This window comes from Sitophilus oryzae, unplaced genomic scaffold (assembly GCF_002938485.1).
Source record: "Sitophilus oryzae breed Bouriz unplaced genomic scaffold, Soryzae_2.0 scaffold_1536_pilon_pilon, whole genome shotgun sequence".
Classification (NCBI taxonomy): Eukaryota; Metazoa; Arthropoda; class Insecta; order Coleoptera; family Curculionidae; genus Sitophilus; species Sitophilus oryzae.
The window spans coordinates 1068107-1212285 of NW_022146210.1; the positions used below are offsets into that span (position 1 = coordinate 1068107).

Here is a 144179-nt window from a genome sequence, read left to right on the forward strand (position 1 = left end):
ATGCTGGAGATTATTAATAGAGCTTTACATGTTCTTTAATCTTATATCTAAATTTCTACCTGTTTGGCCCTGTACACGGCATCACAATCATTGCAATCCACCCTATATACCACCACGACTTATTTTTTGACATTAGTTTTTATCTTTTATTATTTAATAAAATTTGACCTAAATTTCTTTTATTTACGTTAATAGTTTACATCCTATTTTATTGAGATTATTTGATATTTTGTTAGTTAAATTAGGAATGTAGTTTAAAGTCGATAATTGTTATTGTCTTTAGAATTAGCGGAATAAAAATTTTCATTAATATTTTCTTTTGTTTTTTCTTTAGTTAGTTGTCAATAAGTGAACACTTATGTTGATGGCGATAGTTTAATATTTAACTTTTTTAAAATTCCTCTGCCAGTGCTAATCTATGAATTAAACCAGTGGTGAGGCGTGATTGACCATGTAGTTGCTAGTGTGAATGTCAAATTGTATCTGATCAGTTTAGTGACTGTAACATCAAGAATGTAGTTTAAAAAGTCGATAATTGTTGTGTCTTTAGAATTAGCGGAATAAGAAATTTTCATTAATATTTTCTTTTGTTTTCTTTAGCATATTATCAATAAGGGAACACTTATATCCATTTTTTGATGGCGATTTGTTAATAATAATTGCTCTTTTTTAAAATTCTCTGGGCTCAGTGGAAACATTACTAATCTATAATTAAACTATGAAAGGGTGACATTTTGATTTGCCAGGATTGGTGCGATTGACTATGTATTACAGTGTCTGTGGTAGTGGGTTTTCTGTAAATATCAAATTGTAATCTATTAGACTGTTTTATAATTGTAACATCAAGAGAAAATTAATGGGTATTAATACCTTTTTTCAATAGTAAATTGTATTCTCGGGTTAATTGAATTTAATAATGTTAAAAAACTGTTTAAATTTCTCTCGGTGCCTGACCAAATACAAAAAAATGTCAGTCTACATATCTTGCCCAATTTGATTTTTGATATTAAACCCACTACCACAGACACTGTAATACATAGTCAATCACACCCAATCCTGGCAAATCAAAATACCTTTCCTAGTTTGGTCTATAGAAATATTTGTGACAAAATACAAAAGCTGTCAAATACATATCTTGCTTAATATCATTTATTTTGAATATTAATTACTCTTGTTTTTAAATAGCTTCTTTGAGACATCTGACCAATAGATAATAGGCTTCACCTGTGTGATAATATTAATTTATGGCGGGTGAGCCAAAATATTAATATCTGGGCCACAATATTGAGCAATGTTGACACAACTTTCAGAACACAAGCAGTCAATAACGATATTAAACAATACATGAAAAATTGTGCCTCCAAATGAATTCCTGGAGTATGTTGTGAAAAAAGAGTTAAAGCTGTAATAAACAAATCGCCATCAACTGGACTATAAGACGTTCCCTTATTAATAGTATGGCTGAAACAGTAAAGAAAAATATTAAGCAAAATATTAGTGTTCGCCAATAATCAAAGACAAAAACAATGTATCGACTTTTACAACTACATTCCCTAATTAACAACAAAATATCAATGTCAATAATATAGATGTAAAACCAGTAACATGAAATAAAAAGAAATTTAGGTCAAATTTTATTAAATAATAAAGACAAAACTAATGTCAAAAAAATAAGTCGGGTGTATATAGGGTGGATTGCAATGATTGTGATGCCGTACATAGTCAAACAGACTTAGATATATGATTAAAGAACATGTAAAGTCTATTAATAATCTCCAGTATGTCTGGTCTTGCAACTCATTGTATAGTAAATAATCACAAAATTAATGAAAACTCACTAAGTTACTACACAGAGAAATAAAAGGTCCAAGCTATTAATTAGAATGAACTGTGTGGAAATATGTATGCTTTGTGGTGAATTCGGCAAATCAGAAATGTGGTATAGGTGTGGTATTTGCCACAAGTGGGCACACAAAGAGTGCACTGGTTTCGATGACTACAGAAAGTTTGTTTGCGATTTTTGTTCTTTAAGTAGCTATAAGTAAAGAAAATATTTTTGATATGGACAGGTAGTTTTTTCGCAGATGCACCATGTATAACTAAACTGTTTTTAACATTCCACTTAATAAAAAAGAATATTTTTGCATTTTTGAATTATGTGTTTTTTGATTTATTGTTGCAAGACAAGTAATGTTATTGTACAAAACGTATTTTTACGCTGTTTCTTTTAGTGGGCGGCATTACCCTTATAGGTGAGCGGTATTACCCGTGTGTTCGGCTAATTTCACCCAAAGGCAATACTTTGAAAATCAAAAATATTTTACACTTAATAATCTATCGGAATAATCTGACAATAAAACATCAATAGCAAAGAAAAGTATTAAATATTGACGTCCTCGTTTTCATTATGTCATCAAAAATAACTTAATTGTTCAACATATTGCTTAAGTGGGCGGCAATACCCGCACTTCCCCTATGTTTTATTGAGAAGTTTTCAATTTGAGAAAATTTAGAAAGACGAGTGGATGCAACTACCATATTTCGGTAAAGCAAATTACAGAATGTGAAAGAAAATTAAAAGTTACTAGTCTATTAAGATTAAAATCAAAAGATATTAAGTACGTGACATTATTGATCAAATTAATAATACAGAGCTTGAAAATCAGATCGCAGAACATTGAGTTCTTTTTGAAAATACAAAGATATGTTGCGGGATGATGTGTGAAGTACCAGATTTATACTATATAAAAAATCTTAATAGGGGAGGCTTAAAATATCCATCACAATTTTCAGTAAATATAGCCATTCGAATTTTTCAAATATTCGAAAATTTACTTTCTGATAAATACTGTTTTTAAATTGCAGTAACAAAAAAATGTAGTGAAATCAATTTTGCGCGAAGCTGTGGAGACAGAATCTTTCTTGGAAGATATAAGTATATATTGCTAATTATCAGTGTGAGTGCAAAAAATGTATTTTCGATATTTGTGACAGTTATGTGTCAACGTGGCAACATAGTAAGACATTTTGTTTACATATTCAGTAAAATAGTGGGAATAAGGAATAATTAAGAAAATAGCGCAATAAAAATTGCATATATAGTGTAAAAATGATGATTAGTGTTCAAGTTTTACCTCAACTTAAAAAGAAAACATTTTCGGTTAAGTTTAATGTCAAAACAAAGACTGTACCTGATACAAAACTACGGCTCCAAAAATTGAACACTCGCGGCGATGTCGGATAATCGTGATAAGTGCAAGAAATTGGTTAAGGATAGTGAACAGGCCCTTTGTTGTGATGATTGTGACGGATGGTCGCATAAGAATTGGCCTCAGTATGACAAAAACAGTATTTATACGATACGAGAAAAATGCAGATGTGCAGTGGAAATGCGACAAATGCAAAAAAAAGCCAAAACCTCGGCCAAAACAATAATAAAAAAATTCACTTTAGGGGACATTATGGCAAAATTAAACGAAATGGATAACAAATACAGCATATTATTGCAAAAATATGAAGAGCAAATTCCAATTAATCAAGAACTCAAAGAGGAAATGAGGAAATTCTGGACATCCGAAAACAACTAAATAGAAAGGAACAAGAGCTAAATAATGTGATAATACAAGGAATATCATACAAACAAAATGAGAATCTAGAAGAAATTGTTGGGAAATTAGCTTCTGCATTGAACCTTCCAAAAAGTCAAAATTGTATACGTAGAATTTACCTTCCAAAAAGTCAAAATTGTATACGTCAAAATTGTATACGTAAGTATACCAGATTGGGACTTTGCAAGGAAAACAAAGCAATCCCGATAAGGGTTAATTTTGTGAATGGAGAGGATAAAAAAATGGATGATAGCTAAGAAGAAAAAAACTCTAAAAACTGAAGATATGGGATATGTAGGTAATCAGGATAATATAATCTATTTAAACCATGACTTAACCAAATTTAACTTACACTTATATAAAAAGGCTAAGCTATACAAACAAGAAAACAACTATAAATTCTTCGTAAAGATGACACTAGCAAAACTGAAAACCATAAAGATATAAAAAATTAAAAAAAAAAACTGTAATGTTCTTAGCATTACTTATTATAATATTCAAAGCCTCCGAAATAAGTTTGAAGAATTCCAAATAAACATAAAAACTACATCAAATAACATTGTAGTAGTTGTAGAAACATGGCTATATCCTCACAGCGTGTTCCCAACATGTTTGTGACTTCTTCCAAACCGGTGTTAATGCGCAGGTCTCAAATAATGCAGTTTCTGATCGATTTCAAACTGTCTGTGCGAACAGCGAATCCGCTACTCTTCTTTTTTGAACTAATACCACTAATTTTAACTCCTACGTAATACCGAATAAAAAAGAAGGGAATTAACCTCACTTTTTAAACAGAAGAACAAACCTTAACCTCGCTTTACTTTTTTTTTTAATTAGTACTTTGTGTTTTGTGAAAACTTGAGTCAGAAAATATTGTTCCTAGAAAATTAATAGGACCACCGTCACCGCTGCGCTGTATAATAATATGGATACTGGAAGCTGCGAATCAGCTGCAAAAGCACAGAAAAAAAACACAGCAAATCAATGTTGCTAATAAACCAAATAACCTACTCCCTAAGAGCAAAACATGATATCGATGGTGTCAAAACAATACCTCGTATCTCCACTTTTTTTTAAAAACAAGGTTTCTGCTGCCTTTATTAAAAATCTGCTTATTGCATCCATAGATGGCGCCAGTAGGACCGTATCTCCTAAAATAATTACGTTATCTGTCAAAAATAATTACAATACCGCGTATCTCCAAAATTTGAATGGCGAATGTTGTGTGAAGTGAACAATCAGGTAAGTTTTTTTACTTTTGTGCTTTATTATTTTATTTTATTAAAAAAAAGTAGTCTCCTAGGTTTGATGAAACTAATACCGACCTACAAGCTTCGACATTCGCGAGTTTAAAAAAATATTTTGGAAATATAAATGAACAAAAAATGATCATAATTTTCTCTGATGGTTGCACCTACCAAAACCGAAATGCAACTTTAGCAAATGCCTTACTTGCTCTCTCTTCTCAGTACAATGTTACGATTATACAAAAGTTTTTGGTAAAAGGCCACACTAATATGGAATGCGATAGCGTACACGCAACTATCGAGAAAAAACTAAAAAACAAGACCATCTCAATTCCCAACGACTATCACCGAATAACAATGGAAGCTCGAGTGAATCCTAAACCATACGAAGCATTGTGTCCAACTTTTGAGTTTTTCTATAACTTTAATGTAGATCTTGTCTACGAATCAATACGTCCTGGAAAAAAACCGGAAGAACCTACTGTAACTGATATTCGAGTAATTAAATACGAGAACAGAAATATAGAGTATAAACTTAATTTCGATGATAATTTTTATACTCCTTTACCGCAGCGGCCCAAAAGCGCAATAAAAAAAATTGAAGATTTCCCTAAACTACATGTTGGAAAATTGCCAATCACCCAAAAGAAATATCAACATCTGCAAGAAATAAAAACGAAGCTCCATAAAAATTATTGGTCGGTTTACGATAATTTATTGCATAAATAATTCATATTATGTAGTTCTTAACCGTTGCTTTGTTATATTTATGTTTTATTATCCATGTTTAATTGTTTGCTACTTTACCTTAAATTTTTATTAAGCATTAGAATAAAGTTTATGTTCAAAAACCCTTAATAATTGTTTTAATACAATACCATGTATCTCCGCATTCTGACGAGTATAATTGTGCAATATCACTTATCTCCTTTAAAAAATAGACTTAACAATATTTAAGAACAGAAATCGATGATCTTGTGGTAAAAATGCCTATTGATCAAATAAATGGCTTAAAATAGATAAAAAAATGTCTGGTAAGGATTTAAAATGTTTTTGTTAATTCCTACAAAATTTCGCTTTAAAGAGATACGAGATATTGTTTTGACACCATCGATATACGTCAAATATAAAAAACCAATAAATCGAAAGTATTGAAAGTAAACGGAAATCGAAGAAGAAATCGAAAGTACTACAGTAAAATAATATTACGCAACCAATATACAATGTAAACAATCAAAAAGTCACCATCAAATATAGAGTGCCGGCCAAAAGTGGAGAAACTTTTAAATTTTACAATGCATTCCACAAATACATTTGCTATTGATACGCCAAGTATACGAATGTTTCTAAATCTTGATAATACTTAATAAAAAGGAAAAACACTAAGTATTTTTAGAAATAATTTGCTGATAAGTAAAATAATTGTTTATTTTTATGGGGACATAAATGAAGAAACTTTTGCTATTATTACTATAAATTCAATATTGTTTGTGTGAGAAAGTTAATATTTTGTCAGTATTTTTGTGGTTTGTCTTTAAAATGCCTCGTGGTATTAATTTATCAAATCAGGTAAATCAACTGATTATTAAAAAATACCAGGAGGGAGTCAAGCAAGTTGATACTGCAAGTCAGTTAAAATTAAATAAAAGTGTTGTTTGCAAACAAATAAAACTGTACCAAGTAAAAGGATCAATTGAAAGTAAACCTAAACCAGGACGACCCAGAAAAAGTGAAGCTGCCACCGATAAATTAATAAGGTGTTCTTTGAAAAATCCATTATTAACTGCGGTCGATATAAAAAAGGAAAATCCACATGTTTCAATTTCTGGGAGGACTATTAGAAGACGCCTAAGTGAAGGGAATCTACACGCCAGACGCCCTGCCAAAAAGCCTTTTATTTAAAAAAAAATCGACGGTCTCGTTTGGATTTTGCCACAGAACATTTAAATTGGACTTACGACCAATGGAAACAAGTGCTATGGTCGGATGAAAGCAAATTTAACATGTTCGGCTCCGATGGTATGAAGTGGGTAAGGCATCCTAATAACGAAAAATACAATCCTAAATATACTACGCCAACTATCAAACATGGGGGTGGCAACGTGCTTGTGTGGGGGTGCTTCTCTGGCCATGGGATGGAACCACTAAGAAGAATAGAAGGAATTATGGATCGGTATCAGTATATGGACATTTTAAGAAATAGAATGTTGCCATTTGCTGAGGAATCGTTACCTCTTGTTTGGAAGTTTCAGCATGATAACGATCCAAAGCATACTGCAAAAATCGTTAAAGAATTTGTTGAAGCAGAACAAGTGTCTGTTATAAAATGGCCAGCTCAGAGCCCGGATTTGAACCCCCTAGAAAATATGTGGGAGCAACTAGAACGCGAAGTCAGGCAGAAACACCCGGAAAAATTTACAAATAAAGATCAATTATTTGCTGCTCTGTCACAAGCTTGGTCAGAGATTTCAGAAAATAAAATTAGGTCTTTGTTGGAATCGATGCCCCGAAGATGTGCAGAGGTGATCAAGAACAAAGGATTTTCAAAATATTAAAAAAATAGTTTTTGTTAATTGTAAGTAAAGTTTCTCCACTTATGTCCTCTAGGAAAGTAAATATTATTTATTTTATACAATAAAAACAATTATTTAAGTTTTTTTGTGTGCATTATTTAAGCCACAGCCTAATAATACACGATTGTCGCAAAGAAGTTTTAAATATACTGGCAGAAGAGGAAAGAAATGGGGATCAACCAACATCGGTTGCAAGAGAAAAAGCGGTTGCAACTGATAGAAGAAGATTACAGGCAGGCAGATATGCAAATAAGAGCTTTACAAAAAAAAGCAAAAAGCGCGCCATTCATTATCAGAATGTGTAGAAAAGAATATTAGTTTAGGTAACAGTAAATTTTCAAAATGAAAAATTTGTTAATTGGTTTTTTTGTTAATTTCCAACATACATGCATGTTGGAAAATTTAATACATTAATAATAATTATTAAATACCTTTAATAAATAAATAGGTGTAAGTATTTTATTAATCTAATAATTTGCGCATTAAAACGTTTGTTTAAATTTTGTTTTTTTTTATAAATAAAATGTTTAATCTTAAAATTAAAAAACTTATATTCGTATTAATTTATAGATGTCTATTTTATGGCTTCTTATATCAGTCCGAAAAAACAGTCTAGTCAAAATCATTATCCCTTTATATTTGATGAGATTCAAAATAAACAAGTATCTATTTATTGTTAGTATTTTATGGATTATTAAATAATACATAATTATTACAATAACAACCTCAATTTAGACTTAAAATAAAATAATATGTGGCACATATTCAACGTTCAACATCGCAGTAAGTCTTGGAGATAATTATAAATAATAAATCTCACACTTAATCTCCGGCAAAAAGTAAACATATTATGCTATGCCGATGACGCAGTATTTATTGCAGAGTCAGAGGACGATCTCCAAAGAATGCTACAAGCTTTTAACAGACAGGCAGAAAAACTTAACATGCAAATTTCCACAAATAAAACCAAATGCATGACCATTACAAAGGAGCCTCTACGGTGCAAATTGGTAATAAAAAACAAAACTATTGATCAGATAATGTCATTCGAGTACCTCGGATGCAAAATTACAAGCTCAGGATTCCTGGAAGAAGAAGTAAGGAAACAAGCCAATAAAGCTGCCGCAATATCAGGACATCTTAAATATCCCATATGGAAAAACAAACATTTGAGTACAGAATGTAAGTCAAGAATATACAAAACCTGCATACGACCAGTGATGACATATGGTGCGGAAACCAGAGCTGAAACATCAGTAACAAAGAGAATCCTACGAACTACTGAAATGAAGACCTTAAGAATGATAACTGGATACACATTGAGGGACAGACAGAGAAATGTAGACATAAGAGAAAAGTGTCAAACAAACGACGTTGTCAGATGGATAAGGCAGAGAAGAAGAGAATGGAACCAGCATGTCAATAGAATGGGCCCCGACAGAATGGCCATAATAATTCGCAAAAACTTACCCCATGGCAGAAGACCTACTGGACGACCACCTAAACGTTGGCAAGACAGTTGGCAGTCAACCTGGCAAGAGTTGCTTAGACGAGGAGGAAACCGGAACTAAACAGGCGATACGCCTTCTAAAAGAAGAAAAAGAATCTCCGGCATAATTTGAACTGCCGATACGTTACGTTAGATATGAATATGCTATTCGGAACACCTCGAAGAATAATAAGTGACCAGGGCACATGTTATACGAATAAAATTTTCAAAGATTACACGGCTAAATTAAATATCACACATACAGAATGCCATCGCAACACCTCGTAGTAATGAACAAGCAGAGAGATACAATAGAACTTTACTAACTGGATTAAGCACTACGACCGATGACGAAGCAAAATGGGACCAAAATTTACCACGAATTAAATTTGGAATCAATTCCTCTGTATGCAAGGGTACAGGAAAAACTCCGCATGAACATCGGCATGAACTTATGTTCGGATATCGTCCAAGAGGACAAAACGACTCCTTTTTGTCTTCCCTTGTGGGAACTTCAAAATATAAGAATACTTTGTCAGAACGTAGAGATCAAGCTAAGTGTCATATTGAAAAGACTCAAGCTTTACAAAAAGAAAGATATGACTTAAGACGACTAGCAAATGTAAACTACAAAGTTGGAGACTAAGTTCTGATTAAAAGAAATATGGGCACGAATGACGGAAAAAGTAAAAAGCTTCTGCCTAAATATGCTGGACCATACATTATTACTACTGTATTAAACAATGACCGATATGTAGTTAAAGATTTGCCTGGGTCAGAGAGAAGTCAAAAGAAGTACGAAGGCATGTGTGTTATAGATAAACTTAAGCGGCTTAATGTTAGATGTGACAGTGATTCCGAGGTGTCGCATGTCGCAAGGGGAAAACGTTCCTCAGGGGCAATACGCTGCTCATAGGGAAAACGTTTCCCAAGAGGAAAACGTTCCTCAGGAGCAATACGTTGCCCATAGGGAAAACGTTTTCAAAGAGAAAAACGTTCCTCAGGAGCAATGTGTTGCTTATAGGGAAAACGTTTCCCTAGAGGAAGACGTTCCTCGAACGCAGAACGCTGCAATAGATTTAAGGCAAATAATAACACGGAGAAAAATGGCTGACAGAAAGCTCAAGTAGGGCTTGGTTCTACTGGCTGATTATTGGCTAATTTTTCTTGGTGTTATTTATTTGGAAGCTTATAGCTTTAAATTTATATTTAGTTTTTGTCAGATACAGGTTCACGAGGACGATGAACAGGGTAGCTGTGGCCGACTGTAAGAAACAGACGAAGGCTGATGACGTATATATTAGGATATTAAGGAACGACGATTAAGAGGACTTGCTGAGGTTGCAAGACCCACGGTCTTGTTTTTGGAGCGGCATGAAATATGAGTATTAGAGTTGAGTTATTGAGTAGTGTTTTTCTATTATAATAATTAATTTCTATAGAATAAATCATAAAATATTATATAGGTTTTTAAACTAAATAATTTTTTTTTCAAAAGTGAATTTTATTATTTATAATTTAACATATATGTATATAACCTGAAGGTATGTTGCGGCAAAGACAAAACTGGTGATATAAACATTTCCGGTGCCACGAAGACTGTCCTGGAGCTGTCAGAAAATTGATTTGACTATTAACACAGATAATTTTTACACTAGCGTATCTTTAGCTAACGAACTTCAAAAGAGGAAAACTCATCTTGTGGAGACTACGTTCGAACAGAAAAAATAATCCACCCGAAGTTGTGAAAGCAAAGTTGGAAAAGTGTCAATCTACGAGTTTACAAAGTAATGCAGGTTGTACTGACAAAAAATGGCAAAAAAGGTGTTTTGGTGATTTCAACAAAACACAACAATTCAATGGTTCCTGTAAGAAGACGTGGAGAGGAAATAGAAAAACCGACAATAATTTTAGATTATAATAAAGGCGAAGTCTTTATAGATCTTTCTGGTCAGTTGAAAGCATATTCTATCAGTTTACGCAAAGGGGTCAAATCGTACTGGAAATTAGCAGTAGAGCTGATAATAGGAACTACGCTAATAAATGCGTATTGTTGATATCAGACGGTAATAAAGAAAAAAAAATTCCGTCACTAAGTTTAAAGAGTTACCTAGTTGTAACTCAGCTTTTAGATTAGAAATAGACCACTCAAGTCCAATAGAAAGACCTCCCAAGCCTAATCAATAGGAATAATCTACTAATCAAATTAGCGTCAATCATGTTTTAGTGGATGATAATAAGAAAAGTAGATGTTCGGCTTGCTATGAAAGACTAAAAAACAACAGTCATGGTTGGAAATATGCCCAAGCTAAATCTTCACAAACTCGCCACAAATTAGTGGTGGGCAAAACAGTTTACAGTTGATATACATAATATAAATAACATATTGATATACATAATATATAATATTATTTTTAAGCTGATATAACTAACAGCTTATTTTATGGGGAAAAGAACATAAAATTTGTGCTTGTCAGATAATGCAGCAAATATGAAAAAAGCAACATTTAGGATGCGTTGCTCACACAATAAACTTAATTGTTCAAGGTACCACGACCCTCGAACTCGTTCTGCCAATTCTGACAAAAATATCCGACATCGTTTCTCACTTTAAAAGAAGTAGTCTCGCGAAAAGTAAATTAGATTTTTACCAAAAACAGAACGGCAAGACACCAATTAGATTAATCCAGGCAGCATCAACAAGGTGGAATTCAGTTTATTACATGTTAGAAAGAATTAAAAGAAGAAATGGGCGGACATCTTTGGCAGTTATCCGAAAAGATTGGCCGATGTTAACCAATCAAGAATTTAAATATGTGGAGGAAATTATCCAAATACTAGCACCCTTGGAGTCGACGACAGTTCTTATGAGGGCTGAAAAGAAAGCCACCCTTAATCCAGCATCAACAAGATGGAATTCAGTTTATTACATGTTAGAAAGAATTAAAGAATTAAAAGAAGAAATGCGGACATCTTTGGCAGCTATCGGAAAAGATTGGCCGATGTTAACCAATCAAGAATTGAAATATGTGGAGGAAATTATCCAAATACTAGCACCTTTGGAGTCGACGACAGTTCTTATGAGCGCTGAAAAGCTCTGTTATAATATATATAATTGAACTGTTATGAAATAACAGATAATTAAAATAACAACCCATCTCTACCACAAATGTACTGCTTGTGAAAAATTTTATTATTTGATATGTCTTTTTATTACCCATAATAAGTGGTAGTATTACTACCAAACAACATAAGACTTCTTAAAGAAAAAGAGTGACGATATCAAAAAGAATTTCAATATTTTTATTGACGCATCAAAATTAAATTTTACTGAAACAGCAAAGAACTTGGGAATTGTATTCGATTCATTCTAAGAAAATCATTCAAAAGTCGTATTTATCTTTGAAGATATTGTATTCTAACAGACATTTACTGAATCAAAATTTAAGAAAAAAAAAATCAGAGTCATTGGTACTGTCTAGATTTAATTGTGATTTTGTTTACGGCACTTGTTTGGATCAGCAAAGTATAATACGCATACAGAAGGTTCAGAATAGTTGTATAAGATTTGTTTATGCCCTAAGAAAATTTGATCATGTGTCACACTTGTACAGATACATTAAATGGTTAAAAATGGATCAAAGGAGAAATTTTCATTTGTGTGTTTTTTAATTAAGATAATAAGAGACCCACTCTCTCATGACTCTCTCAGAAGTCGTCTTACTTTTCGCCTAGATGTACATGACCGCAGTATTAGGAACCGAATAAGGTTAACCGTGCCTCATCATCGAACTGCCATGTTTCAGAGAAGTTTTGCTTATAATGCAGCATATTATTATTGATAATACCTACAGAATATGTTGACTTGGAATTGTTATCTTTTAAAAAAATGTACAAGAACTAAAGTAGGTGCGCCTAATAAGGCCCGGGTCCTAAAAAGACCCACGCCATATTGTAAGTTCGGCACAGCATAATTAGCTAAATTTCACACAATGATAAAGAATATTAACCCACTAGTGTAGGCCACCACCAATACATGGCCTGCGGCAACGTCCTTTAACGTACATTTTAACCTATGTTATTTAGACCACGCTGTTCTTAAATCGCCGGAGTTTTGTGTTCTAATATATTGTGCCAGTGGATAAAAAAATGTAGGTGTATTATCTAGATCTGAGCCTTTACGTATGTAGATTTGGACAGAATTAATAGATTTGTTTACAAATTTAATTATAAATGAAAATAAAAAAAAACATAACCTAGAAACTACTTGGTTCTAACAAGGCCATATTATATATATATATATATATATATATATAGGCCAGGTGGGCCTTATATATATATATGTATATATATGTAATTAAATTTATGTATCCTATATATATATAATATGTAACTATTGGTATATATATATATGCCATATATATATATATATATATATATATATATATATATATATATATATATATATATATATATATATATATATATATATATATATATATATATATATATATATATATATATATATATATATATATATATATATATATATATATATATATATATATATATATATATATAATATATACAGGGTGTCCCAGAAATAAGTGCAAATATTTTAACTAGTAATATAGTTCAACCCCAGAAACACGCCTATTAGGTTTTTTTCGAGCAAAAAAAAATTGAAAATTCGAATTTTTTTGAAAAAAATTTTGGAATTTTATTTAGTTTTTAGTTAAAAAACATAATTTCTTGATAATGCGGCAACATAGGTATTATATTAAATTTACAAGAAAGAAAATCCAGAAAAGATCCAGTGGTTCTCAAAATTTCAACAAAAAATAATTTTTTTTGGAAATTTTCAAAGTACAATAACTCCGTTATTTCGGACTTATTTGAAAAACGACAAAGAGAAAAAATGTTTCTTTTGTCGAGATCTACCACCCCTTAAAATATTTGCACTTATTTCTGGGACACCCTTATTTCTGGGACACCCAAATATATATATATATATATATATATATATATATATATATATATATATATATATATATATATATATATATATATATATATATATATATATATATATATATATATATATATATATATATATATATATTTTGGTTTAATTATTTAATACTCATTTCCAACTACAGCCTATTGCTGCCTTCCCGTTACCCTACGCCACACATCTCGATTTAGAGCGTCATCAGCTTCTAGGTTACGAGCTTCCATTGCTTCCGTAACCGTTCCGTTCCAGGATTTTCTAGGTCTACCTCTCTGCTGGATTTTACGATTCGATCCAGTACTGTCTCCTCCGATGCATCCATGATACGCCTGACCTCGATGTTTGTCTTTTTTTCCATCCTAGATATACCTGCACTTCTTCTAAGGTAGTCCATTTCAACAACTTGGATTTTGCGCTTCGCGTCTGCACTCAAAGTCCATAGCTCTGAACCATAGCAAAGAACTGACTCCACCAATGTTCTTCCAAGTCTCTTTTTAGTTGTTGCAGATAAGTTTCGGTCCCACCAGAGGCTGTTAAGACATCTAATAACTTGTTTGCTCTTCTGAATTCGGGTTTGTATTTCTTCTTTGCCCAAACCCTCGTTGTTGATAGTAGCACCCAGGTATTTAAATTTGTCTACTTGTTGAATCTGGACGTTATCATTAATGAAGACTTCAAAACAAGCGTTGGAATTGACAGCCAAAGCTCAGGGTAAATAGTGTGTTGTCCCCAATGGGTATCCCATACCTTGACATTTCGTCTTCCATTCCCTAAGGGCTACTTCGACGTAAGCGTTGAAGATCAGAGGAGATAAGCTGCATCCTTGTCGCAACCCTTTTGTGGTGTTAATTGGATTAGATATCCTGTGTCCTATCTTAACGTACGATTCATTTTCTTTATATAGCTCTTTTATTATCTTAAGCAAAGGTCTATCTACTTCTAAAATATTCAAGCATGCATGCGGAAAAACAGATATTTGGGAAAGAAGGTGCCAGCAAGTGGAAAGCCTAATAGGGGGCGCACGGAGTACTGAGGTATGGAGAACAATCCGACAAATGAAAACCAATCAAACGGACAAGCTCTTGAATAGAATGGATATAGAAAAATGGCGCAACTACTATGCAGAATTCCAAGCAGTAGAAGATGAGAACAACCTTGCAGGCACTTTAATGATAAGCGAAAGAGAAGTACATCAAAGTCTGAAAAGAATGAAAAATGGACGGTCACCAGGTCCTGGTAATATTGTAGCGGAATTGTTAAAGTGTGGAACCCAAAGTCTGCGCTGGCGTCTGGCAGAGCTATTTAACCAGTGCTGCCTGCAAAGTAAACTACCCCGAGAATGGCGAGTGGCTCACATAGTGTCCATCTTTAAAAAGGGAAATCGTAACGACCCCACTTGTTATAGAGGCCTAAGCATTAACAGTTCGGTCAGCAGACTTTTTGGAAAGGTGCTACAGGGTAGGCTCAGGGACAGTATTGGTGACAAAATCTCGGAAGACCAAAGCGGATTCACACCGGGGAAATCTTGCACAGATAACTTTTTTGTCCTACAGCAGGTGATGGAAAAAAAGATAGCAGTAGATCAAGAAGTCCATCTAGCATTTATTGATTTGGAGAAAGCGTACGACTCTATTCCCCGCAGCAAGATATGGGAACACAATAGATCTGTAATTAAATTTATATGTCTCCTTTTTTTCAGATAAATCAAAATGCCAAGAAAGAGGGCTTCGTGGACCGAGGAACGTCTGGCAGAAGCCATGCTAGCAGTTCGAAATGGGATGGCGGTAATGACGGCGAGTGCGCAGTTTGGAATTCCAAGAAGAACTTTACGAAATCATATAACTTCTGGAAGTACTGTAAAAAAAGTCGACCGCACTTGCACGTTAAATTTGGACCAAGAAAATGATCTTAGTTAGATAGAATCATTAGGTTGGCTGACATCGGCATGCCTGTAACCTTCAAGAGTCTTAGACGGTCTGTCTTTGCATATACTGAAAAAATGGGAATTCCGCATAAATCGTCGAACTATAGCAGCAGAAAATGGGTAAGATTATTTTTAAAACGCCATCCAGATATTAGTAGACGGAAAGCACGGCACATGAATGCCGCTCGAGCAGCCAAACTTAACAGATTTATTGTCAATAATTATTTTCAAAAACTCAGAGATGTGATGACCGAATCAGAGGTTGTCAACTTAATTTACACAAACGGTAAGTGGTTTTGGCAAAAAGGGCTCTAAACGAGTACACATGATAGCAGAGGAACACGCTGAGAATGTGACGATAGTTGCATGCGATAACGCCATGGGGCAAGCAGTTCCGCCCATGACTAAGACCTTATATTTTGAATAATTCTTTGTGAATATTGTGTGTTTGTTATTTGTATTGTAATTAATTTATTATTATTATTATTTGTATTGTGATTTAATTAGGGTGTATGACTATGCTATGAATAAATAATACTTATATTTGTTTATACGAAACAGCAGATTTAGTCGTGACTGACTAAATTAAGAAAAAACTCAAAATTCAAGAGAGGATGCAGTAAATAATGACCACGTTGGCTAATAAAACTACTTTTTCAGAGCGTATTTTTCGGCTTAGTTAGTCTGACAAGTACATTCAAGATGAATGCTGAAAGATCAGTTGAAATCGAAAAACCTTCTGACCCAGTTGAGTCAACTTCTAAGGGTAAAAGAAATGGTGCCGGTTCTAAACAACGTCGGAGCGACAGATTCCGCGAAAAGAAGAACAAGGAAGCAGATGATGCTATCTTAGCCGGTGTATTTTCTCGCCTGAAGATTAAAGACCCTACTGCCGTCCCGTCCCTTCCAATAGCAAGAGAAACCCACCCCGTTACAGTACCAGTAACATTTAGATGTGTACCTGATTACGTGGACCGAGTTTGAGATACCATGCAAGCAATTGGTACTAGACCTTTTGCCCGGTTTGACAACCTGCATGACAAGTGTGTATTTAAGAAAGGTATGCTTATCTTATCTGAAGTAAAGTTATGCTTTGCACAGAGAGCCCATGTCGATAAACCAGATGAAGGGCTCCCCTCAAAGAAGTTATATAACTCTGAGGAATTATTAGATCTTAACAACATGGCTAGCACATTACCATACCCTTTAGCTATCCTCCTCGAATGTATCGGTAACTCTCGCGACGGTAACATGATCGTTACCCCCATATTGGCAGAGTTTAGAGAAAGGAACTACGAGAATTGTTCTGGTGCCCTCACCTACTCACCCAGGCAATTACTTCCCCTTTTCAGACTTTTAAGAGACGGAATCCCCATTGACCAGGACGTTCATGCTATAGCGCGTGGACTTGAAAATTTACCTGGCATAGATTGGGAAGAATTCGAGATTCGAATTAAAATGAGAGAATTTTATTCCCATCATCAGGACGATTTCTAAAATATATAGAACAAGAGGCATTAACATTTTGCAATTGTATAACAAAAAACAAACTTACGAATGCGTCAATTAACAAAACAACATCCTCTGCACAATAATGTCTTAAATAACATCATGGGACATTGGATTAATAAGGAAATTTCCTTTATAATAATAATACAATATCTCAACATTGTAATATTAACTAAAAATGTTCACAGATATTTTGGATTTCGTATTTGAATCAAATTATCTTAAATTTAATGAAAAATTTTACAAATTTTTGGTACACCTAATGGGCTCCACTTTATCACCAATTCTCGCCAATTTTGTTCTTGGCGAACTCATTAGAACCTCATTAACACTGATAACTTTTGAGATACCATTTATTAAAAGATATGTTGATGATCTGATCCTGGCTGATTTGGTTATTTACTATTCTTCTAGATCACCCAGAGTTTGTCAGAGAAAAATCCAACAAAATCTTAATTCCCTTAGAAAATGGTCTAATTGCACTGGATATTCCTTTTCTGCATCCAAGTCCTCTGTAATGCACTTCTGCAAAATAAGAAGTTGTATTCAAATTGTTTCTACAAGCTCTTTAATAGAAAAAGAGCATTAAAGTTCGCCCTCAAGACCTAGCCTTTTAACATAGGCCGTTATGTCCGAGGGTGATATGCCTTCTAGGTCTGATAAGTCTAGCGTGGGTTTGCCAAACACCTGAAACCTGGTCCTGCCCCCAGCGGGGCAGGTACACATAACGTGCTTCATTATTTCATCTTCCATACAGAGTCGGCATTCGGCGTCTTCCACCAGTCCCATCCTCTGTAGGTGTGATCTCAACCGGCAGTGGCCCGTGTATACTGCAGTAAGCGTACGCGCTCCGTTCCTACCAGCCTTTAGGAGTTCATCTGTTCTACGTTTGGATGGCCCTGCTAGGATTGTTTTGGCATGTTCCATTCCGGGACTGTCATACCAGCCCCGAAGCGTTACACCCCTAACCCATTCACAGAGCCTGTCTCTTGCGAGATTTTTTGGTACGCTAAGTGTCGGTTCTGGGCCCACGAATGGCGAGCCTGCACCAGTTTTGGCGAGGGAATCAGCACGTTCATTTCCCTCTAGGTCGACATGTCCCGGTATCCATATTAGCGACACTTTGTTTCCATCTCCTAATATATTGAGTAGTTTCTTACAATGAAGAATCGTCCTGGACGTACTTTTCGTTGCCTCAAGTGCTTTCAACGCGGCTTGACTATCCGAAAATATGCTTATTGTTTTCCCGGTGTATTGCTGTTCTACCAGCAGTTGCACACAGGTTTCAATCGCATATAGCTCAGCTTGGAAAATAGTGGTGTGTTTTCCAAGACTGTGGTAGATCTCAGTCTTTGGAATGCTGCAGTAAATTCCTGCGCCAGATCCAGTGGCGTGTCGTATAGGGGGCCAGGGGGGGCGAACGCCCCCTCCGCCCCTATGGGCTTAGCGCCTCTGGCGCCCGTTGAAAAAAATAGAAAAACTAAATTTAACGCAAAAACAAATGGTGCCCTACCGTGCCCTTAACTCTTCAAGATAAAAAAATGACGTACCTATATATTTCTCACATTTTATTTTTGTTTATTCTCTCACATTTTATTTTTGTTGTTTCTCACATTTTATTTTATTTTTGTTGGATGTTTACTTATATTTAATTAAAATTTAAAGCTCTAATGAAGTAGGCGTATGCGTACAAAAGTTTTCATATGGGTTTGAAACTACGCTACCGCTAGACCATTGTCTATAAATAAAAATACAATGGCTAGCCATAACGTTGCGCCGGCGCGGCGCCGCCAAAGAAGAAGAGGAAAGCAGTCGCGATGGAAATAAATTCGGGAAATCACCGACCGAAAAAAAATATAAATTTTAAATATAATCGACTATAATGAAGTGCTGAATAAAATTAATATAATTGTGCAATCACTTGCAAAAGGTTAATATCAACTTCTGTACAGCTGCTCATATGATTACTGCGGTAACTAAAGATCTCAAATCATTAAAAAGTGAAAAATATTTTGAAAATTTTAAAAAACAGGCTACCATTTTGGCAAATAAATACAATACGTCAACATCATTTTCCACAAAAAGACAAAGAAGAATAATAAAAATTCAGGATGAAATCCAGAATGATTACCTACATCAAAATTCTGAAGATAATTTCAAGATATCAGTGTTTTATGGTACTTTAGACATTTTAACTGGTACTCTAGAGAATCGGTTTGAAGACTTCCTTAATATATGCCAAAAATTTAATTGTTTATTAGATATGGACGTCAATGATGACAATTTAAAATGTCTTATGGATTTACAGATATTGTACCAAGCGGATGTTAAACATTCTTTAGTTGAGAAATATAAACATTTTTGCAGTTTATTAGAAGAAATTAATGCTGATGACAACAAACTTGCACCTGACGAATATTTATCATTTTTAATTTCCAATGGCCTAGAGTCTTCATATCCATCTTTATGTGCATTAATGAGGATTTTTTACACCATAGCCACCAACAGTGCTGGTGCAGAACGATCTTTCAGTAGATTAGGAAGAATTAATAATTACCAGAGGTGCACCAGCACACAAGATAGAAGCAATTATTTATCACTTTTCAGTATTGAAGCAGGCATAGTCCAGGATCTAAATATAGACGAAATAATTGATATTTCTAAATCGGTTAAAAGAAGACGTATCTTTGAAATAACTGTTTTGTACACTAACTTTTTTAATAAACAAATTTATAATTAAAAAAATATAATTTTTCATGTAGTCTTATTATTTAAAAAAAGTTTGTAATTTATTTGATCCTTTCTTGATCATTTCGCCCCTTAAGGCCTCCGCCCCCTCCGCCCTTTTATCCACGACACGCTACTGGCCAGATCCTTTATCGTTTTTGAATCCGTCCGTGTACCAACACATTTCCGCAAATAATAAGCCGTTTCTCGGCTTATCCCATTCGTTCCTATTCGGAAACAGGACGTTGTAGGTGCGCGTCAAGAGTTGGATTGGTGGTGTGAGACACTGTGAAGACACTGTGGTGGCTACACACATATAAAAAATCATCAAAATCGGACCACTAGAAAAAAATATATAAAATACATCAAAGTTTTAAGGTGCCCGTTTTTCCTGCCGGTGAAAGTATTTGAAAAACTATACATTTTAGTGATATACTTTTCTAATGAAACTCGCCTTTATTTTTTTACCAGAATCTGAAAATCAATTAATATACAGGGTGTTCCATTACAAAAATCACAACTTACATGTGTAACTCTTTTTGGGGGTACCCTGTAAAACTCTATATAATTTTAGAAGATGCTTTAAATTGACTTACATAAGCCCACAAAATTTTACTTCAATACAAACTTTTGTTCTCCTTGCAAAAACCGCGTCGTGTATAACGCGCCACCCTGTATAATTCGATTTCAATCAAAATTTCAATGATTAGAATATTAGCAGAATAGGTATAGCTTATGCATTAAACTCATTTGTCAAGAAGGCCTGCTTCGGACCGGAACTTACTAGATCTAATGATTAGGAACAAAAGCAAAGGCATGGTCTTAATGCAAAAATTACGAAAAAATGTTAGTGTTTTCTTCAAAAGCGAATATCTCCAATAAAAATAAAGCTAATGAGATGAACCAAAAAATAAACTATCGAGAAAGGATGCATCTAAACGATAAAATGATTTTTAAATTCCTTGCTGTTTTAACATATTCCACAGGGTGTTTCAAACTTTCACCAAAATATCAACATTTTGTTTTCCCTCGTATAATTAACAGATGGGGAGTTTCATGTTTAATTTAGAAAGACATACTAAAAAGTCAATTAATTTGGCTACATACATATAAAAAATCATCAAAATCGGCCCACTAGAAAAAAATATATAAAATACATCAAAGTTTTAAGGTGTCCATTTTTCATGCCGGTGAAAGTATTTGAAAAACTATACATTTTAGTGATATACTTTTCTAATGAAACTCGCCTTTATTTTTTTACCAGAACCTGAAAATCAATTAATATACAGGGTGTTCCATTACAAAAATCACAACTTTCATGTGTAACTTTTTTTGGGGGCACCCTGTAAAACTCTATATAATTTTACAAAATGCTTTAAATTGGCTTACATAAGCTCCCAAAATTTCACTTCAATACAAACTTTTGTTCTCCTTGCAAAAACCGCGTCGTGTATAACGCGCCACCCTGTATAATTCGATTTCAATCAAAATTTCAATGATTAGAATATTAGCAGAATAGGTATAGCTTATGCATTAAATTCATTTATTTCAATAAATTTACTTAGAAAACTCAAATCAAAAAATTAAGAAGGAAAAAAATAAGAATTTACTAAAATTACTAAAATAAAAAATTAAAAGCAACGAAAAAAAATGGGTAAACATTTTAGTATTTTATCTATAAAACACAATACAGAAGGTTTCGCATTAATACATTGACAGTAACTGAATTCCGAGGTAAAAGTCTCTGGGCACTACACTAATAATTAGTGGATAAATTATTAGTGCAAAATAGTGTCGATATAATTATTATATCGACACTATTTTGCCTAAGACAACAAAACATTTGCACATATTTTTAGACGGGCGTGCAGGCCAAAACAAAAAACACACAGTGATTCACTTGTGTGCTGCCCTAGTCACCCTAGGTCACAATAAATCAGTACTTTCGTATTAGAGGACATAGGTTTCTTCAATGCGATAGAGATTTTGCGGTCCAAAAACAAAAAATTAAGAAGACTGATCGAATCTACACCGTCATGGATTATATTGAGATTGTGGCAAATGCAAGTACCTAATAAGCAAAAGTTCTCCGTATGTGTAATAGATACTTCTATGATAATCGATTACAAGTCATGGTGGCCGCAGTATTATAAAAAAAAATGTTTGTCAACTGATTCGCATGGTCATACGAGAGTCCCTAAAGGAAAGAAGCAGAACTTTACCATATCCTCGTTTATGCATTTTTCGCATAATTCAAACACACCAGGGTACGTTAAAGCGCACTATTTTATTGACTCAGGAAGCTATGAGTTTCAATTAAAATCAACACACCTACCATCCACTCTGCTGACTGCCGCGGCTTACCCAGGAGGACGTATACCTCTTAATGTTAAAAAATGAGGGATATTGTGAAATTAAAACCGTATATGCTAGACAGTATCCATGTCCAGTGCTTTTATCATGCAATATTTAGGCCAGAGGTAAATAAGGATGATCCAGAAGATATTCTCGACTAGTAGTACACATCAAATAACAAATGTTTATATTGTACTTGCATATTACACGAATAAAAATGTTAATACAGGTTGTTTTACTTCATTTTTACCAGAAAACTTAATGCAATTTACCATGTAAGTCAGTAACCCCGTAATTATAGCATTAATATTTGTTTATAACATCACCAATGTTTATTTTTTGACTAACTGTTGATACAAATTGATTAAAAAACATTTTTCCAAAATTAACACATCTTCAGAATTGCAATAAAGATAAAAAATTGCTAAATTTTTTTTGTCGTTCCTGAAAAGTACGGTTCTGGTGTACAGGGTTATCATTTTAGTTTGACCCACTTTTAAAAGCTTATAACTTTTTTGTTTGTTGGGTTAAAACAGTCATTCAAAAAACATGTTGTAGCAGTTTCAGCCAAGTTTTTGCGAATGTTGTCAAAAATGACAGTAGGTGTCACATGTCAGATTTTTAAAACTAAAAAAAAACTTTTTAAATGGGACACCCTGTATATTAGTAGCGCATTAGATAGTCCCCTTTTCTCCAAATTCAAAAATGTATCACACTTGTGCATTCTTCTTAATTTCTTTCAAGATCGACAAAAGCATGTAAAAACTGTTAAAATAATGAGTTTTATTATTGTATTTGAATTTAAAAATATGTGGTTTATCAATAAGCTGGATATTTTATCAGCGGCAGATTTTATAAACAAAAACATCTCTCTGAAGCGTTATATACGTATGAAACATCATATCAACGACCTTACGGGTCTGGTTACTTATTTAGCATAGGATATTTTGTTTTAAGTAGTCTCGATTTCTTTTCTGTATTTGTACGATGAATAAACACCTTTAAATATTCCACGGATTTTTGAATTCTCAACAAAAACAATTAATTAAAAGAGTTAAGATAGCTATGCATATGCAATGGTTACTATTGATTTTTTCTTCAATTATTTCTCATTCTGTCATTGTCATTGTTATTATTTGTTTCGAATAATTGTGAGGTAAATTTTCTTCGTAAAAACCAACATAATGAGATATTATTATTCAGTTGAGGAAAAGTGTTTTTTGTTTGATATTTTTCGTCAAACCGGCGCGGCAGTGCAACCCAAGCACTTAGGAGGTATAGACTCCAGTTTCCCAATAGACAGGTTCCTTCCAGGAAAATATTTTATCGATTGAAGAAGACATTTTTCGAGACTGGAATTGTAAAGAAGAAAGCAGTAGTTAAGCGGAAAATAACGGAAGAAATGGAAACTAACGCGTTGGTCTATTTTCGGGCATTTCCATACAAATCTATACCCGATATACTACGAGTTTCCTATATCGTATGGTTTATTACAAAATATCTTGAAAAAAACATAAGTTTCATCCTTATAACCCTACAAGAGTGCAAAAATTAACGGCTAGACAAAAAGAAGAAAGGTTGCGTTTTTGTAGATCTATGATGGAAGAAATAAAAAGAAACCCTAACTTTTTAAATTCCATATTGTGGACAGACGAGTCCAATTTTTCTACCAGTAGGGGCTGCCATCGTCGAAATACTCATCATTGGTCTGATGCAAATCCGTTTAATATCCAGGAAATCCAATTTCAAGGACGTCAGAGTGTTAGTATTTAGTGCGGTTTAATTGGGGATCGGTACTTATGGGGTTTCTGAAATATGTGACTGTGTCTTCCGTAGCGCTGTGCAAGATCTATTATTAAACGAAATCCTCAAAATTAAGAACCATCAAAAATTGCTGCGTACCGTCTTCGTATGCCTCTCGAGCAGGGTCATATGCGCAGACTTTATCATCAAACATAAGTCATATGCGCAGACTTCATCATCAGACTAGCATTACTCAACAACAACTCGAGAATCCAGCTTTCTCACGTATTTAGATTAAGTTATTGTATATGTTCCATGAAATATGAATAAAAGAATAGAATATATTATTTACTTATTTACTTCTTACCTAACTGTTAACAATAAGAATTGAAAAATACTGAATTTCCTCCCTAGAACGACAGAAAGTTAATTTGGCTGACAAGCGATACACCCCAGTACTTCGATTGAGACACTGGTTTCGATGGAACCTAGGAAATCTCATCAACTTTATGTTGAGGCATACTTAGACTTATAGCATATTTAACTAACATATTTTTTTAAGTGTCATGCTCCAGTCCGCCCCCAGTACTGTAAAAGTCACCTTCCAGGGAATAAGTTAACTACTCCCCTATTAACGCTAACTCTTACCACCCAAACTCCTCTTCGACTAAGCTCCAACATCCCGAGATAGGAGATGAAAAATGAAACAAAAGATCTTCGAAAAGGCACAACCAAGAGAAAGCTCGAAGACACAAGCGAAAGAGTTTAGTATTCCAAATGTAAAATATTTCGATAAAATCTTTCTGGAGAAACATTTGACATCGATTATCGCATGTTGCGTTAAGGCCTGTTTTTTCTGACCAGATCGGCCCGAAATATTTCGATAAATATTTCCGTACAGAACGCTCTAACTTGCCGACCTCAGTTCGTTCCGAAGTTTTGTCTGCGTGTGGTTTGTCGGAGATTAAATTCGTTGCGATTAAGGCGGGTTCTCACGGGAGAAGTCCAAATGATTCAGTGAAACTGAACAAATAATGAACGTCAGAACACATTTTCATGTTAAATGATCAGTACATTCGTACATTCAGTTAAAGTGAAAACCAGTTCTACTTTTTTCATTTTTGACTGATCATTATCGAATAATGAATAGAAACTGAAGCGTGAGAACTACATTTTCGTGATTTGTTCAGTTTACGAGTTTTGAGGTTAGATTAATAATTCGCGTTAACACATCGCACATCGTTATTCAAAATGGTTTTCCGATGGCGCACAGTGGGGTATTTGACACTGATACTTGATCGAAATTTTTTTATGTAGACCTTATATAAATTATTGCTATTTTCAATTAAAGAGGAAATAATATGAACAAAATAAAGGATAATTCGTCGATTCTAAAAAAAGAAAGAAAAATCACTGTTCCAGTGTTTCCACGGTCAGTGCCAGTAGTAATATCGCAACTACTACTACTAATGCTACGACTGATCCGCGAGCAATGCCCATACCACTAAAGTCGCTACTAATGCCAAATTGTGCTATACTGCTAATGGCACTAATGCGATCGCTTTGTACACAACAATGCCATCGCGGTTTACACCTCGCATTAGTATATCACTGATTGGCAAATTAGAGGAAACCAAGAATGTTTTTCTCATTTTATCAGCAAAATCGCAATAAGTCGCAGTATTTTATTTTACTGTATGAAAGCCCAATGTTTACTAAGTAAAACGTATATAGACAATATGCTGAATTCTTCGAAATGCGCAACTAAATCTCTAAGTATAATAAAAATGTCACAAATTTAATCAAATTTTTTGAACGCCTAACTTTCAGTTAAAAAGAGCACAAGAACAACAACAATTTATAATTTTAAACATAAAATTTAGCCATTTACCTCTAATCTGTGAGAAGTAACAACTTTGACGTTTCGTTGAAACAAATGAATGCAACTAAACACACCCATAGCAACGCCATTCATGGCAGAGATGATTTAACTTATCATTTATCTTTTTTTGGGAAATCTTAAACACATTTGCTTTTTCGAATTTCGATCACCTTTTTCATGCTAATACCCCAGCGGGTGGCGTGATGAACACATGTATGCATTTTTGGATAATGATAGAAAATATGTGTGAGTGCCTTAAAAATATCACCAACGACTTAAGCGGCCCTCACACGATCAATAATATTGTCAATATTTTGGATTATTGAGTGTTTGAGCGTAGATATTGATGTACTTTCAATATATTGATGGATTTTCGGGTCCCTGAAAATACTCGTCAATATTAAAGGCGGAGCTAGTATTATTGACAATATATTGACCGTTAGGTCGCATGATTGACAAGATTTGACTAGTTTATTTAATCTATGGCTTATTTGTAACCACGGCGGAAGACAGAACATCGCCGTCGTTGTTTTCGGAAGATGAATCTGAGATTGAAACAAAAGTGAACGAGAAATATTACAAATTTTTATAGATAGTTATCGTGAAATGCCAGAACTATGGGATATTTCGTCAAACGACTACTCCAACCGCGACAAGAAAAAAGAAGGTTATAAAAAATTATTAAACATTTATAAAAAATAAAAAAAATGCGGGAATAGAAGATGTGAAAAAAAAAAATCAATTCGTTAAGAACAAATTTCCGAAAAGAACTAAAAAAATAAAGACTCTCAACGCACAGGGAGTGCAAGTGCAGACATATATGAACCTTCGTCTTGGTTGTTGTTTTGGAACTTCAATTTTTGAAAGATGTAGAAAAGCCAGATAAAACGAGATCAACCATAAATGAAACAATAGAGGTAAGTACCTATTAATAGTTTTTATTTTATTTTAAAAAGGATTATATCTATTCTTATACCTAACGCTTTATAAATGCGAATACTGCGACAAAAATAGTTGAAATAATCCTCAAAATAAAGTATAATATAATATCTATATAACAGTATTTTGCCAATCTACTTGTCCTTCTTGATTAAAATAATTTCGATAGAGATCTCTGATTTCCTTTGCTCTGTTAGTAGGGTTTCTAAATAATCCATGTTTAAGTCCTGTTAGTGTAAATTCCGTTCTGTCACATCCTGTGTCACATTGCCCAGTGGTTATATTCTCAGATATTAAAGTATTTTTATAATAATCAACAGATCCTTTTCGCATTAAAAAATTATGTAAATAGCAACAAGCTATTGTAATAGTCGCGACTTTCTCCGGGGACAATTTTATGGGTTTTTGAAATATTCCAAATCTTGTTACAAGTATACCAAATGCATTCTCTACAACTCTCCGGGCTCTAGAGAGTCGGTAATTAAATATGCGGTCGGTTCGTGTTGCATGTTCACGATTATATGGTTTCAGGAAATTATTACCCATTTGAAAAGCATCATCTCCTAGAAAAACGTAAGGGTATTTGGTGTTAGTATGTGGTATACTTGAAGGTTCTGAAATGTCTAACAAATTATTTTGAAACAATTCCCAAAATGTTGTATTGTGAATAGCTCCACCATCCGAAACTCTTCCGTTTGTTCCGCAGTCTACCAACATAAATTCGTAATTAGCGTTGACTATAGCCATCAGCACTATACTAAAGTATCCTTTGTAATTAAAGTAACGAGAACCGGAATTTGCTGGTTTCACAATATTAATGTGTTTTCCGTCAACAGCGCCAATGCAATTCCAAAACTGCCATTTTCTACCAAATTCTAATGCGACATTTCTCCATTCATCTTGAGTTCTTGGAAGCTGTAAAAAAATATATTATTGTTTTTCAGGTTACATCTGAAGATCTACATACATCAAAAAGAACAAAAACCCAGGCAAAAACACCAGACAACAAACAGTTGTTGGCACTAGCATGCAAATACCTTTCGGAGGACGAAAAGTATGTAGAGGAAAGTCAGATTGCTAAAGTCTGGGCAAACAAACTAAAAGCTTTAGCACCCCAACAAAGGTTATTTGCTGAAAAAAGCAATCAATGATATTTTTTGAAGCAGCGCTAGGAAATCTAAATCGTCACTCAGTAAAAATTAACGTGGCGGCTGAAGCAACTGGTTCACGACCACTATCAGCCGATAGTTGGACATCATCCATTGACCGTGGGAAATTTTATGCTACAAATTATGTTTCAACCCACTGCAGTCACCACTCACACAGCAAGAACATGAAGAATATCTAGTACTGCCAGAACATGTTACTTACTACGCACATACCTAATAAAAAGTTACAAATTATTGTATTTTAAACTTACTAACCTTGATGTAGTCCTTTAAAACTCGAATTATGGCTTCACAAGTATCCATAACTATTTCACTAATGGTTGTTGGTGAAATTATTGTTGAAAATTTTAAGTCCTCAAAGGATCTTCCTGTTGCCAAAAATCTAAGTGTGACGGCAAATCTTTCAGTTGCTGGTATAGCTTCCCGCATATTCGTGTTTTCTTTGGTAATATAAGGACTGACCAAATGAAGCAATAGATCATATATTTCGCCATTCATTCTGAAGTAATTTTTATAATCATCAGGCTCCTGTTTCTTAACGTAGTCTAGAAGATTTAGGTGACCAAACTTTTTTCTTTTTGAAATCCATTTTTTTATCCAACGCCTTTTCTTAACTTTTTTCTCACTTACATGTGCCAAAATGATGGCAATACATGCTTTTTTCTTATGGTTCATTTGTTGGCACGATATTAACACTTAATATCGACACAAAACGTAAAATATAAATATTGATATGTGTATTGACCGTGTCATGTCACCTTTCAAATATTGATAAAATATTGACAATAAAAAACATTGACAATATTATTGATCGTGTGAGGGCCGCTTTATACAAAAATAGGGTAGAACGAGAGAATGCCTATGTCCAACGACATGCAAACACCAGAGTTAACGGTCGCTGATGTTAAAAACAAGATCAAAACGCTGAACAAATTACAAAAATGAATTAACGAAGATATTAAAATCTGGAAAAAGTAACCAAACCACGTTTATTTTGGTTTAATAAGGCCGATGCATTTTTGAGAGGGGTATGTGAGGCAAGTGAAAGTACATCTAATTTGGTAAATAGGTTTGTTTATTTATTTGATAGAAATAAGTACAATTTATTATTTGTTGTAACACATTTTTCTCATGTGTTGTTTTTGCCAGTCATTTTTAATTGCCAAGGCACTGCTTCAGTAGTTCAGTAAATTTTTCTGCATATGCATCTCGAACTGCTTTTGCTGCATAGCTGTGATTATTACTGGAATAAATATTACTTAAAGGTGCTATTCCGTGAATCTGAGCATCACGCCATGAGCCTTTGGTAACACGGCCTACAGTTATATCCTCGGTATCAACGTTTCCAGGTGTAATATAGTGATCTGTAGTTTTTCTCAGCCAATTATGAAGTGCACCTGTAGTCTTTATGACCTTTAATAATGGTACTTGTAGCTAGCGGAATCGGTTTCTCGAATATTCTAAATCTGGAAGTTAGTATACCAAAGGCATTTTCAACGATTCGTCGTGCTCTTGATAAGCGATAATTGAATATTTGTTGACATTCTGTTATTGGTCCAGATCTACTGTAGGGTTTTAAAATGTTGGTTCTTAATGGAAACGCATCATCTGCTACAAATACTCCATTTGAGGGTAAATGAAGAATATTTTGTTCCATAGCCTCATAGAAAGACGATTTCGAGAATACTCTAGCATCATTAACACGACCATTGGTACCAACATCTATGTACGACAAACAATAATTTGCATCTACGACTGCCATCAAGATAATGCTGAAGGAATGTTTGTAATTGAAATATTCAGAGCCAGTTTTTGGTGGACAGCGTATTATTACGTTTTTACCATCGATCGCTCCCAAACAATTGGGAAAATTCCAGCGGGTATAGAATTCTCACTGGATACTCCGCCACTCTTGTTCCGTTTCTGATACCTGCAAAAAAAGTAGATATTTTATGTAATTGTTACCATTTTTGTTACACAAAAATATAATTTTTAATATTGATCTAGTAAGTGCTTTGCAACCTTAGAATATCTTTTTTTTCACTGACACCTGACGATAGTAATTCAAGCCTTCAGCCGCATTCAGATGTTGCACAGGAAAATAGCCTGAATAGCGTTGGAGTCGAAAACCAATTACCCACTGCTTCCATTTGAACACCACAATATTCTAGAACACCAAAACAAAGAAGTGCCATGAAACGTCCATCCACCATGTCACAAATAGAAAATAGTGTTAACAAACTGGAAAAGATTGATGGTTAAATTTAATGCAGTATGGAATAGTTGTGGAGTTAAACGGAAAAATTCTTTGAACTTTGTATCATTATATCCTAAAGATGCTTTAACACTAACAGTTTGTAAGCACCTTCTTTGTCCCTATTCTCAAACATTTTCAGAACTGTATTATGTTCAGAACATACTTCTAATATCTATCATCCGGTTCTTTTTCTATAAAACCATAGCGAGAAAAAATCCATTTTGAAGAGTAAAAAGAACCTAGGTACGTAACAACGTAAAAGTTTAATGACTGAATAGACCGAATGACTGAAACTGAAATACCTAAGGCGAGTTCTCACTTGTCAGTTTCGCTGACGCAGTCTGACTGATTCATTATCAAATCCAGAATTTTCAGGTATTCATACTAACCAGGTAGGTTTACTTTTAATATTCCCAAACTCCATTTTTAATCTATCGCAGTTTTTTGTCTATCTGAAATGTAAATAAATTCCTTACTGTAGAAAGAAGATTTCTTTGAGCCCCCAACTGACATAATAATAATAATAATAATGTTTATTTATATACCTATTAAATTACAATGTTACAATAAATAAACATACAATAAACATAAATTTACCTCAGAAAAAATGAAACATTTTTTGTGCGAGGCATAGATTTACAACTATAATTTTAGAAAACACTTAAATTATAAATACACTCTAAAATTCAACAAACCTGTAATATGTAAAAAATACTTCCACAATAAAACCTCCTGAATACCAAATACATCAACATACATATAAAAAATAGAAAATAAAACAGTAGTTTTTTTTTATTATTATTACCCGTATTTGCTCTGCCTGATTGGAGAGAATGACACAACCATTTATGTCCTGATTTAACAAGTCACAATTCCGATTTGATATGAATCTAAATCCAGTAGCCATTTCTTTGTTAAAAATTTAAATTGTTTTAAGTTCTTTAGAGTTCTTATCTCAACAGGTAATTTCGAATAATACTTCGGCGCAAGATAATAATAAATAATAATAATAAATAATGTTTATTCAAACTGATCCAATTACAAAGTATATACAAGACATATACATAACTTACGAATACAAAATATATAGTGAATAAACATAATATCCTCTTAAGGTAGAACCTTGTCTGAGGAGTTTTATTTCTACAACAATAACTACAATATTTTATACTAAATTCTTAACTGTATCTAAATGTATCAAATTAATATATTTCATTGTCCAACACTTAAGCACGCTAAAAAACAAGTTATTCCACAGCGGTCTTATCTCCTATATCTAGTATTTTATAGGAATAATTTAACGAACATTTTATAAGCACTACTACTCCATCATTTTTATTTAGACTTCCTTCATTATATATAATGTTGTATCCCGGTATCCCGGTAATCAATATTCCAAATTTTAAAACTTCCAGTAAGTAATATACAATCAAATTCAAAATCTATTCCACGTAAAAGAACAAGAAGCTCATCAAAATTGTGATCTATGCTACGAATATTATTATGAAAAGAAAAAGTTTAAATGATGATAATTCAATGTCAAATTTACATATATATTAATGTCATCCACCACATCTGCCTCAATCAACCTTTGTTTCAAAGTCCTTAATATATGAATTCATTGTTATCTTATATGTTAAGCTTTTAAATATTTAACTTGCAATCTGACCCATATCGGAAACACCTAATTTTTCAAAAGAGAATAAAAGATAAAATATATATTTTTTGTTTTACAATATACTGGATTAATACATTTAATGTAAAGAAACAAATAATCTATATTGGTTTATAAACGTCCATGTATTTACTATATATTTAAATATTAATAGTCTATTTATTTTAGCCCAACACCAAATTAAATTTAAACATATACTATATTTTAATTATTTAAAAAGTCCCAAAAGTGCAGAGTAAGCAAGTCGCGATATATGCTTATATCTCCCTAGACTAAAATTACAAGGAAATTGTAGCCGCGCACAAACCAGAGCGCCAGCCAATGTATATAAATAATTCACTCACGTGAAAAAGTCCCTGTTAAAAGCCCTCAGTGTAAAAATTCATGTTTAAAAAAAAATGTCTCTTTACACTTGACGACATCTTCATTTCTATACCGGCTTCGAGTAACTTCTTGTTGCTGGTCTTCCCTTATTAGTTGAAGGTAGGGATGCGGTTATAAGGCCAGCCGAACCCCTGCGAGTTTGCGTAGTCGATGCTCCCGGATTAATGGGAAAATTCAATAGTACTGGTCGGTAGCTTTTGGATCCGGATAAGTGAGTTTCTTGCTTGTGACGCTCTATAGGTTGTACAGGTTGTTCGTTGACGGGTGTCCTTGAGCACAAAGGGATGGTCTAGATGGAATATCGGTAAAGAACTTCTGCAATCAGATTCGTTACCTTTATTTCTCTCTCCACCAATTGTTCGTAATTATAAGTTTCGCTGCCAATTACAAGAGTATCCATTTAATGTACGCCCTTAAACCCTTTTCCTTTGCCTCTTTCAAATTTTGTTTGAGTACCTTGTTCACCACTCTCTCTTTCTTGGAAAGATCGTGGTTAATAAATGGTGAAGTAGATAATGAAAACAATGACCCTTACATATCAAATTGACGATGATGGGGAACAAAATTTGATGAAGAAAATAATGATTCCACTGAAGAAGTTACAAAAAAAGAAAAAAAGAAAAAGATGTTCTTTCCCTTCAGCTTATAGGCGCTTCGAAGAATCAATGCCTTTTTAAATATGAATTGAGTTCTATACGTAGCGGTTTCGTTGAGTCGTTTCCTAAGTAGTATAAATTGTTTATATCGCTTATATTTATATCTACTTCTAACAGATTTCTTAGTTGCTCGGTTACCCAAGTAGCTAATTCAAAGTCCTTTAGGTTTCTGTGGTCCCGTAGCCCAAATATTATCAAATTGTTCTTCTAGCTAATTTTTCTAGTGCTTGTACCCTGAAATTCTATATCGTTTAATTTACTTTGTATTACAGTAATACTCTCCTTTAGAACTTCCGTTTGAATTGACAAATCCTCTCTCACCGTTTTAATGTCTTCTTTTAATTCTTTTTTGCTGTTCTGTATTAAAGATTTGATTTCTTGAAATTGTTTGAATATGAGCGTATCTACCATTCTTACGGTGTATATTATATATTATAATATCTGTTACTCAAAAAAAAAATATTGCAATTGGCAACGACGTCCACTGTACTTGTCCAAAACTAGGTCAAATAATAATTGTTAATCGATTTATGTGATGGTTCAAAGTCCAAAGTTATTGACCACGGCGGGGCGTTTTCTAACAAATTTGCCTTTTTAAAGATGATTAGCCGTTCTAATTATGGCACTTCTTTATTTAAAGACTAAAGACTTACTTTGTCAACTACTTGTAACACTGTATTTAATTTATTCTAGCTAGGAACCACAAAAAACTCAAAAAATTTCTCCGCGATTACAACATTAATACTTATTCACTGCGCGCCAGCGTTGCCACCTCTATAGATACTCCGAGCCTTTTTGTCCAATTACTTTCTTACATCTTAGTGTTAGTAGATTTTCCGACTTTTTTCTGGTGTCATATTGATGTGATAGTTCTGTTTTTTTAAACCTCCTCTCTGTATCAAAATAACTAATTTTAAAAAATGTAATTTGCGAATATCGAGAACATTACTAGGAAAAAAATAATCTATCAGATGGATACAGTAAGGGCTTTTAGTATAATATAGTGACGGTTCTAGAAGCTTAAAATCGTAATTGTACTTTAAGCAACGCCTTTTAATATCCACCTTTGTAAAACAGTTAATTTTTTAGATATTTATCAGCTACGCCTCCCCACCCAGTTATTCCATAACAAATTTGTGATTGAAATAGTGCATAGTATATTGTTATGAGATGTCTTTCGTCTAGATATTCGCGTAAATATTTAAATGTGCCCACTGAGTCTACGCAATTTATTTACTAGTGTTGTTATGTGGTTGTTCCAACGCAGATGACTATCAAACATAATACCCAAATAAGAAATACATTGTTCTTCTGGAATAGTTGTTTCTTTATCTATTATAAGAGAAACCCATATGTGCAAGATTATTGGCATACGAAGTAAATGAGATGCATTGGTTTTTTTCACATTTAGCGTTAATTTATTGTATTGGAACCACTTTTTTATTTCTAAAAATCTCTTTCTGCTATAGTTTTTAATTCCGCCCAAGTATTTGCAGAATAAAGAATTGTTGTATCATCTGCAAAGCTAATAATTTGTCCAGGACTATCAATGTTTAAGTAGTAAATTATTTATAAGTAAAGCGTGAACAGAAGAGGTCCCAGCACGAATTCCTTGCGGTAACCCACAGAGATCCGTTCGTAATTACTCTTATACTCACCAATCTTAACTACCTGCATTCTACCAGTTAAGTAGCTTTTTATTAGTTTTGACACATTACCTCGAAGTCCGCAATTCTCTAATTTTTCTAGTAATATCTCATGACTCACCGTATCAAAAGCTTTTGACAGATCTACAAAGATACCCAAGACCGGTATTTTTTTATCCACGGCATTGTAAATACAAGACGAAACATGACGGCACTTCCTTCAACTAGTACTCACTCCCTTATGTTTGGAAGAGGAACAAAGTGTTGAAGGGAAGAATGGTATCAACTATAATGAGCCAAGAACAGAACTAAGGAAAATGGATAGATGTAATAGAGACTTTGAGGAACTGATGACTCCATAAGGGATCAAACTTACCAGCCTGATTCCAACGCAGAATCGTCAGAAGAAAATGCAGACAGCGAGCCAGAAGCTTTTTTTAAAAACGAGGGACGTCCTGGAAGAGGAAGGAAAAGAAAGTTTCCAGAACAGGACAGACATTTAAGAAAAGTATATACCAATTTCTTGAGTTACATTTGGATTCCTTAGAAATACTGCTCCCAGATCTGTGAATGTATCTACTTCCTCAAACTTGTATCGTTTACCTCTCTCAGACTTCAAGAAATTATGGCAAGAATAATGGCAGGAAATAGATGTGTCAGCGCATTACAGAAAATTATTAAGAGTAAGAACATTTCTAGAAATTTAAAAATCAGAATGTACCAAACAATGATAAGACCAATAGTGCTGTATGCATGTGAAACGTGGACGTTAACTGCAACAGAAAGTTCGAGGCTAGAGATTTGGGAAAGAAAAATACTGAGGTAGATTATACTAGACTATATCGGGCACCGAGTATAACGGGAGTAGCAAGAGCACAAAGACTGAGATAGCTGGGACATATTGAACGAATGGCCGAAGCAAGAATTCCTAATATGATAATGAAACGTGAAATAGGTGGAAAGAGGACTTGAGAAGGATAAGAGTGGATGGGTGGAGAATAAAGGCGAAAGACAGTGTAGCATTTTTTATTCCCTTTAATAAAATTGAATTTAAAAATCTATTTTTATTTAAATTTCTTAGTATTGGCGCCATCTATTTGCTAGATGCCAAAGATGCCAAACTCCATTTGTTACAGCTCACTTGTTTCGATATTTAATTTTTATTAGCGCATCTATTCGCTAGATATCAAACTTCATTTATGACAGTTGGGTTCTGAAACTGAGAACTGAGAAGAAGGTCTTTTTTCTTTCTTTCTGGGAATTTGGATCTGAAGAAGACGCGTGTGTCGGCGTCCGACAAATTTTCCAGTGAAAAGCACTCTGAATCCACTTTTCGATTTCCATAGCATGGGTGTCCGATTTGGAGATTTGAAAACCTTGTAAAGTATGCAATTCAGAGTATAGATCGTATTTGTTTGGTTTCTTCTTGGAATGATCGTAAGTTTATCCGCCATTTTATATAGCCCTATCTAACTAAATTCTATTTCAGTTATTTCCGTTTTTATTTCGTTTATTTGAGTATTTAATTACTGGTTTGGATCGGCATATGGTTTGAATATATTTATGTAAAGCTGATTTTCAGACCGTAAGTTGTTTTTTTTATTGAGTATCTGTCCTGAGAACTATTTTTTATTTATAGAGTAACTACCACATGGTACTCAGTAACTACCACATGGTACTCAGTAACTACCACATGATACTCAGTAACTACCACATGGTAGTCAGTAATTACCACATGGTATGCAGTAATAATGCAGTAATTATTGTATGTTTCACCCACTTGCATTTTGTATGGACCTATGCTGACCTTAAGACAGTGTTCCTGACATTACAATCGTTCTTTTGGCTGATATCGAAGACTTCTCCTGCCATAGTCATCTGCATCCACTTCTGTTAGTCTGGAGAATACCTACCTACCTGTTTACATCATAAGAAACTATATAGAGATAAGTCTACAACTATTTTGTAGTTTTGTTTGATACACAAGGTACGCTTTTATTTTATAATTTTTGAGACAACAGATTTAATAACCTGGTAAATTATCACTATTTATCCCACATATTGTAGTCAAAATTATTTTTTATTTAACGTTATAAGTTATAATTTGATTCGTACAGTATACTCTTACTTAGCTATGATATTTTATATGAAAATTATTAACATGTATTCATTTTAAAGGTTTTTGTACACGACATGTTTCGAAACATCATCGTATTGAGACATACATAAATTTCACCTGTTTTTATTAAGAAGCTTACTTAGTTCAAAGAATACAGTTACTAAATTCAAATCTATTTAAAATAACTTGCGGTTTTATTGGGATCACTGTGACTAATTGATGATACTTGTGTTCGTTTTCAATAAATGTTTAATGTAGGATAGTTATATATTTCTGACTTTTATTCCTGATAAACATAATAGACCCTTAATGCTGTTGATTACTGTTGTGATATCGTATTTTTCTTTTTGATTTCTTACTTTACCACTCTCATAAACAAAGTAAGTGGCGCCCTTTTCACTGTCTTTGACCATACCTATTTGAATTCTTAACATCAATATTAAAATCTCTGCAGCCTATATATTATCATTTTTTTATTTTTTAACAACATTAGAAAGTCACTGTGAGTCAGAAGCCTTACCTACGAACGCAGCTTTCCTCTAACCCTGAGCAACGGATTCTTTGTTCATTCTATTTGGGTAACGACAGAAAAATCGTCACAACAGAAACAAATGGAGAAAGATAACCAATCAAGCCATGAGCCTTTTAGGCTTTTAGAGCTATTTTATACAGGGTTGTTCACCACATACGACACGGAGTATTGTAGCTAAACGATTAGATTTTTACAAATTGTAAGTTCTTGGTTCCTTGAAGGACTATTAGAGCTACAATTTAAAAATATTTTTACAAGATACAGAGTGTCCCAAATAAGTTAAAAATATTATAGTTGTAGTTTTAAATGGAACACCCTGTATATTATTCTATTTTTTAGATTCTACGATTGAAATAAAGGTAAATTTGATTAAGGTTTATCACACTTAAACCTTACCGTTTTTGAAATATTTTCAATTTTATGAAATTGCAGTAAAAATTTTAAGGCTTCATTTCTCCAAGAGTATCAAAGTTTTTAATACTAAATATTTACTGGAGATTATTTATTGATCAGATATTGTGTTGCAATAATAAAAATTTTACTACCTTATACAGAGTGTCCAAAAATTTATATTAAATAATTACTAGCTTTAAACGGCAATAACTTGTTTAATTTAAATAGAACACCCCATATATTTTACGTGAATCAGATGCACAATGTAATTGTCTATCAAATTGTATTATACCATTTTTTACCCATTTCTTCAAGTTTTCGTAGAAAATGCATTTTCTTATAATTTAGACCTCATTTATCAGTATACCCATGAAATATTGACATTTTAGATTATTTTTAAAGGTGTAACAAATTTTCAAAGAGTACAGATACTACTATTGTCGATATAGTTCGCTTATTTCATTAAAAAATAAAAAAAAAAACTGTTTAAATATTGTTTGTTAAAAAGGACCAATTAATATGATCCCAGTATTCAAACTACATGTTTACTACTGTTTACATTGATTAATAATAAATACTCCAAATAGTAAAAAACTGAATTTTGTGTGTGTATTAGACAGTGTGGTAAAAAGTAACACTTTATAAATATATATTATTTTTTTCATTTTTTTACGAACGCTTGGTTATAAAAACAGAGACGTTCATTTTCATAACTTATTATTATATTGATTTCTGAGCCAAATTCACATTTATTTAGAATACTTTATTAATTAAAACAATTTAAAAGTATGTAATTGACTAATTTTTGGTCGGAAATAATGGTGGTAGGTATATTTAATTAATGAATTAATAAATTTAATTAATTTAATAGGTATACTCTTTCACAAAGATTTAAATAGTTTTTTTTGTATACCAATGGGCTTGCAATACATTTTGTACATATATGTTGCTTTAAAAAAATCTGAAATGTCAATATTCCATGGGTATAGTGATAAATGAGGTCTAAATTAAAAGAAAATGCATTTTCTACGAACACTTGAAGAGATGGGTAAAAAATAGTATAATACAATTTGATAGACAGTTACATTGTGCATCTGATTCACGAAAAATATATAGGGTATTCCATTTAAATTAAACAAGTTACTGCTGTTTAAAGCTAGTAATTATTTAATATAAATTTTTGGACACTCTGTATAAGGTGGTAAAATTTTTATTATTGCAACACAATATATGATCAATAAATAACCTTCAGTAAATATTTAGTATTAAAAACTTTGATACCTTTGGAGAAATAAACCCTTAAAATTTTTACTGCAATTTTATAAAATTGAAAATATTTCAAAAACGGTAAGGTTTCAGAGTGATAGACCTTAATCAAATTTACCTTTATTTCAATCGTAGAATCCAAAAATAGAATAATATACAGGGTGTTCCATTTAAAAAAATACAAGTATAATATTTTTTACTTATTTGGGACACTCTGTATCTTGTAAAAATATTTTTAAATTGTAGCTCTAATAGTCCTTCAATGAACCCAAAACTTACAATTTGTAAAAATCTAATCGTTTAGCTACAATACTCCGTGTCGTATATGGTGAACAACCCTGTATATATACCAATAGTAATAAGCGACATTATACGGCAAAAGGAAGAAATCTTGTACAACCCAAAGAGTTTATTGAATTTAAATGCAGACGTCTTGCGAATTGTCATGAAAAAATTTCGCTAGAGGAGCAGCGGTTTTTTTTCAACAATATTAGAATTTAGCAGTCTACAACGTGCAAACCAGTTTTCTTTCTAGATACGTAAGGGAATCATCTGTAAAGAAAAAACTTGTGACTGCAAAAAATTCTCAAATGCGAAACTTTTCCAAACAATATTTTATTAACAAAACGGAAGTTTGTAGGGATATGTTTATCAACGTTTTACGTGTATCTACCAAACGCATAAATACGGCGCTTTGCAAAGTAAGAAAATTAGAAATACCAGATCGGCGAGGTCTAAGTAGTAGTGGACATATCAAAATGTCAGCTGATCAAGAAAGTGCTGTAATTACACATATCAACCAATTTCCACGCTACAAATCTCACTATTGCAGGTCTACAAAAGGAAATCAAGAGTTTTTGCAAGAAGGAACAACATTTACAACAATAATGTATAAACTTTATAAAATTGCAAATTTAAAATCAGTTTTTCATCCTACAAAAAGATATTTCTAACGAAGTTTAATTTAAGACAAAAACAACCCCGAAAAAGACACATGCAATAAATGTGATATTTTTAGTTCAAAAATAAAACGTTTATTAACAAATGAAGAGGAAAAAATAAAAGTAAATCTAATTTTTATTGTTGTCGATCCAAAACCGTTGTATTTTTATTGTTGTCGATATTTTTATTGTTGTCGATCTAATAACCGAAAAAAAATCAACAGAAGTCCTTTGTTTTAAATTTGTCGACGTTTCGCAAAATTTATTTGCATCTTCAGGACACTACAAAGTTAGAGAGCAAAATACAATCAAAAAATTTTAAAAATTTAACGAACAAATTAAAACACATATCAGTGGAATTCCACACATATACAATTGGTAAAACTACCCTAATGTTAACAATTAAAATAAAATATATGTATATGTTACATCCTACTGCATTAGTAGAACACAAATTAGAGACAGGCCATAACTTCGATTTTGACAACACCACTATTTTACAGACACAATCTAATTATAAGAAAAGATTATTTGCAGAGAAAATCTAATAAAAAAATCTGGTATTATTTCTGGGTATCTACTAACAGAATGAAACTTCTATGAGTTTTCTTAATTTTTGTGAGAAATTAATGCAGTACAGTTTTAATAATTTTAATGATTATACATACCACTTTGGTACAATGAACACATTTCTACTGAAATTATACATTGATAGTAGATAGTAAGATGGTACTAATATTTGGGGATGTTAGATTTTTTTACAACTTTTTTAAAACGGGGGGTAAACCGCATAAAAAATGGTATACTAATTACTTTAATTCCCTTGAGTTTACTTTGTCATGAAGATACTTTAACGTGGATGAGTCACTTGAAAGCATCCATTATGGTGACAGCTTCGTTTGTAGACCTCTTCCAACAGCAACATTTTCATTACGGGTGGCAACTGTATATTCACCCATTTCTAGATTGCCATTTCCTTCCATATCAACAATAGCATTGTATAGAACACATATACTCTTTACAATGCTATCTGCAAATTCGGGTGACGTTTCTATTGGCTTCTAGAGTATTCTTCATTTGGCACTCATTATTCCAAAAGAACATCCTATAATTCTTCGTACTCTAGATAGGTGTGAGTTGAAATATCCAGTTTGGATATTGTTTGGATTTAAATTCCGTCTACTGTACGGCTTCAAAACATGTCGCAGTAACGGATAACCGGACGACGAACACAAATGGCAGCGGAGACGTCGCACAGTGATCAGAATCTGCGTTCCAGCCCTCCAAAAGTCACTTATGCGCATACGACCGATGTGGTTAAAACTTGTCTGGACATGTTCCAGAGAGCATAAATCTTTCAGTATCGATCGAATGTTTCACATAACAAGATCACAAGCGGTAGGGTATTGCACTAAAACGACAAGAAAAAACTTGTGTAATAGTTTCACCACTTTAGTGTTAGTTTATCTGTTATGTTTACCTATTTAATACAAAGACTCAGTTATAAGTTTTGATGTTAGTGTGGTATGGAGATATTACCTGAAGGTAAGTCTATTATTCTGCCAGGCGTTTTCCGATTTACATTCAGTTATTCTTTTTTAATAAATTTTCAAATGCAGCGCTGTTTATATGATACAAAAAAAATAATTTTGATGAAGCTGCTCTTTTTTTTAGTCCCCTTACCTGAATTTTCAACAATCATATCCATCATGGATCAATATCCATCCCTAATTTATATGATTTTTTTAAACACGAGAAAGACAAAGCGATTTATTTATTTGCTGTTGAATGCTTGAATTTAAATGTTTCTTCTGAAGTCTACGAAGACATTTTAAGAAAGAAATGTGACAATTTTTGCAAGCAGGTGCAGGCGAAATGGAGAAAATGTCAATATAGCATTACTAACCTTAAGAAAAAGTACCAACAGTGGCTAAACGGTTATGTTGCATTTGAAGACGTCTTACAAAAGCAAGAGGTCGTCTCACAAAAGTGTTACAATACGCCCTCATCTTCGTATGGAAGACCAAAAGTTACATTTGCTGAGTCGTCTGAATCTACGAAAAGACGAAGGATCCAAGAGTTGCTTGAGATTGACAAAGATGAGCTTAGCTATGCTACACAGCCTCTCTTCTCCGTCGGGGCTTACGAACTGCAGCTGATTTAGTGAAAACTGTTTCTGAATTCCCAGAAGAAGCAAAGAATTTGAAGAAACTTTCAAAACGCAGAAAAATCCTACTAAGTTCACGGCAGACGGAGCATTAGCTTCAATAATAAAAAACAAATTAACGAGATCCCAATATGCAGGTATCAGCAGAGACAGCAAAGAGCACAAAGCCGACATATATCCCCAACTATAACGAAGTACTGTTGGCGAAAGAACGCTGCTACCCCAAAGACATGACCATCACTGAAATTTCAGCCGAAGTGATGTTACAGTCGCTTCTTGACCACACGGTGAATCGTTTATTGTTAGTGCAACAAGTGTTATTACAAATTTATGAAAATTCTAGGGCTAGTACCTCAAAAATAAAAGCTTTGTATAAATGGGATTGTGACGGAGCAGCTGGGCAGCAGGGTTATAAACAGGGATTCACTACAGAAGGAAGTGGTGAAGGATATGATGACTCATTTTTGTTTGTCATTTCATGTGTTCCCCTCGACTCCTTTACGTACTTACAACGTAACAATTTTTTGTATATAATTTTAGTTAAATTATCCATTTAATCACCAAATTTAAAGGGTTTTTTTGATATATTTACCAAATTTATAGTTTGTTAATAACTAGTATACAGTACCGGCCAAAAGTGGAGAAACTTTTTAAATTTATTTGCTGCCGTTTTACAAGAACGAAAATGTTTATAAAGCATATGTATTTATACATAGAATAACTGTCTCATAAAAATACACACAAGCTTTTTTTGGAAAAAGCCTTTATTAAATTTTGAAAAAATTAAACTAATTTCTATGAGGACAAAAATGGAGAAACTGGTATTTTTTATACATTTGTAGTCGCTAGTCTCAGTATTCGGTTGCATAGCCTTTACTTTTGATGACTGCTTGGCACCTTCTGGGCATAGACTCAATCAAGTTCTTTATTACATCCCCGGATATTTCATTCCAGGCTTGTAATAGGGCAGCGAACAAAACATCTTTATTTTAAAATTTGTCCCTGTTTTTACGCCTAACATCGACTTCTAGTTGATCCCATAGGTTCTCTATAGGGTTCAGGTCGGGGCTTTGAGCTGGCCATTTGATCACTTCAACTTGTTCCTCGGTCAAAAATTCCTTAATAAGTTTGGCAGTGTGTTTCGGATCATTATCCTGCATAAATTTCCAGGTTAAAGGGAGAGAGTATTCAGCATAAGGTACCATTGTTTCTTGCAAAATATTTAAATACATATAACGATTCATAATTCCATCTATTTAAACAAGGGGCCCGACCCCATGCCCAGAAAAACAACCCCAAACTAGAACGTTCCCACCTCCGTGTTTTTGGTGTTTGGCCATACCCACCATATACTTGTACTTGGGATTGAACCTTTCATTGGTAGGACGTCTCACCCACCTAATACCGTCCGACCCAAATAGATTGTACTTGCTTTCGTCCGACCAGAGTACATTTTTCCACTGCTTGTAGGTCCAATTTGCATGTTCCAATGCAAATTGTAGTCGGGCCTGCCTATTTTTCTTAGAAATAAACGGCTTTCGGGCAGGTCTTCTGGCATTTAGTTGTGCCTGTTTCAGACGCCGTCTAATGGACCTAACAGATATTGAAATAAAGGAGTATTCGTTCCTTATATCCCCCGCAGTGCAAAATGGATTTTTAAGTGAATATCTTCTTATGGGTCTTCCAGGCTTGGGTATATTGTCAGTTGTCCCACGACTTCTATACAAATTAATCTGTTTACACACAACACTTTTATGTAAATTTAAGTGTCTAGCAATATCAATTTGTTTAATTCCCGAATGATACTTCTCAATTATGATTTTTTTTATTTGATCTGACAAATTTATCCCGCGCGGCATATTTTTAACGCTCTGTGAACCCAATACCACGATCTAGACGCTTTAACAAGAGAATATCTCACAGAATATTAAGAAGAAGATAAGGTTTCTCCACCTATGTCCGCTGGAATTTGTAAATCATTTTTTGCCTGCAAATTTATTCACAAAATAAGCAGTTTTTGGTTTGGTTTTTGTTTGGTTTGGTTTGGCTATATGGTTATATGGCTATACAAAGCAGATTAAATACGAAATATTTTCATGACATCCTATTCTGCAGAGAGTAAACTGTATTTTGACATAGTAAAAATATTAAAAGTTTCTCCACTTTTGGCCGGTACTGTACATAAAATTAAAGTATTTCTTTTTTTCTAATTTAAAAAACGCCGACAAATACTATTGGAGGGCCAGATCGATCATTCTGACCACTGTGCGTCGCACAGTGGTGTGAAACTGATAATATAACGAAAAAACCCTATATTTCCTAAACCGTTAATCCAATCGCATTGGGACGGATTTTATTCGATTCAGCTTAATAAAATACATCAAATAACATGGTTTAATAAATTTATTTACAAGTAAACTGAGCACCAATTAAATCGTAACGTGAAAATTTTTGCATCAAGTTGAACTTCTTGTATTTTCTGAACTATTGAAGGCGTTTTGAATTGCTAGCCACATTCTGAAACGCTTTTTTATCGAATTATTGGTCAATACCCATGATAGAGGGACAGGGTATAACAAAAATGCGTGCATTTTTTACAAAATTTTAAGTGACCTCCATTTTGTGGGGGGATGGAGGATTTCCATTATTTGTGGGTTTTTTAAAAGAGCTGTTTTATACCTCGGGACGTTTTTGAGTTTTTCTGGGGTATCTCTCTCCATTGCGATGTTTCCCTTCTTTTATAATTTTCGGTAAGGTTTTAATTCTAATCAATTTATCTCATTATGAAATTAATATATTGTATTTTTGAGTATTATGCGTATGAACTAATGATTATACTAAGTGATTATACTGTATCGTTAATGAAAAAGTGTTGAATGCTTCTTTTGTTATGCCAAGATACATAATAAAATCTGTTCATATAATTTAAATATACCAGCTAGATACATTTTTAACGCCCTGTATAACTGTAACACTTTTTAGTTTTATAAAATTATTTGTTTGCTTTATTTAATTATACATTAAAATGAATAATGCTTAAAAATACGATATCTTCATTTCACAATGAGATAAAATTATTAGTATTAAAACTCTACCGACAATCATAAGAATATCGAAAACATCGCAATGGAGAGAGATAACCAAAAAAGCTCATAAACGTTCCGAGGTATAAAACACCTCCCTCAAACTATCCACAAAAAATGGATCTCCTCCATCCCTCCACAAAAAGAGGCTCACTTAAAATTTTGTTAAAAATGCGCGCATTTTTGTTTTACCCTGTATTATGAGTCCTGACCAATAATTGAAAAAAACTGCAAAGAACGGTTCGATAGTCGATAAAACAATGTTTTAGAATCTGGCTGGCAAATTCAAAATTCCTTCAAAAGTTTAAAAAATACAAGAAGTTAAACTTGATGCAAAAATTTGCACTTTACGCTTCAATTGATGCTCAGTTTAGTTACACTGTGGTTCAAATTATTATAATTTATAACATTTCAATCTTATACAATATAATAATATTTATATAATTTTAAGTGGCAAATAAAGTAAATTATATTAAATGAATTCATCGGCATCCGCAAAATGAAGAATGTAGTTTCCATTTTTTTCCATACTGTTTATCTTTTATTTTAAATTTTTAACAAACGTGGCCGAATGTGGCGACAAAATTTATAGAATCACTACTTCAACAATCGCTTTTTTTAGTCAACTTAATCCGAGACCAAAGCTCGGTAAAGCTTTTTTGTTCTAGTCTGATTAAAGTAAGAAGTAAAGTAATTTTATTAGAAATAGATTCAAACTAAACTGCATCAAAGGCACGGTATATCTTGGCAAAATGATTTTTACTTTTAATGCCCATGGACAAACGAAACAGTTCCTGGTAATACCGATTTTTAGGAATTAAAAGAAGGGCTGTAAAATATTACTTGTTTTCGCTTTGTTTTTGCGCGTTTCGTATATTAAGAAAATTGTCAAAAAGGAGGTGTTTGGTTTGGTAGTAAAACTAGTAATTAAATTAAAAAAAGTAATATTATTATATTGTCTTTGAATGAACTCGATGTAAGATAGGATAATTTAAACCCGATTTAACACCCCCTTTTTTGTTTTTTTTTTCCATTGCCGAAACCACTGTGCGTCGTCCCTGGTAGAGGCCTGTCTGCCGGAATATTCATCTTTCCAGCAACCATCAACTCAAATAGCGTAGAAGATCGAAAAGTTCCACCATCACACTGTTTTCCATAAACTTCTATTGCTATAAATTTTCCTTGAGCATCTGCAACCGCTTGTAAACCAATAGAAAAAAAAATGTTTGTAATTGTAGTACATAGTACCAGAGTGAGGTGGACACTTCAGGCGTATGTGCTTTCAGTCTATAGCACCAATCCTGTTTGGAAAATTCCAGATGTTATAAAAATCATCAGAAATTTTCAGTAAGTCTTCTGAAGAAGGAACCTTCATGTGAATTGGTTGAAGAGAATCCCATATAACAGCCACCATATTTTTTACAATGATAATAACTGACGTAAGGCCAATTTTGAAAGTCAAAGACAGATCTCGGAAACTTCTGTCAGTGGCGAGGTACCTAGAAAAAAATCAGATCAGATCTTAATAACAATAGAATAGAATATAAAAAAATACACATTATAAACAGCAAAAATTACTAAATATGAATTTGTGAACTTAGATTTGTTTTTTTTTTCAGGAACAGATGTTCGAAACAAATGGAAAAATTTGCGAGACAAGTTTCGAGTTGAACTGCAGAAAAAACCTTAACCTAGATCCGGAGATGGTAATGAAGAGTACGAAGAGAGTCAAAACGAACAGGATGATACATATTCAGCACAAGTATCGTCATGGACATATTTTGATGGTCTGCTTTTTCTTAAAGATCAATTTACACCCAGAGCAAATAAAGGAAACTTAGGGTCTTAGGTTACAACTCCACGTATTTCTTCTAGTGATCCTGCAGTATTACATCCAGAAGCAGAACTCTTTGATGTTGTGTCACCCTCATCAACCATATCCTCTCAACAACCACATTCTGTATCTCCTACACCGCCGACTACACCAAGGACCGATACAGGTAGAATTCTTTCTTGTAAGCCCCGACAGAAAAAGGCAAAAGTTCAGCCTCCATCTACTGTTGGAGCAGAGCTGGTTGAATTGGAAAAGAAAAAGTTGTAACTATTAAGCCAAGACACCGAGGACGAAAACATGGCATTTTTCTGTCTGCTTCCGCATATTAAAAAGCTTAACGATGAACAGCGGATGTTGTTGACTATGGAAATTCAGCAAGTAACTTACAGACACGTTTACGGCACATCAATTCAGCAATCCCAACACCAACAGGTTTCCGCTCCAGTTTCCCTTTCGAGGCCACCACAACTTCTATCCACGATAGTCAGCCATCAGCAGCAACCTTATTCTGTGCAACAACATGGATCACAACCGTTTTCCGATGATTATTCCCAATCGCTGATAACACGTGGAGAAATGTCTCTTCCGGCCGGTGGACAATATACTAACATATGATTTTTTTTTATTTTTTTTATTACATAATAAGATTTTCTGTTTGCGAATTATTCAAATTAGAATAAAATGTATACCTACCTTATTGTTATTACTAGTCGCTCTTCCACACTTACAGAATCTTTAATGAAATTACTCCAACATGGCTGAATTTTGGAGGAAACCATTTCTAATAGTAGGGTCAGTGCACTGGTTATCCGGCCAGCACTGGTCCTCGGCCTTTTTAGGATTTAAAGCTAAATATTAGTTAATTTAATCGCCGTTTATCCAGTCCAAATGGTAAAATAGATTCATGTATCGTTTATCTATCGAAAGTAGTAGGGGTTAAGATGGAGCTGCAACTAATAAGCGTGCGAAAAAGCCACAGTTCTTGGACGCGCAACAGAACAACATAGGTAGTGATTCAAATGTAAATGTGCTTACTAGTGTGAAGCTACAAAATAGTAAATATTTTAATATTTTTTTTTACTCTAGGTACTTGTAATGTATTATATATGATGGGGGAAGGGTAAAAACATGTAAATATATGTCAAAACTAAGCAAAAATTGGGTTTTTAGTTAAAATTTTCAGGGGCCGCAAACCAGTAATTAAAAAACACGCCCTTTTAGTTCTCGGCCAATATGGCCGAGAGTCAGTATAAAAAGTTATTTTTCAATCTTAAAAAAAACTATAAAAAAACATATTTTGTCTTGTGTTTGTTATTTTTTTTTATTTACTTATATTATTCCTTTTTAATTATTAGATTGCGGCCGCTAAATTAATTCGAATATAAAATATAATTTAATCAAAAATTATGTTTAAAAATAGTGACCGAGAACTAGCGTTTCTCGGCCACCATGAAAAATAGTGTGGCCGAGAACCAAGATCACTGTAGATTTCGGTTCTCGGCCGCTAACCAACTCTAATCCTTTTGATTTTTTTCAATGGCTAGGGAGACTAGGAGAAATAAAACCCAGGGTAATAAAACCGTCTTGATACGACCTAAAGTATCAAGGATTAAAAGGAGGATGTACCAATGCACAGAGGAAGATCTCAAGAATGCTCTACGTGAGATCCAGGAAAAGAAAGTGAAAATAAGGGAGGCCAGTCGAAGATTTAATGTACCAAGGGCGACGATCCAGAATAGAATCAAAGGAAGAGTACCCGATCTTCTGAGGAAGCTCGATTTATGTTCAACGCCGAAGGAAAATTTGCTCCTCCACTTCTGTTATTCCCTTATGTGCGATTTCCCAGGGCTGTTATTGCCAATATGCCGAGCGGTTGGGTGTCTGGTTTGGTTGTGAATGTCAGAAAGAGGATGGATGACATCTGACGTATTTTTTGGGTTTATCAATAATGATTTTAACAAATGGCTGATTACAGAAAATATTCCGAGGCCTTTTATCCTGTTTGTGGATGGGCATAAATCCCATCTCACTATGACAATTAGTGAGTGGTGCCACAATAATGAAATAATTTTATATGCTCTTCCACCTAACATCACCCACATACTTCAGCCTGCTGACATTAGCGTCTTCAAACCGATGAAATCGGAATGTAAAAAAACAGTTTGTAAGTGGCAGAACAAACCCGAAAATCTAAATTGCTGGGTGACAAAAATTATTTTTTTAGCGTGTTTGACGAAATTTTATCAAAATCTGACAGATTTAAGAATTCTGTAAAGAATAGCTTCAGAAGATCAGATACCTATGGTTATAGGTATTTAACCGGTACCTAATGTTTATAGTTACTTATTTGTTATAGTTTATTTAGGTTTTAAGGAGCCTATTGCTATTATTGTATTACTAATATTCCTGCCATACATACATATAAGTTTTTTAATTAAAGTTTTTTTATTGATACCTTCATAAATTAATTGATTCTTAATGAGGTACGCAGAATCATAGTAAGGTATCCTACCTATATTCTAGGTATACCTACATGGCAGAGAACCAATACAAAATTGGCCGAGAACTGTGAGTGGTGGCCAATAACCAGTAAAATAGCACTTTTTTCGGTTATTATTGTTTTTTACTAAAGTTTTGAAAATAAAAATTAAAAAAAAAATCCATAATTATTAAAACACTCTACCGAACATTTTTTGTATTGGGCAAATTATGATTTAAAATCTCCTTCCATATCTAATCTGCTCTCAAAGTCAAAGTTTCCGTTAAAAGGCCGAGAACCAATGCATTGACCCTATTTATAGTCGCGTCTCGAGACGCCAAGATCGTCTTGGGCTCTTGAGAGCGCAATCCACAGAGCAAACATCATTTTGGAGACTGGGATTATCGTTTTGGAGATTGTCCTTTTGGATAGTTTATATGATCTGTGGATAGTTTCTTAACCTAACTTTTTTAGTAAACAAAGAAACAAAGTAAATCCGTTTTGTCTGATTAAACAGTTTTGAATATGTTAGAAGAGTTTGAGGATATTTTGGACCATGTGGAAGAAGAAAATCGTCTTCGAGTTCCAAAAAGATAAATACGGGATGCAAGAAATCCAATAGAAATGTTTAGCGAGGCGGGATTTATGCCGATACAGGTTTAACAAGGCTACAATTACAGAAACTATTTTCCCTCTTGAAGACTTGCAAAAACCTACCAATCGTGGTTTACCCATTCTCCCCGTCAATTACTAATTTGTTTACAGTTTTATGCGACTTGTAATTTTCAGATGGTAAATGGAGACTTACATGGTGTTAGCCAACCTACAATAAGCCAGATAATCAAGAATAATGCAATAATGTGGAAGTATTTCAAAATCGCAAAAGTTTTTTTAGTCTAAATGTTCAGGTCCCAAAAGGGAAATTATGGATATTATAGTTGGATATCCAGAGTCAAATCATGATAGTGTTATATTCGATCGAAGTAATTTAAGAATGCTAATGGAAAGGCGTGATATTCCTGGTTTACTTCTTGGAGACAATGCATATAGATGTAGGCCATTTCTATTGACTCCTGTCCTACAGCTAGGTAATCAACAAGAAACCAGGTATAACTTTGCCCATAGAAGAACGCGAAATGTGAAAGGCTATTTGGGACTTGGAAAAAACATCTTCCATGTCTCCGAGGTTTACAAAACAACTGTTGCTATTATTTGTGCAACAGCTATTCTTCATAATATTGGTTTAAGGGAAAATTTAGATAATTTTGAAGATGCTAATTTACACATTCCAATTATAAATAAAAAGGAAGAGGGTTAGATTTTTGAAGAAATCTTATTCAGCATTTTGCAAATTAATGTATTTATTGTATTAATATATGTATATCTAGTAATTAGGTAATATGTTAAGTGATGTTCCAAGGTAACTAGTACCTATATAATAATTTTAGTCAGTAACTGTTTAATCGAGCTCGAAATAACAATGTAATAATTAAAATTTTTAAAAAAATCTTTTTGTTTGTGTTTAAAAGAAAAGTAATATCGTTGGATATGTATTTTAATATTTTATAAAGGAAATGTCCTTGTAGTCCAATGTTATACGGCGCTAGTTTTTAAGGCCTTTTTGTGCAAAGGATGTTTTTTTGCTAATTGACTCAGTCAAACTGTCCTGATGATGGGAATAAAATTCTCGAAAGCTTGACAAATTTGAAAAAGTAGTTTTATTAGCCTATGTGGTGATTATTGACTGCATCCTCATTTAAATTTTGAGTTTTTTCTTAACTTAGTCAGTCACAACTAACCTGCCATTTTTATAATAATTTTATTTACTTTTCTATTAGTGTCAAATTAGTGTATATATATTTACATTACTTACAGTTATCTTAAAAATACTGTTTTTCTATACTTAATTAATATATAATTTCTTAGTAGTTTTACGCTCACTATGACCAGACAGCTAAGTGCTTGCCTTAACTGGTCACGCAGAATTTTCCCACTAATACATTAAAACTAAAAAAATTGTCTTTATTTTCTTCATCGTGAATATTTATATAAATATCATATGACATAATATATAGTGTTAGAAATATGATTATATAAACAATATTGATTTAATTTTGGGAAGATAAGCACGGACCGCTGTCGATCGCGCCAGTGTGATGAGACACTTCAGCACGCTCGTTTCAATGCTGTCTGTGTTTATTAAAGTTTCCCGACGTATTATTTGTGATTTATAGTTGATTAAATGTGTTGAATTGTAATGTATCGGAAAGGTTCTGTGTTTTTATTATTAAATTGCTAAAATCAGAAGTGGGATAGAGCTTACACCACAATAAGCTTTTGAGTGGCATGGTGAAACGTGGAGGATGCATTGGAATAAGATAAGTACAAGTTTCTAATTAGGTTTACAAATTGAAAGTATTGGTTGATGTTTGTGGCTTATTTTATTAGGTAAGTGATAGCTATTTATTTTATTACAAATTTATGTCAGTTCAACGACACTCCAACGATCTGCTCTTTTACAATCAGGACCCACATTATGCATGGTTGTTCTAAGCTTATAATAGAATACTTTTTACAACAGAAGCAAAATTTCATTTATAGAGTTATGTTTTAGCTTTTGTTTAATACATTTTTTTGCAGCACAAATATGTATTGTATTTATATTTTGTTGAACAACAAACTATTTATTATTATTGTTATGTATTTTAGCTGTGAACTTACGACCGGCGAACCCACTGATTTCAAGTGCTTACGATGCAGGGGATGAAAGTCGAACGGAAACTAAGGAAGGTAAGTTGTTTCATTTTATTTAGGAATCTTTCATACAGTATGAGCTCGACAGGGATGGTTTAAATTTGATAACAATGGCTATATTTCCTCGAAAAAATGTTCGTTATGCAAAAACATTACCGTCCTAATTATGTTCAACGCCGAAGAAAAATCTGCTCCTCCGCTTGTGTTATTTGGGTGTTAGGAAAGTCAGAAAGAGGATGGATAACATCTGACGTAAGTTTGAGTTTATCAGTAATGATTATAATAAATGGCTGATTAGAGCAAATATTCCCAGGCCTGTTATCTTGTTTGTGGATGGGCATAAATCCCATCTCACTATGGCAATTAGTGAGTGGTGCCACCAATAATGGAATAATTTTATATGCTCTTCCACCTAACACGACCCACATGCTCCAGCCTGCTGATGTTAGCATCTTTAAACCCATGAAATCGGAATGGAAAAAAACAGTTTGTAAGTGGCAGAACAAACCCGAAAATCTAAATTGCTCGGTGACAAAAGTTAATTTTTGTAGCGTGTTTGACGAAATTTTATCAAAATCTGACAGATTTAAGAATTCTGTAAAGAATGGCTTCAGAAAATCAGGACTTTTCCCGTTAAATCCTGACGCTGTAGATTTTAGCTAGTGTGTGGCCGACACCGCAGTTAAGCTTCGGAAAAGAAAATCCAGCGAAAATATTTCATTACGCGACATAACATCAGCCAAAAAAATGATCAGCAAGATAAGTGACAATTTAGTATCTTACGGTATCAATGTGGATGTCATTTTTGTTGAGGTATCTGGTTGAGGTATCTGAAATTGTAAATATTTTAAGTCATATTAAATCTAATGCTAAAGGTGCGGATGGTCTGAGTCTTGAAATGGTTAAGCTCTGTTTACCACAGATAGATAAATATATCTGTCATATATTAAATTGCTGTTTGGAAACTGGGTTTTTCCCTTCTTCTTGGAAAGAGGCCCAAGTAATTCCGCACCCAAAAAAATCAATTCCGTCCGAGCTCAGTGATTTACGACCAATCAGTTTACTGCCAATCCTATCTAAAATTCTTGAAAAAATTGTGTACAAACAAATTAACGATTATTTAGTAGAGAGAAACATATTACCAACATATCAATCTGGTTTTAGGCAGGGTTACAGTACCGCTACATCCTTATTGGCCCTGTGTGATGACATCTTAAGCGCAAATGATACAGACCAAACAACTGCATTGATTTTATTAGACTTCTCAAAAGCATTTGATACTGTAAACAGTAATTTGTTAATGACAAAATGTGGATACATTGGCTTCGATGGCATTGCACAGGGTTTTATCAGGAACTATTTAACTAATCGCACACAAAAAGTCATAATAAATAACCAGTCATCCGCGAATGTTAGTATTTCATCTGGTGTTCCACAAGGATCAGTTTTGGGACCATTACTGTTTTTAATCTATACTTTTGATTTAAGTTCCGTTATTACTGACTGCAAAGCCACATTCTTTGCAGATGACACCCAACTTTACTATCACTTTCCAAAAACTGAATACGTACGTGCCACGACAATTATAAATAGTGATCTTAGAAGTATAGAGAAGTTTGCATCAAGTCACTGTCTGCGTCTTAATCCGGATAAGTCTAAAGTGATACTATTTGGTTCTAGGAGGATTAAAGATTTTTAAAGTCTAAAATGGAGTTTTATTAAACAAAGAAAAAATCGAAATTATGACCTGTGTAAAAAGTTTAGGACTTTATATTGATCAAAATTTAAAGTTTACTGAGCATGTCACCCACTTAACTAAACAATGTTATTTAAGTTTAAAGCTGTTATACTGTGCAAAAAGTCTATTATCTTTTAATATGAAGAAAAAACTGTGTGAAAGTCTCGTACTATCAAAAATATTGTACTGTAATACAGTATATTTTCCATGTTTGGATAGTTCAGCAATTTATCGCCTACAAAAAATACAAAATTCGTGTTGTCGATTTGTTTACGGTCTTCGCAAGTATGATCATATTTCCGCAAAAATAAAGGAACTTCGCTGGCTAAAAATGGGCCCTCTGTTTAAATATAATTGCTTGTGCTCTGTCAAAAGAATTCTGGATACTTCCTCACCGCCCTATTTAAAGAATAAATTGATTTTTCGTGAAAATACCCATGACTTAAACTTAAGGCAACGTTATACCCTTACTATGCCACGATATAAGACGGCCATGTTTCGGCGCTCCTTTACATATAATTCAGTTCATATATTCAATGCTTTAAATATTGATTTAAAATGTAAAATGTCACAGTCCATGAAATTGTTTAAGAAAAATCTAAAAGAACATCTTCTATCCATCTAGATGTTAAGATAATATGTTTTCTGGAATTTTTTGATATATATTTTTTTTTGATATATTTTTATAATAGTATTTGTGTACCATTTAATTTGTGCAAATAATAGAATGAAACATTATTTATTATATTTGCATCGCAAGTTGCTTTTATTTTGTTATTAATTGTTTTATTGTTGTTAATAATTGCATTTCTATATTGTTATATTATCAATTGTTATTATTATTATATTATTATGTTAGTCAATAGGTTAAGTATGAGTGGCTCATAGAGCCAGACTTCGCCTCTTAATAAGGGAATATGTATGTATTTTTCTTGTTAATAAAGTTCTTTATTATTATTATTATTATTATTATTTTTACAGAAATAAATTCACTTGAGACGTCAACACCTAGAACATCATTAAATAGGAGCAAATCATCAACACATTCAATCTCGGGAAATCAAAGCAACATTTCAACAGAGTTGGCAACACTATCGACATCGACAGCGCCATTTACCATCACAGATGTTCCTATGGGCGTTACTAATAATGCAGATGTTTTAAAAAAACCTGAAATTCATCAAATTTCCACCACTAACTTGGACACCATTATATTCGACCCAAATTTTATTGATGAAAACGTTTCGGAAAATGTGGAGATTATTCACCTAGAGTCACAAAATTCAAGAAACCATTTGAATAATTGCAATTTTGATAACAATAATTTGGATATTGATAGCGTTCAAGTTGAAAATGTTATGACCTAAATAACCTTGAAGTAGATCTGCCAATCATAAATATTTCTGATATAGGACATCTAATTGGTGTTTCTTCTAAGTACAGTAATGGGTCATAATGAGGTCTTCTAAGTCTACAGAAATGCATACAGCTTGTTTTCTCCTCGGAAAAAGTAAAACGAACTGATCCGGCTTGTTTGCATATTTGATTTATAGCTTATTTAAAAAAGCATTTTACGTACGATATCACCAATTGTTTTACCTGAGCAGACAATCGCCAAGTCATCAACGTATAGAAACTTAGTTACATCACTATGTAAGTTGTCGGCTATTTCATTGATAGCCAATCCGAACAGTGTGCAACTCAGTATAGACCCTGTGGTACTCCGTTCTCCAAAGTCTTTTAGATAAAACATCACCGAGACGAACATGAAACGATCGATTAGTTAAAAAGGAAGAAACAAATTCGGGTAAGTTTTAAAAATGTTTAAAACACCATATCTCCATGTCATATCATATGCCCCTTTGAGATTAAAGAAAACAGCAACTATGTGTTCTTTTTCTTCGAAGGCTTTCTGTATGTGATAGTCTAGCATTACAAGATGGTCAATTGTTGACCTGTTTTTACGAAACCCTGATTGAAAAGGTTTCAGAATATTATTACGTTCAAGCCACCACATGAGACGTTTGTTAACCATTCTTTCTAGAATTTTCCAACGCAGGAGGTAGGACTAATTGGACGATAATTGTTAACCTGTGACGGATCTTTTCCGGGCTTTAAAATTGGTACAATCAGCACTTCTTTCCACTCTACTGGAAGATATCTTTGAATTTTTCCGAAAAATCACAAGGCAATATAATTTCAATTTCATTCTTTGATAGATGGTTATTATTAATTTTGATTAACATAATATTTTTTGCTATTTTTCACAATCATTTTCAATCACATTTTCTGATAAATATTATCATTATTAAATAAGCAAAAAAAATACATATGACGTTAATTAAAATTCTATCAATAACAATCTATCAAATAATGAAAATGGAATTATATTATCATAGAAACGCCTTTTGATTTTTAGGAGTCATAGTTAGGACTTGAAAATTTCAACTATATTTTTATGTTTTTTTAATTGTCTCTAAAATGGTATGGAAATTCGGAATAGTAGGTATAAACGGGATTAACCACTTTAGAACAAGCAAACTTTTAACATTGAAAATGTTTCTGTTATCCTATATAAGGGAGCCCAAATCGAATTAAAATGCTACATTTGCCACACCATGACGTCATATATACAAGGGTATAGGAAATCTCGGCGCGGCGGCGGCAGTCGGCCAGCGCGTGCAAAAACCATTACATCGCTAATTGTTTATTGATATATCTTTATTAGTTTAAAAGCAAAAAATATGGGGTTTGCTTTGATACCTTGTCAAGACATAAGCGAAACTTTTAAATTGTTTCTTTTTTTCATTTAGGCCTTCGTTTTTCGTTAAATGAAAGTTATATTAAAAAAATCTATTTTTAAACAAATTTTCGCATGATTGAAATGATTATTCATGTTTAAAGTTTTTTTTTGGTCATAAGCGCTAATGGAAATGTTTTTTTGTAAATAATTATAAAAAATTACTCCCTACGAAGACTTTATTCTGTACTGGATCAAAAAATAAGTATTTGTTTTCTCTATACGGTGGTATTAATATATCGATTTTTGATGATAGTGCCTTTTTACCCTGTTTAATTTTGTACTACTTTCGGAATAAGGGTCCCCATATCATGTACTGTGATGTACTGTACTTCCATCCCTGAAAAATTCAGCTTGTGACACCGAAGTGAGAGGTAACGTCAAAATAAGCTTTAATCTACCTACATCATCATAGGTAGGTGTAGGTACTCTAGGTAAATTCTACCTAGACAGTAGCTGAACTAGCTGACAGTAGTAATTAATTTGTTATCCGATAAGTAGTTGTCATTATATAAGTTTAATCGTCTTATACCTCCTATAACGGTAGGTTTTGGATTTTTCCTGATTGGTTTGTTAAACAAAAATATACTGGGCATATAAATGTCTGTTACAGGTTAATTCGTTAAAGAAATATGTTACACACATATTATTTTAATAATAATAGTATAATAGTAATGGCTATATTATGTTATAACACATTATTGAATTAACAATTGAAAACAGTATTGAATGTACTTATTTTAACCAATGCATTGTTTTGTTTTTTTAATCTCACAAATAAGAAATATTTTATAGTTTTTATTATAAAAAACAGTGATTATACAATTTATTTACACCCCTTACACTGTTTTCTGTAAGGGGTGTAACCAGGAGTATATTTCGTAACCTTTTACGATATAAGAGGGCACAAAGTGTTTTATTACTTAATGCTTAAAATTTAATAATATATTTGTACATAAAATAAAATAGACTAGAAAGTCAATTAATTAATATTGACGTAATTACTAAATAAGTACAAGATTTTTTTTCTAATTATTTTAGTGTATTTTTAGTCACCGAATTATAAAGGAGAGATATCCAACCATTGCATTATTTTACTCACAAATAAATGTTTTATGGTTTTTATTATAAAACAACGATTAATTTATTATACACCCCTTAACCCAAACACTCCAAGGAGGATATTTCGTGACCCCGTATTTAAAGTGGACAAGGTTTATTAGTCAATGTTTTAATTACCCAGCGTCTTTAATAAAAATCTAATGTAATTTTTCATAGAAATGATCTGACATGAAAAGCAAATTTTATCAAAAAACTTTTTGATTATCTACAAGGAGTAAACCGCTGACAAATGTCTGTATACTAATGCCAAAGTAATGCCAAAAATACAAATTAAATACCAAAATTTCTCATATAATGCCCCACTAATGCCAAGCTGATTCCAATATAATACCACTAATACCACGAATAATATGTAACACATTTGTTTCACGAATTAACCTGTAACAATACTGGTAGGTACGTGCACAGATTTTTTCCTAGGTAACTTAAAAGTCGTTAAAAAGTCTAATTATATTTAAAGAAGATATAATTCCAACAAATTACATTATAAGGCCAATAATGCACAAGTAATACCATTAAAATTTTAGCGTTTTTAACTTGTGTAACATATTTCTTTAACGAATTAACCTGTAACAATAGTGGTAGGTACGCGCACAGATTTTTTCGCTAGGTAACTTATTAAGTCGTTAAACAGGCCTATAAAAGCTATAACAACATAGGTAACTAATATTTATAATTTAATTCGAGTTTTAATCTCAAATAATAAATGTTTTTACTGGTGTATTTCTGAAGTGTTCATTATTAAAAGTAGATATTCTTCAAGTTATGCGAAGTAATAAGTAATGTTTCCGGTGAGACCGCGTATATGTCACCGGATTCTGGTTAGTATAAAGACTTTTTCTATAGAAAGAGTTTTTTCTATATTTTCCTTTCAAAATAAGACTAATTTCTTCTTATTCTTTTAAATATTACAGTGTTTCTTTTTCCTAAAATGTTATACTTAATTTTCGCTTAAAATTAAAAAATCACAAATGGAGGAAAATATACGTTATTGAATAAAGTTTATACAAATCACTTTACCATAACAAAAAAGTAAAAACATGTCATGGCGGAAGATATTCAGGTGGCATTTCACACATTTATCTATTAAAATCGAGATTAAAATAATAAACTTGCGTAACATGTTATACACGAGATAGAAAGTTTCAGAATCGATTAATACGCAATACGCTACGCAGTCAACTTATTCCTATGCGCGGATGAGCGTCTTCAAGACTCTTCCTTCGGCCAGGGTCACGACGCCGCCGAAGAGGAATCGGCCTACGTTTGGCTAAACAGGCTGGACACGGTGGAGTACGATATTGGCGAGTCTGAATATTTATAAAAATTTGCAAAGTAAAATATGTTGGAAAAATAATTAATCCATACATATATAAAAGCTCAAAGGGTTTTTTTGTTGCATCCATCCCGCCGAAACCGCTTTACCAATCTTGATGATTCTTTTTTTAAATGAAAGGTATATATGTGTAGATTTGTTATGAAGTATTTTTATAGTGCTTAATGGCTATTTCTTTGTGTAAAATGACTAAATACTAAAACATACCTGAAAAACACCTACACACAATACCTCCAGAAATAAATTATTTGTCATTGTCAGTGGTGTGTCAGTTAGATTATATATTACGTTTTTAGATATTTTAGAGTGAGTTCATGCCGCCAGCTTTACATACATAGTTTGTTGTATGAAAATTCCTTACTATTTGGTCTAGAAGAATGAAATCCTCCAAAAAGAATTAGAAGAAATTTTTGAAATTCATCAACCAAATGGGTAAAGTTAGTAAAAATTTATATAAAACTTGGTGACCTCTGGATTATACACATAAAAATGGGCACAAAGGTAAAGCGAATTTATGAAATTTATACCCTTAAGGAGTAGAATAGGGAATGAAAGTTTGCTGTACGAAAATGCAATATTATAACATTATAAACCAGACAGTATAAAATTTTATACAAGGGTTTATTTAGTGACATCATAACGAAATATATCTTCCTCAATTATCCTTCAAAGAATATCAGTAATAATCAATATCCTTTAATAAAAAATAACCTATAAAGAGAGTATTAGTGCTCTTAATAAATAAAAAAAAGATGAAAAATAAAAAACATCTATGCTCACTAGCTCTCTATAAAGAAGTAAAAAATCATTTAAATCAATGCATGAACGATTCGAGGTGTAACGCGAACGTAGTCGCCAGAAAAAGCTAGTAATTTATTAAATTATTTTATTTAATTCATTAATTTTCATTGAAAAGGAATTTTTGTAATTCGCCCCTATATTAGTTAAAAACTAAGAAACTCATATCAAATTTAAGTTTTGCGATTTTGACTTATACTTTTTACAAAATCTGAACACATTTTAAAAGAAAAAAAGTTTTTGATAATATTTGTGTAGATTGACAAGTTGTATAACATAAATTTCTACGACCGGTCTACTTAGTGGTCTGCAGCATCGCCTTGTGGTGCAAACGTGGGCCTGTAAATCTGTGACGTGACGCACAACAGCCAAGAAAAACAGAAGCGTGACTAAGAATTTAGTAAAGTAATTTAAAAAAAAGTCTTTTAGATACAGTAGTAGGTATTAAAAAGTTTTGTGTTTAAATGGGGTTTGCCTTTAACAGTTAAAAAAATATATCGTAAAGTGTAACTTTCCGTAAGAATTCTTTTTTTTTGCTTGCTTGTTTTACGGATAGGTGCGATCGCATAATTATTATTGATAATGTTTTATTTAATTTTAAGATTACTACTTTTTCAGTGAATCTTTAAATCTGTTGTTTTTTGTTAAGTTCGTTATTTAAACATATGTATGTAATACATTCATATTAACACTAATCATATTTTTACGTTTTTATTCATCATTTTCAATGCCCCTCCGGTTGCATCTTTGTAAAGGACTGTGAATTTTTTTTATAAAGAATACATTTTTCGCAAAATGTCAATAATAAAAAGATATAAAGGAGATTTGCTATTTTTATTATCATTTACGGAAATTATAAGCCACTTCTAAAGCTTCTAAAAACTGGAAATTTGGTGATGACAAAAAATCAAATTGTCAAAAAGTTATCTTTAAATATCCCTTTTACGGGCACCTTTTGTATGAAACCTAAGCTTTAAAGTTTCAAGTGCCGTATGATCGAGAAAAAAACGGCGTCAGCGATGGCTATGAAATGAAGATCGCTGTCAATTTATATGTAAATTAATATGGGAAATATCATCGATCGTCATTTCCCAGCCAACTGGACGACGCCTTTTTTTTCGATCATACGGTACTTAATGGCAAAGTCTATATATTACAATAAGTCCGACCACTCACTACGCTCGACGGAAATCCCCGTCTCTCTTGTCTGCCGATACTAGCCCAGACGACTTGTGTCTAGGGATACGAACGATACTTCGATACTAGTATGGTATCGATACTTTGTTTCGATTCCAAGTAATTTCATTATCGATACTATTTTATCGATACTTTTACTAATATCGATACTTTTAGTTTTAGTATATTTACTAATAATATTGGCATGCTGCCGCCACCTGTTGGACTATACGTGAACCGCAAAAGTTTGTTCATTTGATTCTTAATTTGACTTGTTTGGGTTAGTTTTTACTCTGTTGTAACTTCTAGAATAAAGAGAGACAGATTATTTTGAAAATGTTTTTTCAACGCGGTGTTTTTAATGTTCTAGGCATTGGCATTGACAATTGACTTTATATTCTTTATATCGTTTTACCAGAGTAAACAAACCGCCGAGTAGCGACAGTCCCGTTTTCAATTTTCTTTGCGGCTGCGCGAAATATGTAGGTTATCTGTCATATGAAGAAGCGAAGTTGCCACTGTTGCCATTTATCAAATATCTCTATATACTTTATTTGAAGTATACCTCAGGCAACGAATGTTTTTTTTAATTATTTATTAGCTGTAAGATATTTTATACATTCAAATTTAGAAATAAGGATAAAACAAAACAGAAAAAATATGTATAAAACTTCATAATTAATTCCACTTCAAATTGTGAGCAGTGTATACCACGTTTATAGGACCACTTCATAAGTTGAGCAGTTAAATATGTAGGTTATCTGTCAAGCACGTGATAAGAGAGAGAAAGAAAATTTGGTCCCACCACATCAAAAGAGCCGACGGTTTCTGTCGCTACTCGGCGGTCTACGTACTCTGGTTTTACATTTTGTTTTTCGTTCTGCAGAGGTGCAAAGTTTTCCATGGTTTTCCTGATTTTTTTTCTCATTGTGTTTTTTTTCCTGGTTGTGTTTCAAGAGTGTTTTGTGACCATTGCCAGCTTTTAATTGTTAAATATTAAGAGAATCTAGAATATGTCTCCACCAAGAAGTAAAATTTGGCAAAGTTTTACCAAATTAGATAGTGTTACTGCTGCGTGTAAAATATGCTTTAAGCATATAAAAACAAGTGGCAATACTTCTAATTTAGCCAAACATTTAAAACAACATCGTGGTAGCAGTAACGCTAGTTCAAGTTCAATAATTATTGATAGTGAGAGTGAAACAGGACTGTCAGAGTCTGATGTAATAGCTGGTCCTAGCAGTACTCCCGGTAGTCCCAGTAGCTCTAAGCGCTTAAGGTATGTTTTTTTATTAAAAAATCAGGTATACAAAAAATCAATATTTTTGTGTTATAAAGAATTTGCATTTGTAAAGAAAACTAGATTATAAGAAATACAACCTTTACAGGTCATCTTTATCTACGTGGGTAACAACTTCAATTTCGAGTGCTGTTGACCATCCCCTTGGAGATTCTGGAACGGGTGAACTAACCACTCAAATGGATAAGGATAATACGGCGAACAAAAATATTGGCTCTTCAAAAACACCTGATCCTACTCTTCATTCATTTACACCTAGCATTAAAGATGCCTTAAAGAAAATTACATCATATAAAGGTAAAATATATAAAGTTAGTATACATACGTAACTATAACGTATATATAGTGTTTTTTATTTTTGTTACAGAGGGAGGGACAAAGCATGCTGCCATTACACAGTGTATCCTCTACTTTATTTGTAAAGACAGCAGGCCTTTTAATTCAGTAACTGGTGCAGGGTTTAGGAAACTAATGCATGAATTATGTCCCTCATATAAAATTCCTCATCCTGACACATTCAAAGCGAAATTAGCTATAAAATATGATATCATGAAATCTATATATGAGGAACGCCTGAGTAAAATTACATATATTTGTCTCACGTTTGACATGTGGACTGAAACAATGCAAACCAAAAGTTTTCTTGGTGTCACAGCACACTTTTTAACAGGAGTAAAATTGTCATCTGTCACTCTAGCCACTAGACAATTATTTGAACGGCACACGAGTGACAACATTAGTGAACAATTAGAGGATATTTTAAACTATTGGAAAATTAACAAACAACAGATTGTTGGTGTAGTAACAGACAATGGCGCAAATGTAGTAAGTGCTGTTGCAAAAACATTTGGACGAAACAAACACATGCCTTGCTTTGCCCATACAGTAAATTTAATAGCTGAGGTAATAACTAAAGATACCTTAATTTTGCCAATTTTGGGTAAAGTGAGAGACATTGTCAAGTGGGCTAAGAGAAGTGTGACAGTTAGTGATAAATTAAGGAAGATACAACTTGACAATGAAGCCTCCGAAGGAACAACAAAAAAACTGATTCTTGACGTACATACGAGATGGAATTCAACATTTTATATGCTGAAAAGATTTTCGGAACTAGCTACAACTGTCAATCAAATTATTATAAATGACATAACAGCTCCGCCAATGTTAACAGCCACGGAGTTAGATTTGGCTAGACAAATTCAAATTGTATTAGAACCCTTGGAATTTGTCACTAGAGAGGCTTCAGGGGAATTCTACATAACAATATCGAAAATAATACCTATGGTGAACTGTTTAAAAAACCAGTTAAGAAAGATGACTACAGAGTTGGATATTGTGAATACACTTAATACACTTAAATCAAAATTGATTGATGAAATAAATAAAAGATTTGGTAAGATGGAGTACAATTATTTTTTATCAGTGTCATGTATACTCGATCCAAGATTTAAAAGAATACACTTTGAAGACCCGCTTGGTTGTTCCAAAACAATTGAGTACATTAGAAAAACAATTGCTAGCCAACAAACCTTCAGTGAGTCAGATAGATCTGATTCATCAAAACAAGGATCACCCAATATGCAAGATCAAGAAAAATATGATTTTTGGGATTACCACAAAACACTGGCACATGCCCAAAATCAAAAAAGTCAGCAGACTTCTTCAAAAATAAATGATGAGCTGACAGTTTATTTATCTAATCCTGTAATGCCCCTTAATTCAGATCCAATGTCCTACTGGGAGGAAGTGAAAAATGTCTTTCCTGGTCTCTACAACATTGCCGTTTCACATTTTTGTATTGTTGGAACATCAGTACCATCTGAAAGGCTTTTTTCTAAAGCTGGTGGTACGGTCACGCAAGACAGAAATCGTCTGTCTAGTAATCTGTTAGAAAAACTGTTATTTCTAGCAGATTGCAGTGAAGATGAATGGTTCCTTTAATAAATCAATAAATATAAATGTTAACATGTGTTTTATTTTTAAATTAAGAAACATTTTTTATTTCATTGTTGATTGTACCCATTCTATCTTTTTACGGTGCATATTTTCTTCTAAACCTAATAGATAACGTCTTTTGCATAATACATATAAAAGTAAATATTACTCAAAATAAAAACTTTTCAATAAACAAAGTGTAAGTTTTTGTTTAGCAAGGGAAAAATAAAAAATTGCTTCAACTCTTTTATTCTCAATCCAATGGTTGTTATTTTTTTTTTGGACAATGCAGATTATCAAAAGAATTAGTACATGATTAAAGCCCCGTTCTCAGAACAGCGAGTGTCGCTGTCGACAGTCGCAGTTCTGAGCACAGACCAAGTTCTGAGAACGGGGCTTAAGAAACAAAAATTTCAAATTTCAATGGAGAAAACAATGTTTACACAAAACGTGTTTAACCATAGAATAATTAACTGGTTTACACCATGTTTACACTTTACTTTTTTTGTATGGTATCCATAGATGGCATGTTGGTATTGTGGAATCGATATTTTTTCGATACTAGTAGGTATCAATACTTTCTTTTCGATACTTAGTAGGCATCGATACTATTTATACAATACTTATTCGATACCAAGTATCGATACTTTTCAAACGATATCGCGTCCCTACTTGTGTCTAGAGAAACCAATTCTACTTTGGGTTCCGAGCTTCTGCACATGCGCAGAGCGTTTTATTAGGTTTGTTCCAACCCGCCGCAGAACCGCCACCGAACGATCCGCTCGTACGCAGTAATTCAAATGTGTTCCAACGGAGATTTGACGGTTATCGGACGACCCTATTTGCGTACGCACCTACCTTGGGATCATTTAGTTACGATTTCAGAACGGTAATTTCGGTACAGAGTCCAAATTGAGAACTGTTTTGGTTGACTTGCGCATTAAAGCATATTGGCAGGGATTATCGATCTTAACAGATGATTCTGGTCCAGCGTCCGGCTGATGCTTCTGTATTGGTTATTTTTTACGAATTCGAATACTTGTGCGTTACACATTTGCTTGTGAGTTTGTGTGAGTAAATCGTTCGGAAATTTTAATTAATTTTTTATTTATAAAATAATGTTCAAAGATTCTACCACTGCAATGAAATAACAAGAAACTACGCATAACAGGATCATAAAAGAGAGGATAGGTAATTGAGTTAGTGAGTATACAGTTGAAACAACACTTACCAACAATTACTGGATTCTGATTCTCCATTTCAAGAATAATAATTATTATTATTGCAAATTGCAAACAAAAATAATAGGGTTATGTTATGAAATTCTAAACAAAAACAAAAAACCGATCGTTACACGCATGCTTGACACTTTTAACAGTCCCGAAAACAATCCAGAAAGCGTGAACAAGGCTTTTTATTCCAGAAAGCGTGAACAATATTTTTATAATTTTTGACGGCGGGGGTTACCTATTGACAAAAAAATTACCTTTCGTTAAAAGAAATTACTCGTGTCTAAAACCCAACACTGATGCGAAGGTCATTCATTCATTCCTACGATTTTTAGATTTTTTTTTCATGTAATTAAATAGCATTTTTGTGTGGCCTAAGAATATAGCAAACAGTGTCACTTCTTTTTTCTTGCAGCAATGGATGTCAGAATATCAAGTGAAGTCTAAAACAACGTGGACTATCAAAAACACCATCAAAAATTCAATTGAAAAAGCGAAAAAGAATATATCTAAAGGTATTATCAATGCCACTTTAATACAAGACAAACGCGTCTAGTATAGATCCCAGCACCAGAAAGAGAAAACACCCTTCAAAAAATATTGATTGTCCTGCTCAAATGCTTATAACAGTAAATAGAGATTCCACTCAGTATACAAGGGCTGACATAACACAGCATAGTCTTATCAAAAATTGGCCATGTTTCATAACAATTAAAGGCAATCATAATCATACCATTACTAGTGCAGCTGCTTTAAGTCAACGACCAGTCAGTGACATTACCATTCAAGAAGTTTTGGAGTATTTCAACAGAGGTCATTCCGTAGCGTCAGCCTACCATAGTTTTTGTTTTGCTAAAATGGAGGAGTACGGCGATAAATATCATGAATTAGTGGCAGACAGACAGGCTTTTCATAAGAAGAAAGATTTTTCGAATATATGGCAAAAACATTTTGAGGCGACTTTTGGTTCCAGATCTGGTAAAGATATATTGGAAAATATAGAGAAGAACTTATCCAATACTTCTTCTTCTTCGTGTTCCTTCTCCTCATCGGAGGTTGGCGACCATTAATTGGAATTCCTCCCTGTCTTGAGCTAAACGGATAATTGCACTGGCCTCTCCTATATTAAACCACTGGCGCAAATTCCAATTCCATTATCCAATAAATAAATAAATAGATAAATAAATAGATGCCTTTATTGTCAAAAAATTTTTCAATTTGTAGACAAAGGTAAACTAACAAACAAAGTAAAAAAAAAGGTACACAAACAAACAAACAAAAGATAATACAAAACATTATACAAATAATATTGTCAGTCTTATTGTTAAAATAAACATTTATAAATGTTTATAATGTCAAGGAACAAAAAAATAAAAATTATATTCAAAAATATTTAGCTAGTTTATAGTAAAATATCAATGACCTCTAAATAAATTCATTTCGATGTCATTAGTAAATATAGCAATAGCAAACATTAGACCAGTGTTTACAAGATCAAATTTGATTTACAAAATATAATTCATTTACGGCGTAGAAAGCCTTGTCTAGTAAATAAGAGTTCAATGCTTTGCGAAATGAAAAAAATGATGTTATGGATTTGATTTCAAATGGCAGGTGATTTTTTCGAGTTGTATAATATTGAACTTTTAACTAACTCTGAGCGTGGGGTAGGTAGATAAAGATCTTGCTCCGCGTTCCTGAGTGGATAAGTGTGAGATGGCCTTTCTTGAGAAGCTGATACATGTTTACGTATTAGGCAAACGGATTCAAATATAAATAAGGAAGGAAGAGTCAATATTTTTAATTTTTAAAAAAGTCCCGGCAATGAGTTCTGCTGTTTAGTCCCAGTGAATATCGAACAGCTCTCTTCTGGAGCCTGAAAATGCGGTCAAATTGAGTCGCACAACACGTACCCCAGAATGGAAGGGCATACCTGAGGTGCGACTCAAAAAGTGCATAATAAACAGTTCTAGCCACTGACAAGTTAAGCTCCTTAGAAACAGACCTTAATGCAAAACAGGCAGAGCTCAATTTTTCGACAAAACTTCGATATGTATGTCCCATTTCAGAGAATTGTCCACAACAACCCCAAGAACTTTACAGATTTGACGACGTCAATGGTGGTGTTGTTAAGTACAAAAGGCTGCAACGAGTTTTTATACGACAAAGCTTTAGTTTTAGAAATGTTGAGACTCAGGAGGTTCGATTTAATGGTGATTAAGTCATTTGATATAATCCTATGAAGTGCCGTGATGTCCTTGTTGCTCCAAGTGAAACTAGTGTCGTCCGCAAAAAGACATATTTTGCCACTGATGTTTATGTTAGCAATGTCGTTAATAAAAAGAAGAAACAAAATAGGGCCTAGTACTGAGCCTTGTGGTACTCCACATTCTATTGGCTTGCTAGAAGACAACGTGGTATCCACCCTCACAAGTTGACTTCTGTTGCTCAGATACGACTTAAACCATTCGAGACATGATCCCCTGAACCCATAATGCTGCAGTTTATTAAGATCTTATGATTTAAACAATCGAACGCCTTAGAAAAATCACAGAAAATTGTTGCTGTAGAATGACGGTTGTTTAGACTGGAGTCAACTTTATTAAGGAGGGAAAACATAGCGTTATTTGTGGACTTGTTGCTTAGAAATCCAAATTGATATTCAGTAAGTATTTTGTACTTAAACAGAAAAGATACCAGCCTTCTTTTAACCAACCTTTCTATGATCGTAGCGTTGGAAGGAGTGCAATTGGGCGATAGTTAGAAGCTTCATCTTTGTCTCCTCCTTTATGCAGAGGAATGATTATTGCCGTCTTAAGACATTTTGGAAAAATACCATTTTGGAACGACATGTTTATTAAAGTTGTTAGGTGATTCAATACTATAATAATACAGATACCTTATTTAAGATACAGCAAATCGATCATCATTACACCGTCTCCTTATGCACTCCAATGATGCAGAGAGCTGCTAAATTACTAATACAAGCTTCCGAAATAATGTTTGTTGATGCCACAGGAAATTGTGATGTGGAAAATGCATTCACAATTTTGTCAAATTTTTTAGTATTGAAAATACTTCTGGCCGCGTTTATATGGGACCCATCTTTGAAAAAACGACATGCTAGAGGCGACATGGAGTTCAATAACCTGCCTAATCAACTTGTCAACACGTAAGTCGTGAATAGAGTAAGGCCGTCCGAGGGCCGCAATGAGGTCTTATTAGTGTGGGCCAACTGTTTTATGGATATGGATGTTTAGTCTCTGAAAGCCGATATTATTATAAAAAAGAATATGCGTCAAGGCATGGGTTGGTAAGTACAGTTGGGCTATTTTAATCTAACTCTTTCCGTATGAGAAGCAGGGGGCAAATTATACGTGAAAGAGCGGAATAACATAAATAATAAATTTAGACTAATGGAACTTTTTTCTTGGCGCGTAGGATAATGCTCACAATCGATGCATTAAAGGGAATAATTAATTAAATCATTAAGTTCCAAAACATATAATAATTCGGGTCTCATCGGATCTGCTGATATATTTTGATAAAAATTAGGCTATTAGGACCTATATTTTTTATATGATAATAATTTTTTTAATTAACAACTTAGGACAAAGAAAAAGCTTGCATGGTTTCCACCGCCAACGTAAAACAAATGAAATCAAGGCTGTGCCAAATATTTATTGGGATAAGTTTTAATCGTTTAAATATTGTTGTAAATAATAATTATCATTTAATTAGTGCTAACTTTTTAAATTTCACAACACGGCGAAATTTCAACAAAATCGGCTAACGGATCTCTGAGATATTAATAAAAAAGGTCTATTAGAAAACACCTTGACACCCCTGTATCTTTAAAATTATACATTTCCGGACAAATGTTTATATAAACTTTTTACCTTAAAAACACTCAAAGAATCACCTCCTGAAGTTTGGCCAGATACTTAATTAACATCGTGTATTTAAAAATGGCTAGCTAGTGATTTATTAAGCTATGTTTATTTTAATAGGAAAAAAAATAATTTCATAAAAAATAAACAAACCCATAATACAAATACTATACACCAATTAATTAATTTTAATTGTATCTAAAGGCACTTTAATAATTGAAAAATGGACAGGAGCATTTAAAAATAACTTCATAGAGTATACCAAATATGCTAAAAATAATAATTCCAATAGAAAAACACAAATGGCACATTAAAAACTATAGCTAAACGGCTAATAAAATAATAGAGACAAGACGCCGACATCTATAAGAAGATGAGCAGTTTTTAATAGTTATTTTTTTCCGAGTTATTATTACATACTTGTTTTACAATTATTGTAATACAGTAGCATTCCTTCAAATAAATTTTGATTTAAGTATTGTTAATAAAGTCATATTAATGATTATAGCCCGTATGATTTCTAAAATAAATAATCAAGCGTGTTTTTATCAGAATTATTAAATGATTAAGTAGAAATAGTTAATATTTAGTAACTTCGTAAGTGTTATATTTTAATATAATTATGGATTTAATAATTAAATAATTATCTCAAGTTTGAATTGTGGATAAACTTGTATGAGTTTCAATCATTTATATTTAAAATCTTAGGGAAGGCAATATAGATTTTAGGCAGGAGAACTCAAGGGAACGACTGTGTAATTAGTAATTAAGACTTTACAATTTTTTTTACTTGCCATTTTCTTGTCGTTCACGTTGCACGTTGACTCTTCGTTGTGTCACACACAATCTGAATTTCGGATATGATGCAGAACTGATAAATTGGACCAAATATATTAATTGCAGGTAATCAAAGACATATTTTTGTTAACTTTGCAAACATTTAAGGCATGCAATAATTTTAAAAAATTTTGACGTGAGATTACTTTATAATTCTTGGAAGTCTTGGATGATAAAGATTTGAATTATTATGGGTCTGTTTTGTTTAAGAAGCTAACAAATAATTTCAAAAACTCAACTATCAAAATATAATGGTAGCAAATTTTTAAAATCACGCATAGCTATAATGTTCTCTATTAATTGGACATACTGAATGTAAACTAGGTATAGTTGCTGCAATCGATAACATATTTTGTTGCTTTTTCATATCACACAACATTTTCATCATAACAAAAAACCGTCAATACCGCTACTCATATTATGGGCACCTATGACTTAAATCTCATAATGATGTTTAAAAATACATAGGTACTATACATACTATGAGTAGTGGTTGTGACGGGTTTTTACTAGGTATGATGAAAAGAAGCTGCAAACTAAGTTATCGTGGAACTATATTTTAATTTACTTTTATCTACAGTAACTATTACTTATTTTTTGTACGGCGAATTTAAATTTATGGACGGTTCATAAATTTACACCGTAAGTTCGAATACTGGTTAAACCTAGAAATACCCAGGTATTAGCCCGAAATATGCAAAAAATGAGAGTGAGTTTAGGTTAGATTAGAATTAGGTTTTAGTTGGTTTTGTATTAATAAAAATATAGGCCTAATCTAAACTTAACCTAAAGTGACCTTTTTTGCATATTTCGGGCTCCTACGTAGGTAACCCTACGTTTAACCAATATTAGGGCTTTTACGGTAACATAATACTCATTCTGATTGGTTTAATCTGGCTCCATAATGAAACTGTGGGTTCGAGGTGCTATTGCAAATTAATGCCATTAATTCTATGTATATAGAATTTCTATACATACATATCTCACATTTCTACAGTGTCGTGACCATGATCGTGACCATTCATGAATCCGTACACGTTCATCTCCATCATTAATATTTTCCTTACTAAATTCTCCACTTTTATAAAAAGCCATCACGATAAAAATCCAATATCAAAATACTAATACAATATCACTATACGTATCTGGAATATATTTGCGAATGGCAATTAGCGATACGTTAGACTGCCGGAGTGCTGACGTCACGAATGTCAAATTGCTTTCCAAACAAGCTTTAGTTCTTTTATATTTCTATTGAGCTCTTCCAAATGACAGGTAAGGTAGACATGTAAAAAACAGGTGATTGCTGACCACCGCCGGCTTTTGTGTCTGATATTTTCAATACGCCTATGATGGTTGCGCATGTTGCAAAATCTGTGAATTTTTTTTGTTATTATTTATACACTAATACCTATAATATTTTCCTTTTACTTTGGGCTAAAACGCATTAAGTAAAGAGAGATACAACCAGTTTTCGATAAACACATTATTTTGCATTCCAGTGAAAATATAATTAAATATAATAAACATTATACAGACCGGACCACCGTAGTAGTAACATAGGCAGAACCGGACGAATTAGCGTATACCCGTCCGCCGGATAAAAAGCAGGCGAAAAAATGCGATAAAATAAAAATAGGTAGATATGTGATAAGAATGTTTCAGAATTTGTATTTATTCGTGTTTTAAAGCCAAGACGAATACAGAGATTCTCGCGACAGTTCTCGTATAAAATTTATTTTTTAAGTAAAATAATGGATGTTTACGAAGTTCGTGAGAAAATTCAAATAGTAAGCGTATAGCCAATAGTAGTAGTAAACAGTAAAATGGTAAATGGTATTTCCAAAATAGGTCTTATCCGCATATACAAACAATTTTTCCGCAAACTTTTGTAAACAGGCCAATTCCATCTTTACCTACTATATCAAGAGTTATTAATAATTTTGAAACACATGGGTGCGTGTCCCCACAAAAACACAAAAAGCCTGATGTGTTGGTTAATGAAGAACAGGAGTTAAAGCAAGTGTTCATTTGTGCTACCGAGGATCAAAATCCCACGTTTTCAAGTAATTAAATTGTTGAGGTAACAGATTCTTCACCTAGCATGGTTAAAAGAGTCTTAAAAAAGAATGGATACCGATAGTATAAAGCGCGCAAAACTCAAGAAATTTTCCATGAAGACCAATTTCGGCGTATGGCGTTTTGTGAATCTGTATTGGAAAAGGCCAATTTATAGATGAAAACTTTATTTTTGGCGTATAGTTTTCACCGACGAATCAAGTTTTCCTTTATTGCGTCGTCATAACCCTACACAAGTACGATATTAGTCTCGGGAAAATTCGCACAGATGTTTTGAGGTACGCACGCAATATCCTCAAAAGCTAAATGTTTGGGGTGGTTTTGTAGGGGAGCATATGATTGGTCCATTTTTTATAGAGGGTAATTTAACTGTTGCAAAGTATTTGGACTTGTTACAGCAGCAGATTGTCCGCAGAATTTGTGAGTTATTGAGAGAAAGATTCCACAATGTCTGGTTTCAACAAGATGGCTGCCCTGCCCACAATGCCCGTATTGTTCAAGAATATTTGAACAATACTTTTCCCAACCGTTTAATTAGTGGATATGGAACTATTTTGTGGCCCGCTATATCACCAGATCTATCTCCCAATGATTTCTTTTTGTGGGGTTATGTAAAATCCAAAGTGTATGGTCAAAATAGAAAGAAGACCGTCTTTTTGTCAAAGTCATAACTTGTTATAACTTTTTTTTATTTCGAGAAATATTTTCATTCGTTATTCAATTATTACATTAATTATTATTACATTAAGCAATATTAACCAAAATAAATTTGACTTATTTATAATTACTAACCTTACTATTTTTTGTAAATCAGCTCAATTTTTCTGTTCTTTATTGATGCAAACTTATCAGTAATATCGTCATTTAATTAATTAATTGTATTCACATTAAAGTCTATTTAAACGAACATTTTCATTAAAATTAAGCTTATAGAGTCTAGCGTTTTTTTCTAAAGCATCGGGCTATTGTATTTTGATTTTTTTTTAATTTCTTAGCATTAACTGACATTTTAAATGTTCTGCAGTATCTCCGTGTTTATGCAAAGATCTCGTTATATTTACGAAATCAGTGAACCCCTTTTTATTCCAAATGCTATGTTTATTAGAAAATAGTAAACACGACCAAAAAATATTTTTTTAAAACAATGCTACTACATAGCCAAATAAAATCAGAAAACCAGGAAGACTTAAATTTAATATTATAAGATTTACCACTTTTTCTTATTTCTTTTTTACAATTTATGGTTAAAGTTTCAGTTGGTCGCCGAAGGGAGTTTCCAATAAATTGCACACAAAGTCATTAATTGGGTTCATTTTTTAACACATACACACAAATATGGTTTTATAAAGAGTTTTATTAAAGAATCTAAGGATTTTGACATATTTCACATTTTTTGAAAACGAAGAATAAATTTTAAATTTCGATAACAGCTACCTAAATTTTAGTTGATCTTGTATAGCCTGATATTTTTTACAGTAACTATTGTATGTTAAACCAAACTGAAATTTGACTCGAGAAAGTTATACAGTGAGACCCAATTAATATGGAACAGTAGTCACTTTTAAAAGCAAGTTACTCCTTTATTTTAAAAGGAACATCCAGTATATTTTTCCGGTGTTCAGTGGTTAATTTGTATATCTTCAAAATACTATTAAGGTTACCAACCCCTTAGACAAAGATTTTCTTAGATATTTTATTTTTTATGATTTTACATCACGATAGATCTTATCTATTATTTGAAGAAATCTAGGGTGGCTGTGTGATATTACCTTTTGTTGATTTAACAAAAATTAAAGATTGTAGAGTAAAATACTCAACGGTAATAAAAAGATACACGTTTAAAACGTATTTTAATTATGACAGAATTAAAACTAGACATCAACCTATAATTATGTGACAAAAATGAAATCAAATGCTCAAAATGCTTCCTTTCCTGTTAACTGCATAAAATGATTGTCTTTTCAAAAGTATCTTTTCATTTTAAAAGGCATATGTGGAGTTCTGCCTAGCAGATCAGCTACAATAATTTCTCTCATGTTGTCGACAATAGTTGGTCGAGTTTTGTAAATACTGTCTTTAACATATCCCCATAAAAAACCAGACTAGATAAAATCAGAAATATTTAAGTATTCTATTAATTGGTGAAAGCACACTGCAAATGCAACCTAACTTAACAACACCAACTAATAGAATCATATCAATTCTCTCTGATGTAGAATCAGTTTGCATTTTCGGCAAATTTCTGAGTAATTTTTTTGTTTTAACTGACACAAAATGATAACTAGTTGTTAAAGTCGGATTTATTAGACAGCTATGTTGTAGTACGTCAGACCATATCAGAGCCACCTAGATTCGGCGGTCTTAATAGCTGAAAGGAGAGGGTCATTTGATTGGTCAAAGTAATGCTGCAGACTTCTGATGTGCTTTTCATGCATAGCAATGCGACTAATAATTCCTCTTCCACCTTTGTCCCTTGGCATGTAGAGTCTAATGGTTGAAGCATGGGGGTGCGGGTGGTGCATTCAGTGCCTTGTCACTGACTTTCCTATCTAGAGATTTCAGGTCGGTTTGTGACCATTTTAGAACTCCGAATGTATTTAGAATTATAGGTGCTGCCCACACATTGATCGCAGCTATTTTATTCTTCGCATGAAGCTCTGTTCGCAAGACTTTACAAACCCTCTTCATAAATGCATCCTCCGCAGTCTTCTTTATTACTTCATCATCCATTTTTAGAGCTTGATGGATATCAAGATATTTGTAGGTTTCACCCAGATGTAACGGCGAGAATGATATGTCGTTAGTTAAAATAATCTCGTTAGATTCTTGGATTTTCCTTTGAGGTTTTTGTTCTTCTGATATGTTCTTGTTCTTCTGATATGCCCGTCATTGGTTGCTGTTCCGGTTTTTACACTTTCGTTATGCCTCTCTGCTTATCTCCGCTCATCCCTGATAAAATTATATTTTCACTTTTTTTTATCTAAATAATTTTTTTAATTCTGTTTATTTTTATAATTTAATTTATTTCTATTTTGTTTTTGGGGACGCACCACTCTAGCACTTTGTGTCATTGTATCGGTTTTTTAATCGATCCCTTTAGATACACATTTATTAATAATAATATTATTCTGTAAAACTTAATGGGGTCTAATAAAGAAATTTGAATTTGAATTTGAATGTATTCGCCATTTTTGTCTTCTTAAAACAGAATTATAGGTTAGGTAGGTATACTATAAAACTTGGGACTGTCTACCGCCGCGTCACGAGTAAATGCGTAACAATAAGTTTCTTTATTGTTACGTCTACATTTAGCCCATAGGTCACGTAATAATACGGATACTTATACGGATTTTCAATTTTGATGTAACTTTTAAGTTCCGTCTACTGCATAATCTGTATTTTTGAAAAAAAAATTGTTTCTGTACCGTATCTTTATGCAGTTATGCACTTATTAGGAAGAAGAGGTCTAAACCAGCCACAAGTAAACAGATCGAAGTTTATAATATCTTACATGGAGCTTAGAAAAGCTTCATCAGCTACAGAAAATAAAGAATTCGCTGCTCGTAAGTTTATCGGCATTCACGGGCGTGAAAGTACGAATACCGAATGGGAAGCACTTACAAAGATAGCAAATAGTGTGCCAGGGGGTTCGCAAAAGGATAAGGAGCAGTGGCAAACAGTTAGTGAAGTTCGGTACATTTAAGTGTATGTTCTTTTTGGATTTTATGTATTCACAGGTATGGAGAGATTTGCGGTCGAAAGCCAGCATCCATTACTCTCAATTAAAAAAAGAGCTGAGAAAAACTGGAAATTTGGAGCTAACAGTTAAACCTCTTACAAAACTAGAAGAAAGAATTTTAAACATTATTGGTACGCAGTACGTCGAAGGTAGTTCCAACTGCGCAGATAGTTTAGCTGAGGAAGAAGTGATGCACTGTAACTCACATTGTGGTATCTATTCTATAAATCGTAATTTCAGGATCTACAAATTCGTTTAGAGAACTATGACGAATTTGTGCTGGACCTCCCACCTACAGTGGTAACTTTGCAACCAACTAAGATTGACGGTAAGGTTTAGAAAATATAAAAATATAAAAAAACAGCCACATTATACTAACTAAATACAAAGTTTAACATTATTTACTTTTATCCGTTGGCAATAGACCTCCCTCCTGATAGTTTACATTTAGTCACGCTGGCTCCTGTGGTTCTTCCTACTACAAGTCAGGATGTAGTGATAGAGTTTGTAGACACTGAACAAACTATAAATACTACAAGTATTGAGGTTGCTTCTAAATCTAAAAACCCCACTAAATCTCCAACTGCTTCAACGAGTTTGCCAAATTCAAGCGAACACGCCTCCTTTAAAGGGTGAACGTGGGGGATGGGTTTTGGGAAATGTTTGGATTGGGTGAGCAAGTGAAAGGTGAAAGAGATAAGTTTATAAAATCTTTAAAAATCACTTCTTGTATCACTAGCTGTTTGTTTAGACCTTTCTTAATAAAAAAAAATCAAGTTCCCCCGTGATAAAATAAAATAACAAGATACTAATTTAACAATGGGATCCAAAAAATATATTATATGCGTGCAGACGAAGAAGTGTTTATAATTTAATTATGTTTGTAAAAAAGTTTCATTTTGTAAATCAAGTAATTTCCATACTTAAAAGAAACTTTAAAAAATACTAAAATAAACCTGAAGTACCTATAAAATTAAAAAAATATACATTTCCCAAAACAAAAAAACTAAACCACCATTACAACTCTGAACGTAAAAGTAGAAAATAATATTTATGTAAGAAAACATATTCTCAACCAACTCAGTAATATCTTCTATAAAATGAGTTCTTTGGCTTCATCCTCCAGCTCTAAACATTCACTTTTCTTCCACATATGCCGAAATGTAGCCAAATAAGGGTCAGAGGATATATTAAAAACATCTTGATTTGTGGCATACCGTGAACATTTTCGACTATTGTCTTTTCTGAAAAAACGTTAAAATTGTGTTGCGGTCTATTGAGAAACACGGACTACTTCAAATAAATATATCGCATGAATAGGCAGAATTCGGCAGACCATTTTTTGTTTAAAAACAAATACATTCATCAAGCAATATTATTTGCGATAAGAGGAAACGTCGATAAGCGTCGATAGTATTTTTTTGGTATTTTGAAAACTATAAAAATATGGATAAAAACGACGTTTAAAAAAACATGAAAAAATAATACATAATAATAATTTCAGAACTTTCTTAGTAATAGTCCAAAAGTAGAGAAAACCTTTTCTTTAAAATATAAAAAATAATAATCATCTCGGGTTTGTTAAAGCCTCCAGGAATATTTAGATTCTTATTTGCTAAGACTAAGCGAAAAAGACAATTAAATGTGATGGGTTTAAGAGAAAAAAAAAACACGGTTACAAATTTTATTCAAAAAATTTGTTGTTGTTTTTCTTTAAACCAATGCTACTACTATTCAAAAAGTTTAACAGTGTGTCATATAGTTTAATTTTTCCAAAATCACTTATGGCCGCTCTTAAACATATGCAAGAGCCACTGTGTGGCGCCCGAGAACCGAACCAGGGCATCTCGGCGTCTGTAAGCGTTCTCAAAAACGGAGAGAACCTCACAAGTTTAATTTAAATATTTAAATATTCATAATCTACTTTATAACACCTATAAAAATAGCCTTGAAATTATTATTATTATTATTACTTTATTAAATTATTATTACTTTTATTTCAGTTGGAGCGGAGCGTCCGCGCTGTTTTTGTGCTGCTTGTTTTTTCAAGATAGCCGTCAGACGAAATCATCCGGGCGGAGCATACGCGACCCATGTGAAATTGTTCATTTAAACTCATGGAACTCGCGGACTGTTATTGGGTCTGTAAGCGCTGTTATTGAGTGGTATGAATAAAAATGAAGTACATGCTAATACTACAAATTTAAGGATCTACTTAGAAGTATTTTCTTTATCATGAATTATTTGGTCGGTTCAGGTAGAACTTGCTTGAGGTCGGAGTATTTACTACACTGATTAAAATATTTACTTTTAGTCTATAGTATATTCTTCAACATTCTTGTAGCATCTTCTCGGCCTATCTGCTTTGTTTATTTTTCAAATCTTTAAAATTTAGGCTAATGTTTATAATATTTGTGATAAGCAATCCAAAAATAACCCTTTTAAAATGTAAAATTCCCCCTTCCGGATACTGCATAGTCAATGTACAGGGTGGTCGAAATTGGTCTGTTTTAACAGAGAAAACCTATTTCCTGACGAGATAGAGCAAAACCGACATAGATGTCATGGGCTCGATTCCTGAGAATCGTTTAATGGCGTAAACCGCCTGTTGATATTTTCACTGCCGACTGAGATACGGGATCTTTTTGAATTTTTTACCATTCGGAAAATTGCCCATAACTTTTTTATTTTGCGGAATAATAAAATTCTGTAAAAACGTTCTTAAGGCACTTTTTTAACCACTATTCAGTGGCGTAGTCAGTTTTTTTCTATGCTTAGTCTTTTTATCAGAAATAATGAAAAATAAAATTTTTTAAATGGAAATCATAGTTGGCTATGAACTTAAAAAAATGCTTGCGTTTGACCCTTTCCAACGATATAAAGTTATGGGTATCTATTCCTAAGAATGAGACAAATATTAGGTTTTTTATCTTTATATCGAAGCAGGCCTTAATTTTGTGTTGACCCATTTGCCTAATTATTTTTTTATCACAATTTAATATCCTATACTATTATTTAAATACATAATTAAAGACTTGAAAAGGTAAATTAACATTCTATATTAGTATTAGTAATTACAATTGAAATCGATACAATAAACAAAGAACAAAACTAAAGTAACGTATTTTTTGAGTGACGAATATAATTTTCTAAAAAAAATCACCAAAGATGTTCAAACTTTGAGCACCTCCTTGTTGAATACACAATAAATATTATCTCTCTTTTGCGCACAGAGTTACAACGATTTATTAGGCGAACTGGTGTAATAAGGCCAAAAGCTTGCCTAGTAGCCTTTTGTAATTCTTCTCTCGTCCCAATGGTTCTTCCCTTATATATATAAGGTCTTTTAATTTCCCCCATAAAAAAGTCGAAATAAGTTAAATCACAGCACCTAGCAGGTCAAAATATGGGACCCCTTGTTCCAATCCGATAAATGGACTAATAAATAATTAATATCTAAATTCTCCATTTAATAGTGCAGTCGTAACACTGGCGTTTTAATTGTAAATGGTAATACTAATATAGAATATTGATTTACCTTTTGAAAAGACTATAATTATGCAGATAAATAATAATATAGAATATTAAATTGTGATAAAAAATAATTAGGCAACTAGGTCAACACAAAATCGAGGCCCGCTTCGATATAAAGACAAAAAACCGAATATTTCTCTCATTCTTAGAAATAGATACCCATAACTTTATATCGTTGAAAAGGATTAAACGCCAGCATTTTTTTAAGTTCATAGCCAACTATGATTTCCATTTAAAAATTTTTATTTTTCATTATTTCTGATAAAAAGAGCAAGCATAGAAAAAAATGACTACGCCACTGAATTGTGGTAAAAAAAGTGCCTTAAAGTTATAATTGTATAATTAGCACACCCTGTAGAAATCTTATACTTTATATTCATCAGCACTTATGTTCATATTTAAGCCGCTGCACGACGCAGGCACAGGGTTCCTTCAGAATCCATCAACGCGTATTGTACTCCCGCTTGTTTAATAAATGTTTTTAAAAAAACATCTCCACAAAAACCTATGCCGGTTTTGCTCTATATCCTCAGGAAATAGGTTTTCTCTGTTAAAACAGACCAATTTCGACCACCCTGTACGTACTGTCTTGATCATTTGGTTTTACCATTGCCTTCAGTAAAATTGTTGAAGTAGGGATATATTATCTGAGGTTCGGCAAAATGTCTTCACATGAAGATATGCCTCAAGAAGAAGAGTCCCAAATGGAAGATTTACAATTAGCATTTGTTATAATGCTAGAAGATTAGAAGGTCCTTCTGGATAAACAAATGACGCCCGCTATCAAAATTGCAAAAGAAAAAGCTTTTAAAGAACTAACAGAAAATTGTAACAATAATACAAAACAAAAGTTAGACAGTAAGCAAATACTAAAAAAATTAATAACATGAAAAGCAAAATAACGAAAATAACGGATATGAAAAGAACAGGAAATAAGAAGATTAAATTAAATGAATGGCAACAAAAATTTTATGGCCTATAGAACTGAAATGAGAATCCAGTAATACAAAGAGTCCCAGGTATACACGCTATTTACTTAAATTAATTCTATAAAAAAACTAAAATTTGCCCACCCTGTACGCGTAATAATAAGCACTTTAAATTACTCATGTTTTTAGGTGAAGTAGTTACTACCGAAATATTTGATGGTACAAATCATCATCAATGAGATGTCGTCTGGCACTGTATATTTTTCTTTTGCGTGTTATATCCATTTTTTAAACAAAACTAAAACCGTAGTCTGCTAAATGAAGCTACTATTAACCCAACTTCCCTAAAGCCAAGTAAATACTAAGGGAATTTCGCTTAAAATGACATATGCGGGTAAAATGACATACTGCGCAAATTCAAATTTCCCGCGATACTACTGGTGTTGTTCTATCTCTACTTCTTCCTCACATGTGCGTCACGTGACACATTTAATACGGGATGTCAATCAGTTGGCTTGTAGCTTTTAGACGAGTATATGTGTTTTGAGTCAGAAGCAGTTTTTAGTACGAGTTTCGTTTTTCATATTTTCAAATTAATCGTAATTTTTTTGGAAGTTATTATTACAAGGCAGGTAAGTTCCATTCGTTATCTTGAATTTCCAATGCTAATGAATCTAATAATTATATTTTGTGAAAAGTTAGAACAATTAAATGCTGCCAATGTATTTATGGGTAATATGACATAGGACATATTTATGGGTAATATAACATAGTATGTCATTTTAAACTTAATTCTTAATAAATAATTCTTTTAATTCTTCTGTTGTCACGAACCTGGTCTTAGAAGAACCATCAGATCAAACTGATCTCACTGAACCTGGATGTTCAGGTTTGCAAAATCAAATTGAAAAGCATCCATTAGAAATGGATACTTTTCAACAATCGACAAACTCAGAACAAAAAACAGAATACCAGATAGTAAGGCTAGAAGAGATAAAGCCCACTCCAAAAGCCGTGGAAATAAAAAACAAAAGAAAGAGAAGCAGTCAAGATCCGTTGGTTTTTACTTCAACACCAAATTTAGATGAATTAAAAGAGAAGACAGAAAAACAAAAAATACCGATGAAAAAATTTAGGTCTAAGAGACAAAACGTGTCGCTCGATATAATGAATCGTTTTTCCGATTCCACTACTAGCGACGACAACGATGAGGTTGCTTGCATCTACTGCAATGACCTTTATTTGCGATCCAAACCTATGGAAATGTGGGTAAAATGCCAGTCATGCATGAAATGGTCTCACATTGAATGCGCCGGAATAGATCCAAAAGCTAAGATGTTTACTTGTGATATATGTGTTTGATCTTCAACATAATAGTCGATGTATGTGATAAAAATGAGTTTATTTTTGCAGTGTTTATTCCTATGTCATTTTATCCGACTACATGTGCCTAAAATGACATAGAGTATATTAGGTTAAGATTATTAATTTAATTTCCATATTGCAATATAAAGTTCGATTGAAGCTTGAAAATATCCCTAAACTAAGTGTGCTGCATTGTTTTACACACCATTGCAAAAACACTACGCGATCAAGACTTTGAATTAGAAGAAGTGGAGCCTAACGACGCAAATAATTATATTGAAGGAAATGAGAACGACGACAACATTAGGAGAAGTGGAATGTAAAGACGGGAGGAAGTTGCCCATCTTATTTTTCAATAAAATTTGTAAGGTAAGTTGAAAAATTTAATGGTACACAAATTGGAACTCAAAATTTATTGAACATATCAAAAATATGTAGTAGTATAGTAGTAGATCCCGTATATAGCGTTTAACGCCTTGGGAGTAGCAAGGTACAGCTTGCCATACTAGAGCCGTTCGATATAGTATATAGTATATATACCGAAAAATATGTACATACTATAAAAAAATCCGAGAAAAAATCTAAACATATCTTCACGGAAGAATTACAAAAATTATTTATGATATCCTCTAACAAAAAAAACAACTACTTAAATGCAAAACCTTAACATAAATATCGCTTTTTTGAAGTAGTACGTTGGATTAGTTTTACAACTTTCTATACACTCTATCATTTTCTGTAACTATTGACCCTTCCTGTTGACCCTTTCATCAATTTTCTTTTTTTAGCCTCAAGACTTCCAATTGTTCTAACAAAACTAATCTCTGTAATTCAGCCATCGATAAATTTTGCGTTTCTGTGGTCTCTGGAAGATGATGTTTTTTAATTTTCTTTGATTCGTGATTTTTACAGGTTCTGGAACCAAAACGGATGAGTCAGACTCCGACCACATGTCTACGGGAACAGCAGTCTGTGCAGTCTCTATTGGTGGCATAACGCCAACTTGCACAGCACCTGAAATCTTATTTCATGTATTGACCTGCTCTGTAAATAAATTTAAAAAATTATTCCTACTTGGTATTTTGCGTAAGGTCGTTATTTTGCGTAAGGTTTCTATCACCATCCATTAACTTCCAAAATGCTTGTTCCCACGACTTCAACTTTATTGGTTTGTTGCCAGTTTTATTTAAATCTGCTTTTGTTTGAATTTTGTTTTCATGTTATTGATTTTTTTTAGATTATTGCTTTACACTTATCACTTTTCCGCTCACCGCCTGCCATTCCATTGTAACTTTATTAACGCATTGTCTTTCGCTTTTTTGTAGTAGGCACTTGCGACTTTTTTAACAAACGTAACGTAACTCAACAAATTTCACCTGATCGTTCTCTTCACCGAACGAGCTTTCCTCGTCGCCGCTCATAAAGGCCATATTTATAAAAATGAAGCATTTACTTCCAAGTAGAAGGTAGAAGCAAAAGGCAGAAGTAAAAGGTTTTGCTAGAACTCGTATTTATAATCTCTACCTTTTCCTTGTAAGGAAATGCTTTGGAAAAATAAAGTAAAAGGTACAGAGATTAGCCGTTCGTGATTTTGATAAACTAGTTGAAACTTGCAGTGCGCAATAAACGCGTGTATACCAGGGGTTTATTTTATTTGTTTCATAATTAAAAACGTTCGCAAGTGAATTGAGGTAAAGTTGATCCTTCTGATTTATTTGTGCTAGTGTTAAAACTTGACAACTTTAAAATGACTGACACAGATAGTGAACAGGAAGGTAATGACGATGTGACTACTGAGATGATGTTTATCGCTGAAGAGGTCCAAGCATTTCCGGAGATTCTCGAGAAATCTCAAGTTCCATCGATAAAAAAAAGAAAACTGCTGCATTAACTGAAATCGTTAAAGAATATGTGACTCTGTTTTGCAAGGAGATGGAAATTAAAGGTTTTATGAAAAAAGCAAACAATATGAAAACACGATTGAAAAATAAAACGGATAAAAATAAGACAGGGAACAAACCTATTCGCCTTGTGTCCTGGGAGAAAGTAATGTTAAAGACTATGGATGCAGACATAAATCCTGTATTAAGTCCGGTACCAGGTAAGAATTGCCACACACCCGATTTCGATTAGAAACGAAGCAAATGTTTTTTCTTCCACCTTTTGCTTCGAAGTATTTGCTTTTGCTTTTACTTTATGCTTCGAGCAAATGCTACATTTTTATTCATGAAACCCAATATATAGACTTTGGCAATACCGTCAGATTCAGGTTCAGAAAATGACAGTACCGATGAAATTGATCATCAAGATGCGGATGCTTGCATTAGTTTAGTTCGTGATAATGAAGAACTTGAACCTGAATACGTGATTTTCGCCTCGGACGATTCAGATTTTGAATGGGATGGAGAAGATTTGGTGACTTTAGCTCGGTTAGCAGCAGAATTGAAAACGCAAAAACAGATTTCATGGGGCAAGAGTTTGGCTAATATTCATGCACCAATTCCATTTAGTGAAGCTACCGGACTGCCTCAGTTTATCAGAAATATTCCGAACCCTAGCCCACTAGATATTTTTAGACTATTTATTACCGATGGCATTATCAATCATATAGTTTCACTAACTAATTTATATGCCGAACACAAATTTTCCAACATGGGCAAACCATACAAAAAAACTAACCCAGACGAAATAAAGGCATTTTTGAGAATCAACTTCCTAATGGGAATAAAACGATATCCAAGCTACAGAGATTACTGGCGCACAGCGCCTGATTTAACTGATCCTTACATAAGTCGGATTATGACTTTACACCGATTCGGTTGGCTCCTATCACATGTTCAACTCAATGACAATAGTGTTATTCCGGTACGTGGTAATCGTGGTACAATTAATTTTGATAAATTCTGTAAAGTAAAGCTAATTTTCGAAATTGTCTTCAGCCACATGAGAATGTAGCGGTGGCTGAATCGATGATCAAATTCAAAGGTCGTATTTCTATAAAACAATATATTTATGCCCAAAATGCCTATAAAAAGGGGTTACAAAGTGTGGATGTTAGCTGATTCATCTGGGTATTGCCTAAATTTTGAAATTTACACAGGAAAAGTAGGGAATGAAGTTGAACAGAATTTAGGTGCTCGAGTAGTTAAAAATACGACTTCTGAAATAGCAAACAAAAACCATAAAGTCTTTTTTGACAATTTTTTTACCGGTGTACCACTGATGGAAGAGCTTCGTCAACAACATTTGTATGCTTGTGGCACTGTCGACTCAAGACAATTTTTGTACCGGTGTATCACTGATTTAAGAGCTTCGTCAACAACATTTGTATGCTTGTGTGCTTTACTGTCAAGTCAACAAGGAAAAATTTGCCTAAATTTAAGACAGATAAAGAGCTAAAACGGGGAGATTTCGATTGGTATTCTAGTAATACGGATCTGGCAGCGGTAAAATGGCGTGGTAGAAGAGACCAGTAAACCTTTTTTTAAAAAAACGAAACTGTTAACTTTACCATCTTTATATATCTTAGGTCAGCTTATGGAAATTCATAAAAATAAAAACAATTTCCACATTAATTCGAGCTATCATGACTATTGCACAAGATCAGCAGAACTTATTAGGCCTATCAAGTTCGGACTAGAAATTTCAAAAAAATATTCTTTAGATTTTGATTTATATAATGCCCTGCCTCTGGCAATCAAAAATCTAGATGTTAAAAAAAAATAAAATAAAAGAATTATTGATTGCTGAGGCATTCTACTCAGTCGAGGAATACAAAATATTTTTTAAAAATAAGTAGAGTAAGTAATCTTCTGTTATGAAGTTTGTGAAATTGGTAGAATTGTCTTTTGTATTTTATTTTACTTAATGTGTTAAACTGGTATTATTTATATTCTATGTAAAACTTGACTTGCTACAATTGTATTTTGTTTACAAAACGTAGTCAAATAAAATAAAATTAATGGATCAAACGACTTACCTTAAGGAAGTTCGATCCTAATTATGTGAGCATCCCTGTTCTACAAAATAATGAAAACCAGGTAGTATATCCTCTTAGCGCGCAGCGCACCACACAGTTCAGAGATTCGAACTGCGTGCGTACCGTGCGACACAAATGGATATAATGAGCCCAAGACGGAACGGGTGAGCGGAGGGGGGTTTTTCTTTCGGGAATGGACTCTGAACTGTGTGGTGCGCTGCGCGCTAAGAGGATATACTACCTGGTTTTCATTATTTTGTAGAACAGGGATGCGAAACATAATAAATAAATTGTAACTAAATTATTAGGAAAATCTCAATTGACAATGAACAATTTTCGAAGGCAAGTGTTAGAGGGTCTGGTATCAAATAACTTAGTTAAGCATTTGTCATTGCCTACGGAATTATCTTTACCTTTGAGAGAACACAAACCATTCATTTCAAAATCAATAAGATTAACATCAAGTGATCATCATCCACTATAAAAACCTCCCCAAATCCTACGGTATAGTGCGCGCCAAAGGGATGGATGGTTGGGGGGAAACCCGACCACTAGCGGCCAACCTTGGATACCGGATGGATATCTAGGATACGAGGATGGATCAAACCGTCCCGAACCGTCTCCTAAGAAGGAGGAAACTAAGGAGCGTAGGACTATTCCTACCCCAAACAACTCACCTCAGCTGGACCAGGAAAGAGAGGGAACAAGGTCCCCTTCGCCTGAGAAGGCAGAAGGTGAACCTCCTTTCGGGGTGTCCAAGCAAATGGAGAATTTATCCCTGAAAAAGAAAACGTTGAAAACGAAAGAACTCTTGTGCCATTTTGAAGGCCGTGGACGCAATCACAGAGGAAGAGCTACAGGTACGCTCCCGAGGCTGCTCGATTCGGCCTGGATGGCTGCTTGTGATCTGTGCCGACGAGACCAGCGCTGCGTGGTTAGGAAGGATGATCAACAACCTTTCGCCATGGCAGGACATGGAACTCAGGGCAGTAAGGGGGCGGAATATACTCAAGCCTCATTCCCGATGATGAGCCTGGAGAACGGCTCAGCGGGGATGTGGTACTGACCAGACTTAGAAGAATGAATCTCGGCCTGCTAACTCAGGAGTGGAGAATCATCCACCAGAGCCGGGACGAGTGATGCAGGGCTGGGACATACCTGGACCTTTGCGGTCGACGAGAGATCCACGGATCTCCTTCGCCACAACGGATTCAGGGCCTACTTTGGGTTTGGACAGATTACCTTCCCACCCAGAGATAAGGAAAACGAATCCAAAACGGAGCAGACCAAGGCATCAGTCTCGGGAGATGGTGGGGAACATCCAACAGCCTCTCGGGTAACAACTGACGCCACAAGGTCTGGTAACACCCAGAGGGAGAAAGCTGGAGGCAATGGTTGTGTCAGATATGTTGGGCATTGGTTGTGTCTAATTCTTTCTCCCCCAAAATATACATTCAGTTCCTCTTTAGCTAACCTATTCGACAAGTGGAATGCCCGTTTCCGATTTTAGCGGGTTGGGCTTAAGGCACCATTTCTTGAAATATGCATGCAGTATTTCAAGATCTCGCGTAAGCTGGTTGCCGCCTGTTTCCAAGGACTGATGTTGTGTAGCCAGTGCCATGTCATCTGCGTATATAAATTTATGAGCCGTAGTTGGCGGGACGTCATTTGTATATACGTTGAAAAGCAGTGGAGCGAGTACTGACCCCTGTGGGAGACCATTATTAAATGTGCGAAGGGAGCTAGTTTTATCGTTCAAATGTACTGTTATTCTTCTGTTGCTCAGCATGTTCTGTATGAGGTTTGTGATCTTTCTGCAGGTCATTCCTTGATATTGCTTTAAAAATTAAAATATAATGATACTTCCCGCAATATAATAAACAAAAGCATTATAGCGACAGGTAGTCAATTTCGCAAGTAACTAACTATAGTTTAACTAACTTATTTTATTTTTGTATTTCTCAGCATCGAAAATTTTAAAAAATATAGGGCCATTTTCTATAAAGTAAACACAGCTCTCCATAGGCGTTCTATTAAGTTCATTATCTAAGTTCATGGCACGAATGGTTGTAACAGCTTGTACAATTGTAAGAACCTGACAACACTGGTTGGGAGTAGATAACTAATGCCAGAAATACTGCATCAGTGAGAACCGCGACATTGTGGAAGTCGGAACCTCGATTACAAAATAGCGGTATTTTGTCGCGGTATTTTTCTGGAACGGTCGTTACTGTAGCGCGACTCATGTGGAACTGGTATTCCCATCACTAATCTTTAGGGCAAGTCTGGCATGGTCACACATTCCAGCGGATTGGACGAGAGCAAAGGTGGTATACATACCCAAGGTGGGGAAACAAAACCTACAACCTGGCTCATATCGACATCATTTCTGCTGAAAACCCTGGAGAAGATATTGTATGGGCATATTAGGGGGAGGATCCTTACGTCTAATCCCCTGAATGTCCGGCAATATGCTTATCAACAGGGAAAATCAACAGAACTGGCCCTCAACAATTTAGTGGGGGAAATTAAGAGTACCTTTGATGTTACCCTTCAATCACTCCTAGGCGCTGTAAAAGCCCGAGGAGTCGAAGCAACCATAACTGGATGGATTGAGCAAATGCTAAAAAATCGAATAGCGACGACCTCGCTCAGCGGTGAGTCCGTCAGGTGTGTTCCGGACAGGGGATGCCCGCAAGAAGTTCTCTCTCCTCTTCTGGACCCTGTTAGCGGATGACCTGATACCAATCATTGATGCATACGAGGTTGCAGCACAAGCATAAATAAATAATAATATAAAGCATAGTAAAAGGACAAAAAGAGGAGGACATCTCCTCAAAAATACAGGAAGGCTTAGATGCAATTCACGGCTGGTGCACACTGGAACAATTAAGTGTAAACCCACAGAAAACCGTAATCATACCATTCACCAGAAGAAGGAAAATAGACAAACTAAAACCGCCCACTCTTCTTGGTGAGACAATTCCGTTTGCGGAGGAAGTTAAGTATCTAGGATTAAACATGGACAAAAAACTTAGCTGGACCTCCCATCTAGAAAAAATATCAAAAAAGGCGTGCTATGCTCTATGGGCATGCCGCCGAATTTGTGGTAGAAACTGGGGATTAAACCCCAAAAATATGTACTGGCTATACGTGACAGCCATCAGACCTATTATCACGTATGGCGCAGTTGCCTGGTGGCAACAACAACCAAACAACGGCAAAGAATAAATTGTCAAAATTACAACGACAAGCATACTTAGCGGTGACTGGTGCCTTTCATTCTACGCCGTCAAAAGTTATGGAAACTCTACTCGACTTACCTCCTCTTCAAATTCTTTTTGAGCTACATTTAGGTTTCTAAATACGGCACGAGAGAGCCAAGGAACAATCATGTTCATACAAAACCGACTAGTAGACGAACCACAATCGGATGAGATTCTGGGAATGGTTTCGGATCTCACACCACCAATCCAACTCTTGACGCGCACCTACAGCGTCCTGTTTCCGACTAGGGACGAATGGGATAAGCCGAGAAACGGCTTATTTCATGCGGATATGTGTTGGTACACGGACGGATCCAAAAACGATAAATGATCTGGTGCAGGAATTTACTGCAGCAGTCCAAAGACTGAGATCTACCACACTCTTGGAAAACACACCACAATTTTTCAAGCTGAGCTATATGCTATTGAAACCTGTGTGTAACTGCTGGTAGAACAGCAATACACCGGGAAAACAATAAGCATATTTTCGGATAGTCAAGCCGCGTTGAAAGCACTTGAGGCAACGAAAAGCACGTCTATGATGGTTCTTCATTGTAAGAAACTACTCAATATATTAGGAGATAGGGACAAAGTGTCGCTAATATGGATACCGGGACATGTCTGCCTAGAGGGAAATGAACGTGCTGATTCCCTCGCCAAAACTGGTGCAGGCTCGCCATTCGTGGGCCCAGAACCGACATTTAGCGTACCAAAAAATCTCGCAAGGGACAGGCTCTGTGAATGGGTTAGGGGTGCGACGTTTCGGGACTGGTATGACAGTCCCGGAATGAAACATGCCAAGACAATCCTAGCAGGGCCATCCAAACGTAGAACAGACGAACTCTTAAAGGCTGGTAGGAACGGAGCGCGTACGCTTACTGCAGTATACACGGGCCACTGCCGGCTGAGATCACACCTACAGAGTGTAACGAAAATTTATTTTCGTGCACTTGCCTTCGGATTATTTTATTTTTAAACAAGGGTTTTACAGTTGCAATTTTACTCGTATCGGCCCTCGTCTCGGCCCTCCTTCCGGCCAGTGCAGCATAGCGGCTCCGCCTTCTTTCTCCGTTTCGAACTTATGCCGTCGGGATACTCAAATTAGAAAAACGTTCAATTCGTTAATCAATTAGCAAAATATAAATAGATGTTAATTAATTTAAAATATACTTTTATCGTACTTCTAATAATTCTCTATGGTACTTAGCAAAGTTGAACTTATTATTTGGATTTTAATGTTTTTGTTCAACGATTATAAATTAAGTTGCTCTTTTGGTTACAATAAAATCACACCATATCGTGCCATCCATCACGAGAATAGTACCAAATTACTCCAAATAGTACGTTCTACAAAATGTTGCAGACTGTAAAACACCGTAGATTGTTGTAGGCCATTCATAATACAATGGTTGAAATTTTTGGTTGCCTATCCTACCTACTGTTTGAGATTCATTTGTTTATTCTTAACGGAGATTGAGTGAATTTTCCTTGTTATCAGTGCTGATTAAGATGCAAGTTTTTCCTTGATTTTTGAAGGTATATAGGGTAAATCGTTAAGTATAATTTTTATTAGTAGTTGAAATCCTATCCGGAATTAGTTTAACAACGCATGTCTATTTTTAATTCGATTTTAATGTCAAAATTTCCGGGAGAAGGGATATTGTTTACTATAAAACTAAAAATTTTAAAATTTTGCCTTCTTCTCTTCTCATCTCTGCTTTGGTCATTATTTGATCTGTTTGAGATTTTATTTTTTGTTCAAGACTGCACACTGAAGAGAGAGACAGAGAGAGATATACAACCTAACCTTACCTATTTTTTAAAATAATTTGGACGAATTATTCAATACTAATCTGATTTAAACTGTCATAGCCTAATTTCATAATTTAATCAATTAAATTGAATTTTCAAGTCTGTTCTATAGTACAATTTTTTCTATTATTAATTTTTTTTTAAGTAATTTTATATGTTTGTTTGCACGCATACTCCATCGTAACAACGCATATTCCATCGTAAAGATTCTCTAATACTATTGAAGTCTGTAGTACTTTTTATTACAGATTCTAAGAATGCGTTAAGGTTGTACCTGCTTCCGGCGTTAATTCCAACCAAGGAACGGACCAGATTATCCAACAAAAAACATTGGAAATCATCCATCTGCGAAACAAGGGATGCAGTCTTCCAACTCGTCAAAAGCCCCGCGGATGTAGAACAAATCCAAGCGGACAGAGTAGAAACTATGTTTCAAAAAGGTTTGATTAGGCAAATTAGTGATTTAGGTTTTATTACTCAAAATGGCCGTTTTGCCTATTTTTATATCTTCATTTTTGGAAACTTGCGTCCAGGGGATATCCTGTTTAAGAAGAATGTTTTTAAGGTTATTTATTTTTATAGAGTTTTTTATATGTTTGTTTGCACGCATACTCTATCGTAACAACGCATATTCCATCGTAAAGATTCTCTAATACTATTGAAGTCTGTAGTACTTTTTATTACAGATTCTAAGAATGCGTTAAGGTTGTACCTGCTTCCGGCGTTAATTCCAACCAAGGCACGGATTATCCAACAAAAACATTGAAATCATCCATCTGCGAAACAAGAGATGCAGTCTTCCAACTTGTCAAAAGCCCCGCGGATGTAGAACAAATCCAAGCGGACAGAGTAGAAACTATGTTTCAAAAGGTTTGATTAGGCAAATTAGTGATTTAGGTTTTATTACTCAAAATGGCCGTTTTGCCTATTTTTATATCTTCATTTTGGAAACTTGCGTCCAGGGGATATCCTGTTTAAGAAGAATGTTTTTAAGGTTATTTATTTTTACAGAGTTTTTCATATGTTTGTTTGCACGCATACTCTATCGTAACAACGCATATTCCATCGTAAAGATTCTCTAATACTATTGAAGTCTGTAGTACTTTTTATTACAGATTCTAAGGTTGTACCTGCTTCCGGCATTAATTCCAACCAAGGCACGGACCAGATTATCCAACAAAAAACATTGGAAATCATCCATCTGCGAAACAAGAGATGCAGTCTTCCAAATTGTCAAAAGCCCCGCGGAGGTAGAACAAATCCAAGCGGACAGAGTAGAAACTATGTTTCAAAAAGGTTTGATTAGGCAAATTAGTGATTTAGGTTTTATTACTCAAAATGGCCGTTTTGCCTATTTTTATATCTTCATTTTTGGAAACTTGCGTCTAGGGGATATCCTGTTTAAGAAGAATGTTTTTAAGGTTATTTATTTTTATAGAGTTTTTTATATGTTCGTTTGCGCGCATACTCCATCGTAACAACGCATATTCCATCGTAAAGATTCTCTAATACTATTGAAGTCTGTAGTACTTTTTATTACAGATTCTAAGAATGCGTTAAGGTTGTACCTGCTTCCGGCATTAATTCCAACCAAGGCACGGACCAGATTATCCAACAAAAAACATTGAAAATCATCCATCTGCGAAACAAGGGATGCAGTGTTCCAACTTGTCAAAAGCCCCGCGGATGTAGAACAAATCCAAGCGGACAGACTAGAAACTATGTTTCAAAAAGGTTTGATTAGGCAAATTAGTGATTTAGGTTTTATTACTCAAAATGGCCGTTTTGCCTATTTTTATATCTTCATTTTTGGAAACTTGCGTCTAGGGGATATCCTGTTTAAGAAGAATGTTTTTAAGGTTATTTATTTTTATAGAGTTTTTTATATGTTTGTTTGCACGCATACTCCATCGTAACAACGCATATTCCATCGTAAAAGATTCTCTAATACTATTGAAGTCTGTAGTACTTTTATTACAGAATCTAAGAATGCTTTAAGGTTGTACCTGCTTCCGGCATTAATTCCAACCAAGGCACGGACCAGATTATCCAACAAAAAACATTGAAAATCATCCATCTGCGAAACAAGGGATGCAGTGTTCCAACTTGTCAAAAGCCCCGCGGATGTAGAACAAATCCAAGCGGACAGAGTAGAAACTATGTTTCAAAAAGGTTTGATTAGGCAAATTAGTGATTTAGGTTTTATTACACAAAATGGCCGTTTTGCCTATTTTATATCTTCATTTTTGGAAACTTGCGTCTAGGGGATATCCTGTTTAAGAAGAATGTTTTTAAGGTTATTTATTTTTATAGAGTTTTTTATATGTTCGTTTGCGCGCATACTCCATCGTAACAACGCATATTCCATCGTAAAGATTCTCTAATACTATTGAAGTCTGTAGTACTTTTTATTACAGAATCTAAGAATGTTTTAAGGTTGTACCTGCTTCCGGCATTAATTCCAACCAAGGCACGGACCAGATTATCCAACAAAAAACATTGGAAATCATCCATCTGCGAAACAAGAGATGCAGTCTTCCAAATTGTCAAAAGCCCCGCGGAGGTAGAACAAATCCAAGCGGACAGAGTAGAAACTATGTTTCAAAAAAGGTTTGATTAGGCAAATTAGTGATTTAGGTTTTATTACTCAAAATGGCCGTTTTGCCTATTTTTTATATCTTCATTTTGGAAACTTGCGTCCAGGGATATCCTGTTTAAGAAGAATGTTTTTAAGGTTATTTATTTTTATAGAGTTTTTATATGTTTGTTTGCACGCATACTCCATCGTAACAACGCAAATTCCATCGTAAAGATTCTCTAATACTATTGAAGTATGTAGTACTTTTTATTACAGAATCTAAGAATGCTTTAAGGTTGTACCTGCTTCCGGCATTAATTCCAACCAAGGCACGGACCAGATTATCCAACAAAAAACATTGGAAATCATCCATCTGCGAAACAAGAGATGCAGTCTTCCAAATTGTCAAAAGCCCCGCGGAGGTAGAACAAATCCAAGCGGACAGAGTAGAAACTATGTTTCAAAAAGGTTTGATTAGGCAAATTAGTGATTTAGGTTTTATTACACAAAATGGCCGTTTTGCCTATTTTTATATCTTCATTTTTGGAAACTTGCGTCTAGGGGATATCCTGTTTAAGAATGTTTTTAAGGTTATTTATTTTTACAGAGTTTTTCATATGTTTGTTTGCACGCATACTCTATCGTAACAACGCATATTCCATCGTAAAGATTCTCTAATACTATTGAAGTCTGTAGTACTTTTTATTACAGATTCTAAGAATGCGTTAAGGTTGTACCTGCTTCCGGCATTAATTCCAACCAAGGCACGGACCAGATTATCCAACAAAAAACATTGAAAATCATCCATCTGCGAAACAAGGGATGCAGTCTTCCAAATTGTCAAAAGCCCCGCGGATGTAGAACAAATCCCAAGCGGACAGAGTAGAAACTATGTTTTAAAAAGGTTTGATTAGGCAAATTAGTGATTTAGGTTTTATTACTCAAAATGGTCGTTTTGCCTATTTTTTATATCTTCATTTTTGGAAACTTGCGTCTAGGGGATATCCTGTTTAAGAAGAATGATTTTAAGGTTATTTATTTTTATATGTTTGTTTGCACGCATACTCCATTGTAACAACGCATATTCCATCGTAAAGATTCTCTAATACTATTGAAGTCTGTAGTACTTTTTATTACAGATTCTAAGAGTGCGTTAAGGTTGTACCTGCTTCCGGCGTTAATTCCAACCAAGGCACGGACCAGATTATCCAACAAAAAACACTGGAAATCATCCATCTGCGAAACAAGGGATGCAGTCTTCCAAATTATCAAAAGCCCCGCGGATGTAGAACAAATCCAAGCGGAAAGAGTAGAAACTATGTTTCAAAAAAGGTTTGATTAGGCAAATTAGTGATTTATGTTTTATTACTCAAAATGGCCGTTTTGCCTATTTTTATATCTTCATTTTTTGGAAACTTGCGTCTAGGGGGATATCCTGTTTAAGAAGAATGTTTTTAAGGGTTATTTATTTTTATAGAGTTTTTATATAGTTGTTTGCACGCATGCTCCATCGTAACAACGCATATTCCATCGTAAAGATTCTCTAATACTATTGAAGTCTGTAGTACTTTTTATTACAGAATCTAAGAATGTTTTAAGGTTGTACCTGCTTCCGGCATTAATTCCAACCAAGGCACGGACCAGATTATCCAACAAAAAACATTGGAAATCATCCATCTGCGAAACAAGAGATGCAGTCTTCCAAATTGTCAAAAGCCCCGCGGAGGTAGAACAAATCCAAGCGGACAGAGTAGAAACTATGTTTCAAAAAGGTTTGATTAGGCAAATTAGTGATTTAGGTTTTATTACACAAAATGGCCGTTTTGCCTATTTTTATATCTTCATTTTTGGAAACTTGCGTCTAGGGGATATCCTGTTTAAGAATGTTTTTAAGGTTATTTATTTTTACAGAGTTTTTCATATGTTTGTTTGCACGCATACTCTATCGTAACAACGCATATTCCATCGTAAAGATTCTCTAATACTATTGAAGTCTGTAGTACTTTTTATTACAGATTCTAAGAATGCGTTAAGGTTGTACCTGCTTCCGGCGTTAATTCCAACCAAGGCACGGACCAGATTATCCAACAAAAAACACTGGAAATCATCCATCTGCGAAACAAGGGATGCAGTCTTCCAAATTGTCAAAAGCCCCGCGGATGTAGAACAAATCCAAGCGGACAGAGTAGAAACTATGTTTTAAAAAGGTTTGATTAGGCAAATTAGTGATTTAGGTTTTATTACTCAAAATGGCCGTTTTGCCTATTTTTATATCTTCATTTTTGGAAACTTGCGTCTAGGGGATATCCTGTTTAAGAAGAATGATTTTAAGGTTATTTATTTTTATATGTTTGTTTGCACGCATACTCCATTGTAACAACGCATATTCCATCGTAAAGATTCTCTAATACTATTGAAGTCTGTAGTACTTTTTATTACAGATTCTAAGAATGCGTTAAGGTTGTACCTGCTTCCGGCGTTAATTCCAACCAAGGCACGGACCAGATTATCCAACAAAAAACACTGGAAATCATCCATCTGCGAAACAAGGGATGCAGTCTTCCAAATTGTCAAAAGCCCCGCGGATGTAGAACAAATCCAAGCGGACAGAGTAGAAACTATGTTTGAAAAAGGTTTGATTAGGCAAATTAGTGATTTATGTTTTATTACTCAAAATGGCCGTTTTGCCTATTTTTATATCTTCATTTTTGGAAACTTGCGTCTAGGGGATATCCTGTTTAAGAAGAATGTTTTTAAGGTTATTTATTTTTATAGAGTTTTTTATATATTTGTTTGCACGCATACTCCATCGTAACAACGCACATTCCATCGTAAAGATTCTCTAATACTATTGAAGTCTGTATTAGAAACAAAGTTCGAAAACAAAAAAATCATGTTTGCATATCTGAAATATTTGGTCCTGATCAATTTCCTTTTTTATATGCCATATTTTCATTTTTGTTCTAATTTCTGCTCCTTCTTTAAATCAAATTAACAGAGAATTCATTTGGGTTTGTATAATGTATTATTTTAGAGGGGTATAGGCTGCAGAAATGTAGCCATGTAGTGAGAAAAATTAGAAGACGGGTATTAATGGTATAAGAAGGGAATAATAAAAAATTCCGAAAGGACGTTGCGCAATTCAGAAAATTCTTACAAGCAAAGAAAATGAACCTGAGGATATTTCTCAAACAGAAGAATGACTAAAGTAGTGTAAACATGTTTTCATTTGTTTATCTCTCTCTCTAAAATTGCTTTAGTATTTAAGAATCAATTAAAAAGTATCAGTTGCCGTCAGACAGAGCAAGTAGAGGTATCCTCATTATTTTAAAAACAAGTACCTTTAAAATGTTCATAATTGATGTACAAGGTTTCCAGCATGGACAAAGAAATTTTATTTGTAAAGAAATAGCAATTGTTAACATTAACGATAATGGTCATAAATTCATCAGTTGAATTCACCCCATTGAATTGAAAGAGTATAATACAAAATTTCGGAATTATAAGTGCTGGTCAACTAAAAATTGATATAATTTAAAAATTGATGGGTCATCTGGACAAAGTTATCAAAAAAAAATCACCCGAAATAGTGTCATTGCAACCTCCTAAGGCCTCCATAAAAGAAGACAGGAATTATGCGGTGGTGTCCAGAATTCCACCTCCTTACACAGTGAATCAACTTGCGCACTATGTTAAAGAAAAACTAGGAACCACCGATTTCATCAGATGTTTTCCAATGCTGAAAAATAAGGACTTTCGATTTCAAAATTGGAGTGCAAAAGAGGTACATAAAATGTGGCCGCCGGGAACCATAATAACCCTCAACATCCTTAAACCAAACGTCGTTAACTTCTTCGTCTGAACCTGCTCAAAATCTCAAAATAAATATCATTGAGAACCGCTAGCTCTCACCTACTTGACCCACCACTGGTAACTATGCCAAAGGAGGTAAGAACTATTAAGATTGGTTCTGATAGGGATGCTATAGCTGCTTGCGATGGAAAATCCAGAAATAATTGTGCAGAGAAGTACGAAGAGAGATGGTTTGGTAGTTATGGACCCGATGACTCCAACTACGTTGGACGTGCAATGGACGTTACGTGTTGGCCAGGTTGAGGGACTCCTCCATTTTGAAATCTCTTAGGTTATTCCTTGCCTATCTTCACGACCAGCCATCCAGTGTACGTTTTGAAGGATACACGAGTACCAGCATCAAATTGATGCTTGCATCAGAAGGGCTACCTAGTGACCTGAACTCCTTACGTAAGTTATACTACCGCTTCTACAACGTCTATGGAATTGGTTCAACTGAAGTTGATGCAGATCTTTCCGCCTACAGGTCATTCTTTTCTGCGGAGAGCCTTCTACGACTTCAAAAGATTAGGGAAAGTCATGGCAAATATTATTCCAGTAGCTCCCCAAATAAGAGTAAAAATTTTTAGTTGAATTGACGCGAACAAAGGATCAAGCACCATCTGAAAAATTAAGCGATAGCGTTTATTCCTTATTAATATTCAGTCCTTAGGACACAAAACAGATGAATTATATCTTTTTATATAAGGTGGAACGGTTATGTTCTGGGAGGGGGTGTATAATGTTCAACCGTCGCGTCGCACAGAACTCATTGCTCTTCAAGGGAATCTGAATGGCCAAATGTATGCGGAAAACATTATTAGAGCCATAATTTACCCTCTCCGTGATAAAATGGGTGAACATTTTATCTTTATACAAAGGGCACACACAGGGTCCAACAGGTCTTAAACGAAGGGAATATTGAAATATTAGACTGGCCGGCAAACTCTCCCGACTTGAATCCCATCGAACATGTTTGGGTTAATACCTTTGTGTGCGACACAGGTTTGGTATGTCTAAAAAAAATGGTTTGGTTTGAGTTGCAGTTTAGCATTTAAATTGTTTATCTATTACACTAGAATATACCAAAATCGTTTGGGGTACAATTTTATTTAGTTAAATAAATAAGGACAAATTATCTCTAAAATGGAACGATAAACAAAATTTAATATTCTGGACTTAGTTAGCTAAATCGAAAAAAATATGTTAGCACGATATATTTTTAACCTTAGAGCAAGTAGTAAAGTTTTAAAAGAAGCCGCAGTCATTTAATTTGGTTACGCTAATGAAGACTCATGTTATAGTATTCTCTGATATAAGACGGAATTCAAAGAACATTAATCTCAATATTCTAAAATCTCAGGACTCACCAAAGACCAAGATAATGGCACCATACTACATTACATTGTATTAATTATTTAGAAGAAAATGGCGTTACACCAAATGATATAAATTTACAATCGAGCAATATGTTTTATGAAACATGTGATAAATTTCTTGAAAATGGCTTTACACTAAATTATATAAATCTACAATGGGAAATATCTTTTATGAAACATGATAAATTTCAATTAAAGAAATGTTTAATTCCGAAAATAAGGCTTTCAGTAAACAGAAAATTGAGGAAAATTCGCCACTTTGGACAAACAAAAATTACGTTTAGCATAAATGCACTCAGTGGCAATGCGAGATTATCCTCTACTCATACCTTTAACTCAACCTCTCTGTACCAGTTTTTATGATAATCAAAATGGCTTGGCAACATTAAATAAATCCAATGACAGCGAAAATCCAGGATGTTTAATATCGAAAGAAATATCATTTCAATTTAATTATGACAATTTTGATGGTACTGATTTGGAAAATTATTGATTTTTTTACAAACACCTCGACGGAAAAAAAGAATGTTACATATGACTTTGAAGCGTTGAAGCCGTAGATATCGACCAGATGTTAGATCATATATGTTCAAATATTCTGTCATTTAATAGGATACCTAAACTTTAACTAAACGTCCACAGTAGGCAAAGTTTAAATTCCTCGCAGGGGATTTTTTAATGATAAAGAACGAATGCAAACAAATGTTCAATAACTTAAAACCTTTTCCTGGGCAGTCGACTTACTTGCTATGCAAGAATTCTTAAATAGTAAATAATTTATCTATTAAAAATTTATGGATTTTTGTCGTTTTTATTCATCAATTCAGTTGTCATGAGCAAATTATCACCAAGTGAAACAAAAACTTACTTAATGCAGTTAATCACAAAATCGAATATTTGGTCCTGATCAACTTCATTTTTCATATTCCATATTTTCATTTTTATTCTAACTGCTCCTTTTCAAAATCCAGTTAACAGAAAATTCATTTGGGTTTGTAAAATATATTCTAATAGAGGGGTTCAGGCTGCAGAAATGTAGTCGTGTAGTGAGAAAAATTAGAAGACAGGTCTAATGGTAGCCAAAAAAGGACAATTAAAAATTCCGAAAGAGCGTTGCGGAAATAGAAAATTCTTACAAGCAAAGAGCATGAACCCGATGATTTCTCAAACAGAAGAATGGAACTAAAATCAAAAAATGTAAGTTACATTTATTTTAAAGGCAGTTATCTGAAACATGTGACAAACTGTGACATAATTATTTAAAAATTATAACATATTATATTTTTCCATAATGGAATTGTACATTCAAATAATTAGTATAAGTCGGTCGATAAAAATTATGTAATTGGGAAGTTGAGCGAAAAGGAAGTGTATTTTGAGGACTTACGTTCTCTTCAAGGCAAGAATTGTGTCTCTTTGATAGATGCAACTTCTCTGCAACTCTTTGATAGATGTAGCTTTCGTATACAGTGGTGGCCAAAAGTATGGAAACTTTTTACTCTTTAAAATATCACAGAAAATATTGCTATGCTTAAACTCTCAGGAATATAAATGAACAGCTTATCAGCAAATAAAAGTATTCCAAAAATTACACAGCGAAAAAAATTTGTTTAGCAGTTTTTGTAGGAGAACAATAGATTTCTTGTGGCCAAAAGTATGGAAACCATAAATAAATACATTAAAATTATTTAGTTTAAGCCGATAAACGGTACGATTTGCTTCAGATAAATATAAACATCATGCCCAAGTCTAAATATATTTCTCTACGGATTTAAAAAATAAAATAGTTGAATTATACAAGAGCGGTTATAAACAAATTCAAATAAGTAAAAATTTAAACATTTTAAAAGGCACCGTTTCGAAAATAATTCGTAAATTTAATAAAACAGGGAACGTTTCAACAGCTTTTAAGTCAGGAAGACCAAGAAAGTTGTGCAACAGGACAATGAAAGTAATGAAGAGAATATCAATGGGAGATCGAAAACCATCCACACAGACATTTCTCGAGAAATGGGTGAAAGGGAATATCGGTGTTGATACGCACGCACGGTGAGAGAAGAAGGTTGGATGACATGGGACTTTTGGAAGAAACCACTGATATCAAAGAAAATAAGCCCGCTTTAAATTTGCTCAGATCATCTCACCTGGTCTTATCAGAAATGGAATACTGTGCGTTTAGCGACTGAAAGCAAGTTTCAACTGTTTGGTAGTGACGGGAGACATTATGTCCGAAGACCAAAATGTACACCAGTACAGCCATAAGTACCAGATGCCCACAGTAAAACATGGGGGTGGGAGTATAATGGTATGGGGGTGTTTTTTCTCGCTCCAGGTGTTGGTCCTCTTGTTAAAATTGATGGGATAATGGACCGTTTTTGTACAAAGACATATTGAGAATAATATGCTGCCTCATGCTGATGAAGAAATGCCACTCAGATGGTTGTTCCAGCAAGACAATGATCCCAAGCACAAATCTCAAGTTTGTTCAAAATTGCTTAAAATGAACATAATGTTCCACTAATGGATTGGGCCCTCACAGTCTCCGGATCTTTTAACCCATAGAAAATTTATGGGACCATTTGGATAGCAAAATTCGAAACCATTTCATCAAATAAAAATGAATTATGGGAAGTGCTAAAAACTGAATGGGCGGCCATTTCCAGTAAAGATTGTACGAGATTGATCGGATTCGATGCCACGAAGATGTAGAGAAGTAATTAATTCAAAGGGATATTCCACTAAATATTAGTAATTTTTATATTATCTTGAATTTTAATAAACATTCTTCTTAAGTTTCCATACTTTTGACCAAGAAAATATCCATAATTTTTTATATATTTTTTGATAGCTGTATTTTTTATTTAAATGTATTAGGTTTTGTAGGAAATTATTTGTAGGTCACGACTATATAAGTCGTTTTATTTCATATTTTAATTTCTCAGCATAAATGACAAATTAAAAAAGTTTCCATACTTTTGGCCACCACTGAAATAAAAACAAGACCGGTAACATTTCTATATTATCTTGTTCTACTGCACACGCAGCTATTTACATGTTTTTGACATACTGTCAATTTTTTTGACATACTGACGATTCTTCAATGCAGTATCTCTACTATTAAATCTGCATTCAAAACAAAGTTTGAAAGCAAAAAATTAATGTTTGCAGATATGAAATATTATAAATGTCTATATATAAAAACTGAATTTATTTAACTGAAACAAAAACTTACTTCATACAATTAATCACAAAATAGAATATTTGGTCATGATCAACTTTCTTTTTCATATTCCATATTTTCATTTTTGTTCTATTTTCTGCTCCTTTTCAAAATCCATTTAACAGAAAATTCACTTGGGTTTGTAAAATGTATTCTAATAGAGGGGTTCAGGGTGCAGAAATGTAGCCGCGTAGTGAGAAAAATGAGAAGACCGGTCTAATGGTAGCCAAAAAAAAATAAGTCGGTCGATAAAAAATATCTAATTGGGAAGTTTAGGGGGAAAGAAGTGTATTTTGAGGACTTGCGTTCTCTTCAATGCAAAAATTGTATTAATAACTCTTTGGCAGATGTAGCTTTCTTATACATAAATAAAAACAAGACCGATAACATTTCTATATTACCTAGTTCTACTGCACACGCAGCTATTTACAAGTTTGATGATTTTTCAATGCAGTATCTCTAATATTGAAGTCTGCATTCAAAACAAAGTTTGAAAACAAAAAAATAATGTTTGCAAATATGAAATATTATAAATGTCTATTTATAAAAACTGAATTTATTTAACTGAAACAAAAACTTACTTCATACAATTAATCACAAAATCGAATATTTGGTCATGATCAACTTCCTTTTTCATATTCCATATTTTCATTTTTGTTCTAATTTCTGCTCCTTTTCAAAAATCAAGTTTGACAGAAAATTCATTTGGATGTATAAAATGTATGTATTATAGAGGGTTCAGGCAGCAGAAAATGTAGCCGTGTAGTGAGAAAAAATTAGAAAGACCGGTCTAAAATGGTAGCCAAAGAAGGACAATTAAAAATTCCGAAAGAGCGTTGTGCAACCCAGAAAATCCTTACAAGCAAAGGGCATGAACCTGATAATATTTCTCAAAAGAAGATTGAAACAAAAATCAAAATGTAAGTTACATTTATTTTAAAGGCAGTTATCTGAAACACATTTACAAAAAAATAGATGATTCAAATATCGATAAAACTGCGATACAATTATTTTAAAATGATATAATATTATATTTTTCCATAATGGAATTGTACGTTCAAATAATTAGTGTAAGTCGGTCGATAAAATTATGTAATTGGGAAGTTTAGGGAAATAAAAGTGTATCTTGAGGACTTACGATCCCTTCAAGACAAAAAATTGTGTTATTGTTAATAACCCTTTGACAGATATAGCTTTGTTATACATAAAATAAAAACAAGACCCGTAACATTTCTATATTACTCTTGTTCTACTGCATACGCAGCTATTTTACGTTTGATTCTTTAATCCAGTATCTCTACTATTGAAGTCTGCATTCAAAAAAGAAAGTTTGAAACAAAAAATAACGTTTGCAAATATGAAATATTATAAATGTCTATTTACTATAAAAACTGAATTTATTTAACTGAAACAAAAAACTTCCTTCCATACAATTAATCACAAAATCGAATATTTGGTCCTAATCAACTTCCTTTTTCATATTCCATATTTTCATTTTTGTTCTAATTTCTGCTCTCTTTCAAAAATCAAGTTTGACAGAAAATTCATTTGGATGTGTAATCTGTATTATTATAGAGGGGGTTCAGGCAGCAGAAATGACTGAATCTTCTAATTTTTCTCTCACCACATCATTATAGTGTGAAGAAAAATTAGAAGACTGAGTGATAAAATGAGTAGCCAAAGAAGGACAATTAAAAAATTCCGAAAGAGCGTTGTGCAACCCAGAAAATCCTTACAAGCAAAGGGCATGAACCTGATGATATTTCTCAAAAGAAGATTGAAACAAAAATCAAAATGTAAGTTACATTTATTTTAAAGGCAGTTATCTGAAACACATTTACAAAAAAATAGATGATTCAAATATGGATAAAACTGCGATACAATTATTTTAAAATGATATAATATTATATTTTTCCATAATGGAATTGTACGTTCAAATAATTAGTGTAAGTCGGTCGATAAAATTATGTAATTGGGAAGTTTAGGGGAAATAAAGTGTATCTTGAGGACTTACGATCCCTTCAAGACAAAAATTGTGTTATTGTGTTAACAACCATTTGTCAGATATAGCTTTGTTATACATAAATAAAAACAAGACCCGTAACATTTCTATATTACCTTGTTCTACTGCATACGCAGCTATTTACATGTTTGACGATTCTTTAATCCAGTATCTCTACTATTGAAGTCTGCATTCAAAACAAAGTTTGAAAACAAAAAAATAACGTTTGCAAATATGAAATATTATAAATGTCTATTTATAAAAACTGAATTTATTTAACTGAAACAAAAACTTACTTCATACAAGTAATCACAAAATCGAATATTTGGTCCTGATCAACTTCCTTTTTCATATTCCATATTTTCATTTTTGTTCTAATTTCTGCTCCTTTTCAAAAATCAAGTTGACAGAAAATTCATTTGGATTTGTAAAATGTATTATTATAGAGGGGGTTCAGGCAGCAGAAATGTAGCCGTGTAGTGAAAAAAATTAGAAGACCGGTATAAAATGGTAGCCAAAGAAGGACAATTAAAAATTCCGAAAGAGCGTTGTGCAACCCAGAAAATCCTTACAAGCAAAGGGCATGAACCTGATAATATTTCTCAAAAGAAGATTGAAACAAAAATCAAAATGTAAGTTACATTTATTTTAAAGGCAGTTATCTGAAACACATTTACAAAAAAATAGATGATTTAAATATCGATAAAACTGCGATACAATTATTTTAAAATGATATAATATTATATTTTTCCATAATGGAATTGTACGTTCAAATAATTAGTGTAAGTCGGTCGATAAAATTATGTAATTGGGAAGTTTAGGGGAAATAAAGTGTATCTTGAGGCCTTACGATCCCTTCAAGACAAAAATTGTGTTATTGTGTTAATAACCCTTTGACAGATATAGTTTTGTTATACATAAATAAAAACAAGACCCGTAACATTTCTATATTACCTTGTTCTACTGCATACGCAGCTATTTACATGTTTGACGATTCTTTAATCCAGTATCTCTACTATTGAAGTCTGCATTCAAAACAAAGTTTGAAAACAAAAAAATAACGTTTGCAAATATGAAATATTATAAATGTCTATTTATAAAAACTGAATTTATTTAACTGAAACAAAAACTTACTTCACACGATTAATCACAAAATCGAATATTTGGTCCTGATCAACTTCCTTTTTCATATGCCATATTTTCATTTTTGTTCTAATTTCTGCTCCTTTTCAAAAATCAAGTTGACAGAAAATTCATTTGGATTTGTAAAATGTATTATTATAGAGGGGGTTCAGGCAGCAGAAATGTAGCCGTGTAGTGAGAAAAATTAGAAGACCGGTCTAAAATGGTAGCCAAAGAAGGACAATTAAAAATTCCGAAAGAGCGTTGTGCAACCCAGAAAATCCTTACAAGCAAAGTGGCAAAAGACTTCGATGATATTTCTCAAAGAAAGATTGAAACAAAATCAAAATGTAAGTTACATTTATTTTAAAGGCAGTTATCTGAAACACATTTTACAAAAAAAAAATAGATGATTCAAATATCGATAAAACTGCGATACAATTATTTTTAAAATGATATAATATTATATTTTTCCATAATGGAATTGTAACGTTCAAATAATTAGTGTAAGTCGGTCGATAAAATTATGTAATTGGGAAGTTTAGGGAAATAAAGTGTATCTTGAGGACTTAGCGATCCCTTCAAGACAAAAATTTGTGTTATTGGAAGCTAATAACCCTTTGACAGATATAGCTTTGTTATACATAAATAAAAAACAAGACCCGTAACATTTCTATATTACCTTGTTCTACTGCATACGCAGCTATTTACATGTTTGACGATTCTTTAATCCAGTATCTCTACTATTGAAGTCTGCATTCAAAACAAAGTTTGAAAACAAAAAAATAACGTTTGCAAATATGAAATATTATAAATGTCTATTTATAAAAACTGAATTTATTTAACTGAAACAAAAACTTCCTTCATACAATTAATCACAAAATCGAATATTTGGTCCTAATCAACTTCCTTTTTCATATTCCATATTTTCATTTTTGTTCTAATTTCTGCTCCTTTTCAAAAATCAAGTTTGACAGAAAATTCATTTGGATGTGTAAAATGTATTATTATAGAGGGGGTTCAGGCAGCAGAAATGTAGCCGTGTAGTGAGAAAAATTAGAAGACCGGTCTAAAATGGTAGCCAAAGAAGGACAATTAAAAATTCCGAAAGAGCGTTGTGCAACCCAGAAAATCCTTACAAGCAAAGGGCATGAACTTGATGATATTTCTCAAAAGAAGATTGAAACAAAAATCAAAATGTAAGTTACATTTATTTTAAAGGCAGTTATCTGAAACACATTTACAAAAAAATAGATGATTCAAATATCGATAAAACTGCGTTACAATTATTTTAAAATGATATAATATTATATTTTTCCATAATGGAATTGTACGTTCAAATAATTAGTGTAAGTCGGTCGATAAAATTATGTAATTGGGAAATTTAGGGGAAATAAAGTGTATCTTGAGGACTTACGATCCCTTCAAGACAAAAATTGTGTTATTGTGTTAATAACCCTTTGACAGATATAGCTTTGTTATACATAAATAAAAACAAGACCCGTAACATTTCTATATTACCTTGTTCTACTGCATACGCAGCTATTTACATGTTTGACGATTCTTTAATCCAGTATCTCTACTATTGAAGTCTGCATTCAAAACAAAGTTTGAAAACAAAAAAATAACGTTTGCAAATATGAAATATTATAAATGTCTATTTATAAAAACTGAATTTATTTAACTGAAACAAAAACTTACTTCATACAATTAATCACAAAATCGAATATTTGGTCCTGATCAACTTCCTTTTTCATATTCCCTATATTTCTGCTCCTTTTCAAAAATCAAGTTGACAGAAAATTCATTTGGATTTGTAAAATGTATTATTATAGAGGGGGTTCAGGCAGCAGAAATGTAGCCGTGTAGTGAGAAAAATTAGAAGACCGGTCTAAAATGGTAGCCAAAGAAGGACAATTAAAAATTCCGAAAGAGCGTTGTGCAACCCAGAAAATCCTTACAAGCAAAGGGCATGAACCTGATGATATTTCTCAAAAGAAGATTGAAACAAAAATCAAAATGTAAGTTACATTTATTTTAAAGGCAGTTATCTGAAACACATTTACAAAAGAATAGATGATTCAAATATGGATAAAACTGCGATACAATTATTTTAAAATGATATAATATTATATTTTTCCATAATGGAATTGTACGTTCAAATAATTAGTGTAAGTCGGTCGATAAAAATTATGTATGTGGGAAGTTTAGGGAAATAAAGTGTATCTTGAGGACTTACGATCCCTTCAAGACAAAAATTGTGTTATTGTGTTAATAACCATTTGTCAGATATAGCTTTGTTATACATAAATAAAAACAAGACCCGTAACATTTCTATATTACCTTGTTCTACTGCATACGCAGCTATTTACATGTTTGACGATTCTTTAATCCAGTATCTCTACTATTGAAGTCTGCATTCAAAACAAAGTTTGAAAACAAAAAAAATAACTTGTTTGCAAATATGAAATATTATAAATGTCTATTTATAAAAACTGAATTTATTTAATCTGAAACAAAAACTTACTTCATACGAGTAATCACAAAATCGAGATATTTGGTCCTGATCAACTTCCTTTTTCATATTCCATATTTTCATTTTTGTTCTAATTTCTGCTCCTTTTCAAAAATCAAGTTGACAGAAAATTCATTTGGATTTGTAAAATGTATTATTATAGAGGGGGTTCAGGCAGCAGAAATGTAGCCGTGTAGTGAAAAAAATTAGAAGACCGGTATAAAATGGTAGCCAAAGAAGGACAATTAAAAATTCCGAAAGAGCGTTGTGCAACCCAGAAAATCCTTACAAGCAAAGGGCATGAACCTGATAATATTTCTCAAAAGAAGATTGAAACAAAAATCAAAATGTAAGTTACATTTATTTTAAAGGCAGTTATCTGAAACATTTACAAAAAAATAGATGATTTGCCAAATATCGATAAACTGCGATACAATTATTTTTAAAATGATATAATATTATATTTTCCATAATGGAATTGTACGTTCAAATAATTAGTGTAAGTCGGTCGATAAAATTATGCAATTGGGAAGTTTAGGAAATAAAATTGTATCTTGGAGGCCTTACGATCCCTTCAAGACAAAAATTGTGTTATTGTGTTAATAACCCTTTGACAGATATAGTTTTGTTATACATAAAGTAAAACAAGACCCGTAACATTTCTATATTACCTTGTTCTACTGCATACGCAGCTATTTACATGTTTGACGATTCTTTAATCAGTATCTCTACTATTGAAGTCTGCATTCAAAACAAAGTTTGAAAACAAAAAAATAACGTTTGCAAATATGAAATATTATAAATGTCTATTTATAAAAAACTGAATTTATTTAACTGAAACAAAAACTTACTTCATTACGATTAATCACAAAATCGAATATTTGGTCCTGATCAACTTCCTTTTTCATATTCCCTATATTTCTGCTCCTTTTCAAAAATCAAGTTGACAGAAAATTCATTTGGATTTGTAAAATGTATTATTATAGAGGGGGTTCAGGCAGCAGAAATGTAGCCGTGTAGTGAGAAAAATTAGAAGACCGGTCTAAAATGGTAGCCAAAGAAGGACAATTAAAAATTCCGAAAGAGCGTTGTGCAACCCAGAAAATCCTTACAAGCAAAGGGCATGAACCTGATGATATTTCAAAAAAGAAGATTGAAACAAAAATCAAAATGTAAGTTACATTTATTTTAAAGGCAGTTTATCTGAAAACACATTTACAAAAGAATAGATGATTCAAAAATAAGGATAAAACTGCGATACAATTATTTTAAAATGATATAATATTATGTTTTCCATAATGGAATTACGTTCAAATAATTAGTGTAAGAATCGGTCGATAAAATTATGTAATTAGAGTTTGGGGGAAATAAAGTGTATCTTGGACTTACGATCCTTCAAGACAAAAATTGTGTTATTAATAACCCTTTGACAGATATAGCTTTGTTATGCATAAATAAAAACAAGACCCGTAACATTTCTATATTACCTTACTGCATACGCAGCTATTTACATGTTTGACGATTCTTTAATCAGTATCTCTACTATTGAAGTCTGCATTCAAAACAAAGTTTGAAAACAAAAAAATAACGTTTGCAAATATGAAGCGTATAAATGTCTATTTATAAAAACTGAATTTATTTAACTGAAACAAACTTACTTCACACGATTAATCACAAAATCGAATATTTGGTCCTGATCAACTTCCTTTTTCATATGCCATATTTTCATTTGATTTCTGCTCCTTTCAAAATCAAGTTGACAGAAAATTCATTTGGATTTGTAAAATGTATTATTATGAGGGTTCAGGCAGCAAGAAATGTAGCCGTGTAGTGAGAAAAATTAGAACCGGTCTAAAATGGTAGCCAAAGAAGGACAATTAAAAATTCCGAAGAGCGTTGTGCAACCCAGAAATCACTTACAAGCAAAGGGCATGAACTTGATGATATTTCTCAAAAGAAGATTGAAACAAAATCAAAATGTAAGTTACATTTTATTTTAAAGGCAGTTATCTGAAACACATTTAAAGAATAGATGATTCAAATGGATAAAACTGCGATACAATTTATTTTAAAAATGATATAAATATTATATTTTCCACCAATGGAATTGTACGTTCAAATAATTAGTGATGGTCGATAAAAATTATGTAATTGGGAAGTTTAAGGGGAAATAAAGTGTATCTCTTGAGGACTTGATCCCTTCAAGACAAAATTATTGTTATTGTGTTTAATAACGCTGACAGATATAGCTTTGTTATACATAAGCCAAAAAACAAGACCCGTAACATTTCTATATTACCTTGTTCTACTGCATACGCAGCTATTTTATGACGATTCTTTAATCCAGTATCTCTACTATTGAAGTCTGCATTCAAAAACAAAGTTTGAAAACAAAAAAATAATTTTACCAAATGTGAAATATTATAAATGTCTGTTGCTAAAAACTGAATTTATTTAACTGAAACAAAAAACTTTTCACACGATTAATCACAAAAATCGAATATTTGGTCCTGATCAACACCGCTTTCATATTCCATATTTCATTTTTTGTTCTAATTTCTTACTCGCTTTTCAAAATCAAGTTGACAGAAAATTCATTTAGTTTGTAAAATGTATTATTATAGAGGGGTTCAGACGGCAGAAATGTAGCCGTGTAGTGAAAAATTAGAAGACCGGTCTAAAATGGTAGTAAGAAGGACAATTAAAAATTCGAAAGAGCGTTGCAACCCAGAAAATAACACAAAGCAAAGGGCATGAACCACGATGTCTCAAAGAAGATTGAAACAAAAATCAAAATGTAAGTTACATTTATTTTAAAGGCAGTTGACACATTTACAAAAAAATAGATGATTCAAATATCGATAAAACTGCGATACAATTATTTTAAAATGATATAATATTATATTTTCCATAATGGAATTGTACGTTCAAATAATTAGTGTAAGTCGGTCAAATGCAGAAATTATGTAGTGGGAAGTTTAGGGAAATAAAGTGTATCTGAGGACTTGGTACTTCAAGACAAAAATTGTGTTATTGTGTTAATAACCCTTTGACAGATATAAACTTTGTTATACATAAATAAAAACAGACCCATGTTTGTTTCTATATTACCTTACCTACTACGCAACTATTTTATGTTTGACGATTCTTTTAATCCAGTATCTCTGCCACTATTGAAGTCTGCATTCAAAAACAAGTTTGAAAACAAAATAACGTTTGCAAATATGATATTATAAATGTCAATTTATAAAAACTGAATTTATTTAACTGAAACAAAAAGCACTTCACACGATTAATCACAAATCCGAATATTTGATTTGCTCCTTTCATATTCCATATTTTCATTTTTGTTCTAATTTCTGCTCCTTTAAAAAATCGAAGTTGACGAAAAATTCATTTTAGTTTGTAAATGTATTATTATAGAGGGGGTTCAGGCGCTTGAGAAATGTAGCCGTGTAGTGAGAAAAATTAGAAGACCGGTCTAAAATGGCAGCCAAAAAGAAGGTCAATTAAAAATTCCGAAGAGCATGCAGCCCAGAAATGCACTTACAAGAAGCATTGATGTCTCAAACAGAAGAATTAAACAAAATCAAAATATAAGTTATTTATTTTAAAAGAGCAGTTATCTAGTACATTTAAAATTTTCCATAATGGAATTGTGCTATTTGAACGTACATTCTCTGTAAGACAAAATTTGTTTGATAACTCTTTTGATAGAGGCCCAGCGTTATTATACTAAATGAAAACGACACCGACATTTCTATTATCTGCTTCTACTGCACACACATATTTAACTTAAATTTGATCAATGCCGCTAAATGGCTCAGCTGATGCGGCTTGCCACAAATATTTTCGCCTTCCCTATATTGCTCCTTGTTCTACTGCACATGCCTTCTTTAGATGTTGACGATTCTTCAGTAGTATCTCTACTGATTGAGAGTCTGCATTCAAAGTTTGAAAACAAAAGGAAAATAACGTTTGCAAATATGAGAAATATTACTTAAAAATGTCTATTCATAAAAACTGAATTTATTTGCTAAAACAAAAAGCTTTTACTTCATACAATTAATCGCAAAATCGAATATTTGGTCCTGATCAGCTTTTTCATAATTCCATATTTTCATTTTTGTTCTAATTTCTGCTCCTTTTTCAAAATCAAGTTGACAGAAAATTCATTTGGATTTGTAAAATGTATTATTATAGAGGGGGTTCAGGCAGCAGAAATGTAGCCGTGTAGTGAGAAAAATTAGAAGACCGGTCTAAAATGGTAGCCAAAGAAGGACAATTAAAAATTTCGAAAGAGCGTTGTGCAACCCAGAAAATCCTTACAAGCAAAAGGCATGAACTTGATGATGTCTCAAACAGAAGAATTAAACAAAAATCAAAATATAAGTTACATTTATTTTAAAGGCAGTTATCTGAAACACATTTACAAAAAAAAATAGATGATTGAAATATCGATAAAATTGCGATACAATTATTTTAAAATAATATAATATTAAATTTTTCCATAATGGAATTGTACTATTTGAACGTACGTTCTCTGTAAGACAAAAGTTGTTTTGATAACTCTTTGATAGAAGTAGCGTTATTATACATAAATGAAAACGACACCGATAACATTTCTATATTATCTACTTCTACTGCACACACACTATTTAACTTAAATTTGATCAATGCCGCTAAATGGCTCAGCAGCTGATGCGGCTTATACAAAATATTTCCTTCCTTCCTATATTATCTTGTTCTACTGCACATGCAGCTATTTAGATGTTTGACGATTCTTCAATGCAGTATCTTTCTTATTGATGTCTGCATTCAAAACAAAGTTTGAAAACTAAAAATTAATGTGTGCAAATATGAAATATTATAAATGTCTATGTATAAGAACTGAATTTATTTAAATGTAACAAAACCTTACTTAATGCGATTAATCACAAATCGAATATTTGGTCCTGATCAACTTCCTTTTTCATATTCCATATTTTCATTTTTGTTCTAATTTCTGCTCCTTTTCAAAAATCAAGTTGACAGAAAATTCATTTGGATTTGTAAAATGTATTATTATAGAGGGGGTTCAGGCAGCAGAAATGTAGCCGTGTAGTGAGAAAAATTAGAGACCGGTCTAAAATGGTAGCCAAGAAGGACAATTAAAATTCCGAAGTCAAATATCTATAAAACTGTCACACTATTATTTAAAAATGATAATATATTTTTTTTCATAATGGAATTGGAGGGTCAAATAATTAGTAAAAGTCTACAAATAAAAATTAAATAATTGGGAAGTTTAGTGGAAGGGAAGTGTATTTTGAAGACGTTCTCTTCAAGGCAAAAATTGTGTTAATAACTTGTGATTTACAGATATTTCAAACTAAAAAATAAATTAAAACAGAAAAAAAACAAATTCAATTTATTTGCAGGCACGGTAGAAAGTCGGCAGAATGCATTTGTCGGCAATTCGGCGTTTTTACAAACAGCGTGAGTTCTAAGAAAGCCGTTTGATGATACCGCGTAGCGACTAGCCGTCGTGCAATATTATTTTATTTTAATAAATCACTAAGGCCTCTTTCACACGGGCGTTTTTTAACCGATCGGCAAATCTGCCGACCGGTGAATTTGCCGACAAAAATGTTAATTCTACAGGGCTAGATTGATGCTTTTACAGGAGAGCGGCGACGGCAAAATAACCGATCGGCTGCCGTCGAAATTAAAATTTCGTCGGTGAGCACGCGGTCGCCGATCGGCGTTTTATGCGTCGATAACACGGAGCGAGTTTACACGCCGCTAGTGCGCTTGTTTACTATCTCGCTAGTCCGAATACGGCGCACATACGGCAAAATAGGTACTTTACAGCGACAAAACCATATTTTTTTATTCAAACTAAGCACAAAAAAACACAGCTAGTAGAATTCTATAAGTAACTCCCCATTTAAATCCGTTTATATTTTTTTCGAATGATAATTTATAAAAGCGCAGGCGGCTTTGCAAGCAGACATGCCTCGCGCGACTATCACGCTAACCTGGTTACGTCAGAATATGTCACAGTTACAGTTAGTATTTGTATCGATTTCAAAGTATTTTAAGTAGTTTTTCTAGATGGATCCTATAGCTACAGGTATGTACTACTAAGTTATTTTATGTAATCAATTATTTTTTGATTGGTAGACTAGGTTTCAAAGCAAATTTCAAATGAATTTATTTTCTGAAAATTTTTGGAAAACGTCATTTTAAGTTAGAATTACAACAAAGTTCCGCTTAGTACCACATTTTTTTGTAGTTTATGTTGTTGCTCTGTCTTTGTATAATAAATAAACTAAAATCTAGCTATCCCAAATCATCCTTTTTTAACATATCTGCATTTGTTTGCAGGTAGTGGGAGTGCGCCTAATTTTAAGAAAATTGGTGTCAGCAGGAATGAACTTTTTGCAATCTTAAAGAGTGTTAATTTTTATAAACAATCATCATCGCAGTGCAATGAACATTTAGTTAGTTATATTAAGGACAAACTGAGTATAGATAAACTTTCCAAAATATCAGAAAATCGGTTAAAAGAAGTGGTAAAAGTGTTTGTGTCTAAACTTTTAACAAAATGGAAACAAAGCCATCACATTGAAGCAAGGTTTATGAAAAAAAATACTTATTGGATAGCAGGAGCGGTAAACTTCCCAAATTTACAATATACTGTCTCTACGCCAACGACATCGACACAGGGACGACCGAAAAAGTTATTCAGTCAAAAATGCAAGAGATCGCAGCAGAGGGAAATCAGGCCTATTGTTTCGGAATTGTGTTCTGAAAAACTTGCGTATGCAGTTGAATCCAGTTTAGTTAAAAGTGGTAAAAGAACTGCTGCAAAAGTAGTAAATCTTGCTTTATCATCAACACCAAAAAGATTAAAAAAAATGAAACAAGTCCATGATTCATCTTCAACCTTTACTATGGACCTATATACCCCGGAAGAAGCACTCGGACTTATAGTAGACTTAGGATTAACTAAAGACGACTACATAACACTTCAAAGAGGGGCAAAAAGAAAGGGTGCTAATATATATCCTTCATACCCTGCTATTGCTGAAGTAAAAAAAAAATGTTACCCACCAGGTATGTTTATCACAGAGACAGAGGCGACAATTCCATTACAAAACCTGTTGGATTTAACTATTAGTCGGCTAGCACATATTCAATCAGAAGTATTGCTGCAGAATGTTCCAGATGAAGTCATAAACATAAATGTTTTTTATAAGTGGGGTCTTGATGGTAGCGGTGGCCACAGTATTTATAAGCAAAACTTTGCTAACCATTCAGAATATGGCGATGCCAACATTATATTGTGTACAATTGTACCTCTAGAAATATCGATTCAATCTAGATCTGGAAAACAAATTTTTTGGAAGAATCGGAGCCCATCTTCTACCAGATATTGCCGTGTCGTAAGCTTTAAACTAAAAAAAGAAACAAAAGAGACCATGAAAGAGGAGTACTTGGAGATTGAAAATCAAGCAAATAATTTACGGCCTACAAACATTTTCATAGGTAACAAAGAACTGGCATTTAAACATATTTTGGTCTGCACCATGATGGATGGAAAAACATGTAATGTGCTTACGGACACGGCCTCATCCCAAGCATGCAACGTATGCAAGGCCACACCCAAAGACATTAACAATATAGAAAAAATGGTAAATATAGCGTGTGACTCATCTACATATAAATTTGGAATATCTGTGTTGCATGCATACCTTAGATGCTACGAGTACCTACTTCATATTTCTTATAAAATGGACAACAAAGAATGGCAGGCAAGAAGCCAAGAGGCAAAAGAAAGTGTTAAGAATAGAAAGAAAGCAATTACTTCTCAATTTTACTCAGAAATGGGATTGGTTGTAGACCATCCAAAACAGGGAGGAGGCAACAGTAATGATGGGAATACGGCCCGCAAATTTTTTGATAATCCAGTGTTAGTGTCGGAAATAACAGGTGTCGATAAAGATTTAATTTCCAGATTTGCAAACATTCTGAGTGCGATTTCAAGTGGGCACTATATTAATGAAAACAAATTTAAGATTTATTGTCTTGAAACCGCTCAAATGTGTATACAGCTTTATGGATGGTACAAAATGAGTGCTACAGTACATAAGCTGTTGCTCCATGGAAGTGATATTATTCGGTCTTTTCCTCTGCCTATTGGGCAATTATCCGAAGATGTTTTAGAGGCCAGTCATAAGAGTTACAAAAACTTAAGGTTATTTCATGCTAGAAAAACATCGAGAATTAACACCAATACGGACATCATAAACTGGCTACTTGTTTCATCCGATCCGGTAATTACTTCTTGTCGCAAAGATGTACAAAAAAAGAGGAAACCGTTTTCGGCGGTAGTCATCGGAATGTTAAAAGAACCCGAATTTTTAGGACAAATGTATGTGGAACAAGCTGACGACTCTGACTCTGACATCCAAGAGGAAGAAAACACATAATGCGAATAAATAAGGGATAAAAATTTATTTTACCCTTTTTCATTGTTTTCCTTCTTTGTAACAATTCCAATACACTGGCAAAAAATAATTTTAGGATTAAGTAAGACAATACGAATAAAAAAACTTTGAAAAATTTTACACTACTAAATTTTATTCTTAAATCTACTTTCAACCTGTCTTTTAAAATTCTTTTGACCAATTTACCAAGGTAGATATGCAAGTAAAAATTAAAGTTTCCATTCAGAATATTTCTTTTTTATAATAATAATTATATCTAGTTTATTACCGTAGGTATTGGTGGATTTGGAAATTTTGTTACACACTGTATATAAATTATAAGCCAAATTAGGTCTATATTAGAAATATATGGTTAGTTCTGTACATATAGTTAGTACATATGGTTGTTCTGTATATATATATATATATATATATATATATATATATATATATATATATATATATATATATATATATATATATATATATATGCTATACTGCTCTCTTCTTCTGCTAACTGCTCTTATATATAACCATATATATATATATATATATATATATATATATATGCTATATATATATATATTTTTTTTTTTGTTTTCACTCTTGGCTAGGTCGTTGGGGTTATAAGATCTTTCTAGATTTTGTTCATTATTTTTTTATTTTGTGACGACGTTTCGACAGTATATGTCTTTTTCAAGTCTCTTGAACGTAGATTTTTACAGAGTTAAAATTTGTTAAACTGGACAACACAATAACACATATTAACTATTGTTTGCACGATTATATTCACAAATTTACCTGTCACAAAACAACGTCAAAATATAGAAATGACACAGAGCTGATATGGCGATCAGAATCCGATCCGAATATCACTTGTTTTTACAGCCTACTTATAACTAAAATATTCTGTTGCTGAAATAATTTTACGTTTGTATATATATATATATATATATATATATATATATATATATATATATATATATATATATATATATATATATATATATATATATATATATATATAACTGCTGCTGCTGCTCACTGCTGCTATATATATATATATTATATATATATATATATATATATATATATATATATATATATATATATATATATATATATATATATATATATATATATATATACTCTGCTGCTATATATATTATTATATATATATATATATATATATATAACAACAACTTATATATATATATATATATATATATATATATGCTGTAATATAATATGCTATATATATATGCTGCTATATATATATATATATAGCAACACTTATATATATATATATATACTCTTATATATATATATATATATATAAGGCCAGCAACACGACGTTGATGACAAGGTAATAATTCTTCGTGCAATAATATTATCCAAGGTATGTACTTTTATGGTTTAATATTTTCGTATGAAAATTATGTTCTATACATATTGTTACAGTGCAATCGCGATAGTATGAACGCAGTCATATAGTTCACTCAATAATATGAACACAATAATTTTTCGGTAACTACTCTATAGTATGAACAGCATGAAATCTCGGTAATATGAACAACTTGTTAGATCTTGTTTTTCTATTTTGTGTCTCATTAGAGAGGTTATTCATTATTATTTATGTAACAGAGGTGAACATAGCTAGTTTCCTAAACAGAGTCTATAAAGTGTTTGTAACTCTTTAACTGTAATAATTTAAAATGGATTTAAAGTGAAGGCAAATCAAAATGTCTCTCTCTTCATGAGAAAGCGAAACTTTTAGAAGATGTTGATAAAGGGTTAGACGTGACGCTATTGGCAAAAAAGTACGGTATTGCCAAATCAACAGTGTGTTTAATTAAAAACAAAAGAAGAATTGTCGAAGAGTTGCAAGTTGTGCGTCTAAATTAACAAAAACACTGCACATTAAAAAAAAGGAGAACTTCCGGGAAATGGAAAACTGCTTTATAAATGGTTCCTTGCACAACGAAATATGCACCAGTTTCTGGAGAGAGATGCTAAGGCAAAAAGCTTTGAGTTTAAGTTCCAGTTTAAAAGTTAGCAGCTTTAAAGGAAGTGATGGGTGGTTGCAACGGTTTAAAGAAAGGTATGGGGTAAGATTTTTAAAAATAACCGGAGAAAAACTGTCAAGTCAGCCAGAACTTATTAATCCATTTAAAGAAAAACTAAAAATGGTGATTGAAAAATATGAATTAAATGAACACCAGTTGTACAATGCTGATGAAACTGGGTTGTATTGGCAATTGTTACCTGATAAAACATATGTATCACTAACCGAAAAAACTGCACCTGGACTCAAAATAGACTAACGAAGAGTTACATTTCTGGGATGCGCTAATGCCTCAGGGTCCCATAAAATAAAACCATTACTTATCGGAACTGCAAAAAATCCGAGATGTTTCAAAAACTTTCATAATCCCTTGGTGTACCGGCACACTAAGAACGCCTCGATGACTGGTGAACTTTTTAAAAACTGGTTTTTTCAGTAATTTGTTCCAGAGGTAAGCTTAAAAAATATTCTCCTCTAATTTCTAACTTTCTTGTACTAACGGTTTTTTAGGTTATAAGTTTTCTGAGATCTCAAAATCTACCAGAAAAGGCGGTACTTCTTTTGGATAACGCTCCGTCTCATCCACCTGAAGCAGATTTAAAATCAGTGATGGTATGATCTTTGTAATGTTCATGCCTCCGAACGTAACACCACTAATTCAGCCAATGGATCAGAATGTGCTTAGGCTTACCAAGCTTTTCTATAGGAACAGTCTTCTTAGTTCCATTATTACTGGAAATGACACTGTAGGCGAAGCCCTTAAGAAAACTACGTTAAGGGATGCAGTGAACCATTTAATGGCCGCATGGGAAAAACTAAACCCAGACATAATCTCAAAATGTTGGCGAAACATTCTTGACTTTACGGATGCATTAGATGAGGACGACTTGCCTCTATCACGCATAAGACAACAGCTAATTGAAGAACGAGCTGCCGACCCAATAAGAGACCCAATAGCACTTTTAGGCGCTATAGGGCCTGTAAGTTTTGCATTTGTACATTTTTGTTTAAAAACCGGTTTTATCTAAAGTAAGCGCTAGATCATTAACTATAGAATAAATTAATACATATTATGTAGTAATTTTTAAACGTTTTAACAGGCGGAATACACGGGCTGTAGAGATTGAAGAATGGTACAAGGATTCAGTGATAGAAGAAGCGAGCCTGGAAGAAGCTGAAAATATGGATTCAAATGAGAGTGACATTGAAATCGAGGAACAGCCAATAATTACAATTAAACATAGCGAAGCAGTCCAGGCCCTTACAGTATCATTAGAATGGGCTAAACAAAACGCAATAAATTTATCGGATATTACAACTCTAAAAAACATTCTTAAAAAGCAGTTTTAGCTAACATTTCGGCCAAACAAACTCAGTCAAAAATAACTTCATATTTTAGAACTAATAATTAGTTTCATGTAATGTACATAGATATTAAGCACTTGATTTTGATGTACGATTAAACGATTTTTAAAGTATTAATCCGTATTTTATTATGTATTTTTACTACCTTCAATAATATGAACATTACCGTTAGTATGAACAACCTAAAATTTTTTGTGTTCATATTATCGCGATTGCACTGTATCTAGAATTTTGCTTGTTAAAATGCGAAAACAATATATATTTTTACATTTCATTACGACTTTTCAAAAATACCCCCAATAACCCCCTCAGGATTTTTGGCTGATAAGAATCTTTAAACTATGTAGTTTTCGAAACCGCAATACAAATTTGACCCAACCTGCCCTCACCTTTTTTCTTAATTTTTTTTAGGAAGGGAGATTCATATAAAAAATCGGTCTTATTTGAGGAATGGTTTGTGTTGCCGAAAAATTGTGAAGCCTTTTAATACCCAATGGTTAAGACACGAATTTAAACAAACTCATTCAGCAGAAAAGTAAATATTTTTGTTTAAAAATGGCCGTAAAGTGGAAGGAAAGCAACTCGCTCGCGTTTTGTGGAAAATAATAAAACTTGGCTGAACACCAGGATAATGTTACCTAGTGTTAGCCGAAATGATATTAATATGTGATACCTAATAATTAATACTGGTTATTGTGATTATTAATGATATTATTCATGTGATTGATACTGGTGAGGGAACAGATTTATCCCTGCCTCTTGATTTGTCTAATTTAGTGGAAAATGAATCAGAAAGTGAAGATTCCAACTAATTGGTTATTTCTACATTTTTGTTGTAATGAAGTTCATAAAATTTCTGGGCCACCCTGTATATTGTATTAATATTATACTAGAATAATAGAGACTTGGTTCTCTTTTAATAATGACAGGCAGTGTATTTTATTGTTAACTCATTATTGTAATGAACTTCATTAGTGTTTCTATCGTTGAATTAAATAAGTTAAATATTTAATTGCCATTTTGTAAGAGAGTTTTGATCGGTTTTGGTCGCCGTGGTTCGGTGCGAGAAACCGAGACGTTTGCGCCGCTCTCCCTACCAGTGCAGGTTGAGTGGAGGGGAGCGTAGTCGAGTACCTCGGCCGCACCAGCACTAGAGAGGCAGTTAGTGGTCGCACGTGAACCAGTGAGGTTCGAGTCCGGAGTGCCCTGCCAAGTGTCCTGCTGCCAGCCGCCTGCCGCCGTATTGTATAAGGTAAGCACCCACCGCCAACGTGATCGAGAGTAGGTCGTATTCTTTTTATTGTTAATACCGTTTACTTTACTGCCTTGACGCGTTACAGGGATAAGGGAGACAGAGCAAAAGCTGGCAAAAACTTGTATTCGTTCAGGGTCAACCGTCCTCTAGCAGGTAGGGGAGCTGAACGGATCACGTGGACGCGAGGACCGATTTCTGTAGGAATAAAGGGAGACAGAGATAGTTAGAACGCGCGATCGCAAAAGCTGGCAAAACTTGTATTCGTTCAGGGCCAACCGTCCTCTAGCAGGTAGGGGAGCTGAACGGATCACGTGGACGCGAGGAAAACGCGCGATCGCAAAAGCTGGCAAAAACTTGTATTCGTTCAGGGCCAACCGTCCTCTAGCAGGTATGGGAACTGAACGGATCACGTGGACGCGAGGACCGATTTCTGTAGGAATAAAGGGAGACAGAGATAGTTAGAACGCGCTATCGCAAAAGCTGGCAAAACTTGTGTTCATTCAGGGCCAACCGTCCTCTAGCAGGTAGGGGAGCTGAACGGATCACGTGGACGCGAGGAACGATTTCTTTTGTTAGGGGAAAGAAGAAGCGTGAGAGAGATAACGAGCAAGGTGGTACAGTAAACGCACGGGTCGCGAATGTTCACGGAGCTAACACAGGACCTCGCCCAAATCCCGAAGCGGGTTCTGTAGCCCGCGTATTTTTTAGGTGTGTCGTCCGGACGACACCCTGCATCAGTGACGCTGAACGGGATCTCGCCGAAATCCCGAGGTTGTCCTGACCGGGCGGTGTGTGTGCGGCCTGCGTTTCTCGAAACGACGTACAACTCGCCGAGACGTCGCTAATTTCATGATCCAGGGCTCGCGTGTGTGTATATCCCACAGGACGCTGTTAATTTCGCGCTCTATCCGAGGCTCGCGTGTGTGATTATCCCACAGGACGCCGATTATTTTTGCGATCGATCCAGGGCTCGCGTGTGTGTATATCCCTCGGGACGCTGTTAATTTCGCGATCTATCCGGGGCTCGCGTGTGTGATTATCCCACAGGACGCCGATTATTTTGCGATCGATCCAGGACTCGCGTTTGTATATCCCTCGGGACGCTGTTAATTTCGCGATCTATCCGGGGCTCGCGTGTGTGATTATCCCACAGGACGCCGATTATTTTGCGATCGATCCAGGACTCGCGTTTGTATATCACGGGACGCTTTTAACGTCGACGCCGATCCGAGGTTCGTGTTACGTTGTCAAAACGGACGCCGTTCCAAGAAATGTTTAGCTGCGACCATCGGGACGCCCGAAACGACGTCGCCGCCGTTTAGAGAATCGCGTCATAGTAGAGTATGTTGCTCCGGTACTTACGTGTCCGTGTTCATTAGGACGCCACTAGATTCGACGTCGATTAGGAACTCGCGTCGCTTTATTTTATAGACCGTCATTGCGGGAACGCGTTTTTAATTCACGGGATAGAACCAGTCAGAGAGTTACATATCGGGAATAGTCGATCAAAACTCTAGAGGTACACGGTTGTTAGTGTAAATTTTGTTCTGCGAGGTACTAAATATTTACTTTATTTTTATTATTGTAAACTTTACTTTACGGATCATTAGATATACATTTTATTTCACTGTGGTTACGATTCGAGGACGTAAACCTTCCTGGATTATTTTTGTACATAATTGATTAGTTAAATAAAAGCCTAGTGTTACGTTATAGTTAATTGTGTGTTTTATTTTCTTTTCATCTCGTCACTCCCTGGTATCTCCACTGTATAAAAGCTACCCGTAGTGGCACTAGTGTTCTCTCAAACACTTTAAACATTGGGATGGCGCCCGAGGAACCGAACCAAGGCAACTCGACGTCAGTGACCTCTCTCTCTAAAACGGGGGGTCCTCACATTGTTATATTGATCTCTGTTATAAACCTATTCAGTGTTAAGTATACATAAATATAGATATATATTAAGTCCGATTTCAGTTCAGTAAAGAAAAAAGTAAGAAAAAACTATTTATTAAACATTAATATAATCAATTAGCAGGAGCAGAATCCTTCGACTAATTTGTTATTTCTACATTTTTTATATTGATCTCTGTTATGAACCTATTTAGTGTTAAGTATACACAGATGTAATATATTAAGTTGATTTCAGTTCAGTGAATAAAAAGTAAGAAACCACTATTTATAAAACATTAATACAATCAATTATGGCGCGGGCAGAATTCTTTTATTAATCGACTCATAGAAAACTTCATTAATTATGAGTTAAATTTTTGCTAATAATATTGTATTTTTTAAATATGAATTATGTGTATAGATACCCTTGAATATGATTGACAAATATAGAGTAATAGTCTTATTACACCGGCTGTATAGCAAAATAAATTATTTTTGTCCCCTAGTCCCTATGTCATAAAACACTGTGCGGCGCGGCGTGTAAAAAAGCTACCAAGATTGCGCGTGGCTAGTAACAAGCCGTCACAAGCTTGCGAACCTGTTGTGTTGTTGTATTTATCGAGATGAAGTGGAACGCAAATAATATTACAAAGTTTTTGGAAATATATGAAAATTTTCCCATATTATGGAATATAAAACTAAAGGATTATTTAGATACAAATCTAAGGGATTCTGCATTTGAAAAATTATCTGACGAACTAAAAGCCGAAGATCTAGTGGGAGATATGACAGTAAAGCAGCTAAAAGCGAAAATAAAAAGTATCAAGGATGCCTACCGTCAGGAATTAGCTAAAATTGAGGAGTCGAAAAAAAGTGACACAGGAGTTGATGATATTTATAAACCCAAATTGGTTTGGTTTGATAAAGCCAATTTTCTGCAAGAGATTATATCAACAAGAACGTCAAAATCAAATCTAGTAAGTACCTATTTACATAAAATTCCTTTTTTTAATGCTTGGCGTGTGTATGTGCCAAGTTTCTTGTAGTAAGTAAGGCATGATTTATAAACTTGAAGTTTAGTTGACGTTGTACGTTGCCTGTTTATTAAAATTCAAAAACTACTTTTGTTGTGGATAGTTTACTCGCTGATATAATTACACGCTACTAAACGTAGAGAACAGGTCCGTTATTTGGGATAAAACCAAAGATGATTTTAAAGATAGCAATAAAACAAAAAATGCTTGGGAAGAAATATTTATTGCGATGATTGAAAACTACGGAACATTATCCACTCAAGAATAAACGGAAAAAGGTTAGAAACTTAAGATGAGATTATTACTTATGACAATAAGCCCGGTCCCAGCGTTCCACGTTCACCTTTAGTAGAAAATTTGAATTCAGATATTGGACCACCTGCACCCGATCACTCAGAATATGTCCCAAGTAATAAGATACCAATGTTTTTTCTTTGGATGGTTTTCTATTGGTTTTTTTCATTATAGATGCTGTTTCGTCCCCAGAAATGGCAAAATCAGGAGAAAACCAGGGAAATGATGTAACAGGTAAGATTTCCTTTAAAATGAACAATGGATTTAGTTTAAGATTAATTACCCCGGTCCCAGCGCTCCACGTTCACCTTTATTAGAAAATATGGATTCAGATATTGAACCATTTTCACCCGATCACTCAGAATATGTTCCAAGTTCTTCAAGTGAAACATCTGAAGAACAATTAGGCACTGAAGTAGACATTCGACTCGAGGGTATGGAAGAAATTCCTATTAGGACAAAAAAACAAGAAAAAGGAAAATAAATCCGGCCGCCTGGAAGAGAAATATTGCCAAAAAAAGAAGGCAGCATGGAAATTATGGATTTCGACAACGAAAATACTTTTTTAAAAAATTTTATTTTTCATAAAGTATGTTTAACAGATACAATGAATACAATGGTTAAGAACAGAATGACAATTTTAATGCGCTTGGTTATATTTATAAGTTCGGTTTCGCTCGCGTCTTCGTGGGAAAACCATGCTATTTCCTCTCACATAACTCCTCCCTTCTTAAATGGAAAATGTGAGGGAGTGGCGAATCATTTTCAGGATGTTCCTCTCGGGGTTGCTTCTTTTTTCTATCTTCTTTTTGTAGATAGACCATGTAATCCAACAAATCATTGCGATGACCAGAATTGTAATGGCAATGCTAGCGAAACTCCATCCTACAGGGTGTATCACTTCATTAAAAGGTTGAAGTAATTTAACTTTTTCCTGAAGTTCAGATATTTCATGGATATTTATTGACTTAATATCGATAGGTTGATCTTCTTTTGAGTTTTCTGGTCCAACGTAGATTTTCGGTAAGGTAAAGGGCATTCCTTGATTGATGAATTGATAGCTTGATACATTTACTTCACAGTTCGGTTCGATTTCTACCAGGCTTGGATCGCTGATAAATTTATTTTCTTTTTCATCACCACACTGCTGCTGAATTTTCAATGGTTCTTCAGTAGGTATTGCGACGATATATTTGTTGTTGATTGGTTTTATAATTGGGTTCTTGATGAACGTTTTTACTGTATGGCAGGAGTGGATTTCGGCATCTTTGATTAGTGTCGATATACAGTCGTTGTTTGTTGGCTGAAGTTTATTTTGACAGATATGGATGTCTTCGATAACTGGGCATTCTTCTTCTTCATATTGTAGATGGTTCATGCCAAGTGTAAGGAAAGGTTGATTTGGTAAAATTATCGATTGATTGATGGGAATAGGGAATAGGTGAAATGTATCGAAAATCTCTTTTAACGATATTGGAAAATGAACTGCAAATATTATTTTATCCTCCGAATAACTTACTTGAAGGCCAGCTAATTGATAATATGAAATTACATTCTTAAACGTTATTATATTTTGCTCACCGTATAACTTAGTTAAATACGATACTGAGTAGTACAGCTCGGATGCAGACATCACGGCGCTATGTAAGGTGTTAAGTTTCGCAAACATTAGTGCGTTTTCTATATTATCTAAAAATGTAATTAAATTTTGGCAATTTAAAATTATTTGATGTAGTGTATTTTGGATATTCAAATATTGTGCAGAATTTCTAATTTGTTTTTCCAAATTTTGTATTTTATTTCTTATCATCTTTTGGTTTTCATTAAGGAGAGTTATAGATTCATTATAACTATTAATGAGTTGCCTTGTTAAAGATATTTGTAGAGATATTTCTTTATGCACAGAATTTTGATTATTTGATAGTATGGAAATTGCTTTGCCATATTTTTCACCATCTTCGCTATCTAAAGTGCCAAATAACCATTTTGATGTTTTGCCTATAATATTAATTAAACCGCGCTTATTTCGGCGATGAGGCGTAATATTATTTAATTTAGTTTTGGCTGTCAGTATAAAATGTTTCGCATGCGCAAGCATGTTCGGAAAATGAATGTAGTTTGCGGAATGTACTGAGTCATTGTGATATCTATAAATAGAGTCTTCTAAATGATTATAAAATTGTTCAATATTGGTTAGCTGGTCATAAATGGGTTGTGTTTGAACGTAATGTAAGAATGTGTGTTTGTGTTCTGTTATTCGCGTCTTGCCTAAATAAAAAGGAAGCAAAGGAGAGTTTAGAGTGGATATTATAACTTTAGAAAAGGATAGGTTAATGATTAGTGTTAGTATAGCTACATGAAGGTTGAGACGGGTCAACTTCATCTTCGTTTTGTGTGTCCTGTGAAGAAATATTAGTACTATTAAGAGGTCTCTTAATTTGGGACTTATGAATAACTTTATTTTTGTCAGTAATTATTTTGTTCTCTAAGTTTTGTCGGACGGTATGTTTCGTATGTTTGGCTTTTGTTTTACTTCTTGCTGCCATTTTATTTTTAACATAACATTTGGATCCTGGAGAGAAAGTAGGCGGATTTTCGCGTTTCTCATTTCTCTTCCGAATAGTCTTTTCTTTTGAATTATTACTTTGTTCGGTAATTTTATTATAAAGAAGTTTTAATTTTTCTTTTCTATCGGAAATATATTGGTTAACAATAATATCGTCTGTAAGGTCGAAAGGGTCGATAGATTTTAATCGTCCGTGTATAATATCAAACGGTTTTTGTTTAGTGACACTGTGCACAGACGAATTGTAACCTAAAATTGCATATTGCATGGCTTGTTTTATAGTTAAATTTTCGTCTTGAAGTTTTAATACTCTACAATTTTCTAAGAGCGATGAATGAACTCTTTCAATTGGACTATTACTGTTTGAATTACCAGGTGTTGTAAAATGAATAGAAATCTTGTGTAATTTGCAAAAGTCTATTAATAAAGAAGTTTTGAATTCTGTTCCGTTGTCACATGTAATCAATTTTGGGATACCAAAATGTGTTATAAAATTTAAAAATCCCTCGTACACTGTCGCGGCTGTACATACCGGTTCTAAAGGGTATGCCTGCGTGTATCGAGAAAATACGTCTATTATTGTTAAAAATTTGGTGTTCTGAATTTGTAAAGTGTCCATGTGGATTGATTCCAGTGGTTCAGAGGGGGTGGCTGTTAAAGAGAATTTTATTTTTGGCGGATGTCTATCGTATTTTGCCTGTTGACAAATTTCACAATTATTTATGTAATTAATAATATCCTGTTTCATGTTTGGCCAAAAATATAATTTTCTTAAATCTAATAGTACTTCGTTAATTCCGCGATGGCACGTTTTCTCGTGGTGGTACTTAATTAGTTCATTACGTCGTTCGTCTCTTGTTACATCATTTAACATGGAATTTGATATAGTTAAGTGATAAGAGTGGTTCTTAAATGTTCGTTGTAATATTACGCTAATTCTTGGATTTAAATTTACATCTGATTTTTGGATAAAAATGCAATAAGTCTTTTTAGGGTCAACGTGTTCTTTGAAGAATTTGATTATGTCGGTTTCTACGTTTTTTGATATATGTACTGTTTTTCTATTTTTATTTTCAAAAGGATTTGATCGAATTACTTGAGACTGTGCTGCTTAGAGGTTTAAAACCCAGGTTTGGCCAGGCTTTGCAATTACTCAAAGAACAGAGTGTGGAAGATAGGCTCTACATTAAAATTTTAAAAGACAAAGATGATTGCGCAGTCTTGAACAGACGTATTTTTGACATAGCTTCTACTGTAGCAACGGCTATTGCTAGTTTCAAAAACTCTAACTTTATAAATTATTATATGAACAAATCTCAAAGACTCAAAATGAATCAAAAAAACGTTTCATACGTGCCTGGAACTATATCCATGGCAAATGAAATACGGAAATACCCTTTAACACCGGCATCTAACATCTCACCTCGGGAGATAACAAACAGAAGAGAGACTATTATTGTTGTCACAGATAACCAGATAAATATGTCAACTTTTAACACAATAATGAGTTATTATGCTGCAAGATTTTATGAAGAGGGTCACCACGACATAAATAATGGAAGGCTCTTGACCTGCATAGCAGGTATAATAGCTAACTGTTCTGATTTTCGTGTCATCAGACCTTGGCAGAGTATGGTTAATGCTTACAAGACCGCCAGGATTGAGTTAATTATTCAGGAAATGACCAAGGATGATTTCATGACTTTTGTTACTGATGATGAAAGGACACAAGAGTTCATAGATCTATTCGGTGATGATATAGGATATGTTTTACAGGATACAAAGACACCATTTGTTATTTGTTTAACAATAATTATGGGTATGGTGAAAACATTAACTAATGCCAACTATTATAAATGGACTGAAGGTCGTGTTCGAACATTTGCTGGTACCCTTGGTGATACTTATACAGTAAATAATTATAAACAAAATATGTATCCTACCGACTGCGCCAATTATAATCCTACCGACTGCGCCAATTATGGATTTCGACAACGAAAATACTTTTTTTAAAAATTTTATTTTTCATAAAGTATGTTTAACAGATACAATGAATACAATGGTTAAGAACAGAATGACAATTTTAATGCGCTTGGTTATATTTATAAGTTCGGTTTCGCTCGCGTCTTCGTGGGAAAACCATGCTATTTCCTCTCACATAACTTGGAGAAGCCTACGTTTCTAGCAGAGGAACTTACGTCCCAGGGGTTTCCATGAAGGATTCGTGTAGTGCAATATGTAGGAAAAAATGCAATGACAAATTAACCAATGCTGCTAGACTCAAGATTTTTCAAGCATACTATCAGCTTAATTCACATGAACGCAAGAGGGATTTGCACACTATACACTATACTATACACAGTAACACGGAAAAAATTCCAAAAAAATGGACAACCAAGGAGAATTCCAAACGCCAATACACGATTCTTTTCTTTTTGCCTACCGATCAAGGAAAAATACAAGTCTGTAAGACTATGTTTATAAATACTTTGGGTATACGAAAAGGAGTGGTGGTGATATTACAATGCAAAATCGAACGGAAGGAAATATTAGTGCAACAGATCTAAGAGGCAAAGGTGCGAAGAAAGCCACACTCCCTGAAATGTTAGCGGGTGTAAGAAGCCATATTGAAAGGTTTCCTATCATGGCTTCCAACCTCCAACTAAAATATTTTATGTTGCAATTTTGACCCCCAACAAGTTCTCATGGTTCCTAATGACCCGTCGAACAATGCCTTATTTTATAAACAACGTTTGAAGTCATTCAATTTTACTATTTACAATGTTGTTTCTAAACAAGGGGACTGCTACATGTGGAGTGAAGTTGAAGGTAAACGTGGGAGTTGTGAAATCGCTAGTTGTCTTTATAGCTATTTCAAGTCATTACCGGATAACATTAAACACATAATTTGCTACAGTGATAGATGTGGAGGACAAAATCTCAACAAATATGTGGCAGCTATGTGTTTAAATGCGGTTCAGGAAATTCCACACTTGCAAACTATCGAACTAAAATTTCTTGTCGTTGGTCAGAGTGAGATGGAATGTGATTCCATGCATTCTGCTATATCTACGGAACTAAAAAGTGTTGGGAAGGCCAACTGGCCTGCAGATTGGAAAACCATAGCACGCTCTGCAAGAAGAAGGGGTGACAAACCCTATTGTAATGAAGTTCATAAAATTTCTAGGAGACCCTGTATATTGTGTTAATATTATACTAGAATAATAGAGCCTTCATGTTCTTTTAATAATGACAGTCAATGTATTTTATTGTTAGATCATTATTGTAATGAACTTCATTAGTGTTCTTATTGTTGAATTAAATAAGTTAAATATTTAATTGCCATTTTGTAAGAGAGTTTTGATCGCTGTGGTTCGGTGCGAGAAACCGAAAAGTTTGCGCCGCTCTCCCTACTCTACTAGTGCAGGTTGAGCGGAAGGGAGCGTTAGTCGAGTACCTCGGCTGCAGCAGCTCCAGAAAGACAGTTTGTGGTCGCACGTGAAACAGTTAGGTTCGAGTCCGGAGTGCCCTGCCAAGTGTCCTGCCGGCAGCCGCCTGTCGCCGCACTGTATAAGGTAGGTCGTATTTTTTTTATTGTTAATGACGTTTACTTTACTGCCTTAACGCGTTACAGGGATAAGGGAGACAGAGATATTTATATTCGCCCAGGTAGGCCGACTGTCCTCTACGGAGGTGGGGGGCTATTTGATCGAAACGCGCGAACGCAAAAAGCTAGCAAAACTTGTATTCGTTCAGGTGGGCCGACTGTCCTCTACGGAGGTTGGGGCCTGGTTGATCGGATCACGTGGACGCGAGGAACGGAGATATTTATATTCGCTCAGGTAGGCCGACTGTCCTCTACGGAGGTGGGGGGCTATTTGATCGAAACGCGCGAACGCAAAAAGCTAGCAAAACTTGTATTCGTTCAGGTGGGCCGACTGTCCTCTACGGAGGTTGAGGCCTATTTGACCGAAACGCACGAACGCAAAAAGATAGTGAGATGAACCGCCTATTTAGAAATAGACATATTTCTTTAAATCTAAAATATTCAGTTTTAAGACACTCTGTATACATAAATAAAATTATTGATTTTTAAAATATTATTCGCAAAAGTAGGGAGAGGGAAAGAGGCGACGACCAGAGATGATAGTTGTAAGAGAATGAGCTTTGAGACGACCGCGACGATTCGAGACGCATTAATGTTATTTTTGGTTCTTGAGTTTTGTGACAAAGAATGTTATTAAAGGTAAAGTAAATATTTTCTCATTATTTAACTAATGTTAACTAAAGCATATATTTTATTTTTGTTCTAATATTCTGTATTAAAGTTTTTCCTTGTTTATTTCATCTGAGAATTATATCATATAACATGTGTATGTATTTAATGGAATCTATTTATGCTGTAAATAATTTCAGTTTAAAAGTAATCTAAATACAATAATGTGCTGTCCAGTCGTGTCGATGTTTGTGGTTCCGAGGTGAGAACAAGGGCCTTGTTGAATGTACTAATACTTTTCGACCGTGACTGGGCGAATATCTTAGCTCGCAGAGGGCAACTAAAAGCAATAAATATAATATTAAGATATTTACACCAAACATCCAACTTTAGCTTCGAGATCCGAAACCAGGACCTTAGTACCTGCAGGCGGCGACCTGCTAACTAACCAAACACTCTTCAGTTTTGAATGATATAAATGTGGCATGTTTTGAATGTATAAAACTACAAATCTTGGTATGAGGACAGCTTCTATATTATTATTATTTCTCTTTTATTAAAGTTAAGGACAGCATAGTTAGAGTCTCTGGAATAGTGATCATGGTTTTCTCTGCCGTGCTCTTTTACATGTGAATTCCAGGCAGAGTACGGCACTCATTTCATTTAATAAAATAAGTAGGGCTATTTACAAATTTTGCGTTTTATTTACATAACCTATTCTCCTCAAATTTCCCAAAATATTGTTTTTGTCGAGGCGCATCCGAGGTAATCACAATAAAAAAATATTTAACACAACGTAGGTTCCTTTATTTCATTTAAATTTCTTGTTATACAGTTGGCCAAAATATTACCTCTTCAACTTTGTTGACGAATTTGGGTTGTTACACTACAATAGAAAAACTTATATTCGCTCAGGTAGGCCGACTGTCCTCTACGGAGGTGGGGGGCTATTTGATCGAAACGCGCGAACGCAAAAAGCTAGCAAAACTTGTATTCGTTCAGGTGGGCCGACTGTCCTCTACGGAGGTTGGGGCCTGGTTGATCGGATCACGTGGACGCGAGGAACGGAGATATTTATATTCGCTCAGGTAGGCCGACTGTCCTCTACGGAGGTGGGGGGCTATTTGATCGAAACGCGCGAACGCAAAAAGCTAGCAAAACTTGTATTCGTTCAGGTGGGCCGACTGTCCTCTACGGAGGTTGGGGCCTATTTGACTGAAACGCACGAACGCAAAAAGATAGCAAAACTTGTATTCGTTCAGGTGGGCCGACTGTCCTCTACGGAGGTTGGGGCCTGGTTGATCGGATCACGTGGACGCGAGGAACGGAGATATTTATATTCGCTCAGGTAGGCCGACTGTCCTCTACGGAGGTGGGGGCCTATTTGACCGAAACGCACGAACGCAAAAAGATAGCAAAACTTATATTCGCTCAGGTAGGCCAACTGTCCTCTACGGAGGTTGGGGCCTGGTTGATCGGATCACGTGGACGCGAGGAACGATTTCTTTTGTTAAAAGGGAAGAGAGTGAGACAACGGTTAAGGTAGTTCAGTGGACGCACGGGTCGCGAATGTTCACGGAGCTAGGACAGGACCTCGCCCAAATCCCGAGGCTGGTTTTTTAGCTCCCGTATGTTTCTAGGTGTGTCGTCCGGACGGCACCCTGCATCAGTGACGCTGGACGGGATCTCGCCAAAATCCCGAGGTTGTCCTGACCGGACGGTGTGTGTGCGGGCTGCGCTTGTCCAAACGACGTACAACTCGCCGAGACGTCGCTAACCTCTACGTCACTCCGGGACTCGCGTGTGTGTATATCCCACAGGACGCTGTTAATTTCGCGATCGATCCAGGGTTCGCATGTGTGTATATCCCACAGGACGCTGTTAATTTCGCGATCGATCTAGGGCTCGCGTGTGTGTATATCCCACAGGACGCTGTTAATTTCGCGATCGTTCCAGGGCTCGCGTGTGTATATCCCACAGGACGCTGTTAATTTCGCGATCGGTCCAGGACTCGCGTTTGGGTATCACGAGACGCTTTTAACGTCGACGCCGATCCGAGGTTCGTGTTTCGTTGTCAAAACGGACGCCGTTCCAAGAAATATTTAGCTGTGACCATCGGGACGCCTGTAACGACGTCGCCGCCGTTTAGAGAGTCGCGTCATAGTAGAGTGTGTTGCTCCGGTACTTACGTGTCTGTGTTCATTAGGACGCCGCTAAATTCGACGTCGATCAGGAACTCGCGTCGTCTTATTTAACAGAACGTCATTTCGGGAACGCGTTTTGAATTCGCGTGATAGAATCAGTCAGAGAATTGCATCTCGGGAATAATCGATCAAAACTCTAGAGGTACACGGTTGTTATTGTTAATTTTACTTTACGGGTCTTTAAATATACATTTTATTTCACTATTGTTACGATTCGAGGACGTGAACCTTCCTGGATTATTTTTGTACATAATTAATTAGTTAAATAAAAACCTAGTGTTACATTATAGTTAATTGTGTGTTTTATTTTCTTTTCATTTCATCACTCCCTGGTATCTCCACTGTATAAAAGCTACCCGTATTGGCACTAGTGGTCTCTCAAACACTTTAAACATTGGAGGTGGCGCCCGAGGAACTGAAACAAGGCAACTCGGCGTCCGTGACCTTTCTCAAAAACGGGGGAGCGTCACACTATTTAGTTCATGATGTTAAACATAATCAAATTCTTGACTGGAAAACTTATGTAGCCCGGAAACTAATATTTAGGAAAGATGATGAAAGCCGTAAGTTGGTCAGTTGGCAGAAAATGTGCTGGATGAACTTTTCTAAATCGACGCCATTTATTATTAAGTTCAAAGAAGATTTTGATGGGGAATATAGACGACTTAATTGTAATCGTAAAACACGTATATCCTCTGCAAATAATAACTTAGAGCCTTTATATCAAAGTCAACTACCTCTTATAAAAGAAAAATATGACGACCTTATGTCTTTGTTCAAAATGAATCCTCCGGCCCTCGCTATCGAGTATAAAGCATTTTTTGGAAGTCTTCCGTTCCGAGGAGACCAACGTAGAAGGCCTCAAAACATGGATGATTTCGAAAGTGATATCAGTGATACTGACATTTAAGTTGTCCAAATTAAGTCCAAATAAAGTGGTATTTTGTAAGTGATTTGCGTTTAATTGCTGGTGGTTATAAATAGATAACTTTTCATTCTTTTCAGCAACAACTAGATATCTCAAATTTTAATCAAATTCTCCAAAGATAATAAACATAATTTTCCCCAAAGTTAACAAATTATAATTTGATATGCAACATATCTGTATAGATATAAAATATTTTTGATTGCTTAACAGATATATTTTTTTGCTTTTCGAATATTTAAAATGGGTTTTCTCAAAACTATGAATTTCAAGTTATCTAGTTGTTGCACTAAGGGGGCGATATATATTTGGGACAGCTAATACAGATCTGGATCCATACTACCAGAAATCAAGAGAAAAATTAAGTTAGCATGGAGCACTTATGGAAGAAACTCAATCATATTCAAATCTAGAATGCCACTCTATCTAAAGAAGAAAACATTCGACCAATGTGTACTACCAGTCAAAAAGAATAATATGTAAGGATTGCTTTAAAACCGTAGTATCAAATAAGACTGGCGGCGATCTACAGGGAGTGAATGATTTGATAAATAAAATTAATTTATACGAAGGGCTCCTCTACGCATCAAATGACTTATTTAAGCTCACAAAGCAGCTTGAAAAATGTATACTTAACGCTCTTGCTAAGTAATCATTAAACTTAGGCACCATTGATCTAATAGGAAACGAAATTCAAAGGAAAAAAGTACAATACGTGGTATGTAAACTATACTACAAAGAATTGACAAAAAGAATTATTAGAAATAGTTAATGTTACGATAGTTAAACCATCCGACTACCACATATTTAAAATCCAACATTTTGAATGAATGGCAACTACCAAGTTGGGAAGAACGTGGGAGAACGGTTCTATTGGGTGAACTACAAGGAAAACAGGAGGATCTAGAAGGGCTATAAAATTATATTATTCCACGTCTCAAACTATGTTGGAATGGCTGGGAATGAAAAAGCAGATAATACTGCACACTATTCTTGTCTAGTAGTTGATGTTACGGTAGTTTAGCCCATCCGACTATCAAACATATTATTTAAAATCCACTACTCTGAATGAATGGCAACTACGATGGCAAAAAAATACTTATACAGTATACTGTATACTTATACGTAAATAAATACTTATACAGTATAAAACCACATTATATTGGCTTAATTTTTATACTAAATAAAATGTATTACGTTATTTTCGACCTACATTATATTTATTTAAATCCCTTTTCCTAATTATAATTAACATTAATTTTAGGGTAAAGCTTTTGCATCTTGACTGAGATTTACGAAACTTTTGCGTCAAATACGTAAGTCCATTATATTGATTACATCGTACGATTATTTTCTTCTTTTTATATACTGATAACTATAATTACGGATAAAATATTGTATAATACGTCCCTTTACGAGGTTTGTCCCGTGGAATTCCTGCTTATAAGATACATGAACATACAATTAGAACACGTATTTATTCAATGTATGCTGCAGGTAGGGTAGAATAAATTTATTATTATTTAATATTGTCAAGACTTAAATATAGGCCAACCTGGGTTTACATCAAATTGGGAAAAATCATGTAAAATATAATTCTAGTAAACCAATTTGATGTAGATTCAAGGGAATCGTTCGCGTATACGTCGACCTGAATATGTTCTTATAATAAACATTGTTAATTAAACAATTAAAATCAGGTCGATGTAAGCGTGATATTTCAGGGCTAGCTCGTACTAAATATCGGTGCTGAAATATACAAAGGAGATTTTTGAGCACGTACCCGCCGATAGTGGGACGAGCGGAAAAATATAAAATAGTGTGCTGAAGACAGGGTAGAGGGTTAGTCCATCGATGTGAGCCGTATTATACAGTTAGTAATCCGCGTCATCAGTCGGTTAACAGAAGACAGCGCAGACTGAAGATGTTCCTGTAAGTACTTAGTTAACTAAACCATTAAGTCTTGGCATTCCCCAAACTTGTATTATACTGTGAACTCTATGTTAAATAAATGTGTATTTTGTTCAATGGTTGTTTTGATTGAGAGAGAGAACCTGGTATAGCGACCCTAGCAAACAACCCCCAGCTAGGTCGCGACATATGGTGGAGGCGCCGGTCTCTTTTTTAATCAAAGCAACCTTTTTGAATGCAAAATTTTAATTACTTTCTTTAACACCACGACATGTATTGGAGGCGCCAGTCTCTTTTTTAGTCAAAGCAGCCTTTTTTAATGCAAATTACGGGTAAACCCCACACACCTCCGCAACATGTAGTGGAGGCAAAGTTCTTTTATTTTTTTTAATTCAATTTTTTGTTTTCAATACTTCCCCACAATCAAGACATGTGGTGGAAATGTCGTTTTTATCTGCTGCAAAACAGCCCTTTTAAAGTAAATTTTTTTATTTAATTATTTTTATATTTTTCGCCACCACAACATGTGATGAAGGCATGTATTTTATTTTTTTATATTTTGGTAATGCCAAGAATGTCCTAGTTTTAACTTTTGAATTGGATTTAAATATATTTAGTTTTTTTTGCTTTTTAACATAGTTTCTTTATTTTGATTAATATTATCCAATATGCAATTTTCGTCAAATTTAAATTTTTGCATATCAATTTTGTCGTCCGATTTTTGCTTTCGTAAAATATACGAAATGATTTTAAATTTTAGTATATTTAAGTTGATAAATATTTAAATAACCTATATCTACTATTATAGTATGAATATTTTATTTTATAGTTTTTTATTAAGTATCACATAATAATTTAATACCCTATATATTATTTGAATATTATTTATTACATTTATTTATAAAGTCAAGTGCTGGAAAATGCTGACGACTGTAGTTTTCACCCTGACCTACACATCATGTTTTTATTTTGAAATATGAGTACATTCTCATCCACATTTGTTTATTATTTTTCTAACGTTTAAATTTCATTGAAATGCCAATGGCTTTGTCTATATTTAAATATTTCTTGATATATTTCAATGTCATAAACTCTCTAACTAATTATTTTTAAACAAGCTAAACTTTTTATTTTAAAATTTTTCATGATGGAATTTCAAAGACTTCCAGTTCTGCCTAAATTTGTTGAACCCCCTACATTTGACCCTAGGTACGATTGTCCAGTGTCTTTTATTTCTAACTACGATAAAATTACTGATAGAAATGGTTGGGATTGTGCATATAAAATTCGATATTTGCAGTGTTACCTGAAACACGCATCTGTCTTTGGTTTGAAAAATACGCGAAAAATAAAAATAATTTACATAAAACTTGGCCGGATCTGAAAAGAGATTTTATTTTAAATTTTGGCGGTGATATAGCAATAAGAAAACTAAAATCCAAATTGCGCTCACGTAAGCAGGATGCAAACGAAGATATTAAACACTATTACTTTGACTTACTTTCAATGTTTCAAGAAATATATGATGAAATTAATTTTGATCAGTTCAGAGACTATTTTGAGAATGGTTTGCATCCATCTTATGACAAATATTATTTTATGTTGTCAAGCCGTGATATGGATTTTACCGCGTTAAACAATATTGTCTATAAATTGAGTGATCTAAAAGACAGACTTACCGATTACAACACGTTGGCACATTCTTCTCATTTCTACGAAGATAAAACAAGTATAGATAATTCAGCTAGTGAAAATAAGTATGAATATAGCAATTATGTCCAACATTCGGATTATTTAAATTCAAATAAAAGAAATAAAAGACAGGTAGAGCATGACTATTCGCACAATGGTCATAGGGTTGAAGATATTGATAATGTAAGAGGCAAATCAGGACATGAGAATAAAAACTATAGGTATAACAATACAGACGAATATAATTTTAATACGAATTATGAGAGAAGGCAACAAAAGTTGATTGAAGATAACCGAACAAAGAGTTCCGAACAAAACCCACCCCAAACCAAACCACCAAACGCCAAGATGGCGAAGGATATCATTATCCACCCTAGCCACCCTCCCTGGACTCGATGCTTATGAGTCATATTTAAAGTGGAAGTTTGAATCTTGAAGCCAAGTACGATGGACCACGATAAAGGATACTGATTAATTAATGTAGCATTTAAGAATATTTTTACGTTTATATTATATTATTAAAAAAAAAAAAAAAAAAAAAAAAAAGAGACTGATAGAAACTAATCTATTTTTGAGTATTTTTAGGTGACATATTATTTATTTCATAACACGAGCAAATAGAAATAATAAGGATAAAAAACAAAAGGAAGAAAAGAACAAGACTTTCAAGGTAAGGTGAGGTAAAGTATACTCAAACCTACTACATTTACATCTCCTGGGGAAAGATTGTGTAGCTATGTTGGTCTTAAAGAACTGCTCGGATGATATTTTGTTAGTTGGTTTGTTGCTATTTTTATTCCTAGTATCAACGTCACGTGACTATTTTGGCCTAGGATGCCCATTATTTTTTTAGAAAGCCGTGATTGTTTTAGAGGTACTAGTTGAATTTGATTATTTTTTTTTCCGAGTCAGAAACAAATATTATTTATAATTTATGTTAGTAATAAAAAAGAAAAATAAACAGGCGATAGTTTTTTCAATATGTATGTATGTTGTTCTGTTTTGTAGACTATTTATTGTATATGTTTCCATGTTGACAAAACATTAGAAGCCACGACTTAACTTATTGGATTCAAACAACCCGTTTTTAAAAAAGATTTATTTATAAATTTAATTTAACAAGTGGAGAAATACGTGTTTACAGCTCGACAACAAAGCTCTAACTGAATACAAATACAATGAGAATTAACGAAGTTAACAATAATGCTTGTCTCAGCGAAAACAGAATTAAAGTCTTTTTCATATGATCTTCATGGTAAAGGGTTGTGTAACACCTCCCCCCTAAGATTCGAATACACAGCTTGGCTAGGGTAGTCGAACATCTTCTAGTGGAACATCCCTCTGTTGTGGTGTAGGTGTTTTCCATTTCTTCCAGGCAACGTAGATACAGACGATGAAAAGCAGAACGTACATACCGATTGTCCACGCACTTGGAATTGCCGATACTTTTTCGAAAACTAATTGCGGTTTATTGTCTTTTATTTCTGATTTTAATTTATACAATTCGTCCAGGTTTACATTGTCTATATGGGCACTTAGATTGACCGAATGTATAAAAAATGTATTTTCGTGAAAATCCGAAAACAGAAAAGGTTGTGTTTTAAATTTTATTGTTTTTTGACTATTGGTTATCAGTTCATTGTTTGTTTTCACTTGGCAGTTCGACGGTATTTCTAATAAATACGTTCCAATTATGCGTACACTTTCTTCTTGCTGAAGACATTTCAAATTTATAATTTCTTCGAAGGGCGTCACGTATATCCAGTTATTCGATGAACTTAATTGTTTTGAGAATGAGTGGGAAATTTGTGCTTCAATTTGATGGCACTGCGATAGGTTTTGAATTTCATCTAACAGCTGTACGGCACAGGAATCCTGGTCTTTGACTTCTCGTACATCGGACTCGTCGCAGATAAACAGCTGGTCTCGGGTATCATGGCATTTGTTGGTTTGAAAGGTGTAGTGCAATTTGTTTTTTAATAAAAATTTATTTTTAGCTATTACAACCTTAAACAAACTCTTTACAAATACTGGTACTGAATAAAGATGAAAATAATCAAAATTTTCTTTAAAGGTTAATGGAATTTTTAATAAATATGTAATTCTATTATTTAATATATAGCACTCAACTTCAATAATTTTTTCGTATATGAGAATATTTTCAAATGTAACGTTTAACGGCATTTTATCGATTCCAACAATATTTTGAATATTAATTAGTTCATTGAATAGATCTTCAGTTTTCACAATACTGGAATGAAATATTCGTGACTTAGAGAAAGCAATAGAATTTTCGATATCTTGTAGAACATTATCGACAATTTCATAAATATTTATTAATTGAATGAGTGTGTCTTTAATAAACATCGAATTTTCTCTATAAACTGCCCCTTGAACTATTTGTTCTATTTGATTGATTTTAAATTCCAAAAGTTTTTCGTTGTGTAAAATTTGTTTAACAGTAGAATTAAATTTATTTATCACTCTGAGCGATAAAGAATTTTGTTTCAAAATATTTTCCGCCAAATTCTTTTGATTGGTTTGTAGATTATTTATTAATGTGTTGTATCTTTCGCCATCGGATGCGTCTAAATTTCCACTGATAGTTTTAAATACTGACCCTAAAGCATTTATTAAGCCTCGCTTTATTCTATCAGATCGTGGTATGATCTGATTTATTTCTGAATTTACTCGCTCTTGTAAAACGTTTAAAATATTTAAATAGTTAATTGAATCAAATGTATAATTTTTATTTTGGTATATTAACAAAGTTAAATTATTACTTTTTATATTAAGTGTATTTATTTCTAATATTAAAGGATTTAAGTCATAATAATGAATCAGCGTAAATGAGCTTTGCCGTAATTTTGCCGTTCCAAGTTTTATCGGAATTATACCGGGGTTGTCATTTAACTGTTTCAAGAGAATTTTTTCTTGTCCGAGACAAAGTCCTGATGTTATGATTCTGAAAATAAATATGAGAACTAATTATTAAAACTATATCTATGTTTCAGAGGACGTTTTAAATTACTTAAATGTATTTTTCCACGTGTTTTACTTGTTGCTGTTTTTCTTGGTAAATCAACTGAGTCTAAGTTTACTGGTTTGTGGAATTTGTCAGAGTTTTTCTGTCTTACAAATTTCTTAGGATAAGCTTTTTGTCCTTCCTTGAATAATAATTCAGGGTCATCGCGATCTTTATTAATTTTATTTGCGACAGATTCTTTGTGATTTATTAATTTTTCGTTTAATTTAGAGTATAAGATTTTCGATTTTTCTCTGTGACTTTCAATATAATCGGTAATTAAAATTTTATTAATATCGATGTCAAATGGATCATCGGAAGAAACATGACCGTTTATGATGTCAATTGGTTTTAAATTTGTTACCGAATGTATTGTATGATTGTATGCTAAAATTGCGTAAGTGATTTTCTGGCTTACAGGTGTTGTTTGAAAACCTTTGTTATTTAATAACCGAATATGTTCAGAAAGAGTAGAGTGTAGTCTTTCAACCATACCGTTCGATTGTGGGTGGTTTGGAGAGCAGAAATGTGTTTTTATCTTATGCAATTCAAATAACTCTGTAACGACTGAATTTTTGAACTCTGTACCGTTATCTAATATAATTTGCGATGGAATCCCATGATGTGAAAAATATATTAATAGATTATTAACAATATCACTAGCTGTCAAAGAGTTTAGATAATACGCTTGCGCATATTTCGAAAAACTGTCTATTATAGTTAAAAATTTGGTTTTCTCATAAGTATAGGTATCTAGGTGTACAATTTGGAAAGGTTTGGTTGGTGTTGGGGTTATGTTTATAGGGATTTTTACAGGGTTTCTCTCATATTTACTAAGTTGACATATTTCACAATCATTAATGTAACTTTGTATAGAGCTTTTTAAATTCGGCCAATAGTATTTTGATTTAATTTTTTGTTCTGTCTCGTCTATGCCTCTGTGATTACTTTTTCCTTCGTGATAATTTTTTATGACATCCTGTATATCATTTTTAGTTACAACATCAATAAGCTTAATCGTACATCGTTTAAATTGTATAGAAGGCCATTTAAAATTTTTACGGATTACTTCACAAAAGGGTTCAAAATTATTTGGATTTTCGAAATACAAATAATACATTTTTTCGGGTAAGACAAATTCTTTAACAAATTTTAGTATATCGTTTTCAAAATTATCTTTTGAGAGCTGAACAAGAAATCTACGTTTTTTCTCGAAAAGAATTTTAATTTTAGGTTTTGTAGGAGAGTGTAACACTTCACTAATAATTATTTGATTTGCGCCAAAATTTACAGGTGATTCGCAAATTGGAATTCCTACAATAGGATCTTGTTCGTCGTTTGAATGGATTGTGTTGACGTCATCGTTCTTCTTTGATTGTTTGCTAGTTCGTTCTCGATATCTGGTTGTACTAACATAGATACGTTATCGGTATTGTCTACAATATCTTCGTGTACTGGTACATCTGGCAGAGTATCGGTATACAAGTCTATTGGTGGTTCTATCTGTTGGGACGTCGTTGGTTTGTCAAATAAGCCTCTTTTCGTTTGGTCATATTCACTAATAATATCGTCTAATTGTTCCCCAAAATTCGGTCTCTTTTGTATGAATTTCTACACGGGAAAGTGCATCTGCATTTGTGTTAAGTTTTTTTCCTTCTTGTAAAATATTTTATAGTCGTATTCTTCCAACTTTATCCTCCAACGCAATAATTTTGAATTTGGATCTTTTAACGAAAATAGCCACTGTAGTGGTTTGTGGTCCGTAATGATGTTAAATTGTCGTCCATAAAGGTAAGGCCTAAAATATTTAGTCGCCCACACAATTGCTAACAACTCCTTTTCGATAACAGAATAATTCTGTTCGGACTCATTAAGCGTTCTTGATGCGTACGCCACTGGTAGATCTTGACCAATTGTACCTTGGGAAAGTACTGCTCCAATTGCTACGTTACTAGCGTCCGTTGTCAGGTTAAAAGGTCTTGAAAAATCTGGATACTGGAGTATTGGTTCATTAATCAGTACATTCTTACAGGCTTCGAAGCATGATAGAAATTCTTCGTTATGTACAATTTTTGCACCTTTCTTTAGACACTTCGTTAGCGGCTTGGAAAGTTTAGCGAAGTCCTTTATGAACCTTCGATAGTACCCTAATAAACCTAGAAAGCCTTTTATCTCTTTTGTTGTTCTTGGAATTGGAAATTTCTTTATGGCTTTGATTTTATCGGGGTTGGGCTTAACACCATCGGGTGTCACGATGTGACCCAAATACGCTACTTCCTTTTTGAGAAATTCCGACTTGTCCAATTGAATCTTAAAGTTGGACTCTCTTAGTCTTTTAAATACACACTTTAAGCTATCTAAATGTTCCTGTAAAGATGTTGAAAATACAATTATATCATCTAGATAAGTTAAACATTTCTCGTTTTGTATGCCCCGTAAAATGTTGTCCATTACACGTTGGAATGTCGCTGGCGCGTTCTTAAGTCCAAACGGCATTCTAAGGTATTCGTAATGACCATGTTCGGTGTTGAAGGCGGTTTTCTGAATGTCCTCATCTTCCATCTCAATTTGATGAAAACCACTCGCCAAGTCCAACGTTGTAAAGTACTGGCACCTTCCTAACTTGTCCAGTAAATCGGTTATGTTTGGCAAAGGGTATTTGTCGTTGATGGTTTTTTCATTAAGCTTCCTATAGTCCACCACCACTCGCCATTTTTGCTTCCCAGAAGCATCAAGCTTTTTTGGGACTACCCAAATTGGTGAAGACCAGGGAGAATTGCTTGGTCTTATTATATTTTGTTCCAACATCTTCTTCATCTGTTCAGTTACCTCTTTTCGGTGTATAAAAGGATATCTGTACGATTTAGTGTAGACGGGAACTTCATCAGATGTTTTTATCCTATGTTTAATCTTACTTGTAAAGGTCAAAGGTTGGTGTTCATTATAGAAAATATCAGAAAATTCCTTACAAATTTTTAAAATACTATGCCTTTCTTCGCTGTTTAAATGGTTAACTCGTAATTTAGAAAGATCGAGATTTTGTTTTTCAGAATCATCAAAATTGTTTAAGATAATTTGTTGTATATCTTTATGATAAAATTTTTCTACGTTAATAGGTTTCGAAAAATCTAATGTTAATTTTTGTGTAGTATTATTTAAAATTGTCGTTATAGCTTCACCATTTTTTGCTACAGTTAGGCATTCTGGAATTTCACAGTTATGTATTTTCTGATGTGGGAGTATAATTTCTCCATTTCTAATCGAAGTTTTTACTTTTATAACCTGTTCAGAACGTGGGAAAATTGTTATTAAATTTAAATTATTATTTGTGTTATAATATTTTAATTTAATTTTGGTATAGGGTGT

At 33.6% G+C, this 144179-nt stretch overlaps 4 protein-coding genes across 4 annotated transcripts; 3 read left to right on the top strand and 1 right to left on the bottom strand.

The window, feature by feature from the left end:
• Positions 1–27118: 27118 nt before the first annotated feature.
• On the bottom strand, positions 27119–33559 carry LOC115878910. Its single transcript, XM_030895520.1, has 6 exons — positions 33409–33559; positions 30019–30106; positions 29605–29948; positions 29436–29540; positions 28432–28721; positions 27119–27922 (listed from the first exon to the last, which is right to left on the bottom strand). The coding sequence occupies exons 1-6, from the start codon at positions 33557–33559 to the stop codon at positions 27119–27121; spliced, it is 1782 nt and encodes a 593-aa protein (XP_030751380.1).
• Positions 33560–46985: 13426 nt separating this feature from the next.
• On the top strand, positions 46986–48155 carry LOC115878911 (the record flags this gene model as incomplete). Its single annotated transcript, XM_030895521.1, has 2 exons — positions 46986–47137; positions 47405–48155. Coding segments are annotated over 2 exons (492 nt in total), but the record flags the coding sequence as incomplete, so codon positions are not given.
• A 13896-nt stretch (positions 48156–62051) lies between these two features.
• Positions 62052–64597, top strand: LOC115878854 (zinc finger BED domain-containing protein 4-like). Its single transcript, XM_030895472.1, has 3 exons — positions 62052–62611; positions 62721–62929; positions 63000–64597. The coding sequence occupies exons 1-3, from the start codon at positions 62346–62348 to the stop codon at positions 64571–64573; spliced, it is 2049 nt and encodes a 682-aa protein (XP_030751332.1). The 5' UTR covers positions 62052–62345; the 3' UTR covers positions 64574–64597.
• Positions 64598–113754: 49157 nt separating this feature from the next.
• Positions 113755–116737, top strand: LOC115878853. Its single transcript, XM_030895471.1, has 2 exons — positions 113755–114009; positions 114264–116737. Exons 1-2 carry the CDS (start codon positions 113991–113993, stop codon positions 116369–116371), a joined length of 2127 nt encoding a protein of 708 aa, XP_030751331.1. The 5' UTR covers positions 113755–113990; the 3' UTR covers positions 116372–116737.
• Positions 116738–144179: the final 27442 nt, after the last annotated feature.

What these genes read in the sequence shown, in the direction of transcription:
- LOC115878910 (XM_030895520.1), bottom strand. Translation starts at nt 33,559, where the DNA reads ATGGTAGATACGCTCATATTCAAACAATTTCAAGAAATCAAATCTTTA. An exon ending in GAGTATTACTGTAATACAAA is followed by an intron (nt 30,107 to 33,408) that starts GTAAATTAAACG and finishes CTTTTTTTGCAG; the next exon opens with GTATCAGAAACGGAACAAGA. An exon ending in ACCGATTCCGCTAGCTACAA is followed by an intron (nt 29,541 to 29,604) that starts GTACCATTATTA and finishes GAAAAACTACAG; the next exon opens with ATCACTATATTACACCTGGA.
- LOC115878854 (XM_030895472.1), top strand. Translation starts at nt 62,346, where the DNA reads ATGTCTCCACCAAGAAGTAAAATTTGGCAAAGTTTTACCAAATTAGAT. An exon ending in AGTAGCTCTAAGCGCTTAAG is followed by an intron (nt 62,612 to 62,720) that starts GTATGTTTTTTT and finishes CAACCTTTACAG; the next exon opens with GTCATCTTTATCTACGTGGG. An exon ending in GAAAATTACATCATATAAAG is followed by an intron (nt 62,930 to 62,999) that starts GTAAAATATATA and finishes TTTTTGTTACAG; the next exon opens with AGGGAGGGACAAAGCATGCT.